The 144,179-nt window shown below is 39.3% G+C and overlaps 7 protein-coding genes and 2 pseudogenes across 9 annotated transcripts; 3 read left to right on the top strand and 6 right to left on the bottom strand.

Annotated features, from left to right (window-relative positions):
• Positions 1-7,282: 7,282 nt before the first annotated feature.
• LOC137871409 (trace amine-associated receptor 1-like) lies at positions 7,283-8,278 on the bottom strand. Its single transcript, XM_068709221.1, has one exon. The coding sequence runs from the start codon at positions 8,276-8,278 to the stop codon at positions 7,283-7,285; it is 996 nt and encodes a 331-aa protein (XP_068565322.1).
• Positions 8,279-10,572: 2,294 nt separating this feature from the next.
• Positions 10,573-50,888, top strand: LOC137871121 (adhesion G protein-coupled receptor F5-like). 2 transcript variants are annotated; one of them, XM_068708738.1, is made up of 29 exons: positions 10,573-10,654; positions 13,946-14,040; positions 14,131-14,182; positions 14,727-14,879; positions 14,984-15,148; positions 16,724-16,876; positions 18,005-18,169; positions 18,553-18,687; positions 18,778-18,888; positions 20,387-20,428; positions 20,597-20,743; positions 34,182-34,352; positions 36,963-37,007; positions 37,113-37,172; positions 39,901-39,960; positions 41,570-41,680; positions 42,310-42,416; positions 42,507-42,565; positions 42,655-42,794; positions 42,877-43,086; positions 45,049-45,258; positions 45,363-45,506; positions 45,608-45,786; positions 46,692-46,859; positions 46,959-48,368; positions 48,493-48,534; positions 49,470-49,531; positions 49,692-49,758; positions 49,837-50,888. In XM_068708738.1, the coding sequence occupies exons 2-28, from the start codon at positions 13,948-13,950 to the stop codon at positions 49,726-49,728; spliced, it is 4,431 nt and encodes a 1,476-aa protein (XP_068564839.1). In that variant the 5' UTR covers positions 10,573-10,654; positions 13,946-13,947; the 3' UTR covers positions 49,729-49,758; positions 49,837-50,888. The 2 variants fall into 2 exon arrangements, with proteins under 2 accessions (XP_068564839.1, XP_068564840.1); XM_068708739.1 differs by lacking the exon at positions 39,901-39,960.
• A 16,660-nt stretch (positions 50,889-67,548) lies between these two features.
• LOC137871408 (trace amine-associated receptor 1-like) lies at positions 67,549-68,544 on the bottom strand. Its single transcript, XM_068709220.1, has one exon. It carries the CDS (start codon positions 68,542-68,544, stop codon positions 67,549-67,551), a length of 996 nt encoding a protein of 331 aa, XP_068565321.1.
• Positions 68,545-73,802: 5,258 nt separating this feature from the next.
• LOC137870804 (uncharacterized) lies at positions 73,803-80,178 on the top strand. Of its 2 annotated transcripts, XM_068708252.1 has the most exons (6): positions 73,803-73,845; positions 77,157-77,188; positions 77,449-77,553; positions 77,745-77,904; positions 78,022-78,110; positions 78,586-80,178. In XM_068708252.1, exons 3-6 carry the CDS (start codon positions 77,452-77,454, stop codon positions 78,907-78,909), a joined length of 675 nt encoding a protein of 224 aa, XP_068564353.1. In that variant the 5' UTR covers positions 73,803-73,845; positions 77,157-77,188; positions 77,449-77,451; the 3' UTR covers positions 78,910-80,178. The 2 variants fall into 2 exon arrangements, with proteins under 2 accessions (XP_068564353.1, XP_068564355.1); XM_068708254.1 differs by lacking the exons at positions 73,803-73,845; positions 77,157-77,188 and having other exon boundaries at positions 77,395-77,553.
• A 2,542-nt stretch (positions 80,179-82,720) lies between these two features.
• On the bottom strand, positions 82,721-92,015 carry LOC137871407 (uncharacterized; annotated as a pseudogene).
• Positions 92,016-94,951: 2,936 nt separating this feature from the next.
• On the bottom strand, positions 94,952-95,944 carry LOC137871118 (trace amine-associated receptor 1-like). The gene has a single exon (XM_068708736.1). The coding sequence runs from the start codon at positions 95,942-95,944 to the stop codon at positions 94,952-94,954; it is 993 nt and encodes a 330-aa protein (XP_068564837.1).
• Positions 95,945-99,766: 3,822 nt separating this feature from the next.
• On the bottom strand, positions 99,767-100,738 carry LOC137871115 (trace amine-associated receptor 1-like; annotated as a pseudogene).
• A 9,043-nt stretch (positions 100,739-109,781) lies between these two features.
• Positions 109,782-110,783, bottom strand: LOC137871406 (trace amine-associated receptor 1-like). The gene has a single exon (XM_068709218.1). The coding sequence runs from the start codon at positions 110,781-110,783 to the stop codon at positions 109,782-109,784; it is 1,002 nt and encodes a 333-aa protein (XP_068565319.1).
• Positions 110,784-125,450: 14,667 nt separating this feature from the next.
• LOC137871405 (adhesion G protein-coupled receptor F5-like) lies at positions 125,451-142,886 on the top strand. Its single transcript, XM_068709217.1, has 21 exons — positions 125,451-125,552; positions 125,696-125,747; positions 125,869-126,012; positions 126,134-126,307; positions 128,748-128,903; positions 129,034-129,201; positions 129,454-129,477; positions 129,594-130,148; positions 130,226-130,314; positions 130,446-130,507; positions 132,102-132,223; positions 132,332-132,544; positions 134,837-135,040; positions 135,185-135,307; positions 135,415-135,596; positions 138,827-138,991; positions 139,082-140,461; positions 140,599-140,640; positions 141,168-141,218; positions 141,309-141,372; positions 142,798-142,886. The coding sequence occupies exons 1-21, from the start codon at positions 125,451-125,453 to the stop codon at positions 142,884-142,886; spliced, it is 4,161 nt and encodes a 1,386-aa protein (XP_068565318.1).
• Positions 142,887-144,179: the final 1,293 nt, after the last annotated feature.

Here is a 144,179-nt window from a genome sequence, read left to right as displayed (position 1 = left end):
AAATAAGCTAATGGGGAAAATAATTAGAATACATGTAGTGTTTTTATGAAAAATTATTAAATTAGAAAATAGCTATAACTTTGTGATTCTGTGTAGGCCAGGAGACAGCCCACCACTGATCCTCCATAATATGTACGTGCCAGCAAACTAAGAAACATACTGACGGGCATTGGTGGCCCATCAGCAATCATTCTTTCTGGCCCGGGTCCGCGCGCCCTTTCAACTTAAGTCGGAGTTTTCCATAGCGTAAGTGTACTTCTGAACCAGTTTTTTGGCAAAATATTTGTCCCACATTGATGACGTATTGAGACGGCTTGTACTCTGTCCCACATTGATGATGTATTAAAAGCGGGATTTCTCACTTCGCGGATGCAAACAATGAGCAGATTCGGCTGGCTGCCATCTGAAGCAATTGAAGAAAAGTGCGAACAGTGGAGATAGATATGCTTGGTCAAAATTTATAATTAAATAAGTAAATGTAAACTAATATGCAAATCTCCTGGTTAGCTCCAGTTGTACATTTACAAATGTTTTATATCCAGCCATGTTCTCCTGAAAAAGAATCTGTTTGTTTAGTTTTTTTACACGAGTGAATGGCTGAGAGGTTTGTATTTACATTGTTGTAACAATTGAGTACATTGTTTGCATCTTGGAATAAATATTGATATGTTCTTGATCACTTTGTGTTTTGTCTTTTTGTCTTTTCTGTTAAAAAGATAACTGAGACTTTTGTGGGTTTTGAGGCACTGATGGCCATTCAATGTAATTTATAAATGCTTTGTAAGTCATTGATAGTCCTCACTTTAGATGAGGTCACACAAAATACTTAACTAACGACTAGTAACCACAATACATTACATTACAGTCATTTAGCAGATGCTTTTATCCAAAGCGACTTACAATTCAGTATCTATCTACACACCGTAGATGCAGCTACGGGAGCAATTTTGGGGTTAAGTGTCTTGCTCAAGGACACATTGACATGACTGGCAGGGATCGAACCGCCGACCCTCTGATTGAAAGGCGGCCCTGCTCTCCACTTAGCCACGGTCACCCACCCACCTGAATTAATCATGAATTGCAGTATAAATACGCGTTTATAAAGCATATATTAACATAGTCCCTCACCATTAGTGCATATCTAAATCATTATATAAATAAATGCATGAATAATGTACATCTAAATAAGTTCTTAATCATTTACTAACACTTTATAAGTGATGTTATTAATCATCTACAACTCCTTAATAATTGGTTTGTAATATATATATATATATATATATATATATATATATATATATATATATATATAATACTTCATTTACAAATGGGGAATCCATCATTTATAAAATATGAAAATACAATCACGAAACACATAATAGACGAGCTTATTAATCAAGAATAAAACATGTATAACTGTTGTTATGAATTGTATCCTAATGAGTGTTAATGACCAATGCTTTACAAATGATGAATTAAGTGTTTACTCATACTTAACGAATGCTTCATAGCATGTAGTTATTATAAAGTGTTACTGCGACCTGTCCTGCTCTTTATTGGATTTGGAGTTTATACTTCAGCAACTCCATCTGAACTTGTTATGCTAGATGGCTTACATTCACAAATTGATTTGACTTCAAAACATTTACGACCACATAATATTTCTGTGTATCCTGTTCATTTCCGTACTTATTTCCTGTTGCAAATTAATAGTATTTATCAAGATCTTCAGACGACAGCGTTGACTCTTAGATTAGCAGTTCTCCTCCAAATTTTTGTTTGGTAAGTCCGGTAATGATGGGCACAACTCTACATTAAGGCTCAGATATTAAGTTGTTTTTTCCATTTTAGCTTCTATGGCGGAGCAGCACCTAATAGTCAGCAGATTGATGTCAAACATTTTGAACCACAAATAAGTTCCTCAACAGTTATGTTTCATTCAGGCATTTAACTGTACAAAAGGGTTTAGTTGTATTACTGAGAGTAAATATGTAGTCAGAAAATCCAACATACAGTATATTCAGGTAGATTAAAATCATATGCAATGATATTATGCAAACTGACATCTCTTCCATTAGGGGTATGAATGTTGAGTCTTTGGTCCCTGAGCTGCTCTGGTGGTGCAGAGCTCGGCTTTTCCCCAAGGTACGCTGTATAAACAAACGATCTAATTGTCACTAGGCAATTAAGTCATGTTTATATGTGAAAGTTACAAGCTACAAGTTACAGGCTGGGAACAAAAAAAGATCAGCTGAGTAAGAACAACAATGACATGACATGGTGACAGCAAAAATAACTACCATCACTATTGTGCAAGAGTCAGGTTTTAGTTAGTCATACACAGTCCGTGTCGTGAAATGGCGTGTTCCATGTAACCCGGCCCACAGTTACAACTGGGAACTCCTGGAGCAAACATATTTAATTTGCCTAAACCACCCACATTGCAATCCGTTGATGAAAGGCAAAGTTTCCTTTTAAGCTTAATAGCAAAAAACTATCCATCAACTAACACAAGGACATCGATAAATTACACTACAAGCGAGACAAAGGTTTAATTGTCTTCCCATACTCTTGCTCATGCTGCTCCCTCTCCCACACAGATCAATGCTCCAGCCTTGCCAGAGAGCCGTTGCACTGATCAGGGATCAAATAAAACACTACAACACCTCAATGCACTTTTTCTATGATCGTATGTTTTAACATCGCTTTGTGTGGAGCTGCTTTTTTCTCAGTGCAACTTCAAATTACAGGTTTCAGCCCCAATTCTGTACCGACACCGTGACTCACATTAACAAGCCTCTTCACCCACTTTTGAGCCATGAGCTTTGTGCAGTACATGGAAGTACTAATGGCAGTTGGAAAGCCCATTTTAAGGTCAGCATATACTAGCAGGTTGCTTGCACTAGTCGTTGTGCGATCATGAAAAAAGGTGCCTTTAAAGTCCCGGTGTCTACGATATCAATCTCACAATGTCAAGACCTATCGCTTTAATGCTGCACCAATCACCATTTCTATATTATCAATGGATCACAAGAGATTCTGATGTGACAATCACAGCTCACTGCATCTCAGACTCATGCATTATGCTGTATGGATTGTATTCAAATTAATTTGACCAATTCACACGTTAGTTTGAATTTGTTCAAACTTAACTTGTAACCAACAGTCGACATGGGTACGTCAACTCTCAACCCAAACCTGGAGCCAGCAGGACAGGAGGAAGGATAACATTTACACAGTGTGGGCAGCATTCTTTCAAATAAGACACTGATTGAAAGAATAAGCGTATCCTGACTGATTGCTACAGTGGCTTGCAAAAGTATTCATATCCCTTGAACTTTTCCACGTTACACGCCACAAACATAAATATATTTTATTGGAATTTTATGTGAAAGACCAACACAAAGTGTCACACAATTGTGAAGTACAAAGAAAATTATACATGACTTTTAATTTTTTTCACAAATAAAAAACTGAAAAGTGCAGTGTGCAAAAGTATTCAGCCCCCCTGAGTCAATACTTTGTGGAACCGCCTTTTGCTGCAATTACAGCTGCAAGTCTTTTGGGGTATGTCTCTACCAGCTTTGCACATCTAGAGACTGAGATTTTTGCCCATTCTTTGCAAAACAGCTCAAGCTCAGTCAGATTAGATGGAGAGCGTTTGTGAACGGCGGTTTTCAGATCTTGCCACAGATTCTCGATGGGATTTAGGTCTGGACTTGGACTGGGCCATTCTAACACATGAATATGTTTTGTTTTAAACCATTCCATTGTAGCCCTGGCTTTATGTTTAGGGTCGTTGTCCTGCTGGAAGGTGAACCTCCGCCCCAGTCTCAAGTCTTTTGCAGACTCCAACAGGTTTTCTTCCAAGATTGCCCTGTATTTGGCTCCATCCATCTTCCCATCAACTCTGACCAACTTCCCTGTCCCTGTTGGAGAAGCACCCCCAGAGCATAATGCTACCACCACCATGTTTGACAGTGGGGATGGTATGTTCAGGGTGATGTGCAGTGTGAGGTTTCCGCCACACATAACGTTTTGCATTTAGGCCAAAAAGTTCAATTTTGGTCTCATCTGACCAGAGCACCTTCTTCCACATGTTTGCTGTGTCCCCCACATGGTTTCTGGCAAACTGCAAACGGGACTTCTTATGGTTTTCTTTTAACAATGGCTTTCTTCTTGCCACTCTTCCATAAAGGCCAGATTTGTGGAGTGCACGCCCAATAGTTGTCCTGTGGACAGATTCCCCCACCTGAGCTGTGGATCTCTGCAGTTCGTCCAGAGTCACCATGGGCCTCTTGGCTGCATCTCTTGTCAGTGCTCTCCTTGTTCGGCCTGTAAGTTTAGGTGGACGGCCGTGTCTTGGTAGGTTTGCAGTTGTGCCATACTCTTTCCATTTCCGGATAATGGATTGAACAGTGCTCCGTGAGATGTTCAAAGCTTGGGAAATCTTTTTATAGCCTAACCCTGCTTTAAACTTCTCCACAACTTTATCTCTGACCTGTCTGGTGTGTTCCTTGGACTTCATGGTCCTGTTTGCTCCCCAATATTCTCTTAACAAACCTCTGAGGCCGTCACAGAACAGCTGTATTTGTACTGAGATTAGATTACACACAGGTGGACTCTATTTAGTCATTAGGTCAACATTCTATCATTCAGCAGTCATCAGGAAACTTCTGAAGGCAATTGGTTGCACTCAGAGAAAAGGGGGCTGAATAATTTGCACACTGCACTTTTCAGTTTTTTATTTGTGAAAAAAATTTAAAATCATGTATAATTTTCTTTGTACTTCACAATTGTGTGACACTTTGTGTTGGTCTTTCACATAAAATTCCAATAAAATATATTTGTGTTTGTGGCGTGTAATGTGACAAAATGTGGAAAAGTTCAAGGGGTATGAATACTTTTGCAAGCCACTGTAACTTGTATTTATTCTTTATGTTTACCGTGTTCTTATCTCAAGGTGACTGCAAGAATTTGGTATATTGATGTTAAGAACAAATATGGAAAAATAAAATCATGCCTCTATCTGAAAATGATGTATACATTTATACAATACTTATTACAATCATGAAGCCTAATAGGAAGGCCTACACATTATGCTTTGTATGTGTGGCGACTGCAGGTACTAGCCAAACCATCAACCAGGCATTGTGAAGGACAGCGAAATGTATCCCAGTTCTTTTGTTTAACATCATCATACAAGACATAAAGACACTTGTTTTGGCTCACTTTCTTTATTTTTCTAGATTGAGTGCATGCAATTAAGTAAAACTGAGTTAAAGTTAGTAAAAGTGTTAACAACGTTCCTGTCAGTATCCTGTAGCCGACCATGCTTCTGGCAAAAGACTGTGAGTCTTTGTCAGAAGAATACTCATAACGTTGTTTTCAACTAAGTTCTGTTTAGGTAAGTTGTGCTTAGACTCCAGAGCAGTTATGTTAAGTTTATATAATTATTTTAATTTGTCACTTTTGCTTGATTTTGTTACCCATCTTAATTATTGTAAATATGTTGGGTCAATAAAATCCCTGTTTCTCCACCTTTACCTGCTCTCCCAGCTTTATGCATACCCCGGTCCTTCACAGTATGGTAATAGAAATACATGACATTTTGTTGTACACTTGCATATGGGAGTTATTTTTATTCAAAGTCAATTTCATAGTCTCTTGTCTTTTTTGATAATGCTTGCACAATTTGCTTTATGTTCTACCAAATAAAAACTTCAATGTGAATATAACAAATGCCATTAATTTGTAGAATCTCTATTTTACAAGTGATATGTATTATATCCAGGACAGTCTAATATAAAGCATATGATGCTAAGGAATAACATCTTAACTAGGTCTTTATAATAGAAACAAATGTATATACAACTTCGTCAATACTGTTATAAATGGTCCTGCACACACATAGTTGTTTGATTTTTGGTTTTATTTCATCTTTCGTGTTCATATAACATATTTACAGTAATAACCTCACAATTTGACAGAACAGAGTGTACTGGTTAAGTGACTTTAGACACCTGTGTGGTGCAGACTCTGTGTACATAGACTAACTACACAGAGTACCAAACAGTGACAGTTCCCTTGCACCATGTATACTGTAATAAGCAAGACAGAGTAGAACCAACATGTTAATCTTTATTTTTTTCCTAATAACGTCAATAGTCAGTGCAAATCATCAGACGATGTTACACTGCATAATATCAGTCAATACAAATACAGCACAAGTTCAGAATGGAAGATGTGCTTATCACTATATCAAAGATGCCACAAACAGGTCAGCCACAGAGAGAGTAAGGTAGTTTGTGGGAGCGTAAAGCTGTTTGAATTAAATGATTATCACAGGAAGGTTTCTACATATTGTGTCAACAGTTAATGAGTCAAGGAAAATATATAACTCCACATAACATATAACAGGGGACTGCACATTGTTTCTGACGGCCCATTGCTATGAAACAACATTAGTCCAAAAAATCGTTGCATTGGACCGAAAGCCCATTTGCCCGTTATCCCGAAAACAAACGTCCATTCGAAGGACCATTTCACGGAAAACTCTGTGCAACAAACAGAAATAAAACAGAAAACAGCAAATGGCTAATTATTAGCCAGAATGACATCATTGGAACTAACCGATTTCTTTTCTAACTGGCAAAAGCAACCCCACCACTCTACCTTTTATTACTCGTTGCCTTCGTTGGTTGGGTTGGTTAGATATACGGTAAGAATATCAGTGTAAGCCAAACTTTTGATGTTTTGGAGTAATGGGCCGCAACATGGAACAATGGCCTGGCACCTGTGTGGAAGCATTTTTCTGTTGGCCTGTACAAAGTCAAGCATATTGGCTTTAGCAAAACTATTCTATAGATATAATAATGACATTTGTCACCTGATTCCCTGTTAGACTGTATGTAAGTGGTCACTTTGAGGCAAGGACTTCCTGTAAAAACATATGTTTAGGTAGAAAATGATAGATGAAAAGACAGAGCCATGAAATTAAATTACCTGCCGAAGTATTTTAGGCTGGTGAAAGAAATTGCTTTTGTAAACTAATTTACAAAACGTTTTAGATTCCAATCAAATCTGTTATCTGCATGTGTTATTGTGTTATTATTTACTTATTTTACTTGTATTAAAGTATTAAATTATTAATTTTAAATACAAAATACCTGTGTTTATACAGAACATTTTTCCTCAGTGAAGGTTGTATTGTATTTGTAAAATATGTTTTTAAAATATTTTTCAACCATTATTAAAATGTTATTTAAACAAAAAAAACAAGTCAATGGAGTTTTGAGTTTGCAAAATCACGTTGAAATAGTTTTCCAGAAATTATCATTCTGAAAGCTGTCCTGAACCAGCTGTAAAAGAAAGCATAAATAAATGGATTGAGCATTGAATTTGACAGTGCAAGCCAGTTCAGTGTTTCAATCACAGCAATTGGTGTAACATTGTACGTTAAAGGCTGAAAGATGATACAAAGAAAGTACGGAGTCCAACATAAGAGAAAAACTCCCAAAACAATAGCCAGAGTTTTGGTGGCCTTTCTTTCCATCTTACTGACAGTTGCTCCAGACTTTGTGCTCAGACCAGTTGTGTTCTGAATGCTGATTGCCTGTCTCTTTGCAATAAGGAAAATTTTCAGGTAGATACTAAGCATTATAATGACTGGAATATAAAAGGAAAAAATACATGCCAGAGTGGTCGATATTAGAGCATCAATTAAGCAACTTTCTTCACATTTTCCTTGATTAAAACCTGCAATTATAATGCCGATGCCAATGACAGCAGCAACTGCCCAGCTCATCAGAATCATAATCCCAATAACACGATCATTTACTTTACTTTTATAAGCAAGAGGCTGACACACTGCGTAGTATCTGTCAATAGAAATACAGCATAAGTGCAAAATAGAAGCTGTGCTCAGTGTAACATCAAAGCTTCCTCGTACTTTACAAAACAAACCCTCATGATACCAACATGAGGTTACAGTGAATGCCATGCTGAAAGGAAAGACTAGAACTCCTACAAGCAGATCAGCCACAGCCAGAGACAGAATGAGGTAGTTTGTGGGGATGTGGAGCTGTTTGAAGTAAGAGACGGAGATTATTACGAGAAGGTTTCCACATATTGTGACAACAGACAATGCGCCGAGGAAAACATATAATAAAACACATATTATGGAAGGGTTGCTTGTGAATAAGTAAGTTGTATTATCTGATTCATAGCAGGGATGTATGTCAGTGTAACTCCCGTTGTCAGTCACTTCTGGTTCCATGCTTCTACATAGATTCCTGAAATTCAAATTTCCAATATTAAACTGAGGAAAGTGTTCAAACACTTGCATATTTGCTTGAGCATGTGTAACCACAACATCAATTTTCTTGAGAAACAAAGACAAATTTAAAATAACAAAATACTTTTAGTGTGTTAAGATTCATACCAAACCTGGGTGTCCTGGGTGTGTGGCATTCTCTGTGCTACTGTGCAAAACCTTTTGACTAGATGTTAAAATAATCAATCCCACCTAATTACCATAATTAATACAAAAGTCTCCAGTCCAATTAGATGGGATATGCTACATTCTGTTTGCATGTGATATGAGGTATATTATACTGTGTGTGTCTTTGAGTCTGTTATAACAATTTCAAAGACATTTTTTAAATCAACAATTGAATGTTTACTAAAAGGATAATATAAGATGTACTGCACATATAGAAATGCAATGACAAGAACCTAACTACTGCAAAAATGTACAATACAATGAAGACTCTAAGACTACATCTAATATAAGTTTTAAAACAAAATTATCTCCGTCCACACGGGTGTTTCAGCATCGTTTTCGAAATAATCTCCATCCAATTGAAAACGAATATCACATGACTATTCACGTACACTGGGCATGCGGGTGCCGGTGTAAACAGGAAGTAGATTGGTTGCTTAGTTAAAAAAAATAATATATATGAAGTAATATAGTAGTCTTTAATAATGAAAGGTCATGCTTGATACTTAAGATCTTTCTCTAAAATCTTCTTCTCTTCTAACTCAAATAGACAAAATTCTTAGAAGTTTTATTTTTCAGACTTAGTTACATTGCTGTGTGTCTTGCTCTCTCTCACATCAAACTTATTTTAAAATTAAAAAAATTAACACACATAAAAGTTTACTAGCATTGTTTTCTATAACCATTGTTCGTTTTTTCCATGGTTGGCAGAGCGCTACCGCTCTAGCTAAGCTCAAGTGGCGGCGTGCTAGTGGGAGCGTAGAGTTACACTGTCGGGCCGCCCTTCACAGTTAACGGAGCGTTCCCGCTCAGGCTAACTCGGTGAGATGCTAGTTAGACTAGATCAGCATTGACATTGTGTCCATTGACTACTTGACACATTACGACCGTCACGGTGAGCAGAGAGTCATCGCTCCGGCTAACTTGGTGGGACGCTAACTAGACTAAGCTAATACTCGGATTGTGTCCATTGGTTTTGTAAACATTACGGCTATCAAAGTTAGCAGAGTGTCCTCGCTCAGGCTACCCCATACGGATGGTTCAACGTTGGAGTTATTTAAAAGCCTGGTGCGTCTCATACTGTCGTTATGATTAGTATTTGATGCCCTGGGAGTAAGACCAGGCTGACCAATGCCAAGTTCCAAAGAGTGAACATTTAAAACCTGCTTGTTCTCATTGCCATCCTCTTTGACAGTCAAACATACAATATTGACAATATCAGTGCACCTGGTGCACTAGCTTTAGGTTCCACCACTTCCTTTGAGAGTAAAATCCATGCACCGTTCTGTATATCGACCTTAAACATTCACACTATGGAATGAAAATAAAGTTCCCTGGAACGTACTGCAATGCTATGTGTCACATTTAATAGGTTGAAAAATGCGCCTACACCTGACAGTGATGATGATGGGAAAATGATAACTGATATTTCAATGAACTGCAGACTAACAATAAGAAACCCATGACAGTGAAAGTAAGTGAACTGAATGAATGAACCAGTGTCAGCCAGCGTCTAAATCTTCAGTCTCCGGACGGGCTTTCCCTGGGCATTGTTGAGATTTGGGCGGTGTGCAGCCTGCTGTCGGTTGTGTTAAGTGTTAAGAGTGGTTGGGCTTGGCTTTGTGTGTTTCCCAGCAGCCTGAATAGTTTTAGACATAATTGCTTTGCTAGATACCTAAACCCTTCCTAGACACCCACTTAACTTGGTGCCTTCTGTTGATTCATGTGAACAGATTGAAAGTGATTCACCTGTGCAACAACTGGCAGTCTATCTTTGACACAATGGATTCATCTAGAATTCTGAGTCACTGTCGGTCTCTTGGTGCTTTGTTTCCAACTTCCTGCTCATGAATTGTTTAAGGGAGATATTTAAAAAAAAACTATTATCTTAACTTATCTATCTTTCATTGCTTCACACATACGTATGGGTACAAGATGAAGTAGCTGATACAATCAGTCAAGTAGGCTGAGGGAATAATTAAACCTGTTGAGCTACCCTTACTATATTACAGGAAGTGAGCTGCGCAGCATGTTTCCCATAGTTCCACTTGCCTATTGACAGCCTCCACATTACACTGCTGACTTCTGTATTGACGTGTGTTCCCTGAACACCGGAGTGGATACATACATACAAGTGCAAGAGAGAGAATGGTAAGTGGCTACATTTACATGTCAGTGGGGACTTTATTGAAGAGGCTTTTTTCAGTGTTTGTGTTTTCAGGTTTGAGCTCACTGAGGCTGGTAGTTTACAGACAGTGTGACCTCTTTTGTGATTGTGTAGAAATCATTTGCCATGGTGCCTTTTCAACAAACCGTAGCTTTGAAAATGTGTGTGTGTTAAATGACTGGTTATAGTGAAATAGTTTTCCCTACTGCACAGTATTTACTGTATGTATTCTGGGAATATATTATATATATATTTATATAAAAAAAATGACTGTAATTTTGTATTGTTGGCTTAGTGTTGGTACCAATGCTTTTGCAAACTGACAAAGTCAAATACTAATCATACACAATTATTCCTTGACATTAAAAAGGGTCAAAAGAAATTACATTTATTCGTCTTCAGGGATCAAAATGTGTTTCTGAACGCTGGAATATGTGAGTGTTTGATGTGTGATATTTCGGCGGGTTCATAGTTTTATTTAGCTGTGCAGTTCTTTTCTTAGTTTTGACCAATTATTAATCTAGTATAAATAAAGGCGTCATTTTCATGGCATTAACACTAGTATTTTTAATACTAAGTGACCATGAGTTCCTTTTGTGAAGCGTATGAAAATATTTCTAATGCGAAAGGTCATATCAACAGGAACTGTGGCAGTGTTTGATAATACCTGATGGTTAATTCTATGGATCGATTAGGTTTGAGAGAATAACAGAAGTCAGGAAAAAAGGAAGAAATCGTTTACAAAAAGAATTCCAACTTTGCAGCAATATCTTTTGAGCCAGATATGCAACCTGGCGGATCCGACTGACCTTAACATCCCCAAAGTGAGGAGAAGGCATAAACAGATTCTGCATACGTATGCAGAATATTTTTACAGAGATTAGGAGAGAGGTGACTAGCCAGAGGCACGAAGGATGAGAGATGATGAGATTGTGTGTTCAGCAATGGAAACCCCTTGCTCATTCCGAACTTGTTTTAACACATTGATACCATGCTGTGACGAGTAGCCCGCCGCACACTTCTGTTCCTTGCGTACAGCGTTCCAAGGATCATCATGCTACGGAGTGGGATTAACTGGAGCAATCTTTGGTTTGGCTCCCAACCAAGTCCTTGGAGCTTCGGCTGGAGGAGCAGGCTCACTGTAGAGTCTAGCTCTCTGTAACACTGGCAGAGCTTGTCACCCAGAACTGAGATTCTTCCCTCCAGTTGGGCGATCTTCTTGCATTAGTTCGTTGTGTCCTTTGTTCCCAGTGTGAATGTGTGTGACTTTGCCTGCCACATTCCAGAATGTAGAATATGGGTCTGACATGATTTTTGAGAGACTTTTAAATTATGTAATAACAGCTCCTTTGTTCAGAGCAGTACTTAACAAAGGAGGTGTTGTCACCTGAGAGCCAACCAATGTTCCCTCGCACTTATAATGACATGTCACTGCCCGCTGTCAACACATTGTGCCCTTGTGCCATTTTAAATGCAGCACTATGCTTCATCTTTCAGCATTCACTTGGGCCAAACAAGCACATTAAAGTGGCAGTAGACAATTTTTCAACTTTCCCCCCTAGACGACCAGATTGCTTTCCCTTTTCCTCATAGCCTACTACTAGGGACAAATGAGGGAAAAAGCAAAAAACATATCAAAATATATGGTATTGTAATTCATTGCTTAGGTAATCGCATTCCACGGCTCTTCTGGCAACAGCACAGTGTCTTTCCCTAGCTGCAACCAACACAACCACTAAGCTTTATTCAAATGAATGCACAATAACGTCACCAACGGGCAATGAGCGTTTGATAATCATCTGGTGACATGTATACTTTTGGAGCTAGTCACACAGAATTTTGTTTTCCACAGTTACTCTGGTTGTTCCACCATTGGAGATGATAACAAATAACTAATATGCTCTAAATATTTTGGTTGCACACAAGAGAATTGCATAGTGAAAGCCAACCAATTAAAGGTGACCAATCTAAATGCCATTGGTGTTATTATTCCACAGCCATTACATTGTGAAATCAACATCGTTGCTTCATAATGATAAGTTAAAGAACTTTTTTTTTTGAAGTATCTTCATCTAAACTGCACATCTCAATCACTTTCAATTGTGAACAGGTCACCATTCTGGCATCCTCAAAAATGATAAATCTTCCACTGTTGTGCCATATCTAGCCACACTGGATCTTGTTGAGCCACAGCCAACATGTGGAAGCTTTTCTGTCCAGTGCAGTTAAAGTCAACTTGAAGAGGAAATGTCATTAAATCTGTGTTTAGAGGTAAACGTTTGTGCTTGTCTCTAGATAAGAAATACGTCTGATATCTGTCACACTTGGCAGCACAAACAGTTTCAGGCGTCAATGCTTCCTGGTTTCACCCAAATACCAAGAAACACAAAGTTACCTAAAGCTCACTGACATTTTAGATTTGATGATATTTGTTTCACTTGACGGAAACCAAACAAAAAACACTTAGAGTGACTTATAATTACATTATAATGCATTATGACATGAATATAATGAATCATAAAAAAGATGATTATTTATTACAACTGTGGAATTATGAAAAGTTGAAAAGCCACACACTCATGTCCCTGAGTCACCATCAATTATGAAGTTTTTTTATACTTGACCTTATAAGTCATTGTAAAATTATTTTTAATGAGTTATTAGTGTAGTAACACTACTACACTTTATTACTACAATAATACAGTGCTATAAGCAGATTATAAAGCATTTTACGTATGTTTATAATGCGTGTGTTTCCAACACTCGCTGAGTCAACGGCAGCTCCCTCACAGCTTGTCCCACGTTATATAAAGGACAGGGGGTCTAGCTGTCTTTCCTGGTTCCATTTGTGGTGATGGGAAACAACCAGGCCATCAGGACTTACAGGATGTGCTGTAACTCCAGCACTATGAATGCAACCCTGTGATTTCATTTCATGTCACCGATGCAACAAAGCAACAGCTGACAACGCCCATCCAGTTAATTGCCCGTGGTTGAGATTACCGTAAGTGATGCCACAAACGGTTTTAAGTACCTGCCCACGCAGGTATTGCAGCAACAAAATAACTACACAAATATTGTCACGGGGAACCAGTTAGCGGAGACAATAGATATGCTCCCTATCCCCCCTTTAAACCCTTGCGTAATTAATCCTTAGCTCTTGGGCTGTTTAACAATACAAACAATAGGCTGTGCAGCCAGTATGCTAAAGCTGATAGTAAATCACTATGTAACTTATTGTTCTTTTTTCTGTCCCTTCCAACCTTTCTTGAAAGGAATGGCAATACCTAAGAATGACTTGGTCATCATTGCCCTTCTACAGACAATTATTATTTTGGAAACGGGGAACTTCTCAAGTCACTTCTCAATGGTAGGTCCACTGCTGAACAAAAAATATGGGTTCAGAGGTTTTAATAAATAACACAAAGCAACTCTCTGAACGTGTGTTCTGTTTTCTCAGGTGCACTATGAAGAAGACCACTTTGTATCTCACATTAGGGAGAAAAGGACTGGTGAGTCCCATTAATGAATATGATTGAATATGATATGAATATTGGGAAATACACTTATTTGCTTTATAACTCGTAGTTAGATGAGAAGATTCATGAATACAACTCTAATGTTTGTCCACACATGGAGATTGGATCGCTTTTGACATGAATGTTTCTAGTCAGGGAAAAAACAGCTGACCTGAAGTCTCTTTTTCTTGCTGTTGTGACAACGTTGCCCAGCCCAACCATCCTTCATTACGACAGCTTTTTTATTTTTATCACCTTGGTTTTATTGACTAAACAAACACTATACAGCTATAGTATATAGTCAGCTTTATTTTGTGAGCGGTCTTTATGCTTAGCTAGGCTAATTGTCTCTTGGTTGTAACTCTTCAATGTACCGACATGAAAGTGCTGTCAATCTTCTCATCTAACACAAGAAAATGAATACACGAATTTCCCAAAAATATCCATCTATCACTTTGATACCATGTATATCATGCATGCATGGCTGTCAATATTTCCCAGTGTTGTTTTTTTTCTAATCTCATTTCAATCTTTGCAGTAACTACAGACCAATGGAATTACATTATTGAGGTTGTAGTGAATGCCTCTAATGTAGAAACAATCCAGCAGATTCGGTCCGTCTTGAATGCTACCAGTTTTCCCAAAGCACTTGATAACAGCACAGAGATCTCTGACATTAGCATCACAACAGGTGAGTAGCTTGAGCATCAAGCCTCGGCCTTCTTTCAACGAGTCGAAGACAAACATGCTATCAAGCTTAATAGTATATAAACACAAAATCTACTCTTTTGACAGTGTGCTCCTCAAATGCAACCAGCATCCAGTGTAGATGTGAGGAACATTTTGCTTGGCCGGACAGCATTTGTGTCACGTACGGAGCCTGTGATGAAATATCCAGTGGCATCTGTAAATGCATTGACGGCATTCCAGCCGATGGCCAGTCCTGCCAGTCAATATCAGGTAATCAAGTTGTAATTAGGGGTGTCCCTGACTAAGAATTTGCACAGTCGAATGTGATCTGTCCAGTAGTTGCCAACCACTCATTGATCCCCCCCCCCCCCATTTAAGCTTTATGTATGGATACAACAATATCTTAACAGAAAAAATGATTGGCTAAGACACAGCTGTCCGTAGTATTGAAACGGAGCAGAGATCGACAGATGGACAGACATGGTTTCTTAGCGTGTTTGCTTTTTCATGGCTGTAAATTGAACTTTCAGCTTTCACTCCATTTTACCCCCATTGTAGCAATCCACAGACAAACGCAACCAGCTGTTTCTGCCCGCCTCCCCCAGCTGACTTTAAAGAATCAATCATGAATTAAAAACATATCTTGCACTCTCATGATTGCGCTGAGTTCTTATTGTTATCTCATATTCTTTTATTTTGAAACAGCAGCCTGATGTTGTCGTTATTTAGCTTTTCTGAGGCTATCGTGAAGATGCTACTCAGAAGGTCCAGGACATTTGTATAGTGCAACTTAGTCTACATGGTGATTTATTCATGCACACTAAGGAGATTTCTAAAAACAGTGTTACCAAACAAAAATAGGCTATAAATTATGATTTATTGGGAGAAACCAAGCTATTCTTGTAAAAGATAATTAGAATGGATCGATATATCCACATTGTAGTCCATATTTTATATTAATTATCAATCACATGAAGACTTGTATATGAAAGGCGTCGTTCATAGAAATGAATCAACAGAGAATTCTAATCACCAGACTCTGCACTTCCTCTCTACTCTAAAGAACTTCTTGTCTTTCAGCTCTTGGTTTTGGTATCTGTCCCCGCTACCTTACTGTTCAGTCTCACCGCTCTCTTCGGCATTGTTTCCAGATGCAGCAGGCAGCTGTTTTTAGCCAAAACATACATACAACACATAGCTAATAAACTCACAGTGTATACTACTTGTCCAACACCAAACATAAGACGGACAGAGTTTGCGATTAGCTGGTGAGCAGGTGGAAAATGTAGCAGCTAATGAGCCTGAGTTAATGGAGAGGAAAACAAAGCTAAAAGGAGAGTGAATATTGGACTTAAAATTCATTAGTGGCACACAAACACCCTTCAAATGGCTGTGTCATGACAAGTGACAAATGTTATGCTCGTATCACCTTTCATTAAGTTAATATGGCAAAGCTGATATGGAGCTAGTGTTTTAATAATCCGTCTATGGCTGGTTTCTGATGCCCCTTTATGGTTAACATTTTTTTGCAGGTTTAAAAACACTATGTAAACACTCCCACCATGTCAAAAACAGTAAAAATGAATTAATGAATTGAAATTGTTTGTATTACACTAGCCCAACCACCGTCACTACTTTAGGGAGAAAGACATGATCCCTCTCTGGCTTCCCACCCCATTGAACTAGGAATTACTGCTAGGTTCCTGTCTTATTAACTGAATGTATATGCCAGTGAAATTTGAGTGTCCCTGTCTGTAGATTTAATAAATGCCAAATGGATATTTGCTTTTGAGGGTTGCACTGATGAATAAAGCTCATTGTACAAACCGATTCTTTTTCATACAGCGCTGCTAACTCAGGTTGAGTACGCAGTGGACGTGGAGCTGAATGTTACCGACATTGAGACGGTGGACTACCTTAGGAGCCTCCTGGAGAGCAGTGCCTTCAACCTGGCCTTGGGTCCCACTGTCAACGTCACACACATTGTCATCACCACAGGTGAGAATGGAGCTTCCTCTGATCGGAAACACCAATGGAGGCTAATTTTTGTGAATCAAGGCACAGTAAAGTGTGCAGTGTACCTTTTCACAACAGTTGACAAAGTGATTAATTCCATTCAATCCATTCCAGATGGATTTCTGTGTATGTTGCTCTTTTCTTTCATGAAGACATTTGTCATATTAGAGATCATATTACAGTTTGTTACAGGAAGGCTCCTGGTTATCCTCTGCATTAATGCACAATGTAATGTCTCACCTATTAACTCCAGATATGTGGAAGATGTGATAAAGGAGCTGAAGTCATGCACCTGCTCTCTTGACCTTCCCCCCCAATCACCATTAAACTCTTCACTTGTTTTTAAAGGTTTTATTTAATATAATACGCTCCTTCCTTGTTACAAACTGGGACTTTCCCCTTATCACAAGCAGCGAGAGGCATGGAGTTTACTTTAGCACTGGTCAAATATTTCTGAACTGTGAAAAATAAAACACCAACACCGCGTGATTTGAAAAGTCAACAATAAATGACGTAAAAGAAAGATTATTATTTATTTTATGCCAAAATTTGATTGCCTGAAACTTTTTGTTTTGTTTTTGTTTCAATTTACTTTGTTTGAAACTGCGACCGAAATCTGTGAGAAACATAATTGAGAATACAGTTTAGCTGGAAGGGTATCGTATTGTACCGATGTTGCATTCTACAGTTTACTAAACCTGTTTTCTGGTGCATTCTTTAGGTGGAAAAGGAGTCGTATCTCCTATTTTGGCAGGTTTTCCCCACATTTAAAAAAAACTTGCATATATGCGTAAATTTAGCTGGAAACAGGGTATAAGTCAACAACAACAACAAAAACAACAAAGAACTATCAAGGCCTGTGCACACACGCACAAGTTAAAGTTTAACAATATCAAATCCTGCAGTCCGCAGAGAACAAACATAGATGGCCTATGAATGATTGATCAAAAAGGTGTGTCTCATGTTCCTCGTAGTGTTCAACCAAGAGTGAAATGTATGAAACTGCATATAATTTAACACTTTTACTCACCTGTGTGTGTGTGTGTGTGTGTGTGTGTGTGTGTGTGTGTGTGTGTGTGTGTGTATGTGTGTGTGTGTTGTTTTGTTTAGTGTGTTTCCCAAACGATACCAACTTCCAGTGCTGGTGTGAGGAACAGTATGTTTGGTCATTTGACAACTGTATCACATACGGAGCCTGTGACGAGATCATTGGGGACACGTGCCAGTGCATCAACAGTATTCCTACCAATGGGCAGTACTGCCAGCCACAGACAGGTGATTTTATAGGTTACTTTATGCTTCATTTCAGCTGCATCTTGATGTTTTCGTTCTATATGGAAATAAATGCATCTTTAAGTATTGTAATACAATTTACATTACAATACATTTACAATACATTTAACATTTTCTTTTTGCTGAAGTTGACCTCATCTTATATATAGGTCTAGTGTAAGACTGCGCACATGGAGAAATCGTAACAAAAATATCAGCGCGGCTGTTAAAGAAAAAAAATAATTAAAGAGTTAAGATCGTTCAGAACTTTCAGCTGCATCTCACAGTCTTAGCTCGGGTGTCATCACATGACCTTGATTTGGAACAAAAATAATCACAAAGAAATTAACTTCTAATTACAGTCTCTTTTCCAACTGTACTTCCAGTTTTTTATGAATACCAGATCTTCATTGAGGTGAACACCACGGACGTAGATCAACTGAGGAACACCCTAAACAGTATATCTTTCCCCGTCCAAATCAGCAACCAATTAATCATCTCAGAGGCTATTTTCACTACAGGTAAGAACACGGAGATTCTAGCTTATGTCTATCTTAAACTGTTTTACCTTTTCATAAGAGAAAATACAGTGTTGTTTTTTTTTATTTTAGTTTACAGCCAAAACCTCACTGAGATCCAGTGCCAATGTGAGGATGACTACCTTTGGCCTTGTGACAAGTGTGCCACCTATGGGAAATGTAATAGTAATACAACCAGCACATGTGGGTGCATTAATGTTAAGCCCGACGGACCCAAATTCGGGTCCGCTGTAGCATTTACCGTCAAAAAAAGTCCATTAATGCATGTTAAATTTTTTTTAAATCTGCTTAAAACAAACAATCTAAGACATTTTTACAAACTCCAAACACCATTCTACACAACTATTGTACGCAAATAAAAGATTTATCACAAAATCACGTATTTCTAGCCATAACTCGCTCTTCTCCGAGTTAGCATAACAAAGCTAACGGTTAGCATAGGCAACCGAGATAGCAAAAAGCACGAGCATTCGACACAGATTCCATAACTACCATCGATTGGCTCTCCGGTAAACCCTCACAAGGCTGTGAGCAAACAAACACCAGAAACACAATGCGTAATATCCTTCAAAATCATCCAAAGCTCCTTACCTTTTCGTTGTTCTGCTGTAAATCTCCACTTAATTCCATCAACAATATTTCTACGTATTTCCGGTGCGTCTCTGAAATGTCCCTGTGTAGAAACAAGGGTCTGTCTAACAAAGGCGCCGTTGGGGGAGGGGATTTATTTTAGGCGAGCTTTTGCGCACGTTTCAGGTGACACGCCGCGGTTTTACTCCCCACTGGCTGACGCTTCTGTCAATCAAAATAGCTTCAATAGCCAGGACTCAGACGCTTCTAAGGAGGGTCCATTGACTGAAATCGACCAACCATAGGCTGAGCTAGGAGACCTGGACTGGAAGCCAGATGAGAAAATCCCATGGATGACAGATATAAACAGGCTCAGAGAGGATCCAGGCTCTCTAAATGATGCCAAACTGCTGCATATGATAGATTGAACACTATTAGTCATAAAAGAAGTGAAATATATAATTATATACTCTATAAAATTACAATGGAACAGTTGGAACCAAATTACATTTTGGTTGACCTCTGCACTCAAACCTCTCTAGCTCTTGAATGCTTCACTTTATCAAAGAACTATTTGTGCAGAGAGACTCTCAACCTATTGGGCTATGATCTGGGAGAGGTTTGAGCTTTCAACTACAACATTAAAAAAAATACATCTTATCAAAATTGGATTAATTTATGATCGGAGATAAAGAATTTCAATTTGTGCTGTGTTCCATCTTAATGTTCTCTTAACCAGTAACATATATATTGATATTTATAAATCTGAACAAATCTCACAAGTGTCAGCTTTCTAAAATATCAAAACTATTAAAATACACCTTATATTTAGACGAAAAACACTCTCTTTACTATGGGTATGCAATAATCGAGGAGAGGCCTACAAATAGGCTTAGGGCTTAATAGGTTTTAAAGCTTTTCCCATAGATGGACAGTACTGTCAGTCAATAAGAAATCAAAGTGAGTACTATGATCACATTCTGATTCCAGATTTAATGCCCAAAATAAAAAAATTCTAATGTTTTTAAAACCATTTTTACTTTTCTTTAATTTAATTTGTAAATCAATTCATGCCATTAAGAAGTGACATATCGTTTGTTTCTCTCTACAGACTTTACGACGTGTCCTCAGACAACAACGTCACCAACAACAGGTAAAGCTGAGAAGACGCTGCTGTTTCAATCAGAAAAGAAAATGCACAAAACACAGAATCTTGTTTACCTTTGATCTATTTGATTTCTTTGTAACGCTTTTCTTTTCTCTCCACATGATCAAACTAATGCAACTAATTGTTCTTTTATTTTCTTCTTTTTATTTGCAGATCCATCACTTCTTTATGAATACGTAATTTCCGTTGAGTTGAACATCTCAGATGTGATACAAATAAATCGACTGCGGTCCATTCTGAGAAACATTTACCCTGTCAGCATCAACGACGTGCAAATCTATGGTGTCAACATCTCTACAGGTAAAGATGGTCGCTTCTGTCATTTTGGTTTACTTGATTCAAAGTTCTTATACAGTTATTATGTGAAATGCATGTGTCTACATTCATGATATTGTGTCCTCTCGTTTCCAGTACTGTCCTTGACTAAAAGGAAAAAAAAACATTTATTTTGTTAATGCAAAGTCAGGTCTGCCATATTGTTCAAATTAACATCCACTTATCAATAGTTCACAATTAGAAAAACACCCATGACATATTTAGCTCCCATACGTGAAATTCATTGTGTTTTGGTATCCAGGTTGCTCTCTGAGCAGCGGTGGTCCTGACTGCAGCCTTTCCCACCATGGCTCCAACATCCTGTTACTCATGCAAACTCTGTGAACACAATCAAGCTTTTGTCTTTGTAGGGAGTGAACTTTTCTTCTCCTTTGATTTAAGGGTTACAACTCATAAGTGCATATATACTTTGTATTGGTGATTGGTTAATACATCTGAATTGAATAGATCAGATTAAGGATACAAATACACATGGTCACATTCAGTCGAATACAAGAATACATTTTTCTACCACATTTCCCCCCTAGAGTGACTGTTGTTACTCACTCTGGAAAATGCTAAAACCTCCCGCTGGTCTTCTGGTCCATAGGTTTTGCCCACAGTAGAGAACCACTCATGCAAATGGTTACTGGCACCTTGTGGCTGGATGCATGAGTTTGTTGTTGTCTTCAGCGGTTTGTCATTCTTAGCTATATTCTACTGATCAACTATTACAATCTCAGGTTAACACACAACTTAACTATAGGCTACATATAACATTTTAGATGATTACATATTAACCCTAATATGTCACTTAAGGTGACCAACTGTTTAATGCTGAATATGCTGTTTTTTAGGCCCTATACACCTAAGAGTAATGCAAGCAGATTACATATTGTTATTACTGTTACATAGTAGGTGGCTAGCTATATGACCTATACGTGTCATTACATGAGTATATGAGGGTTTTTGGAGTAGTTTGAACTACCTTATGGTTATTCCTTGAGGGTGGCTTCTCCTGCCCATTGCAGTGCTTTTGGTTGCTGAATAGTTTGAGTACCCAGGTATTATTTCTAACTGGGGCAAGGGGCTTCTACTTCTTTACGTGTGTCATAATTCATACAGATTCGCTTATGCCTGCTAATTATCCTAAGTGACAGTCAATCTCCCATACTCAGTCTGGTACATTTTAGATAGATAGATAGATAGATAGATAGATAGATAGATAGATAGATAGATACTTTATTGATCCCGCGAGGGGAAATTATTTAGTTGCAAGCAGCAATAGGATACAGAAAAAAAATGCACATTTCAATACACAATATACCGTATTTTCCGCACTATAAGGCGCACCGGATTATAAGGCGCACCTTCAATGAATGGCCTATTTTAGAACTGTTTTTATATATAGGGCGCACCGGATTATAAGGCGCATAGAATAGAAGCTACTACAGTCAAACTTTTGACTGGGGTTGCGTTATGCATCCACTAGATGGAGCTGTGCTAAAGGGAATGTCAACAAAACAGTCAGATAAATCATTCAGTCAAACTTTATTGATTTTTGATTTCATTCACAATACGGTAACTTAAACGTAGAGGGGAACTTTTCCCTGATTCAGTAAACACGTAAAAGAAACAGTCTGATACCACTAAATCAAACGTTAGTGCATTCACAATATAGTAACTCTCAAAATTGTTCAACTTACGTATAAAACGTAGTTAGTGCATTCACAATAACTCAACATTGTTCAAACGTTAATGTGCATATTCACAATATCTCCCAGCCTTGTTCAGTTGTAAACACGTAAAAGAAACACAATCTGATACCGCTAAATCAAAAGTTAGTGCATAACTCAACATTGTTCAGTTACGGTACGTATATAACACGTAAAGCTCACTTTTTCAGTTCATTCCCCGTCCACGAATCCCTCGAATTCTTCTTCTTCAGTGTCCGAATTGAACAGTTGGGCGAGTACGGCATCCAACATGCCCGGCTCCCTCTCGTCATTATCCGAGTCAGTGTCGCTGCTATTGCCTGGCAGTTCAGTGCTTATTCCTGCCTTCGTGAAAGCTCCTGACTACGGTAGCCGTAATGCTGCAAGCGGTGCGGCTTTGTAGTTTACCAGTCGTACTGAAACATTTTGACAGAGCGCCGTGTACAACCAGTATGGATCAACCAATTAACCAATTGATCCATATATAAGGCGCTCCGGATTACAAGGCGCACTGTCGTTTTTTGAGAAAATTAAAGGCTTTTAAGTGCGCCTTATAGTGCGGAAAATACGGTATACAATTATAATAACAGAGTAAAGATATTATATAAAAAATGCACACTATATACACAATGAATAGAATAACAGAATAATATTAAATCAACTAAATAAACAGTAGTGCAGAGGTTTAACCAACAATGAATGATTTGGCCCGAGGTGATTTGTTGTAGAGTCTTATAGCAGTAGGCAGGAATGTTCTCCTGTACCTGTCCTTATGACAGCGGAGCTGGATCAGTCTGTTGGAGAAAGTGCTCCGCTGTCCCTGCAGTAGGTGGTGGAGAGGGTGGTCCTGGTTATCCAATATGGATAATAGTTTCTTCAGTGTCCTCCTCTCCACCACCTGTTCCAGACTGTCCAGTTTGCAGCCGATGATGATGGAGCCGGCCTTCTTAATCAGTTTATTAAGTCTGTTGGTGTCACCGGCTCCAATGCTGCTTCCCCAGCAGACTACAGCAAAGTGTAGTGCACTGGCCACAACAGACTGATAGAACATCTCCAACATCTTGCTGCACACGTTGAAGGGATTTTACTCAATTTTTCTATGTAACTATGGGGAATGGGTGAGTTGAGTACAGAATGAAAGTACCATGTAGTGGGACTACACAACTTTTTTATCTCATATGTAGTGGTCACTAGTAGATATACTCTGTTAGGACCATGACAGCCCTGCTGCAACTCCCTACTCTCATCATTTTGACACCTGAGGCTATACTCTTTAACTTGGATGCTGGGGCAGCATTTACTAATGGAAATCTGTTCTTGTCTAATGATGTCCAGGGCCTTGAATACTATTTGGCCTCCTGGTAGACTGTCTAAATCAGAAAAGGAGGACTAAAGGATTAGTCACTAATCCGGGACCTCTTTTGTTTCGTGTACTATGGATAAATTTCCAATTGTCCTTCTTGAAATATTTCTGACAGCCACTCCTATGGGGACACTATGTCTTCACAACAGTTCCTGAATGTTGCTGGACATGAGGGCTTGATGGCCAGTGTCAACCTTTACAGTCTGCTGGTGACTGTGATGACCAGATGACCAGGGATATGTCCTTCATGTGCAATATCCACTCTGATGTGGCTTTCAAGTTTCACTGAGTGTCTCGTCACACTCCCTGTGTGGTGGTAAGGGTCATTCGTCGGTACAGTAGTGAAGGGTACATTCCATAAGTCGACCCCTCTGCTGAATTGTAAATTGTAGCTTTGCCACCCAACACTAGTGTTGCATGTTGGTGAGTGGTAGAGCCTGTTACCGTTGTTATGTACAATTTGTTATTTCCTCAGTTATCACTTGGGTTCTGTTACAATATCACCATACTCTGAAGTCTGGGTCACTGCGCCTCAAACATCTGTGAGGCTGTGGTAGGTGGGATTATAAAGTGGGCCAGTGGTCTATCAGTTGTGGATGATCACTTCTATTTCTTTATCTGATGTTGTAGTAGGAGATCTGCCGAGAACCTAGCTTCCAGGTCTCTAAAATATGTTGTTCTGCCATGAGACATGTTGTTTATTTAGTTAGACGTGGATCTTTCTGTCAGGGTTGGTGCTCTTGGAATCATAATCTGGTTCTCGTCTTCGTTTTGCTGCTGTGTCTTGATGTCCATTGCTTTTAACTGCTGTATTACATTCTGATAGGACAGTGGCTCTTCAGGTGAGGGAGACCTGCTGAAGGGTTCTCAGTCAGGCAATAGGTCAAGGTAGATGTAACCTATGATGATCCTGGAGTCCATCTTTGATTGTGCATCCTCCATGTCTTCATACAACAGTGTCTCCCCTTGCTATCTACTCCTCCTTGGTGTGCTCCTTTGCAGTAGCGGGACAACTTGGATTGAGTGTTGTCCTTTACTTCCCATCATTTTGGTTATAATGGTTTTGACACAGGGGATGAGGATTACCCATCAGCATCAGGAGCATTGTAAGTAGTGCACTTACAATGCAATGATGCGTTGACGTCCTCCATTGTGGTGGAAAAAAAATCCTATACCCGCTTTGCGTGAGTCTTCTAATGCTGAAATACATAATACCAAAAACCAGGTTGTCTTTTAAGTATTTATTCTCTGCGCAGAGAAGGTTCAATCATCACAACAGAATGCGTACAGTCTCAGTGAGGAAGAACCTCGAAAAAAGTGAACAAGCTTTCTTTATACAGAATGAGCAAAGGTGGGGGCCGATGGCCGATGTTACAGACATTTCGGTCTCAGACTTTTGGTCTCAGACTGATAGGAACAACAAGTGAAAACAAACGGCCAGCAACCAAAACAAGCGGCCCAAAGGCCTTGGCATGGAACATTATCATACAACACAGTTAGTTATCTATGTGAACAGGCAAGGGAGAATTATTCTTTTGCACAACAGAGACATGGTGAAGTTCAACAAAGTCCAGAGCAAAATGACTTATGCATGAATACAATATACTGAGTAGAAATATATACTACGTAAAAAATTACCATTACAATCCTCGCCTTGATCATTACATTAGATCACTACAATAGTTTTAGGGAATACATTCTTTACTTGTCATCTGAATATAAGAAGTTTTCCTAGCAACTATGAAAAATTAATTTATTATTTGTCTTTACTTAAGCATGAATTTGCATTTATTGCCCTCTCAGAAACATGGCTTACTGAGGACTCTAGATACATCTTTAACCCTTAGGACACCGGGTCCCTTTAAATTAGAAGCTACCCAAAATTGACTTTGTGCACAGGTACAGAAATAAAAATATAAAAAAAAAAAATTGGCCAAGTCGAAGATGGAAAAACTGTGTCTGGAGGGATGAGTGACATAATGGTGTGGATTAGAAATTTGAGGTGCTCGCGGTGCACCGAAGCATTAACCAGAATGCCCTGGCGTTAAACAGTGTCTTGAGAGACAATCTGGCTAATTTATAGTTACCAAATGGTTCTGCCTTGTTACAATATGTTGATGACATCATGATTTGCAGCCCCACAGAAGAAGCATGCAGATTAGAGTAATTTACAATTACAGTTATCCTACTTAAATTTTGGCTGCAAATGGTCACAAGGCTATCCATCCAAATTGAAATTTGCTCTCGATAAAGTTTCATATCTGGGACATGTGATCACAGCAGAGGGCAAAACCCTCTCTCCCAAGAGAATACAGGCAATTCAAAATGTGCCTAAAACACAACTAAGAAACAAATGATGAGCTTTATATGAATGACGTCATATTAGATCAGTGGATCCTAAACTTCTCACAAAGAGAGGCATTCCTCTCTTCCATGATTCATGGTAAACGTCTTTCTGCGCTGAACAAACTGACCTGGACTGACCACTCGACTGCTGCTTTAATGACATAAAGAGCTTTACTGTCAGCTCTGACACTTGGACTACCTAAACTAGACACACCGTTCACACAACGCGTGGACGAAAGAGACGTTTACATGACATCAGTTTTGACTCAGGAACATGGGGAGCTCATGGTTCCTTTCTGCCGTTTCACACATTAGATTAGATTAATACATTAGATGTGCCTAACATTACTGTGGAACGATGTATTATCCATTATTCTATTAATATGTTTAGCTCTATTAATCTTGAATACAGAACTCATGTAACTCTGTAACTCATGATGCTTTAAAAATAAGAGGGAAAAGGTAACTAAAGTAAAGACAAAATTTTTAATTCATAGTCACCACGAATAAAACAGCGATACTCCACCTCCAGATCCATCCTCTCTTGCATGGTGAACTGAACTGTATTTTGCTATTTTAACTGCTTGTGAATCTTAGACAAATCGTCACTCAGTCGGTTCCCCCAGGTCTCGAATTTTCTTTACCGGAACGATTGGTGTGCGCACCACCAGAGAATCATCACAAATCAGATTTTGGGTGAACCAGCAAGGGTGTCACACCCCTCACCAGTTCTACGTCATATTTGTGTGCAGACCATAGAGAGGAAGGCACCTCAGACAGCTCAGCCATGTTTACAAATGGAACATTTCAAACCATGGTGTGTGTGTGTGTGTGTGTGTGTGTGTGTGTGTGTGTGTGTGTGTGTGTGTGTGTGTGTGTGTGTGTGTGTGTGTTTTTATCAAACATAAGTTGAGTTACTCTTTTACTGTTAACATTGATGTACATCATATTCTATTCTGTATACATATTACTGAAGTGAGTTGAGTCTTACTGTGCAGCCAGTCAGACATGTCCCTTCATCTCCAATAATGGGCCTCATGCATAGGACACATGTGTGAACTCCCTCTTAAACAACTCAGATTGTGTGGGAGACAGAGAAACAGAGACAGCAGCAGCATTTTCTGTCCAATAAATGTCCATCATACATAATTTCTCTACCTACTAAATTTATAGGGCAGTGATCAGACAGTAGAAATGAATGTTTGTCTGTGATGTTATCTAATATACAGGATAAGGGCTTTGTGTACATTTCACTAATTGGTATTCCCCTGAGCCAATCAAAAATGTAACATATTTACCTTTAATAGTTAACGTGTTGTGGTAACTTTCTAAAAACTTAATTTTTGTTTGAGTACATCTGGTATGTGGGTGTGAGTGGTGTTTGTATGGTTTCTAATGTGTATTGATGTACAAGTTCGTCATAGGCAGAATCTAAAGTTAACTCTCTGTTGTAATGTGTGTGCATTGAATGGTCCATCACTGAGGTCCGCCCCGCCGCGCCTGCTCCTCCCCTCTTGACTGCTGATGTTGAGCCCTCCCACCAGTCCTGCCTCCATAGAGATTGTGGGCCGTTCCTTAGACAATGTCCAAGTTGCCACTTTTATGGCACACAACATTTTCAGCTGGTGTCTGTTTTCCAAAGTCAATTTTCCTCCTCGCCTGTCATGGCCTGATTCCATTGTCAGCTGGGCATTCTCAAGTTTGAGCTGACGAAAGTCTTTGCTTGTTCTCTGTCGTACTGCTCCACAGCGTGTTCAGCATCTTGTAATATGGTTGCAGTCTTCCACATCACACAACTCTCTTTAGTGTGATGTTTTTCAGATTCATAGATGGCAGGAAAGCCTTCTTACAAAGTTCTGTCATATACAACATATTCCAGGTTGATTACGGCTGGTGTGAATGCCGCACATCTTTTATGATAACGCACAAAGGAGGTCATAGTTCTCTTGAATTCTGTGAAGTTGCTCTTTGAACTCTCCACATGAGTCATGGCTTCTTCTTCTTCACGTCTTCTTTCTCTGTTGTAATGTCCTCTTTGTCTCGCGTTTAGATAATCCAGGTTCATATTGTCACCAGTGTTCATTGACGGGCTTGTAGCTGTGAGCGTTGACATGGTGCCTGTAGATTTTGATGAGTCTCGTCCATCTTCATCCTTGGAGTGTTGAGTGGTGGGTTTGGCTGGAATGTTGTTTGTGCCAGAGGAGCATACAGCAGCGGCGTTGCGGAGACCAGATCAGGATCCACTCGACCATGTAAAACAAATACAAAACAAAAACAAAGGTTCAGCAGTATATTTTCCTTTTTTATCAGTTGTATGTGTCTTATTCAAATACATCGGTTTCTTTCTTTACCTCTTGGACATTACTTCATTTGTTTCTGCTTCGCCTTTTCCTCTCTGCTCCAGACACGGTTTGAGTTGATCCAATTTTTGTCGTAGGCTAAAGTTGCCTTTTCCAGGGAACCCCAATTTTATCCATTCTTCCAATTGTTAGGCCGTCTGATTATCTTTGTCCCACATGTATTTTATTATTGGAGGTAAGACCTTGGCATCGGGCTGCTCAGGCTCATTATATGACTTTTATCATTTCCAAATGTTTCACCTTTATTTTTTATAATATATATATATATATATATATATATATATATATATATATATATATATATATATATATATATATATATATATTTTTTATTTATTTATTTATTTATTCATATCATTCTCTTTTTTTTTTTTTTCAACTCTGTGTATAATTTCTGTATCAGATTGAGACTGAATAAACCTCCCGCAGGAAAACCATTTTCGTTTACTTATTTGTTTGGATGCCGGCGACTCACCTCCCCATATTTGTTTTTCATGAACATGACATTGGGTCCATCAGGCAGAGTGTACCCTGGCATTTACTCTTACTAGCCCCCATATGCTAACCTTTTCACTTATATGGGTCTATCTCGCGTATCTCTTTAAACAACATAAACACAGTCGTCACCGTGAGTTTCAAGATTCGTTTCTGGCACAATCTGAATAAAAGCCGTTGCTCTTGACTCACTGTCTAAAATTACCATTGCACCATCTATTATGTCCCACCCTTTTGAGACCCACAGGGCACTCCTGCTCTTCCTTCGGGACCGAAGGCGTTTGCTATACATTTCAGTGTGTGGATGACGTGGGTCATGTTGGCGGTGACGTCTACAGCCAGAGTATAGCATGTTCCTGTTTCATTTGGATGCAGTGCAGCACACAGACCACCTTGCTTAACTAGCAGGAAATCCAGAGCCGCTGCGTGTTGGAGTAGGGCCATCCACTGGCTTTTGGCTGAGTCTGACAGAAATTGGAATCCTTCTGTGGTCTCATTGGCAAACTCTTGGAGAGTATAGGTGATGTTGTCAATGTGTTCTGCCAAGAATGGGACACCATAGAATGGAAACAGTCCAATTCCACATTTCTCTTCAAGCAAGATTCAGTAGAGGAAGGCTTTGATGGTGATTACTGTGCCAATGACCTTGTGACCCTTTCACACAGGTGATTCTCTGTGTTGAGCTCCAAAGAGAATTCTGATACGGCAGTTTCAGCTTTGCCAGTCCGCAACATGCATTGAAGTCTCTTGGTAAGACAGGGTAGGAATGCACCACTCCATGCACCACTGATGAGTGATTACTTGGGTACACCGGAATGAGTTGTGGTCCACTGAGGCTTTTTACCTCCGTTTGGTAGATGTCGCCAAGCTTGCGTCCATAGATTTGTCCCACGTAGGCCTTCCAGACACTTACTCCCAGCTGTTGTTCTGTTCCATTTCCACATCTGCACCACTGTAATTACGTCTGGCAAGACTGGTGTTCCGGCTATCTTACCTTCTTGGCTTGTGTCTGCTTTTTGGCTGATGGTGTTGGAATCATATAGCTCCCTCGAGGTGTACCTCCTGGGCTGTAAGCATTATATCCTTCCGTAATCTATACCACTGGTTCCTGCCAGGGTGTGTGCATTGAAAGCATAGGTGCGATTTCGTCCCTATGGTTGTCCTTAGGTTGTGTAGTGGGATGATTTCCTCTTGGTGCCTTGTCTAGTGTGGGACATGGCATGGTTTGCTGTCCTTCCAACCGCTACTTCTTCCGCCGCCGACAGGGTGGCCCCCCATTGCTCTAGAAGTGGAGGTAGGCTTGATATCTCCGCTGTTTTCTTTTGCAATGTTGTTCATAGTACGTCCCTATCTATTCTGGTTATGGAGAAGGGGCATTTGCCAACACTCTAAGCAGGGTGATGTAAGTTTCCAATCCACATTGAAGATCTTTCAAATGTGTCGGTGTTGACAGGTCTGTCGGTTCCTGTCCATCACAGGGGGATTTTCTTGTTCGTCTTGTATAGTTGACTCTGCTCCTTCTCCAGATATTACTCTTATACCCAGGAGAAGTGTTCCAAGTCTTAGCCTCCAGGAACCTCATGGTTCTTCAGGGGGGTCCTTCCGACATTGGCTTGAATCCTGGTCTGTGCCCTCACCTGGGGTTGGTTTAGCTTCATTGTGCTGTCCTCTTCAACTTCCTTTTCCTTCGTAGTCAGTAGTGGGGCAGTTGTCTTGGTGCAGTGCATAATGTATTACCAATGACTTTTCATTTCAACCTTCACTGCTGTTGGTGTGGACAGGACTAATTGATGTGGTCCTGTTCGTTTTGGCTCATTCCACTTGTGTTTGTATTTTTTTTATTTATCTTTTTTGGACAGTAGCTAAGGTTACAAATTATACATTCACACTAGCATATATGGTGTCCACAGTTTTTCAAAATTGGGTAACTTTGTAGAATTTGGGAGAGTGTACACATAAACAAATACAAACATCAGACGGGGGGGACTTAAGAGACAATGGGATAGAGGTCAATGAGGCTTGCTAAACTAAAGCAACATTACAGGGTCATTCATTCATTATTCCACAAAATCTGTTCGTAAGGGTTTTACGTATCTCACCCACTTGTCCCAGAGTTGAACAAACACATTTCTCTGAAGGTGAAGGGAAAAACTGATCCTTTCCATAACATAGATGTTGTTTACTATATCTATCCACTCCTGTATCGTGGGGGGCTCAGGAAGCAACCAGCGCCTTGTGAGCATTTTTTACATGCCAAACATGTATTCATCTGGACACCCTGTTTGGAAATCAAATTTTCCTAAGAATAATTGCAGGGGCAGGTTAGTGTTAAGTATGCTTTTTAATGTTTTATGAAACTCTGCCCAGAAAGGATTTATCACTGGACACTCCCAAAATACATGCCAGTGATTTGCTTCCCGAGCCCCACACCGTCTCCAACATGTAGCATCCCCTCCAGCAAAGCGTGCCTTCTGCTTCGGTGTGATAAAGAAACGAATAACACACTTCCACGCAAATTGGTGCATTTACATTAAAATGTACACACATATAACCAGTCCTCGATTGATATTGAGAGGTTACCTTCTCTTTCCTATTTTTCCTTAACATATACTGCAGTGTGGGATTTGTTTGTCATAAGGCCTTTGTAGGATCTAGAGATAATTCCCTTATTTGAATTATTTTGGTAGTGTGGTGGAAAATATTCCTATACCCGCTTTGCGTGAGTCTTCTAATGCTGAAATACATAATACCAAAAACCAGGTTGTCTTTTAAGTATATATTCTCTGCGCAGAGAAGGTTCAATCATCACAACAGAATGCATACAGTCTCAGTGAGGAAGAACCAAGAAAAAAGTGAACAAGCTTCCTTTATACAGAATGAGCAAAAGTGGGGGCCGATGGCCAATGTTACAGACATTTCGGTCTCAGACTTTTGGTCAAAAACAAACAGCCAGCAACCAAAGCAAGCAGCCCAAAGGCCTTGGCGCTGGAACATTCTCATACAACACAGTTAGTTATCTATGTGAACAGGCAAGGGACAATGCTTCTTTTGCACAACAGAGACACAGTGAAGTTCAACAAAGTTCAGAGCAAAATTACTTATGCATGAATACAATATACTGAGTAGAAATATATACTACGTAAAAAATTACCATTACATTAAGCACCGAGAAATATTGTCAGTATTGGGTCATCAAGGTTTGATTGTTGTATTTCTAATGTTATGTTCAAAATGGTTGCGTATCTGGAGGTATTTATAAAAATCAGATTTTTCAAGAGAATATTTATTCCTCAGGTGTTCAAAGTCCTTTAGTTGTCCCTTTTCTGTCAGAGAATTGTTGTTATACCTTTTGGAATCCAGGATTTAAATCTATGATCCATTTCATTTGGTTTGAACCCCGGATTATAGGCACACCATTGAAGTATTTGTAGTTTATTATCTAGTTTATATTCTCCTCTTATCACGTTCCAGATTTTTAAATGGAATTTGATCCATGGATTTTGTAAATTGTTTTCCCAAGTTTTTGTGGGCCAATACTGCATGAATTGGGGGATCATTCATAATAGAGAGTTCAATATCTTTCCACCTGGCACAATAAATTGGGGTACACATGTAAATTAAGGATTTAATCTGGACACCATAGAAGTAATCCTTAAAATTGGGTAGAGCCATTCCTCCTTCCTCTTTTGGGAGTTATAGAGTTTTAAATTTAATCCTTGTTTTTTTCCCTTGCCAAATAAATATTGAAATGATTTTATCCAATTCAGAGAATTGTTTTGAGGGAATTTCTACAGGTAGTGCTTGAAATAAGAACAGATATCGTGGCAGAATATACATTTTTACAGAGTCAATTCTATGGCTTAGTCCGAGGAAAGAAATAGAGTTTCATCGATGAATGTCATCTTTAATTTTTGTTAAGAGGGGGGTGTAATTTATCTCTGCCAATGTTGAGATATGTTTCGGTAGGTGTATTCCTAGGTATTTCAAGGAGTTTTGGTCCCAGTTAAGGTGAAATTTCTCTCTAATGTTTTTAGGAGGTGTACAATTAAAAGTAAAAATGTTTAGATTTTTTGCAGATTTAGTTTATATCCTGCATATCTACCAAATGGTTTTAGCAGGTTTATTAATTAAAAAAAGGAGTTAGAGGGGGTACTTAAATAGATAAAGATATCATCAGCATACAGGGCCACCTTGTGGGTGTTTGTAGGTTTTAACATATACATAATCACCAGGTTGGACTGCACTCCAAGAATCTGGAGGTCATCTGCAAAGCACTGCGCCCCATGACAATCAAACAAACGTTTACATTTTTGGGAATGGCTGGTTATAGCCGTCCATGGGTCTCAGACTATACTCTCAAGTCTCAACCACTCCGCGATCTCATCAAAACCGCAGTGATGAATACAGACGACTCCTTTCACTTGTTCGTAGCAGAAAAACAAGGATTTGCTAATGCAGTCCTGACAACAAGGAGAGCACAAGCAGGCCATAGCCTATTTCAGCACACAACTCAACCCAACCTTGTGAGGCATGCAACCCTGTTACAGGGGATTGGCTGTTGCTGCTTATGCAGATGAAAAGGCATGTGAATTGGCACGCAGGAGAAGTTTCACTTGGTTGCAATCTGCAGCCTCACCGCTAGATGGCGCCACATTCTACACACTGCACCTTTAAGTTATTCAGTATATACACAATTTTTTTCCATCTTGTGATGTATTTTAAATATTTTACACATTAAATTTATAGCATATAGCGCATGATTGTATTTTATTATATGTTTCTAAACATATAATTTTTTTTATTAATTCACAGTTGATTGATCTGTTTTAGCGTGTGAAATATATTTGATAGCTAGTTTTGTGATTTGCAGATAATCACGAAACTCAAACTGATACTGTGTCTTTACCAATCCAAGAAGTCAGGTGACACAATGAACAAACATAGCTGGTAGGACAGTTCAGCAGAATGAGATGCTCTTGTGAATGTCACAGTGAAAATATTTTAGACAACATCAAACACATAACCTTGTTTTCTGTAACTACAAATATTATACAGGTTTTCAAGGCTCTATTTACATAAAATATATGTCTTTGAAATGTGTTACACATGCACATGTTTTACAAAATGTATGTGATTGTCTCTAGTTTGCTATCCAAGCAGCGCTGGTTATCAGTACAGCTGTGAGGACCAGTATCGTTGGTCATGTGACCGGTGTCTCCTGTACGGTTCCTGTGACAACATCACTGAGGACACATGTGGATGCATCAATGCCATTCCTTCTGATGGACAATACTGCCAACCTGCTGATCAGCACAGTAAGTTGATCTGTAGTCGTTATTGCTTTCAAGCCAGAATATGATGTGCCTCATTGTAGAAACCCTTTTTCAACTCATGCTTTTGTATACAAATTAAAATGAAGATAAGACACTTTGAATAACACACTTAGTGTGGCTGGGTATAGTTTAAAAAATGCCATTACCAATACCAGTGCTCCTAAAGTGATGCCGGTACCAGTGGGGTGCACTGCACAGCGCTCATACAGATGTGGTCCCCCAACCTACGTGGCGGGACCTAATTATTGCGGAAGCATAGTGCCCACCCTCCAATTCCTCCCAAGTTAAAACTGTTAGCCCAGTCATCACCATTCTCATTGCCTGGAGCTGCTGCGGTATTGGGCCAATCACCCGTCCTTTAAAAAAAATATACGGGCACAAAAAGGACGTAATGCAGGCAGTCACTGGGTCACAGAACATTTTACCCAGGAGGGGAGCTAGCCAGCTAGCGTCTGGTGACCGGGCCTTGGCACATTGAGGTTCGGCCAGGCAAAGCTCGAAAAATCTGATTTGGAGGCAATGCACTGTGGGCCTGCATAGGCATTGGGGTCGGGTGCAATGTGAGCCAGGAGGCAGGCATGGGCATGGACCTAGATATTGTTGGGCTCATCTCAATGCATAGCACTGATTCGGGAACCAAACTCCTGAAGAAGTGCTGGACTCCATCCTTTTCTGAAGTTTCCCAGAGTAAGAGGTGCCGAGCAGGTGCCATACTGTATGTCTTGGACACTGGTGAGGAAAGGAGCAGAGCTCTCAACTTAACACCACCTGGTGACGAGTTGAATCAGATGGCGGGGGGAGGCTGCCCGACAGACTTGGTAAACCCAAGAGTGTAGTGAGGGGAACTGGGAACGTCTGGCTGAGGCCCCTGTCTGCAAGGTCTTCAACTCCCACCTCTGGAAGATTTTTTTGTAGATCCTCAAGGAGACTGGGGACATGGAATCCGAGTGGGCCATGTTCAAAGCCTCCATTGTGTAGGTGGCTGCGAAGAACTGTGGATGGACAGTCACCGATGCCTGTTGTGGCTGCAATCCAAAATCCGCTGGTGAACACCAGCAGTGAAGGAGGCTGTCAAGCTGAAGAAGGAGGACTTTCGGGCTTGCCAAGGGGTCTTTGGAAACAGCAGAAAGGTAGTGATTGGCAAGAAGGGCTGCAGCTGCGGTGGTTACAAAAGCGTAAACCCGGGTGTGGGAAGAGTTTGGGGAGACTTTCGGTTGGCCTCAAGGAAGTTCTGGCACACTGTTAGACATCTCAGAAATGGAAAGCAGGACAGATATTGTGGAGCGGTGAAAAGAGCATTTTGAGGAACTCCTGAACCCTACCAACACGTCCTCCGTAGAGGAGGCACAGTTTAAAGACTCAGGGAAAGAGCCATCTATATGTCTGGCATGGGTTGCTGAGGAAGTCAAAAAGCTCTTCGGCGGCAAGGCAACAGTAGTGGATGAGATTTGACCTAAAAGGCTGAAGGCTTGGACTGTCTTGGCTGTCATGCATCTTCAGTGCCATGTGGAGGTTGAGTAAAATGGAGCATGAGATGTACAGGAGGTTTGGTGCAGCGTCAGGAGTGCTACGCGAGTGGTACCAGAGCGTTGTGGTGAAGAGGGAACTGAGCCAGAAAGCAAAGCTCTCGATTTACCAGTCCATCTATGTTCTGATTTGGTAGTGACCGAAAGAATGAGATTGTGGATACAAGCGGCCGAATTGAGCTTCCTTCGTAGGGTGGCTGGGCTCAACCTTTGAGCTCAGACAGCTGAGGTGGTTAGGGCTTCCTGGACGCCTCCCTTTAGAGGTTTTCTGGGCACAGCCAACTAGTAAGAAGCTCCTGGGTAGACCCAGAACACACTGGAGAGAATGTGTATCTCATCTGGTCTGGGAACGCCTTGGGGTTCCCTAGGAAGAGCTGTGAAGTGTTGCTGGGGAGAGGGACGTCTGGAATACCCTCCTAAGCCTGCTGCCCTCGCGACCTGGCCCCGGATAAGTGCAAGACGATGGATAGATGGATGGATGGATAGATAAATGCAGAAAACAAAGCTGTGATTTATTAAACATATATCTCTTCCAAATGGCTGGTTTACCGATTCAATATATTAAAAGGTAATGAGGAAATGGCAGTAAAAATGGTCAGGAACATTAATGCATGCTCTTTCCTTGATTGTGAATTGGGTCGCAATAGTTTCTCAATAAATGTAATTGTCTTTTCCTTAAATTACATTACAGTCATTTAGCAGTCGCTTTTATCCAAAGCGACTTACAATTCAGTATCTATCTGTACACCATAGGCACAGCTACGGGAGCAATTTGGGGTTAAGTGTCTTGCTCAAGGACACATTGACATGCGACTAGCGGAGCAGGAGCTGGGACTTGAACCGCCGATCCACTAATTGAAAGACGGCCCTGCTCTCCACTTAGCCACGGTCACCCTTAAATGAAAGATGACTCCACTTTTTCAAATGTAAAATCCGGAAAAATTACACGAGTTATAGTCAAGCAATTGAAGTGTACAGTGGTAATTACCTTTGATGTGTCAGTCTCTATATTTCCCTATATTTGTATCTATTCAGCAGCGACTCCTCTCTCTCTTCCTGCTTACAGACTTTACAGCCTGCAATATTTCAACAACAACTCCATCACCACCAAGTAAGACAGGGAAGACAGTATTCAACTTATGACAAGCACTAAAAGGATTTACAAAAAGGATTTAGGCAACACTCTGACAAATAAATGTTAAAATGTTCTTTTCAGATTCAACACCGACTGCTACACCTCATGGGAACACTACAACGGCCACAATGTCACCAACAAGTGAGTACTAAGCCCAAGGGTCACCCATTTGGACGCAGAGTACATCAAAACTTAGAGAGTTTTGTGTTAAAAGTAACTGGCAGAGAACCCACGAAGAACGACTATAATGATGTTATAGTTCTGCAGAAACCTCAGCGTCCTGGGAACAACATGAACCAGGTCACTTCTACATGAGACAAACACATCTCCCATCAGCCAAGCAAACAAATAACAAAATATCATAAATCATACTCGATATGACTGGAGAAGACCGGAGAAAACAGCTGCTACACTCCGTTAGCAACGTGCTACCTACGAACAACAACTTGACGGAGATTACAGACATATCTTCCATTTCTCTCTCCGGTAAACCATCGCAGAGATATTCAGCTTCGAACACAAAAAGTCACACAGCTTTCATCGAATATTGTACTCACTTTTGGTCGAATCTCAGCGAAAAAATTAAAGCTGCAAGCAGCATTGATCGGGCCCTCGCAACTTCACGCACGTTGAGGGTACTGGCAGGACTCTGGTTGACGCGGCCATGCATTTCTGTGACCGTCATACACTGTGTGCACGAGTTAGATGATTTTTCCTGCGTCGACAAGCAGCGCAGCAAGATCATGTTGCCAGGTCTTAAGCCTCAAATGTTTTTAAGTGTACCCCCAATACAATCATAGATGTAAGCCTGTTAAGATCATTAAGAAAATGAATGTGCGTGAATGCGCTTCAATGTTTGAAACATAACAAACTGTCAGTTTACTGGGATGGGGTTCAACTCCCTGCAGTGTCCTGCTGATTGTATTTGGACTTACATGAAAGTTAACAGAACAGTAGTGTCATTTGCTTTTACTTGAACACTTCAATTTAACACTGTTTTCATTTTAAGCTCTTCTGTAACTTTAGATTGTAATGTGAAGCATTCATTATAACATTTAACCTGATTCTCATGTAGAAGCTCTGGACAGATCATTTATACTAATGCCCACTGACATGGTTTGAGAACCACTGTTGTCTATCTTTTGCTCTCCAAGCATCTTAGTTTGCACATATTTAGATCAGAGAAGTCTTTTTCTCATGGTGTGACCACAAACCCTTTTATTAAGTTCAGTGTTTGGGCCGCTGTAATTATAGAATCCTGCTTACGTCTGTGGTTGCCAGTAGGTGGCGCTATGACTACGAGTTAATATTGGCATGCAGATGTCCTAAAATCATGACAGTAATCAAGCATGTCAACTTTGGGACAGCTTTGACAAAGTACAGTTGAGTTACAACAGCTTGATGGATGATGGCGAACCATGTAAAATGGCCGCTACACCAAGTCCATGTTTGATGAATTCTAAACTTTTAATCACAAAGGTCTTTAGATTGTTCTGACCAAATTCTAAGCTGATCTGATTAATTACCTAGGACTAGTTCGTAGTACAGCACCTGGAAATGGGAAAAATACACGAGAAATTCATACAAAATTAGAAATGGCTGACTTCCGGTTGGGTTTAGAGCATGGACCCCTACGACTTTTTTTTAAATCCACATGTGATACATCTGCTTACCAAATGTTATACATCTAGGTGAAACGTACTGCGAGGGCTGCATCGTCAAAATATTGTAGGGGCGCTATCAAGCCGAGTTGCCACTCTGAAGCATTAAAATCACATCAGATAACTACATTCAGGATTTTAAATGTGTGTGACAAGTTTGATTTTATTTTGAGTATTTTTAGCCCCTCAAAAACACCTTTGTTTTTCATGGCGAGGAATGCGTTGCCACGGCAACGGCATTTCACGAAACAACAAGCTTTGAGTAACTTTTAATCACAAAGGTCTTTAGATTGTTCTGACCAAATTCTAAGTTGATCTGATTAATTCCCTGGGAGGAGTTCGTTAAAGTAGAGCGCCTGGAAATTGCAAAAACGACACTAGAAATTCAGACTAAATTCAAAATGGCTGACTTCCGGTTGGGTTTAGGGCATGGCCCCAAGAGACTTTTATTTAAGTCCACATGTGATACATGTGCCTACCAACTTTTGTTAATCTATGTGAAACGTACTGCGAGGGCTGCTTCGTCGAAATTTTGTAGGGGGCGCTATTGAGCCGATTTAACACTCTGATTGAATAAAATCATATTATATAACTACATTTTGGCCTTGTGATCTGTGTGTCAAGTTTGCTTGTGTTTCGAGCTTTTTTAACCTCTCCAAATGACCATCGTTTTTCACGGCGAAGACTGCGTTATCATGGTAACGACGTTCGACGAAACATCAAAAGCTTAGAGAACTGGCATTATGAACTTCTTACATTTGTGTGGAACTAATTTGATGTTGATCTGATTTTCCAACTAAGAGAAACAAGCCAAAGTATAAAGACTTTAACTTACTGTTGCCAGTAGGTGGCGCTATGACTATGATTCAAAATTGGCTTGCAGATGTCTTCAGGCCTGGAGTCTAATCAAACATGTGAAATCTGGTAAAGATCTGATGATGTGGAGTCGAGTTACATCAGTTTATTCGTTCATGGCGAAGGATCGAAGTTCGCCGAGCCGCCACGTCGTTTTTAAAAGGTTTTAAGAAATGTCTCTAGAATTCAGACATCGCCACCAACAGCTGTCTTTACCAGTGGGTCTTTAGAAATGTGTGCTGGGACATCTCATCCCTGGTTGACATTTGTTAAAATACTTTCTGTAATATATCTTCACTTGAAGGATTTCACTTTCCAGTTTAACATACATGATTATGAAATCATATTTTCAGATGCAACAACAGGCATGATAACAACAGCAGTTACCACAACACCTACAACAATTGTAACAAGTAAGTGTTGAAAACTATTGGTTATAGCACAGAAATAACAGATCCAGGCAAATTGAACACCTGTAACTACAATAGATGTGACTTCTACAGGACCTGCGACAACAACTTTTATAAATCAGTGTCCAGAAATTATTTGATTTAATTTAATAATAATTAAAGCTACCAAGAGGAACTTTAATTCTGTGTTGAGTGTTGCGGTCTCTCTGGACAAAAGCAGTAGGTTCCGAGGACCAGAATCCCTTTAGAAAACCTTTAATTTCATCAGTCTTAGCTTCTACTGTCAGCAGTAACAATGTTATACAGGCAGAGCCTCACCTGTCATCATGAAAAGTAAAAAACTAATAATGCTACTGATCTGTGCTATAAATGTCATTTCTGTATGATTCCAATCATTTCAAGCATTTTTATAATCAAAATCGCTGAATTAGCGCATGTCCTGTCCAAGCTGTGCCTCACCTCAGATTGTGAATCCCTCACAAACTGGGTTGAGCGCGGGCCTTTTGCTTTCTCATTGTTTGTCACCACTGTAATATTTGTAGACACTTTTATTATATGTCCTTTCTTTACATAGAATAGGTACTGTATTTCACGTCTGTGTAGAACATATTTAGTGTTGCTGATCTGACATTAAACCGCAGTGAAAAAGCACAGAGGGGCAAACAGTACGTCTGCCTCACTGAAGAGGACGTGCGAGAGCCCACGGGTCGGGTTCATGCTTGTTCTCTCGTTGATCTTCTTCTACACTTCTCTTCTTCTTCTTATATTTTGCTTTGACCAAAACAATTTAAGATTCTATATCCAAGCTTAAAAATGTCTCAAAAAAACAGCGAAATATGACCAAATCAACAGCAATTCAACGTAGGACAGGTAAAGTAACCTTTTATGTGTTTGTTGTTCTCTTTATACATCCATGGTTGTTAGACAGATTATCGCGGAATCTCACGATTTTCGCGGGTGTTGAAACGCTCCCAGTGTAATCAAACATGTACCTTACCTATGTGTGTGTAAGGAATGCTGATATGAAAAACAACCAGTAGTCAATGTGCAAGCTGCCAATTGAATGGTGATTTAAGCTTCTCTATTGGGTTCATATATTTGTAAATCTGACTTATCTAGTGTCAGTGCCTCACCAGCCACGAACCTCACCGCACGTCATTGCTGTTATATATTGAAATACTTTGTCATGAATTTTCACTTGAAGGTTTTCACTTTCCAGTGTAACATGATTATAAAATCATCTTTTCAGATGCACAGGCATGAACACAACAGCAGTAACCACAACACCTACAACAATTGTGCAAAGTGTTGGAAAAATAATTGTTTTAGCATACAAATAAAAAACAACATAGTTAATGCCACATCACAGTTTGTCCCCCTGCCATCGGGGAGAAGGTACAGAACAATAAAAACATGTACAAACAGACTGAGGAACAGCTTCTTCCCCAGAGCTGTATCCTCCATTATTACTTAGTAACGTTTTTATTCCTTTTGCATTTTGTATTTCCTTTTGTATATTGTTTGTTATCGCTGCTGAGAGCTACCAAATGAAATTTCGTTGTATCACTACAATGACAATAAAAACCTCTTTATCTTACCTTATCTTTATCAGTTGCTACCTCCACTCCAGCTCCAAACACGAACCCCACAACAGCTACAAGTACCAAGGCTGCAACCACTACCACGACCACCACCAGAGTTCCTCCCACTAACTCCATCACAGGTATTGTTTCATTGCCCAAAGAAAATGGTCCTACGGATCAATTTATGATCACTAAATGTATCTTGTATTATTAATTACATTACATTTCTTACATCAGATGTCTTAAACACCACTGTTCCAGCTGTCTCATTTGATGGCCATTAGAACTGAGGGTCAAACTCTCAAATTCAAACATGATGTTAGGATTGCTTTATTGGATCAAGGAAGAGGCAACGACATCTCAGTTGCTCTTCAGCAAAGCTGCAGAGGATGTCTAAAAGAAAGCAGAATTTCAGGCACTAGAATACCATTCATACACATATTGAAAAAAACCTTACCTCATTTATGGCTTCAGAGTCAGGGGCTTAAATGTAAACAGAGCAGACAGTGCAGTTGCACTGGGATGCAGGCCCTCCAACAATTATATTTACAGCATAATATTTTGAGAGAAATGGTTTTATATACCATTGATCTGCACTGGTATTCAATTAGATCCTAAAGTGAGCCATGGTTTATTGTCCACTCTCTTGTGTTGTTTCTTTTGTGTCCTGTCTGCCTGACTTTTTTGTACTTGTGTTTGTCAGTTTCTTAAAAGCATAAGCATTTATCCATAGCTTTGCTCATGTATTTCATCTCTTTTAAATAAACAGAATTCAATGTGGAAATGTCTGTCGAATTAAACAAGACCTACCCACCGGATTTAAATGATAAATCAAGTTCTGCATACAAGGATCTTGAGTCGAGGATTAATGACGTGGTAAGTGCATTGATAACACCATATTCAGTTGGTCCTTTTTCAGTTCTTCATGTTCTGATGTTGATGTTATTAATTACATCTCTTCCACAGTTATTGAACGAGTATAAAGGACTCACAGGGTTTGTCAATGTTTCTGTGACTGGATTCAGGTATTGGCAATTTTTCCGTCAAAAATGTTTGGAAGCAGGAATCCGTACACATTTTACACCACAAAGCTGACTTGTGTTTGTTCTTACAGTGAAGGAAGCATAGTAACAGACTTTACTGTTCAGACAAGACAAATTATTCTGCCTGAAGTGATCAACGCAAATACAAACCTTCCAAAAGCAATGGCCCCCATTGCTGAAGTTATTGGCTCAGTTACTGCAGTGTTCAAAAGTAAGTTCAAAATAGCTAGTAGATAATACATTTTTGTTTACTTTATTGAATTCCAAACTGATATCTTTTAATTTTTCCAAAGGTCCAATTCCCATCACCAGCTCTCCAGACATCATTTACACTGGCCGAACCATGACGCTGATGTGTGACGACAAGCTGAATGAGGGAGACATTTCCGGTTCTGTGTGGACATTTAAAGGAAGGGAAATTAAAAGCGGTGGAAGGATTATCATATCTAATTCTGGTGTGACCTCTAGCCTTAAAGTTAACAACGTCATCCTTCGTGATATTGGTAAGTCAAAGCTAGCCGAATTTGTTGACTAATACGAAATCAATTACCACAATATCACTTTGCAATTTGTATAAAGCAGTAGTTACCTCAATACTCAAAGCTGGATTCTACATTCCATATTTATGTGAATTGAGATAAGATATATCATAGTTTGGGGATTTTATTCCTGTTATGTCAGAATATTGTGAAACAATATTAAAGTTGTCTTTTCCTGTGCTAGAGTAAAATAACTTTTTTGTTTTAGAGAAATTAATTCCTCTTCTTATTTAAGGAAATATTTGGCACCTATGTATTAGCTGTTGATGGTAAAGGAAGTGAATCGAAGCAAAAAAACTGCGTGCTATATTGACCCCAAAAGCGGAGTTGTCCTACTTGCGGAGCCATGCTTGCAGTGCCTACATGTACCAGGATGCATTGCGCGCTAGCGTCTGTCCAACAGTGCCTCTATACGCCCCTTGTCCCTCCACTCAGCAGCTGGGATGCAAGACATAGGAAACTTCTGTTGGTCCTTTGTTTAATCCTGCTGGAACATGGTCCCAACACCTTCCAGAATGAGATCGGCAAATCAAAATATTTAAATACATACATTAATACTAAATAATATGGAACTCCGTGCTTAATGCAACTTCATGGGGCTTAAGCTCAGGCTGAAAGCCACCTGGGTTCTATTGGAGACTGCTCCAACACAGGCAACAGAGAGGACTCCCATTGGTTAGTTGACTATGTTAGTTGACTGGTGTTGAGGCCTTGAGTTTGTTGTTTTGTCCGTTGCCGTCTTGGTTTTTTGCAACCACAAATGACACGAGAGTGTGGAGCTAAGCACAACCAAACGTTTAACAAAAATTGCTCCAGGTAAGGGTATGAATGATTAGTTAGAGTACTGATGGGCAGGTGGCACCTGGGGTGTGAATGGGTGAGTGATGACCTTTAGTGTTAAAGAGCTTTGAGTGGTCAGAAGAGTAGAAAAGATTGATACAAGTACAGTCCATTTACCATCTTACTTTCATGAAACTGAAAACACACTGTGTTTTTTAGTCTTGGAACTTTAACCCACATGCAGTGTCATAAACAACTCCCAGACAGGACAACTCCCAGACAGGAGTTTATTTACTCTAAATAGACCATAATTTATGAAATGAACATCATGCTGTATTGAAGAATACTTTAAACTAGCAATTGAGACCATAAACTCATGTTTACAATGTCGACTGAGGTAATAAATCAAGTGAGAAGTAGAGTCATTTTCAGACTTCTTTTTGCAACCAGGAGTCGCCCCCTAATGGCCATTAGAAAGAATGCAGGTTTAAAGCTTCACTTTTCAGAACCGGTAGTTGCTGCAAGCCCCACAGCTACTGGGAGTTTGTGCTGTGCGATGAAATTAGTATAATTATATATATTGTATATAATTTCCATCGTTGTGTGCATAGTGTTTACTCGGCTCCATTGTCATGTCAGAAGAAGCAACAATATCTTCTATCGGTGTGCCGCACACAGTGTTGTTTATTGTGTCATTCTTGTTTAGTTTCAGCATAGCAGCAACCTGTGTGTGGTTTTGATGCGTACAGTGCACACATGGCAGAAGTTTGCCTTCGGGACTTTCTGCCACAAATCTTGTAATGTTTAGACAATAATCCTAGTTGGTTAGGTTTAGGAAAAGATCATGTTTTAGGTTAAAATAAACAATTTGTGGCAGAAAGCCCTCAGGGTCAATATAGCACGCACTAAGGAAATGCTTCAATGGACTACATCTACCGTCAACACTGATTGGACATCCACTTAAAAGGTGACACATTGTCACTTTTAGATAGCATACTAGCCACAACAGTCATCTAGAAAAATAATGTCAATGTATCAGTATCAAAATGTTTAGTAACAACTATAGTGAAAAGTTGACAATTACAATTTTTCTTTATTTTACAGCATAATATTGCAACCATTGACACTTGCTTCTCTTAATCACAGGACGTTACGAATGTACTCTGACGGGCTCAAACATATCTTTCAGCCAAAACGGAGATGTAACGAAAGAAAAAATCAAAAAAGCTCCCATTATACGAGTGCAGAGTCAAGTCAATGTTAAATGTAAGGAGGGACAGAAACAATCTCTTCAGTGTTGTGTGCAGTCCACCTATACGATCAAGTGGTTCAGAGACTCAGAGCTTTTATCCACCAGTAAGTATCAAGTGACGTTGAAAACACTCAATCTGACCATACTGAAACGCTGAACTAAGCTGTTTGCAGTTTCTCTCGTTAACAACACTGTTAAACGTTCACAGACCCAGTCACTAACAATGAAGAAAACTGCATCAAGTATGATTACACGTTAAGTAGCTGCAGCGAACCACGGCAAATCGTTTTCACTTGTAAAGTCGAGAGTCCACTGTATGAAGAAAAAACAGTGTTGAACGTTTTCCGAGACGGTAAGAGCAACACTTAACATATGATTTTGCTGTTCCTTAAGATGTTGTTTTTTTTGCCATCTTCATGTCAGACACTAATTGATAATTTATTAACTCTTCAGATGTTGTATGTAATGCTCCTCCATATGGTGAGGGACAAGAAGGCGACATATCAAGCATAGGATGTGATGAAGGCCTAGAAGGCTTCAAGAAGGCGCAGTGTCAGAGCTCAGGAGAGTGGAGATTTTTGGAGGACACCTGCATTGTAACAGAAATCAAGGAATTGTTAATTGATTCGGAGGTAGGTAATCAATTTTGCCATTTCACCAATATGTAGCTACAACTTCACTCAACTTCTGGTCTGAGCCATATCATCTTCATGACATAGTCGGTCAATCAGCACCTTGACATGCTCACTAGTCCGTTTTATGTTGTATCCTGGTTTTAATCAGGTTGTGGATTTGATATAAAAACATTCACTAATACAACTGGTCAATGATGATTCTACTGTCATACATGTTTCTGATTGTTTCTGTGATGTAAGGTATCTCTTATGTACTGAGGTGCAGCTATTATCAGTATCAGACTTCCCGTTGTGATTGTCCTGACCAAATTGTATGAGACGATGTTTATTTAAACGAGGAATTATTACGAGGAAATTCATTTTGTGTTAATCGTGGCGGTCCCGTGTTGACAAAAGCACGGTGGTGTTTCTGAGCACCAGAGTCCCTTAAGAAAACCTCTCATTTTACTGCAGCAGGGCCTGACAGTCTGACCCACGCATTCCTGGTTCTGGTTCTCCCGTGTCTCCCTTCCTCCACGTTAAAACTTTTATTTATATAATTAATTTGAGCTTATCAATTTTGAACCAGGACCTTCACTATTTGGATGAATACACTTTTGAACAATAAGGTGTGTCAGATGCAGCTGTTATTACAATGTGTCAAATACATTTTTTTAAACATTCAAGTAAATATTGGATGCACCCAGTATGGCATATACCCAATATTAAAGGACTCAGATCGAGATCGGTCCAAAATAACTGAGACATCCTTAAGGCCAGCCAATTCTTTTAGCCTGCTTTTTCCTCTTGTGGCTTGAAAGGTGCACAGCTGTTGTCTGTAGCATTTTCTAGTGACCAGAAAGAAACATCTCTGCATATGTCATGAATATGTTTGTTGTGTTTCTGATGTTTCATTCTTTTAGTCTTTGGATGAGGCAACGGTGCCAGAGTTTGTGGCGGATCTAAATATGACTGTCACAAATGAACAAAGTCAAATTTCGAATTCATCTGCAGCCATAGCCGCTATCGTTGACATCATAGGGAACATTGCAGCCATTATCACTGATGACGTCAGTCAATCTGTCATAGAGGTATGTTAAACCTTCCCCTCTGTAGCCTGTTAATAAAGGTTATGTGTGTACTTTTTGATGAGGCCCCACCCTCACAATGAAATGTTTCTTCATCTGCAGGATGTACTTGGAACAGTTGATGTCATCATTGGTGATGATTCAAGAGAGTCCTGGGAATCTCTGAATGCAAATGAAACCAGGAATTCGAGCTCGAGACTACTGGGTTCATTGGAGTCCCTCGCTAGCGGATTGGCCGAGGAGGTTAACTTTGCAACTCAACGGATCCTGTTAAACAGTACCACATTTAACAACTCCTTCAGGGCAGATCTGAATTCAAGCGTCGTCTTAGTAATACCAAACGACATCAACCTTATCAACGTATTAATCACCACCATTACCTTTCGTGCTCTTAACAATGTCATGCCGACGCGAAACTCCAGCTTTGACACAAGCCTCTTCAACGCCAACAGCAATGAGACTGTCATTGATGATAACATCAATGCTGCTGTCGTGCTAGTCCAAATAAAGAGAAATGAAACAATTCGGAATGTTACTCTGAGCTACAGCAAGCTGAATGAGTCGCTGTCACAAGTCCCACAGTGCGTCTTCTGGAACTTTGCACTCTTTGGTTATCTGGGCGGTTGGGATGATGAGGGCTGTACATTTGTTTCCGACATAAACAACACAGTAACCTGCAACTGCAACCATCTCACCTCCTTCTCACTGCTGATGGCGACCGACATCCCTCCAGACTTGAGAGAAGCCCTAGATATAGTCACTTATGTTGGGGTTGCGATATCTCTGGCAAGCTTAGTTATATGTCTAATAATTGAAGGATACGTTTGGAAAGCCATTACCAGAAATAGCACTGCCTTCATGCGTCATGTTTCCATCATTAACACTGCCCTGTCTCTGTTGATCGCCAACATCTGTTTCATCATTGGAGCCTCTATTGCTAAGAACCCCCTCGAAAACCCAGGGGAGGACTTTGTGGTTCCACTTGAACCATGCAGCACAGCAACATTCTTCATGCACTTTTTCTACCTCGCTGTGTTCTTTTGGATGCTGGTGTCAGGCCTACTGCTCTTCTACCGGACAGTGATGGTCTTCTCCCACATGTCCAGGTCAATCATGTTGAGCATTGGCTTCCTATTAGGCTATGGGTGCCCCCTGATTATAGCTGTTATTACTGTTGCTGTCACAGCACCAGGAAATGGATACATCAGGAAAGACGAGGCTTGCTGGCTCAACTGGCTCGAGACACATGCCCTGCTGGCCATGGTGATACCTGCCTTGGTAATAGTTTCCATCAACCTTGTAATCGTAATTGTGGTCTTGTTCAAAATGCTGAGAAGAGGTGTGGGAGATGCTACCCAAACAGATGAAAGGCACACACTGGTGGTCATTCTAAGGTTTGCGGTCTATTTGACTCCTTTATTCGGACTGACCTGGGCTTTAGGAATCGGAACCATGATATCATCAACAAATAAGGGAATCCACATTGCCTTTGCCTTCTTCAATTCACTACAGGTATTTGCCATAACTGAAATACAACGTTGTAATTTAATAATTGCAGTATTTTTGTATAATAAAAGACTTTGTGTTCCGTCCTTTTGATTCTAAAGATATTTGCATGTCATCTGTCTTTCCTCAGGGTCTCTTCATTTTAGTGTTCGGGACATTGTTGAATTCAAAGGTAAGTTGGCTTCAAAGAAATCGTTTTTTTAGGAAATGCACTTATTTGCTTCTGGAAGAGATCGATGAAAAGCAGTGGAGAGAGTATTTAAATCCTGCATTTCATAAATTATTCTCAAAAGATAGTACTGTAGTATTGTGACTCAAATGTACTTACAGTATCAAAAATAAAAGTAGTCCTTATTGAGCAGAAGAGTTCCTATCAATGTTATTGATAGATTATATATTCTATAATATCATTATCATGATAAAGCAGGATTTTTTTTACCGTTGTAGTTGGCTGATGTGTAACTAATTACTACTACTGCAAAGCAATTGGTAACAGTACAGAAGTACAATATTTCCCCAGGATTGTAGTGGGGTAGAATTATTATGTAGCACAAAATGTAAATACTCAAGTTATGAACAAGTACCTCAAAATTGTACTTAAGTACAGCACTTGAGAAAATGTAAGTACTTTCCACCTGTGCCACACCCTCATGTAGGCACTAAAGCCTTGGTTATACTCCCAAATGGGTGCATTCAGCTGCAGACACAACGTAATAGTTCTGTTTATACTGTAGCTTAGCTTAGCAACAAATTGCCGATACCACTACACCCACTGATGACAAAATTTACATCATGTGGACTCTAGCGGACCCTTGCTTACTCCAAAAGTAGAACTTCGGCTTGAGTGTGGAGCTTAGAGACAGGCGGCAATTAGTTTAGCATGAAGTCTGGCAGCAGCTAGCCTGGCTCTGTCCAAAGTTTAAAAATCTGCCTTAACCACTACCACTAAAGCTCACTTAAAAACACATCATTGGAAAGCGAGTAAGCTTATTCCCCACAATGTCAAACTGTTACTTTTAAGCGTTAGTCTTGCTAAATATATATCAATTTACAAGTAGTTGAACATACTGAAATCTGACATTGACATAAATTTGATTGTGCCTTTAGATCCGTTCTATCCTGTCAAGAACATTACCTACATCAAGCACAGGCTCAAATAATACAACAGAGTAAGTATTTTTTATTTATTTCCCAAACTGTTGCATAAACTCTTTTTAATCATACCTGTTGTTGAATCTACAGGTCTTTTAATCAATCAATCTCAATGACAATTATGCAAGTCTTTTCTGCAATCACTTGCTTTTACATGCATTTTCTTTTCTACCATAGAGTACCAGTGGTGGTGTTTCCTCTAACAGTGGATTAAGCTGGATAAATCGACTGTGTGGAAGAAGATGCAAGTAGTTGTTTTAAATTTTGCAATTTTTCCGTCCATTTGAAAAAAACTTAACAATTTATTTTTTTTGTCTTTCAGATATGTACCATGTGTCAGAAGCAGCAAACTCAAGAAGCACTGGTGCATCGGAGTCATACAGCAATATCTGAGTCAATGCATTAACTGTTCACTTAAAATGTATTTCATAACTGACTCAAAAGATCAGTTATTGTTTATAATAATAAACTAAAAGGCATAAAGTTCACTTGAATGTTCACAGTTTTCTAATGAGAAGCCCTAGAAAAGCGAGTGTGACGTATCTGAACGTCAAGTTTTGTGATATTTGATTGTGAATAAAAAACTGTGAAATGGTACTTTTGAAACATGCCTTGTGCTGCTAATTTTGAAATGTAAAGTCTACTGTTTCTTGGTTTGGTAAGAAGCACAAAAGCCAGAGGAAGTAACAAGTAAAGAGGCAACTTCTAATTACTGAATATCTCACAACAGTAACTCAGAAACAATGACTGTGTAACTAATAAGTCATTATTTTTTGGTACACAGTAGTGAATCATACTACGAGTTTCTAGGTCTCTCATGATTACCTCACCATTACCTTTTCTATGCCTATCTATCTGAAACGTAACTACTAAGGATTTAACAAAGTAAATGGTAAATTGGTGAAAGTGTGTCTCGCTCAATGATCGACATGGACTAGCGGATCCGGGGATCGAACTGCAGATCCTCTGATTGAAGGACGACCCGCCTAGATACATAAGTTTTGTCTTGTGATAAATTCTTCACTTAGCTGCACTCAGCAAATGACATTTTGTCAAATCACTAAATTGAAGATGAAATCCTGTAATGAAAACAGTCTGCAGGCTTTGTGCCAGCAAATATACTTTGCACTATTTTGGTGTGTAAAGGTCAAATGAGTTTTGGTAGTAGTGCAGTTCGATAATGCATGTTAGCTCAACAGCAGGCAAAGTGCAATGGCATAGCTTTAGTGTAGTTCACACACATCATTTCAATGATCTCCCTGCCCACAAAGGGCTGTGGTGTACTTACAATGTTTGTTGTTATTTTGATGGATTATTCGACATTTGGCCAAAGGCTAAAAAAACAGTGATGCAGTGAAATAACTGTTTATTAGATTGTCAAGGTGAACTTTGCTGTTCAATGATGTGTATGGTTCAATGAGTTGTAAAGGAACAGTACATGTATTTTTTCAAATACATTTATTTTTTTGCATTATAAATAAAACACTTAACAATATTGAAGGAATATTGCTTCCACACCATGTTGAATACTATAAATCAGGGATTTCCAAAGTGTGGTGCCTCTAAGGGGGTGCGCGAGAGGAAAAATGTAATGGTGGTCTAATGTTGTAATAATTAATATTAAATATAATTTAAAAAAAATTAAGTGGGATTCTTCTCAAAATAAAAACATGAATTATAAAAATTCCCTTTGTAAGATTTAAATTTAAAATTAAAAACTTACAATTTAATAAATAAATGCACTTCAGCTCCTGCCGCCGTCTTCACACTAGCTAGCCTAGCTTGTGCAGCTAACGTCAGCTAACATCTAACTTCATTCATTCAGCAACATTCATGCAAATATGCTAAACTGGCTGAAATCCGTGAAACTGTCAGGTGGGACATCTGAAGCTATCAGTCATAAAAGAGGAGAGGGACAGAGACAGAGAGGAATCAGAGGTGAGAGAAACGGAGAGGTGCGTTGGGGCGAGACCGGGAGAAGAAATCGAGCAGGAGTCAGAGAAAGATGAGACGGAGGAAGAGATAGCACAGACAAATCGGGAGCACATGGGCCCATCGCGGAGTCAAGGTGAAAAAAGAAGAAACGAGAGTGAGCATCAGACTGGGAAAAAAATTAGGAAATATGATGAAAATGATCTGGGTCTGGGCTTCACTTGGATTGGCAATGCAGATTGCCCAAAGCCACAGTGCGTGTGCAGTGAGGTTCTGGCTAACAGCTGTCTGAAGCCCTCTTATTTACGTCGCCACCTGAACACCAAGCATGCCAGTGCAAGTCAAAAGCCCCTTACATTTTTTCTATCGAAATTGGAGGCGTTACAAAACAGCCAAAAACAACTTAAGTCTCATTCATGTGTTGGGTCTACAAAACACGCACTACAGCCTTCATATCTGGTCAGTTACAGAATAGCACTATCTCACACAATCACCGAAGACGTGTGCTTGGCAGCTGCCAAAGAGATGGTGGAATGTATGATTGGAGAGAGAGAAGCAAAAAAGGTGGACATGATCCCAGTGTCCAACAACACCGTGTCGCGCCGCATCGATGCTTTGTCCGAAGACATCCTGGCTACATTAGTCGGTCGTGTAAAGAAGAGTGAGTTTTACTCTCTGCAACTAGAAGAGTCTACAGATGTGGACAATCTGGCCAATCTTCTGGTGTACGTCCGTTACCTTTTCGAAGGCACGGTGTAGAAAGATTTAATGTAACCTCTATGTATGGTTAATTGTAAATTAAATGTGATGCAATCTGCCTCTGAGCCTGTGCGTGTGTCCACGCCTCCTTATTGCTCTTTAAAAGTGACGCCTTGTGTAACTGAAATATATTGAAACTTTGTTGCAGTGTTTCAGGGCGTTTTCACACCTGTAGTTCCTTTGCTTTGTTCTGATTCAGGGATTAATATGATACAATGTTGCAGTTGCCCCTTTGTTCGGTTTGTGTTCACACTGCAACATTTAACAGCGGACTAAATCTTGTAAACAAACGTCATGCGCGAGCAAACTGTTCTCTCATTGGTCCGATTTTTATGCGGCTATAAATAAGCTCTGTTGCTTTTTTTTTTTTTTTAAGGTTTGGGGGATTGGGGGTGCGTGAACCCAGTCGGGATGTAGAAGTCGCTTTGGATAAAAGCGTCTGCTAAATGACTGTAATGTAATGTAATGTAGAAGGGGGTGCGTGGCCTAAAAAGTTTGGGAACCGCTGTGTTAGACAAAAGATAAGTTGAGTTGCTACTGTGTGTGTCCAAAAAGTCCTCGCTGTTGAGGTTGAGGAAACGTTCAGATTAGTCCTTTTTTTTTTTTTGCAAACTTAAATCTCTTTTTAATTGAGTTACTATAACTGAAAAAACTGGCTTGTGGGAATCTAAACAGATGAGACATACATACCTTGTGGAAGTGCAACATTTTGCCCACTGCATCACTGGGACTTATTTTGATCCTCTTCCGTCCAGCTCTGGGTGGCAAGAGATGGAGAAGGAGCAGCAGAGAAGCCATGTCACTGTCCCAGTCTACCAGGAGTAAATGAGGCAAAACAAGTCATTAGTATGTACTTGGAATGCACAAAGTCAATAGCACCAGCCATTTGGAACATAAACCAAGGATATCATGTAGCTTACTGGTGTGATCGTTCTCTGCAAGGTTTTCAGCATCTGTCAGAAGTCGACATTGACTGAGTCAGGTGTTTGGCCTCTTTGATAACCTTGGGCTTGAATGCTGTATCACACTTCTCAAGCATCTTAGAAGCTGTTTCAGCACCAAACAGCAACATGAAGTCTTGATTCAGATCAACAGATGCAAAAAAAAAAGAAGAAAAAAATCAAGCAAATGGTGTGTGCACTGTTAACTACTAATCCAACCAAATTAAGGACTAGAGTTTAAATAAAAGATAAGCACAACTCTTTTGTCCTTTGCCATCTAAAAAACGTGGAAATGTTTTTAAGACATCTGTGGTTCTCTGCGCGTCATGCACTAGGTCCTGGTGATGTTGCAAGGTCATCTTCATCTTCTGAAACACTTGTTTCATCAGAAGAGTGAACAAGAAATGATATAGCCTCCCTACAGGCATCTCCATCAAGCTGCTGAGGCTCTGTAGCTGTCTTGACTGGCCGTTGATATTTATTCCTGGACATGGTCTTGAGGCACCATGCTAAATATCCTGTGCCTTTTTCCCTATCATAGAAGTGCTCCTGTTAACATGAAATGTCAAAGGTCACTCATTGATCTTAGAGGGCAATTATGGGATTGTGAATGAATGACTTTATAACAAAGTCAATTCAAATCAATATATAGAATCTTTTGTGTGTCTTTGTATATCCATTCTGTTTTGAAGAAAACCCCAAAACTCTAGTCTGTAGAACCGGTGTGTATTCTGGAAGTAATCCTTTTTAAAAACATACATAGCCCTTTGGAGAAAAGGGATCCTTCAGCGAAGGAAAGAGTGTAATGGTTCCCAGGGCAAACGTCTCCCTCTGGTTAGGGGAAGGAATCCTCCTTTAGAGCAAAGACAATAAAAAAACATGAAATTGAAATGCCCCACTAATGACTATAGGGCCCCACCTTTGTTAATTCCCTGCCATGCATTCTGAAAATTAATTACATTCCTTCTTAATATAAACCCTTTCAGTCTGAAATGGTTTAAAACTCTACAATTTATTGAAGAAACACTTAACCATGCATTTCAGTTATACGGCTAGCCAATATGTTGACAAGCTGTCTACGGGTGTGGTGCTTCAGCAAATTTTCTGACTTGTACTCTTCGGGGACATCCTCACCTTCAGGTTTCGTGAGCAAGGCATTTTCTACCATCTACTCACAAAGCTACGCAACAGCCAAACCCTGGGTTAATGTTTACGTGACACTAAATTAAGTTTCTTAACTTTCTCAATCTGGCATTCACCATTCTAAATGTCATTAAACTCTGATTGATGAGAATCTTAATTCAGTTTAACAATTTTCTTAATGATATTGTGAGTAAAAATTGGAACTGACATCTACTGCTCTCAAGTACCTCATTTGCAGCCTCTGAATCCGAAACCTCTGTGGTAGACCTGTTCATGATGCCAGACCTGGATATATTTCTGCTTGTCAAAATCCCCCTTTGTCTTTGACTAGAGAGGTCATTGTCACTTGAAGAAATTGACATGGTATCCGTGAGGGAAGATGGTGTTGAATGATCTAAAGGACAAAAAAAAAAAAAAATGTGTGTGTGTATATATATATATATATATATATATATATATATATATATACACACATTTCAAGGAAAAACGTTATTATTAAAATATATCCAGTTACCTGATAGAAATGTGCCATTCCGGGGTGGCACAGCCACTAGTAGAGATTATTTGTGGTATGGTGATACAAGATAAAATTACTGGAAGTCCCCATTTTTAACCTAGTAAACCATATTATCTATGAAACTTATCTTATCTGAAATCGCACGCTTTGACTTAACAGCAGTATTATGATGTTGCATTGTAGCCATTACCAACACTGCATTGTACAAGACAAAACAGTAACTTTCATAAGCAAGTTAAAAACTAAAAACTCCATCAGCCATCTACTAATGATTATATGGTAATGGCAGGCAAACTGTTTTCCAGTTGTGGCAACACTTTCATTTTTAGCCAAGCAACCAAGAGACCAAGAGAATCCAGATGAGGGAATTTAAAAACGGTCTCACGAAGTAACAATGAGAGGTAGCATCCAAATAATAATTGTCAATGCTTCATGTATTTAGAATGTCAAAATAAACCAAAAAAGGCCTGCAGCAAGAAGCATACTGTCCTCTACTAACGTCATAAGACAGACAGCTCCAAGTAAAATAATAAAAACCCATTATGACAATCCTATAACAATGCGCAATTCCAAATAGGTGAAACCTAGCTGCAATCTGAATACTCCTTGGTAATCTGGTATTTCACCTTCAGCAGACATCTTGCAGAAACTGCACACAGTTGAAGAAGCTAGCTGTTCAACTTTCTCTAGGCAAGGAGTTACTAAACATATCTCACGTCAAACAAGTGATACCAAAGCTATAATCCTAATTTTAGTACACAATAACAAGAAACTTTTTTTCTACACAGTACATAGCTCCTTTTGCACTGCAGAACACCGCTCAGATGCAATCTCCTGCTCGATGCAACACCTGCTTTGTACAGCTCTAGAAGACTTGGCACCATGGCATCTAGTCCAGGGGTTCTTAACCTTTTTGACCTCGGGGCCCGGGGCCCATTCAAATATTAACACTGTATTGGTTTAACTAATTGATCTCACTCTTGGTTTGATTTGTATTCAATAACTAAATCAAATCCATTTACAGTTTAACAAGCAAAAACCTTGTCAAATACATGACATGATACAATGTGATCATCACAAAGACATTTATTTATCATGTGTATGTAAACCTGCATACACAACAAGAAGCCCAACAGGCTAACAATTTATGGAACAAATCAAGCTAATACAATAACAAATGTAAAGGCTAAAGTCAGGCGTATTAACACAAAATAACTAATAATTAGATTTTACTACAGAAAAAAAGAAGGAACTCAATTAAACTGAGAAAAAAATGGAAATTTGATAAATAAATAATATATGGTAATAAAATAAATAAGTTTCAAATTAAATAAACTGTAAATGAAATTTAAACTAAGAGCAAATGCAAATATAGCCTTATAATCTGCAAATTATATGCTTCAGCAGTCTTCATTTTTGCATTGCAGAACCAGAAGTTGCTCTTCATATCTGTGACAAATGAACAATAACAACAGTCACAACAGTCCATTTTTTGACAAGCTACAACTCCCTGTTGATGTTCACCTCTTAATGCCCGAAATTAAGGCTCACTCTCAGTGTAGCCTCCAGTGTTGCTCTGAGTCCGTTTCGGGCTTTGGTCTTAGTTGTGGCCACACTGGAGAATCCTGATTCACACAGGTAGGTAGTCGTGGGAGAAGGAGTTTCACATCCCTCAGTGCTAGACATGGGTACTCCTTTGAGACAGCAATCCAGAAGTAGCCCAGGTCCAGTTTGCCCCACTGCAATTTTAAAGTGCTGTCAGTGGAAACTTCCAGAAGCTGGGATTCCAGATGTGAGGGCAAAGCAACATCATTTTCAATGGGATCCACAGAAAATGGGTCCAAAATCCAACATGTGTTCGTCTCTGGGATCCTCAAGAAAGTATTCATCCAATTTCTCTGCCAATTGTGAGAGTGGAAACATGTCCATCCTCTTTTCCTGGGCCCTCTTAGTTTACAAAACAAGTTTCCTCCTGAAAGCTTGAACTTTGTCTGCAAGAACAAATATGTTGCTATTTCTCCCTTGAAGTGAGATGTTCAGCTGGTTCAGCAGTGAAAAAATGTCACAGAGGTAGGCAAGTTTAGCTGTGAACTTCGTGTTGGTATAATAATGTACTGAGATTTTTTCTCAGTGAGAAAAGAGAAGACCTCATTCCTCAGTTCAAACAAACGCTTGAGGACCAGTCCTCTTTGTCATGATCTGACTTGGCTGGGAGGTGTGTCTTCTGAGTTTCAGGCTGGGTGAGCAGGTTTCCGTGGAGACCAGGGCGGAGTCTGGCTGCTGCCTGCTGTCACACCTGTTCTTCATTCACCATCAAGAACCCTACTTAAGGAGCAGCAGGAGCGCCAGTCTTCGCCAGATCGTTTTACCATTCCCGTGGTAATCAGACCAGCTCCTGTCTCTCGAGTTTTCTTTGACTAAAGAAGTTGTTGTTGTGTCTTTAACCTGTCTCCTTGTTCCAGCCTCGTTCCAGTCTCATTCCTCCCGAGTCTGACGGATTCCCTGGCTTCCTGTTGCATCTCTCCCACATCTCTGCATTACCTGGATCTGCCTCACCACCTGCCTGCTCACCCGCTGCCACACTGGAAAACACCCTCCAGCCAGTCAGTCAGTCTCTGCCTCACCCTCCAGTTGTGCTTTCACTAGCTCACAGTAAGACAGTCTCAGTTTCCCCGCTTTGGAACATTCCCCTACTTGGACGCCCACACTAACCAATCTCTCTACATCCAGTTGCACCTGTCGTTCGGACCCCTGCGTTCTCCTGGTTTCCCCAACGTTTCTCCGGCTCATGATCCAGCGTTCCTATCTCGTTCCACTTCTCTAAAAGAGAAAAATAAATCTTTTTCATACAATTGAATCCAGCATTTGAGTCCACCTCTGTTCGACTTGCACCCCGTGACACTCTTGAGAGACACCTCACCTCATGCAAGGCCGAGACCCTCCTTGTGGCACTAGCACCGCAGTGGCTAGACTGTGGCAAGCGTCAGTCAGGCGTCAGAACTGTGGCAAGCGAGCGACACTCGTTCGGCACCCGTCAATAAGCTGCCGAGCTGAGAACACCCATTGTTGTTACGATAGGTCAGCTGCCATAAATCAGTTTTATCATCATAGTAGATTCAAATTAACTGGAGAAAAAACTACTGTTTTCTAACCCGTAGATCATAAACCCCTGAATATAAACAGCCTCCATTGAAATCGGATGGGAAATGTAACTCAGTAAGGTCCGAATAAGTCAATTTATGCAGCTGGCTTATAACGGTATGCCTGTGAGCAACCAGGTTCAACTTTTACTTTATTGAAATACTTCCGCCATCAATGTCATGATTTAGACTGTTTTGAAATAATAATACAATCTTTACTGATTATTAGGCCTTAACAGTCAAAGATCAGCTGTAATCAATAACTAATACGTTTTTCACTCTATTTTGTTTTTTTCACTTTTTCATGACATCCAAGCATCAACAGAGTGACAAATGACCCTGACAAGTGGTTATGCCTAAATGTTCGAATATTTTTTTTTTTTTAAATATGTAATATTTTCACTCTTCCTCTGCTTGTATGTAGGTGTCATTATGTGCCACAAGCTGCCAGTGCAAACAGTTGTCACAGGAGTGCCACCACTAGTCACAGGAGTGTCGCCAGTAGTCAGAGTAGTGCCACTAAGCGTCAGACGATTGCCACTACTAGTCGGGCAGTGCCACCAGTAGTCAGAGTAGTGCCACTAAGCGTCAGACGATTGCCACTACTAGTCGGGCAGTGCCACCAGTAGTCAGAGGAGTGTGCCCCTCTGGTCCGTGTACGTTTTGATAGTCTGTTTTATGGATTATCTGTTTTTTTCTTTTGAAGAGTGACGCAAAGTAAAACAGGTAGTCCGGTGTGCAAGATTAAGTGGTTTTGGATTAACTGGTTTATGTTCGAGTGCATGAAGCAGATGTGTCGTAGGAGTGGCCTTTCAGGACCCACGTTGAATAAACAAGAAATAAACATGTCGATCCCCTCTCCTCTCTCTTTCACATAGTTTCTACGGTATCTTTTGAAAGAATATAAACGGAACAGTTTGCTGGAAAATCTACTACTCGTTCATGAGGCTGCGGTTGAGATGCCGAGGACAAATAACGAGGACCAGAGTGAATGAGAAAGTTGGTGGTAGGTGTCGATGCCTGTTCAAAATACTTTTTTCTTTTAAGAAACGCTCTGTTGTCCGTCTTATATTTGTATCATACATCGTTATTAATCTGATGTGGAGTCGATCTGAGACCGATAGACCTGTCCATGCATTCATATACAGCCTGGAGTGAAATACACTGAGCTCAAACACCGCGTACAGATGACTGTCAACTGTGGGAAACTGTGATCGACCCAGATTAACTTGTGATTCAACTTCTGTAGGCTATCTCACATCGCTTATGTTTTATATTAAAGACTACGGACGTTCATCTTCTGTTAACGATGCTCTACACTGTGCAGCACACATTCATCCTCATCTGACATTACTGTTAACTCTCGTTGAGTTACTATGAGGGATCGACATTTAATAACTACACGCAGGGGTTAGTGTCTGCTGAAACATTACGAAGGAGAGGCTTGTTGGAGCATACATTTAGGATTTCGACAGCATTACCACGACCAATTATCCATCTTCATTACGAAAATACGATTTATTGTCTGGTGACATAAAAATAATAGATATATGGACCCTACACGAGTCGAACCTTTGATCATGACCGACCCAAAATGATTATGTGTAATCTGAACTACCACTGAGATAAGGAGCAAAGACAATGTTACTTCATTCATAATCGTGAAAAATTCATATTAGTAAATGCTTCACAATAATAAAATTGTAACGAGCAGATTACGTATATGATATAGTAACCTTGCAAAATAGTAATATATCTACAATATAGTCTACTGGCTGCCTTTTCTTCTTGCATCATTTAGACCCACCGAAAGAAAATATGTAATTGCATAGGCAACATGTCTTTATGGTGAGCTACGTGCACTAACGTTGATGAATTAAAACAAGCAAAACGTTTTTAGCAAAACGCTAAAAATGTCATGTCAATGTCCTAACTTCTTACATATCTTTCAACTTGAACCCTTACTACTACTACTACTACTAAGTTCTGCTAGCTAGCTTTCAGCTTCACAACAGTCACGCTAGCCCATTGACCAATCACGCCGCACGTTAATGCTGAGCTGCACGTTATTGCTGACGTACTTGTAGGCCACCGAGACAGCTCTGGCACATCAAAGAATATGCCCAACATGTCAAACTAAAAATCTGATTGGTTGAGGACTATGACAATCAAAAATATCATCCCCATTTACTTAAACTGCAAAGGCTTCCTAGCGGGCCTCGGGCCTCACTTCTTACCGAGAGAAATAGGGGTGAAATCTGAATGGATAAAAGCTCTACTTAAAACAAGCTGCACTGGAAGCAGTGCTGCAGGCTGGAAGCAGAGCAACTGAAGAAGACAGTAGCTATGCAATGACAAAATAAGCTAATGGGGAAAATAATTAGAATACATGTAGTGTTTTTATGAAAAATTATTAAATTAGAAAATAGCTATAACTTTGTGATTCTGTGTAGGCCAGGAGACAGCCCACCACTGATCCTCCATAATATGTACGTGCCAGCAAACTAAGAAACATACTGACGGGCATTGGTGGCCCATCAGCAATCATTCTTTCTGGCCCGGGTCCGCGCGCCCTTTCAACTTAAGTCGGAGTTTTCCATAGCGTAAGTGTACTTCTGAACCAGTTTTTTGGCAAAATATTTGTCCCACATTGATGACGTATTGAGACGGCTTGTACTCTGTCCCACATTGATGATGTATTAAAAGCGGGATTTCTCACTTCGCGGATGCAAACAATGAGCAGATTCGGCTGGCTGCCATCTGAAGCAATTGAAGAAAAGTGCGAACAGTGGAGATAGATATGCTTGGTCAAAATTTATAATTAAATAAGTAAATGTAAACTAATATGCAAATCTCCTGGTTAGCTCCAGTTGTACATTTACAAATGTTTTATATCCAGCCATGTTCTCCTGAAAAAGAATCTGTTTGTTTAGTTTTTTTACACGAGTGAATGGCTGAGAGGTTTGTATTTACATTGTTGTAACAATTGAGTACATTGTTTGCATCTTGGAATAAATATTGATATGTTCTTGATCACTTTGTGTTTTGTCTTTTTGTCTTTTCTGTTAAAAAGATAACTGAGACTTTTGTGGGTTTTGAGGCACTGATGGCCATTCAATGTAATTTATAAATGCTTTGTAAGTCATTGATAGTCCTCACTTTAGATGAGGTCACACAAAATACTTAACTAACGACTAGTAACCACAATACATTACATTACAGTCATTTAGCAGATGCTTTTATCCAAAGCGACTTACAATTCAGTATCTATCTACACACCGTAGATGCAGCTACGGGAGCAATTTTGGGGTTAAGTGTCTTGCTCAAGGACACATTGACATGACTGGCAGGGATCGAACCGCCGACCCTCTGATTGAAAGGCGGCCCTGCTCTCCACTTAGCCACGGTCACCCACCCACCTGAATTAATCATGAATTGCAGTATAAATACGCGTTTATAAAGCATATATTAACATAGTCCCTCACCATTAGTGCATATCTAAATCATTATATAAATAAATGCATGAATAATGTACATCTAAATAAGTTCTTAATCATTTACTAACACTTTATAAGTGATGTTATTAATCATCTACAACTCCTTAATAATTGGTTTGTAATATATATATATATATATATATATATATATATATATATATATATATATATATAATACTTCATTTACAAATGGGGAATCCATCATTTATAAAATATGAAAATACAATCACGAAACACATAATAGACGAGCTTATTAATCAAGAATAAAACATGTATAACTGTTGTTATGAATTGTATCCTAATGAGTGTTAATGACCAATGCTTTACAAATGATGAATTAAGTGTTTACTCATACTTAACGAATGCTTCATAGCATGTAGTTATTATAAAGTGTTACTGCGACCTGTCCTGCTCTTTATTGGATTTGGAGTTTATACTTCAGCAACTCCATCTGAACTTGTTATGCTAGATGGCTTACATTCACAAATTGATTTGACTTCAAAACATTTACGACCACATAATATTTCTGTGTATCCTGTTCATTTCCGTACTTATTTCCTGTTGCAAATTAATAGTATTTATCAAGATCTTCAGACGACAGCGTTGACTCTTAGATTAGCAGTTCTCCTCCAAATTTTTGTTTGGTAAGTCCGGTAATGATGGGCACAACTCTACATTAAGGCTCAGATATTAAGTTGTTTTTTCCATTTTAGCTTCTATGGCGGAGCAGCACCTAATAGTCAGCAGATTGATGTCAAACATTTTGAACCACAAATAAGTTCCTCAACAGTTATGTTTCATTCAGGCATTTAACTGTACAAAAGGGTTTAGTTGTATTACTGAGAGTAAATATGTAGTCAGAAAATCCAACATACAGTATATTCAGGTAGATTAAAATCATATGCAATGATATTATGCAAACTGACATCTCTTCCATTAGGGGTATGAATGTTGAGTCTTTGGTCCCTGAGCTGCTCTGGTGGTGCAGAGCTCGGCTTTTCCCCAAGGTACGCTGTATAAACAAACGATCTAATTGTCACTAGGCAATTAAGTCATGTTTATATGTGAAAGTTACAAGCTACAAGTTACAGGCTGGGAACAAAAAAAGATCAGCTGAGTAAGAACAACAATGACATGACATGGTGACAGCAAAAATAACTACCATCACTATTGTGCAAGAGTCAGGTTTTAGTTAGTCATACACAGTCCGTGTCGTGAAATGGCGTGTTCCATGTAACCCGGCCCACAGTTACAACTGGGAACTCCTGGAGCAAACATATTTAATTTGCCTAAACCACCCACATTGCAATCCGTTGATGAAAGGCAAAGTTTCCTTTTAAGCTTAATAGCAAAAAACTATCCATCAACTAACACAAGGACATCGATAAATTACACTACAAGCGAGACAAAGGTTTAATTGTCTTCCCATACTCTTGCTCATGCTGCTCCCTCTCCCACACAGATCAATGCTCCAGCCTTGCCAGAGAGCCGTTGCACTGATCAGGGATCAAATAAAACACTACAACACCTCAATGCACTTTTTCTATGATCGTATGTTTTAACATCGCTTTGTGTGGAGCTGCTTTTTTCTCAGTGCAACTTCAAATTACAGGTTTCAGCCCCAATTCTGTACCGACACCGTGACTCACATTAACAAGCCTCTTCACCCACTTTTGAGCCATGAGCTTTGTGCAGTACATGGAAGTACTAATGGCAGTTGGAAAGCCCATTTTAAGGTCAGCATATACTAGCAGGTTGCTTGCACTAGTCGTTGTGCGATCATGAAAAAAGGTGCCTTTAAAGTCCCGGTGTCTACGATATCAATCTCACAATGTCAAGACCTATCGCTTTAATGCTGCACCAATCACCATTTCTATATTATCAATGGATCACAAGAGATTCTGATGTGACAATCACAGCTCACTGCATCTCAGACTCATGCATTATGCTGTATGGATTGTATTCAAATTAATTTGACCAATTCACACGTTAGTTTGAATTTGTTCAAACTTAACTTGTAACCAACAGTCGACATGGGTACGTCAACTCTCAACCCAAACCTGGAGCCAGCAGGACAGGAGGAAGGATAACATTTACACAGTGTGGGCAGCATTCTTTCAAATAAGACACTGATTGAAAGAATAAGCGTATCCTGACTGATTGCTACAGTGGCTTGCAAAAGTATTCATATCCCTTGAACTTTTCCACATTACACGCCACAAACATAAATATATTTTATTGGAATTTTATGTGAAAGACCAACACAAAGTGTCACACAATTGTGAAGTACAAAGAAAATTATACATGACTTTTAATTTTTTTCACAAATAAAAAACTGAAAAGTGCAGTGTGCAAAAGTATTCAGCCCCCCTGAGTCAATACTTTGTGGAACCGCCTTTTGCTGCAATTACAGCTGCAAGTCTTTTGGGGTATGTCTCTACCAGCTTTGCACATCTAGAGACTGAGATTTTTGCCCATTCTTTGCAAAACAGCTCAAGCTCAGTCAGATTAGATGGAGAGCGTTTGTGAACGGCGGTTTTCAGATCTTGCCACAGATTCTCGATGGGATTTAGGTCTGGACTTGGACATTCTAACACATGAATATGTTTTGTTTTAAACCATTCCATTGTAGCCCTGGCTTTATGTTTAGGGTCGTTGTCCTGCTGGAAGGTGAACCTCCGCCCCAGTCTCAAGTCTTTTGCAGACTCCAACAGGTTTTCTTCCAAGATTGCCCTGTATTTGGCTCCATCCATCTTCCCATCAACTCTGACCAACTTCCCTGTCCCTGTTGGAGAAGCACCCCCAGAGCATAATGCTACCACCACCATGTTTGACAGTGGGGATGGTATGTTCAGGGTGATGTGCAGTGTGAGGTTTCCGCCACACATAACGTTTTGCATTTAGGCCAAAAAGTTCAATTTTGGGCTCATCTGACCAGAGCACCTTCTTCCACATGTTTGCTGTGTCCCCCACATGGTTTCTGGCAAACTGCAAACGGGACTTCTTATGGTTTTCTTTTAACAATGGCTTTCTTCTTGCCACTCTTCCATAAAGGCCAGATTTGTGGAGTGCACGCCCAATAGTTGTCCTGTGGACAGATTCCCCCACCTGAGCTGTGGATCTCTGCAGTTCGTCCAGAGTCACCATGGGCCTCTTGGCTGCATCTCTTGTCAGTGCTCTCCTTGTTCGGCCTGTAAGTTTAGGTGGACGGCCGTGTCTTGGTAGGTTTGCAGTTGTGCCATACTCTTTCCATTTCCGGATAATGGATTGAACAGTGCTCCGTGAGATGTTCAAAGCTTGGGAAATCTTTTTATAGCCTAACCCTGCTTTAAACTTCTCCACAACTTTATCTCTGACCTGTCTGGTGTGTTCCTTGGACTTCATGGTCCTGTTTGCTCCCCAATATTCTCTTAACAAACCTCTGAGGCCGTCACAGAACAGCTGTATTTGTACTGAGATTAGATTACACACAGGTGGACTCTATTTAGTCATTAGGTCAACATTCTATCATTCAGCAGTCATCAGGAAACTTCTGAAGGCAATTGGTTGCACTCAGAGAAAAGGGGGCTGAATAATTTGCACACTGCACTTTTCAGTTTTTTATTTGTGAAAAAAATTTAAAATCATGTATAATTTTCTTTGTACTTCACAATTGTGTGACACTTTGTGTTGGTCTTTCACATAAAATTCCAATAAAATATATTTGTGTTTGTGGCGTGTAATGTGACAAAATGTGGAAAAGTTCAAGGGGTATGAATACTTTTGCAAGCCACTGTAACCTGTATTTATTCTTTATGTTTACCGTGTTCTTATCTCAAGGTGACTGCAAGAATTTGGTATATTGATGTTAAGAACAAATATGGAAAAATAAAATCATGCCTCTATCTGAAAATGATGTATACATTTATACAATACTTATTACAATCATGAAGCCTAATAGGAAGGCCTACACATTATGCTTTGTATGTGTGGCGACTGCAGGTACTAGCCAAACCATCAACCAGGCATTGTGAAGGACAGCAAAATGTATCCCAGTTCTTTTGTTTAACATCATCATACAAGACATAAAGACACTTGTTTTGGCTCACTTTCTTTATTTTTCTAGATTGAGTGCATGCAATTAAGTAAAACTGAGTTAAAGTTAGTAAAAGTGTTAACAACGTTCCTGTCAGTATCCTGTAGCCGACCATGCTTCTGGCAAAAGACTGTGAGTCTTTGTCAGAAGAATACTCATAACGTTGTTTTCAACTAAGTTCTGTTTAGGTAAGTTGTGCTTAGACTCCAGAGCAGTTATGTTAAGTTTATATAATTATTTTAATTTGTCACTTTTGCTTGATTTTGTTACCCATCTTAATTATTGTAAATATGTTGGGTCAATAAAATCCCTGTTTCTCCACCTTTACCTGCTCTCCCAGCTTTATGCATACCCCGGTCCTTCACAGTATGGTAATAGAAATACATGACATTTTGTTGTACACTTGCATATGGGAGTTATTTTTATTCAAAGTCAATTTCATAGTCTCTTGTCTTTTTTGATAATGCTTGCACAATTTGCTTTATGTTCTACCAAATAAAAACTTCAATGTGAATATAACAAATGCCATTAATTTGTAGAATCTCTATTTTACAAGTGATATGTATTATATCCAGGACAGTCTAATATAAAGCATATGATGCTAAGGAATAACATCTTAACTAGGTCTTTATAATAGAAACAAATGTATATACAACTTCGTCAATACTGTTATAAATGGTCCTGCACACACATAGTTGTTTGATTTTTGGTTTTATTTCATCTTTCGTGTTCATATAACATATTTACAGTAATAACCTCACAATTTGACAGAACAGAGTGTACTGGTTAAGTGACTTTAGACACCTGTGTGGTGCAGACTCTGTGTACATAGACTAACTACACAGAGTACCAAACAGTGACAGTTCCCTTGCACCATGTATACTGTAATAAGCAAGACAGAGTAGAACCAACATGTTAATCTTTATTTTTTTCCTAATAACATCAATAGTCAGTGCAAATCATCAGACGATGTTACACTGCATAATATCTGTCAATACAAATACAGCACAAGTTCAGAATGGAAGATGTGCTTATCACTATATCAAAGATGCCACAAACAGGTCAGCCACAGAGAGAGTAAGGTAGTTTGTGGGAGCGTAAAGCTGTTTGAATTAAATGATTATCACAGGAAGGTTTCTACATATTGTGTCAACAGTTAATGAGTCAAGGAAAATATATAACTCCACATAACATATAGCAGGGGACTGCACATTGTTTCTGACGGCCCATTGCTATGAAACAACATTAGTCCAAAAAATCGTTGCATTGGACCGAAAGCCCATTTGCCTGTTATCCCGAAAACAAACGTCTATTCGAAGGACCATTGCACGGAAAACTAACAAACAGAAGCAAATGGCTAATTATTAGCCAGAATGACATCATTGGAACTAACCGATTTCTTTTCTAACTGGCAAAGGCAACCCCACCACTCTACCTTTTATTACTTGTTGCCTTCGTTGGTTGGGTTGGTTAGATATACGGTAAGAATATCAGTGTAAGCCAAACTTTTGATGTTTTGGCGTAATGGGCCGCAACATGGAACAATGGCCTGGCACCTGTGTGGAAGCATTTTTCTGTTGGCCTGTACAAAGTCAAGCATATTGGCTTTAGCAAAACTATTCTATAGATATAATAATAACATTTGTCACCTAATTCCCTGTTAGACTGTATGTAAGTGGTCACTTTGAGGCAAGGACTTCCTGTAAAAATATATGTTTAGGTAGAAAATGATAGATGAAAAGACAGAGCCATGGAATTAAATTACCTGCTGAAGTATTTTAGGCTGGTGAAAGAAATTGCTTTTGTAAACTAATTTACAAAACGTTTTAGATTCCAATCATATCTGTTATCTGCATGTGTTATTGTGTTATTATTTACTTATTTTACTTGTATTAAAGTATTAATTTTAAATACAAAATACTTCTTTATACAGAACCTTTTTCCTCAGTGAAGGTTGTTTTATATTTGTAAAATATGTTTTTTAAATATTTTCAACCATTACTTAAATGTTTTTTAAACAAAAAAATAAGTCAAAGAAGTATTGAGTTTGCAAAATCACCTTGAAATAGTTTTCCAGAAATGATCATTCTGAAAGCTGTTCTGAACCAGCTGTAAAAGAAAGCATAAATAAATGGATTGAGCATTGAATTTGAAAGTGTAAGCCAGTTCAGTGTTTCAATCACAGCAATTGGTGTAACATTGTACGTTAAAGGCTGAAAGATGATACAAAGAAAGTACGGAGTCCAACATAAGAGAAAAACTCCCAAAACAATAGCCAGAGTTTTGGTGGCCTTTCTTTCCATCTTACTGACAGTTGCTCCAGACTTTGTGCTCAGACCAGTTGTGTTCTGAATGCTGATTGCCTGTCTTTTTGCAACAAGGAAAATTTTCAGGTAGATACTAAGCATTATAATGACTGGAATATAAAAGGAAAAAATACATGCCAGAGTGGTCGATATTAGAGCATCAATTAAGCAACTTTCTTCACATTTTCCTTGATTAAAACCTGCAATTATAATGCCGATGCCAATGACAGCAGCAACTGCCCAGCTCATCAGAATCATAATCCCAATAACACGATCATTTACTTTACTTTTATAAGCAAGAGGCTGACACACTGCGTAGTATCTGTCAATAGAAATACAGCATAAGTGCAAAATAGAAGCTGTGCTCAGTGTAACATCAAAGCTTCCTCGTACTTTACAAAACAAACCCTCATGATACCAACATGAGGTTACAGTGAATGCCATGCTGAAAGGAAAGACTAGAACTCCTACAAGCAGATCAGCCACAGCCAGAGACAGAATGAGGTAGTTTGTGGGGATGTGGAGCTGTTTGAAGTAAGAGACGGAGATTATTACGAGAAGGTTTCCACATATTGTGACAACAGACAATGCGCTGAGGAAAACATATAATAAAACACATATTATGGAAGGGTTGCTTGTGAATAAGTAAGTTGTATTATCTGATTCATAGCAGGGATGTATGTCAGTGTAACTCCCGTTGTCAGTCACTTCTGGTTCCATGCTTCTACATAGATTCCTGAAATTCAAATTTCCAATATTAAACTGAGGAAAGTTTTCAAACGCTTGCATATTTACTTGAGCATGTGTAACCACAACATCATTTTTCTTGAGAAACAAAGACAAATTTGAAATAACAAAATACTTGTAGTGTGTTAAGATTCATACCAAACCACTCAAGATAGATGCCACATCAGCGTGGGGTGTCCTGGGTGTGTGGCATTCTCTGTGCTACTGTGCAAAACCTTTTGACATTAGATGTTAAAATAATCAATCCCCACCTAATTACCATAATTAATACAAAAGTCTCCAGTCCAATTAGATGGGATATGCTACATTATGTTTGCATGTGATATGAGGTATATTATACTGTGTGTGTCTTTGAGCCTGTTATAACAATTTCAAAGACATTTTTTAAATTAACAATTTAATGTTTACTAAAAGGATAATATAAGATATACTGCACATATAGAAATGCAATGACAAGAACTTAACTACTGCAAAAATGTAAAATAAAATGAAGACTCTAAGACTACATCTAATATAAGTTTTAAAACAAAATTATCTCTGTTATTTCGAAATAATCTCCATCCAACTGAAAACGAATATCACATGACTATTCACGTACACTGTGCATGCGGGTGCCGGTGAAACAGGAAGTAGATTGGTTGCTTAGTTAAAAAAATATATATAATATATATATATATAAAGTAATATAGTAGTCTTTAATAATGAAAGGTCGTGCTTGATACTTAAGATCTTTCTCTTAAATCTTCTTCTATAAACTCAAAGACAAATTTTGTCTACATTTTTAGAAGTTTTATTTTTCAGACTTAGTTACATTGCTGTGTGTCTTGCTCTCTCTCACATCAAATGTATTTTAAAATTAACACTTACACATACAAGTTTACTAGATTATGGGTCAATAAATTTGGTCAACACATATCTCACTCACTTCCTCTCAGTTTCGTTGTCTGTTTTCACACTCATTACATTACAGTTATTTAGCAGACACTTTTATCCAAAGCGACTTACAATAAGTGCATTCAACATTGGTGATCAAAAGAACTACTAGTCACCAGAAGTCATAAGTACATCTCCTCTTCCAAACAAGCATCTAAGAGCATGACGTAGAGCATAACTCAGAACTTGTAGTGCTGCTGGTGGCTGAAGTCTCTGTCGTACTGGAGAGCATTTACTGCTTTTGCTCCTTTACAGTTTGTGTGTTAACTTCACAACAGTTGTGCAGAACAAAGTAAGCACTGATAAGAAAAGGAAAGTCTTCCGTTTTGTGTCCGTCGTCTTCCTCAAAGCCGCAAACCGTGACTTCAGACGTCCGCTCCGCCGCTCACTAATTGCTTCAATAACAGCTGCTTCCTCTGCAGAAATGCAGACTTTAACTGCACAACAGCTGTTCGTAAAGACAACAAGGTTAGCAACGTCTGTAATCAGTTGTTCATGTTAAATGAACCACTGGTAATCGATCAAAAATCAAGGCTGTTGTTGTTTGTGATCTTCCGGGAAAGGGTCACATGATAGGGCCGTGACGAATCAGGGAAGGACACGTCATGACTGCTAAGAACCAATCAAGTAGCAAACACGGGTGCCTACGCCATCGTTTACAAACATATGCGCTTACTAGCGTCCACACTAGGAGGTAACCCCGGAGTTTTCAAACGTATCTGTTGTCTGTGCTCTGAAACTCTGGCCTAATGTGGACGCTCAGTGTAGCAAAAGATCTGCATTTTCAAATGGAAACGTAGTAGTGTGGCCTAAAATATCATGAATCAATGTATCCAATTATGCAAAGTATGAGACAAAATTATTTTGAACACAATGAAAAAAACGGTTAATTCCTCATTAATCAGATAAAAAAGACAAAAACACTCATAACAGCAATCCAAGACACACATGGACATTTTGTATACTCAAAAGATATAAACACATTTTTTTGTGGTACTATCAGAGACTTCATCAGTAAAAGTACTGATATATGAACAAAAGTGCAATAACATCTGGTTTGCAAACATTTTAAACAAATAAGGTGCTTTTAACAGCAGTATTCCCTTTACTACAGTAGCCGTTATAAACATCGAACAAAAATTTTGGAAATTTGTGTTTGGTAGATTATTTCTCTGTTGCAACAATGCTTCTTGGCAATACAATTTATACCGTTGGAAAGCCTGTTTATTTTCATTTCAAACGATGCCCCATTTGTAAGGAACATGCATTTTTGGGATGAGCAGCACAGCTGAGTATGTGGGTTGCGCCCATTAAAAATTTGCCAAATCTTCTCTGCCAATGCCAAACAGCTTATTCTGCTGTTGCTATTGACTCTTGTTTGGTGGATTGGATGATTGAAGTCTATCAGTAACAAGGAAGAAACAAGACATATTGGCAATTTTACACTTTATTCATTTAACAAACAGCCAGGAGCCTCAGTAGCGTGTGGAATAACCATACACAGCCACAACAGCCTGGCACCTCTTCCTCATGCTGGTCACCAGCCTGGTCACACACTGCTGTGGGATGGCATTCCACTCCTCAAGCAGGATTTGTCGCAAGTCAGCCAACGTGGTTGTGTTGGTCACTCTAGCACGAATAGCACGCCCAAACTGATCCCACAAGTGTTCAATTGGGTTGAGGTCAGGACTGTTGGCAGGCCATTCCCCGCAGGTGGCCCGGACTTCAATGAAGCATAAAAGGGTTTGTGGTTGGGGAGGGTGACTTAATTTACAATGAAGCTGTGCACCGCTTTTGGCAGCGTTCAAGAAATGATGCCAAAATTGCACAGGCTTAGGCGATTTTCATATGAGGGGATTGGGCTCTGCAATACTCAGTAGCCATGTTTTCATTCACATATTTTGATGCAAATTTTATAGTATTGCATTCAAAAAGCTGTATGGAAAGAAGGTGGCAAAGGTGTCTTGTCTTGTTGCCAGTTCGCACCCTTCTATAGCCTATTGCCACAACATTTGACAATGCTTGACTGTAGTCTAGTCACAATCTGTTAATGAAATCCCATTTCTTTTTTGGCAACATTTCAACACTTTGCTTAGAATTTGCTCTACAATTGAATGGAAACATGGCTACTGTCGGAGTCAGGCTTTAAAACACCTGCCTGAGAAGGTCTTTAACAATGATTTTGCAAACCAAACTTTACTAATTTTTACTTCAAAATCATGACTTTGTGTGTCTGTAGCACTGTAGCCAGGCTGACAGAGAGTCACAGCTCTGTTGAGCCGTGTATTCCTATAGACCTCAGTAGTAATGACTTCATGAACTTCTTTAATGATAAGATTACAACTATTAGAGAGAACATTAATAATCTACTCCCCTCGACTAGTACCGATCTATCCTCAAATAGAGTAACCTTAGAAACAGCTGTAAACCCTGATATATATTTAGACTGCTTTACTCCCATCGACCTTGACAAATTGACTTCAACAATTTCTACGTCTAATCCTTCTACCTGTCTCTTAGACCCTATACCGACTAGGCTGCTTAAAGAAGTGCTACCATTAATTAGCACGTCTTTACTAGTGTAACAAGATCGTAGAAAAGTATGAACGCATAAAAGTATAACCATCACATCATATAGCCTGTTTGCTTTTTATAACCATAAACATATATATTGTTTTATTTCTTGATAGAGGTGATTAAACCTATAACTTGTTTTATTTTTTGATAGATGTGATTAACCATATAAACTGCATATACGCCTTATATAAAATAGTCATTTAAAACTTATATAATCTTTCCTCTTCAGAACAGGATCAAATCAGTTACAACCAGTTACATTCTGTGTCTGACTTAGAAGCAGGAGGACTTATGTTTGAGTGACGCATGAACCTGAAGGAGGTTCCAGCTTTTTAGCAGCATAAAAAGGAGCAGGGAATCTGTGAGTTTGGGCTTTTTTCCCCCAACTAGACTTAGGGGTCTTACCCCCTCAGAAAAGAGGACAAGAAGACCCTTTTTCCTGTCTTATCCACTGAGAAGTGTGGATCAGAAGACCTTTCTGCTATCAGAGGACAGCAAGAAAAAAAGGAAAAACTCAGACAGAGCAGACGGTGAAGAGCCTGCAAAACAAGCAGACAGCAGAGCAGAGAGAAGAAAGAAGAGGGGGGGGATTTCTAGGGTAGAGACTAGATATACCTCATAGCAAATCAGTGAAAGCTGATGAAGAGGAAAACCCCATTACAGTAGAAGTGTTAGAATTAGTTATTGTCGCACAGAGACTGTTCCATTGAATTGAAATTGTGGTATGTGACTATTGTGTGGAAAACTTTAATAAAATCAAGTCGTTACCATTTTGTAAGTGACTGAAACCAAACAAAGTATTCTAGTTCTTCAGAACAATTTAACCTTGTTCCCTGTCCGTAAACCGTGTGATCTGAAGTGACGACTGAAGCAATCAGAGGAGCTTACTAATGGCAGTGTTAGTAATAAAATTGGGGAGAGGATAAAAAAAAATGTTCTCAATAGGCAATAGTAAAATACGGACGAAGTACACAACTATTCATACAGGTAGCTAGGGTTGCTTCACACTGAGAACGCCTAGGGCATTAGCCGAAAAAGAGTTTCAGGAATTCAATTAACCCGAAATCCTAACGATTTAGCAACAGGGTGAGATAAAAGGCCTGGGGTATTGTCCTGACACCACAGCAGAGGAACGTATATCCTCTCAGGTGCGACAGCCAACGGAGTTACCACCGTGTTAGGTGCAAACTACTTCCCCACCTAGAAACGGGGCAGGAGCCGTTCACGCTACACTAGATATGATCAACCTGTCTTTACTAACAGGCCATGTGCCACAGTCCTTCAAAGTAGCTGTCATTAAACCTCTTCTCAAGAAGCCCAGTCTCGATCCAGAGGCGTTGGCTATTTATAGACCGATCTCTAACCTTCCCTTCCTCTCTAAGATCCTTGAGAAAACAGTTGTGAATCAGTGTGACTTTCTACAAAACACATTGTAAAATGTAATTGATGACCTTACTTAAAAAAATAAGTGACTGTAACTTATTTCTGCTTAATTAGCTGACTATACTTAAAGAAACTTGGTAAAGAACACTTTCTGGTGAGTAAAGTTATGAAACTTATCAGCTCAAGTAACCTTTAATATAATAAAATCAGTGAGGTGGAAGCATCCGCAAAGTCCGGAGAAACACGAGACCGAACTCGGCCGCACTCGGTGACTACACATGCGCAGTTCACCACTTGACCACTGAAGACGTTCTTTTCTTGAGGCATAATGGCAGTTGCTCGAAGCGGGAGGAAAGCGCTGCTTTGTCAAGTTATTTGAAGGTAAGTTTCAGCTACATAATGAAATAAAATATCACTGGCTATCTTTTTTAGCAAACCTAGTCGGCCTTGTACCTGTTAATTAGGGGTTGGAGGTTAACATTATGTCTTCGATTTTGAAAGCTAGCGAACGTTAAAGCTAACCTAGCTAACGCTAGCCCGTGCTAAACCCCTCTACAATAAGTGCAAATTGAACAACCACTTGAGTTTCGGCAGACGCAGCGTACTTTTTAGCGGGTGCAAGGGCAATTGTGTCGATCTTTCAGGGCCACTCTTGAATTCAGCAAGCATGCCTTTTCTTTTCTTTTTTAAGTCCGTGGCTCCGACAACCGTCAACTGCGCAGTAAAATGGGACTGTTAGAGAAGCAACCTTATCGGGAAACGAGTCAAAATGTTACATCTGCTTATCCGTTTACCAATTTAGAAGTAATGTATAGTGCACTTAACATATTGCGTCACGTTTCATTTATTTCTCTTGATGTTACCGAAGTATATTTTAAAAGGCAGACCGGTGTTACGGTTTAACTAGGGACCCTGTTAACTGGCGACCTTCAGCCGAATGCGTCTGTTGTTGTCGTAGTTACGGCAGCTGTTGTAAATAGGCAGATAACACGTAGCTGTCCTCGTGAATGCCGCATTGATTAGTTTTGCATTATAGTGTCAAACCTTCTCCTTTACAGTCTTTGGTCAAAACATACCGGATTCCACGTTGGAGAGTCTTTTGAGAAAACGAGTCCACTCGAGTTTGAAACGTCGCGTGTTGTTTGTGTTGAAACAGGAAGAGAGCATGTTGCTCTTCCTTTGAAATAATAAAGTTGGTAAAAAAAACACATAAACGTCTTTGGAGCCTGTTTTGTTCAAACATGTCACGTAGAAGAACTCTGTAGCACAGTTAAAATAAGACAAATATATATATATATATATATATATATATATATATATCCAAGACAATAAATTACGTTGATGGTGGCGTAGTGGTAGTGCTTCTGACTACAGACTTTTTTCCTCTCACACAATATGTGTTCGAATCCCGAAAATATGATTTATTTAAATTTATTTATATATATATATATATATATATTTGTCTTATTTTAACTGTGCTACAGAGTTCTTCTACGTGACACATGTTTGAACAAAACAGGCTCCAAAGACGTTTATGTGGGGGTTTTTTTACCAACTTTATTATTTCAAAGGAAGAGCAACATGCTCTCTTCCCGTTTCAACACAAACAACACGCGACGTTTCAAACTCGAGTGGACTCGTTTTCTCAAAAGACTCTCCAACGTGGAATCCGGTATGTTTTGACCAAAGACTGTAAAGGAGAAGGTTTGACACTATAATGCAAAACTAATCAATGCGGCATTCACGAGGACAGCTACGTGTTATCTGCCTATTTACAACAGCTGCCGTAACTACGACAACAACAGACGTGTGTATATATATATATATATATATATATATATAGATATATATAGATATAGATAGATAGATAGATAGATAGATAGATAGATAGATACAGTTGTGGTCAAAAGTTTACATACACTTGTAAAGAACATAATGTCATGGCTCTCTTGAGTTTCCAGTTATTTCTACAACTCTGATTTTTCTCTGATAGAGTGATTGGAACAGATACTTCTTTGTCACAAAAAACATTCATGAAGTTTGGTTCTTTCATGACTTTATTATGGGTTAACAGAAAAAGTGACAAAATCTGCTGGGTCAAAAATATACATACAGCAACATGAATTAGCAATTTTGGTGACTTAGAAAGTTGTATCAATGAAATGAGCTTCATAGCATGGCCTCTTAACTTCTTGTGAGTGATTATGAGTGACTACAGCTGGTGACTTCTCTGAGGCCATTTAAATAGGGCTCATTGGATACAAACACCCACAAACGCTACAATGGGAAAGTCAAAGGAGCTCAGCATGGATCTGAAAAAGCGAATCATTGACTTGAACAAGTCAGGAAAGTCACTTGGAGCCATTTCAAAGCAGCTGCAGGTCCCAAGAGCAAAAGTGCAAACAATTGTTTGTAAGTATAAAGTGCATGGCACTGTTTTGTCACTGCCACGATCAGGAAGAAAACGCAAGCTATCGCCTGCTGCTGAGAGAAAATTGGTCAGGAGGGTGAAGAGTCAACCGAGAACCACCAAAAAGCAGATCTGCCAAGAATTAGAAGCTGCTGGAACACAGGTGTCAGTGTCCACAGTCAAGCGTGTTTTGCATCTCCATGGACTGAGAGGCTGCCGTGCAAGAAGGAAGCCCTTGCTCCAAAAGCGGCACCTTAAGGCTCGACTGAAGTTTGCTGCTGATCACGTGGACAAAGATAAGACCTTCTGGAGGAAAGTTCTGTGGTCAGACGAAACAAAAATCGAGCTGTTTGGCCACAATGCCCAGCAATATGTTTGGAGGAGAAAAGGTGAGGCCTTTAACCCCAAGAACACCATGCCTACCGTCAAGCACGGTGGTGGTAGTATTATGCTGTGGGGCTGTTTTGCTGCCAATGGAACTGGTGCTTTACAGAGAGTAAATGGGATAATGAAGAAGGAGGATTACCTTCAAATTCTTCAAGATAACCTAAAATCATCAGCCCGAAGGTTGGGTCTTGGGCACAGTTGGGTGTTCCAACAGGACAATGACCCCAAACACACATCAAAAGTGGTAATGGAATGGCTAAATCAGGCTAGAATTAGGGTTTTAGAATGGCCTTCCCAAAGTCCTGACTTAAATCCCATTGAGAACATGTGGACAATGCTGAAGAAACAAGTCCATATCAGAAAGCCATCAAATTTAACTGAACTGCACCAATTCTGTCAAGAGGAGTGGTCAAAGATTCAACGAGAAGCTTGCCAGAAGCTTGTGGATGGCTACCAAAAGCGCCTAATTGAAGTGAAAATGGCCAAGGGACATGTAACCAAATATTAGCACTGCTGTATGTATATTTTTAACCCAGCAGATTTGATCACTTTTTCTGTTAACCCATAATAAAGTCATGACAGAACTAAACTTCTTGAATGTTTTTTGTGACAAAGAAGTATCTGTTCCAATCACTCTATCAGAGAAAAATCAGAGTTGTAGAAATAACTGGAAACTCAAGAGAGCCATGACATTATGTTCTTTACAAGTGTATGTAAACTTTTGACCACAACTGTAGATAGATATCTCTCTCATGGCTAGCAAAGACAAGTATTTGTGATTTAAGTTTTAAAATCTTGAAATCTTCTATTAAACTGATGGCTAGTTAGCTATATACATGCAACTTGACTGATTTATTTGCAGTTTGACTGATTGCTTTTGTTGTTTCTTTTGTAGGCTTTGCAGAAACCTGGCAATGAATTGGATGTGTAAGTACTGCTTGTTTTCGTCCAAAAGGAGGGCTCAACTTTTCAAACATTACCGCTTAAAACATGGAAGCTAAGCCAGATTGACCCCAATTCCATGCCTCCACACAGATTGTTTGTGTTCATTCAAGTTATTTAATGCCCTCAAAGTGCATTTAACAAGAATTCACTCCTGTGACGTTCATGATGGGCAGATGAGTGGAGCTGAAGAAATCCCAGTGATATTTCATTGTCCTCTTTGCAATTTTGCTCTGATATCCAAGAATATGGACTCAACGTTTGCCTTGAGAAGAAAGGAGTTGGTGAACTTGGAGCCTCCAGTAAAAGACACAGTTGAAAGGTGGCCAGGACTCTTTACAGAGAGTCAGGTAAATCAAAATTGTTCACGTTCAAGTTTTTAGTTAAAATATATTTTAATTATTTGTCATGTATCTTTTATAATGTCACAGAATTAGCTTTACTGTCATACTACTGAAGAAGTAGTCCTAAAAAAATATGATTTTATGAATTGATCATTGCAAAATATGACCATCTTAATTTGTCCTACTCTTTCCTTTAGATTCTGGCAGGGTTCTGTCGCTTATCAAGCAAAAACCTGCAAGCAGAATTCTTCAAAGAACTTGACAAATACACTCCTCCCTTCCTTGAGATTTTCAAGTCCAAGGGGGGGAAGTGTCGGCCAGAAACTTCAGAAATATCTGCAACAAGTCACACCAGGGGTAGGTTTCTCAAGCAAAGTAAAAAAAAAAATGTATGTGGTGACCAAAGTAGTGGCACCACATTGTCTGCATAGCTGTCAATTGATTGTCCTTTTGTGTTTTAAAATATTTTTACAGAGTATGTTACTGGGAAGCAAACCGCAGTCCTCCGTGGCCTTCCTGTCATCCTTGGAGATGAGAACACAGACTTCTTCAAGATCTGCTTTGTAAGTAGACTTTTGTCAAAATGATTTAATTCCACACCACAGGATGCCCAATCTATCTAATGCGTTCCTTCTGTTCATCTTTTGGTATTAGTTACTTCTCTTCCACTCTGAATCAGTGCTGCTGTACTTTCATTTTTGATGCACTGATCACCTATCCCTGGTTAGGACCCTTTTAGTAGTATCTACCGTCTTTCCAGTCGGTTGTAGTTCTTGCCCAATGCAAGGTATTTGCAACCAATCAGTGAATTAAATGATCAATCAATAAATGCAGTATTTACTCACTCTGCAGGGATTATCTAATAATATCTGAATCTAGCTTCCTGTCAGTTACTGTGTCTCTTCAATGCTTCGATTGGTTGATTTTGTGGAGCCTTGTTTTGCTGTAAGGCACAAATATAATCAGTGTGTTCTACTATAGAAATGCAAACTGGCATTTGACATGCAATTGTGGTTTTAATGCTGCTATTGTTGTTAGGACTGCGATGACGCTCCAGACATGTTCCACACCTCCATGGGGATCCTGACAGTGATTGCCAAAGACAGTGTGGCCTCTCCTCACTCACTGCACCTGGAGTCTACAGCTACTGCAGTCGTTTTGGAAGGAACAGTGGTGATGGATGACCTTGACAATCTTCCGCATGCCATGTGCCTACTCTTCAGACTTATTTACGCCCTGAATTTTGAGTACCCTCAACAACTCAGGTACACCTTTGAGTTTATTCAAAGAGTGCTTCTCTCACTTGGACAGAAATCCCTAAAACCTAAAATACAGTCACTCAAAAATCTACTGATGCAGTGAGTTCACGATGTGAATGGTGACATGCTGGCTCAGGCCTGAGACCTTTACCCTTCCATCTCCAATGGAGCGCTTTACTTACATGGAAACGTTTTTTTTGGTCATTTAGTCCAGTTGACTATTGACTTTGTTTATCTGTTGTTTCTGTACCTGTAGTCAAAAGAGAGCAATTCACGATTTTTCATCGGAGTGATGAAAGGCATTTTGATTTTATAAAAGTTGAGGAAGTTCATGTCAAGATATAGACATAAAGACATATTGCCGGTAAAGGTATGCTATTTTTCTTTAGTAATTTGATAGCTTGGTTTGCAGAAGTTCAGTTCATTCTACTATTTGAATACAAAAAACTGAAAAAAGCCCAAAAGAAATGTATTGTTTATGTGAGAAACTTGTAAAAAAATGTTTTCCCTTTTTCAAAAGCTGCAGTTAATAACTACTTTGCGATATGTGCTTAAACTGTCACTATATCCTGACAGACGATCTGTAAAAAAGTCAGGATCCTCTACCTCCTTTTAGTGCTCCAAATGGCATTTGCAAGATTCCACCACACCCAAAGTAGAACAACCAATCAGAGCTGAGGATTCTCTAATGCAAGATTGTTGTCCTGTATTGGCTATTTCTCACCTCAGACACCTAATTGAGTGTACTGTTAAGCTGTAAAATTAGAAAGTTAACTCTGGCCTGTTTTCCAACTGTCAACCTATCTACTAATGGCAGCCGGGTAACAAACATAATTTCACAGCTAAACAGTACACTGACGCACGTTTCTGAAAACATTTGAGGTGAGAAATAAAGAAAGTAACAATATTGATTCATATTTGGTAAACTGCCTATAGTTTTACAGTTAAATTGGAATTCACAAGTAATGATTGACAGCTGTGTTGGAGACTCATCGACTTGGTTGTTTTTCTGTGGGCGTGGTGGAATCTTGCAACTGCAGGAGCACTAAAAGGAAGCGGGGGAATCTGGTCTCTTCTTTTAATGTCAGGCTATAGTGACAGTTTGAGCAAATATGATTAAAAAGGTGTTTTTGTAAACTGCTGCTTTAAACTGTTACACAATACTAACAAAACTGTTAATCAGAGTGAACTATAGTCTGCATTCCAAAAAAATGCATTTGTTTCAATTTTTTACATTATAAGGGCGACTATGATTTGTTGTTCTATTTCAGAACTTAATCTGGCAACATGTCCAGCATTTGTTTGCACTTAGTTTGAGATTAACAAACTGTTTGAAGATAAAAACTCAAAGACGTTTGTTTTTCCAAAATAAACTCCGTCTTCCATTTATATACTGTTCTCTCTCTTGTTTCAGCAACTTACAGTTTGTAGTTCAGTTTACTTGAGAATTTTAAGGCAATCGGTTTCCTGATAATTTCCTAGTAATGTGAATGCTTGGACTTGTAAGGATAACTTGTTCTTATTAGTACTGCTGACTTAATATTACTCAGATCTTTAAGTTGTCTGAATTGACAATTTATAGTCAACCTAATTAATGTTTTTGAGTTACCTTTACACAGATGGTTAAGTTGTCTGAATTCACTATTTATAGTTAACATAATTAATAATTTTGAGTTGACTATACTACACTTTACTGCAATGACATGAGTTGCATTAACTCAGTTATTTTAAGCTTTAACAACTTAAAATTAATGAGCTACTTTACTTAGAAATTTTAAGGCAATCGGTTTCCTGACTTTTAAGTAAAGTCAACTTATTACATTTTACAGTGCAATAGTTTATTTGAGGATTTTCAGTCAGGATTTAAAAAGCGTCATAGCACAGAGACAGCTCTGGTAAAAATAACTAATAACCTTCTAATTGCATCAGACAAAGGACTTGTTTTTGTCATGTTAGACCTTAGTGCTGCGTTCAACACCATTGACCATTACATCCTGTTACAGAGACTAGAACATTATATTGGCATCAAAGGAACTGCAATAAACTGCTTTAAATCTTATTCATTAGATCGATCTCAGTTTGTATATGTAAACAATGAAACCTCGATGAAGACCAACGTTAGTTATGGAGTTCCACAAGGTTCTGTGCTTGAAACAATCTTGTTCACCTTATATATGCTGTCACGACCTGGCTCTGAAGCCATGACACTAGTTAGGGAGACGCATACGGTTTGCAAAAGTAAGCAGTTTATTAAACATAACACACGATCAAACTCGGTGTGGTGTTGGAGAACGAGCTGTCCTCATTGCTCCACGGGGTGAAAAGAGAGCGCCACTGGTTGCCAGGAAGGCAGAGCTTTATAGTAGGAGCGCACTGGGCCCAGGTGCCTCCACTTAGGGCGATCACCACCTCTGGTACCTGCTGGCTTAAAGGAACACACAAACCAGTAACCAAGATAGGGAACCGTCACATATGCTTCCTTTAGGCAATATTATCAGAAAACACTCTATAAGCTTTCATTGTTATGCAGATGATACTCAATTATATCTATCGATCAAACCAGATGAAACCAACCAGCTCACTAAACTGCAAGCATGTCTTAAGGACATAAAAACCTGGATGACCTGCAACTTCCTGATGTTAAACTCTGACAAAACTGAAGTTATTCTACTAGGCCCAGAACACCTCCGACATCAGTTATCTAATGATATAGTTTTACTTTTGATCAGGATTTGTCTTTTAATTCTCAGATAAAACAAATTTCTATGTAATATTTCAAAAATCAGGCACATCCTGCCTCAAAGCGATGCAGAGAAATTTAAATTAGACTAGATTACTGCAATTCCTTATCAGGCTGCTCGACTAAGTCTCTTAAATCTCTCCAGCTGATTCAGAATGCTGCAGCTCGTGTACTAACAAAAACTAAGAAAAGAGATCATATTACTCCTGTGTTAGCTGTGATACCTTCAGTTACCAAGCTCCTCTTTTGTGGAACAAACTTCCCGTTTCAGTTCGGGGGGCAGACACACTCGCCACATTTAAGAGGAGGCTTAAAACTTTCCTTTTTGATAGTGCTTATAGTTAGGGCTGGCTCAGGTTTGCCTTGGACCAGCCCCTAGATAAGCTGGTATAGGCTTAGACTACCGTGGGACTTCCTAGGATACACTGAGCTCCTCTCCTCTTCTTCATCTCTTTCTGTATGAATTGATGTCCTATTAATGTTCATGACTAACTTTGCTTCTTGCTCAGAGTCTTTGTGCTTTCTCGCCTCACAGGTTCCATGGATTGTAGTTTTATCTGGACAGTGGTCCTTCCAGTCGCCCTGGCCCTGCTGACACCTACTACCATTTTCATTATTAACATTATTAATTCTATTACCGATACCATTAACGCACATTACTGACTTTGTTTCTTCCTCTGAGTCTTTGTGCTTTCTTGCCTCACAGGTTCCATGGATCGTGGTTTCATCTGGACCCTGGTCCTTCCTCCCGCCATAGCCCTGCTGACTCCCACTGCTAATGTCACAGCTCTGCCCCTTCTCTCCTATCACTCCACACCCTCCTCACTCTATTCATCAGCCTAACTCCCTCCACCTGCCTCTGATCACTAATCAAGCACTCCCTCCTCATCAGCACAACTCCCCTCACCTGCCTCTTATTCAGCCACTATATAAACACCAGATCATTGTCATGTAAACCCACCCGTTTGGCTCGTCCTGCTCCAGATTTTCCAGTCTGTCTGCCCTGCCTCGTCCTGCCGGATTTCCCCCCTCGTCTCTCGACATGTCCTCCGTTCTTGTAAGTTTCCTTTTGTGTTCTTAGTTCATTAAAACTCGTTCCTCTCTGCTTCTTGTCATGTCTGCTCTTGAGTCCTCCACCACACCCCGTGATAGAATGATCTTACCTCAAATGGACTCAGCAGACCACCGCTTTTCCCCAGAATGGTATGAACAGTTTGCAGGAACCCGTCTGGCCTTTGGAGGGCCTCTGAGTATCCAGAAGGCCAACCGTGAGTGGATGGAATGCCTTTCCAACTCTCGAAGGAGGGAGAAGCAGAAGAGTCATGTTCCCGTTTCCGCTGGGCCGCAGTGATTCGCCATTCCCGCTGGGCCGCAGTAATTCCCCATTCCCGCTGGGCCGCAGTAATTCCCCATTCCCGCTGGGCCGCAGTAATTCCCCATTCCTGCTGGGCCGCAGCGAGTCCCCGTCTCCGCTGGGCCGCAGGAGCCCCCGTTTCCTACTCCGCGGGGCCACAGATGACTTCAGCTCCTTGTGTCCTGTCGGCGGTCTGGCCGACTCCAGCTCCCTGCGTCCGGTCAGCGGTCCGGCCGACTCCAGCTGTCGCCACTGAGTTGCAGGTACTCCCGGATCCTGCCGCCGCCTCCGAGCTGCAGTGACCTCCAGTTCCTCCTGCCGCCGCCTCCGAGCCGCAGCGACCTCCAGTTCCGGCGCTGCCTCCTTCCTGAACCCGCTGGGCCACAATCTGAATTCTGTTTCCCGGTGACCCGTCTCCAAAATCCGGAACCCCGTCTCCGAGAGTCTGAGTCCAGTCCTCCTCGTCTTGTCCTCGGATTCCCTGCTGTGTTCTTCTAAGTTTCCTTTTGTGTTCTTGGTTCATTAAAACCCGTTCCACTTGCTTCTTGTCATGTCTGCTTTTGAGTCCTCCACCACACCCCGTGACAGCTAAAATCACTTGTATTATTACTATTTTATATTGCCAATACCATTAATGCTCATTATTAACTTTGCTTCTTCACCAGTCTCTGTGCTTTCTCGCCTCGCAGGTTCCCATGGATCCTGGATATACCTGGACCATGGTCTTGCCTCCTGTCGTGGTTCTGTCACATACATTGCACCCACACGTGCTTGAATTACTGATTACTGACTTTCCACGTTTGTTATATTTTTTTGATTAACTTTGTTAATAAATGTGCTTAGTTATTACTTTTATTATCTGGTCTCACATATTCATTGTAACTTTTGAGCCATACTGTAACAGCCTCTGTTCTGATCAGGTTTTATCTTACATAATGTCAATGTTATGTCTTCCTACATGGGAATTAATTAAATCATTTTGTCTAAATATTTTTACATATTTTTCCTCCAATAAGGTAACTTGGTGGAGGCATTTATGTGACCCTGGGAGTTGTGTTGTCAGGGGCAAGAGCTCCTGTGCTTATGCACCGAACACAAGTTTGGAGTACCCAGCCTTCGATGAGTCTCTGCGTGGCATTTTGGAAAGGGCGACAACTAGGAACTCTATAGCTCTGCTAGGGGACTTAAACACTCGCATAATTAACGATGGAGAAACCTGGAGCAGGGTGATTGGGAGGAACGGCCAGCCTGATCTTAACCCAAGTGTTGGACTCCTGTGCTAGTCATGGATAGGACATAATAAACACCATGTTCCAGCATAGGGCGGTCCGTAAGTGTATTTGGTAGCAGAACACCGTAGGCAAAGGTTCCATGATTGACTTTGTGGTTGTATCATCAGATCTGCAGCCATATGTCTTGGAAACTCGGGTGAAGAGAGGAGCAGAGCTGACAACTGATCACCATTTTGTGGTGAGTTGGATTAGGCGAACGGAAATGGTGATTGGTGAACCCAATCATGTAGTTTGGCTGAACTGACAATGTCTTGCAGAGGCCACTGTCCTCGAAGTCTACAACTCCAACCTTTGAAAGAATTCTTCATGCAATCCCGGGGAGGCTGGGGATATGGAATTCATGTGGGCCATGTTCAAAGCCTCCATTGTGGAAGAGACTGCTAGCAGTTGTGGTCAGAAAGTCTTTGGTGCCTGTTGTGGCGGCAACCTAAGAATGAAAGAGGCCGCCAAGCTGAACGGGTACAGCTTGGCTAGAAGGACTGCAGCTGTGGTTTCCAAAGCAAAAACCCTGTTGCAGTTGGAGTTCAGAGAGATGACGGAGAGGGACTTCCAGTTGGCCTCAAGGAAGTTCTTGCAAACTGTTAGCAACTCAGGAAGCGAAAGCAGATCTTTGCAGAGGTTGTGTTCAGCAGGGGAGGAGTACTGCAGACACGGACTGGGAATTTTGACGAGCAGTAAAGAGAGCATTTAAGGAACTCCTGAACCAGACCAACATGTCCTTGGTGGAGGAGGCCGAGTTTGAAAACTCGGGGGAATGACCCATCCATATGCCTGGCAGAGGTTACTAAGGTAGTAAAAAAAAAGCTCCTCGGCTGGAGGGTGCAATGGGTAGATGAGTTTCGCCACAAGATGCTGAAAGCTCTGGACATTGTTGGGCTGTCTTGGCTGGCATGCATCTTCACTGTTACGTGGAGGTCAGGGACAGTGCCTGTGGATTGGCAGACTAAGATAGTGGTTACCCTTTTTAAAAAAGGAGACCAGGGATGTGGTTTGATTATCTCTGTATCACACTGTTTGTGAAAGTCTGTTGGGAAAGTGTATTGCAGTGTGTTGGAGAGGTAGCTCTGACTCATTGTTAAACCTCAGATACAGGAGGAGCAATGTGTATTCCGTCCTGGCCATAGAATAGTGGACCACCTCTTTAACCTTGCAGTACTCTTGAAGTATTCCATAATTTTAATGTTATGCACCACCCGCCATGACAAATTCCTTGTATATGCAACATACATTGGCAATAAACGGTCATGGGAGTTTGTCCATCCAGTCAACATGTGTATTGTAGACTTGGAGAATGCTTACAACTATTTCCCTCTGGGAGTCCTGTGGGGGATACTGTGGGAATATCGGGCACCAGGGTCGTTGCTATGAGCCATCTGGGCCTTGTATGCAAAAAATTGTCACCAATCCTGTTTGTGATTTTCAGGGACAAGATCTTAAGGTGAGTGTCTGGTTTGGGGACCATAGAATTGCATCTGTGCTCTTTGCAGATAATATGTGATGTTGGCTCCTTCAGAACTTGACCTTCAGCATGCACTGGGGCACTTTGCAGCTGAGTGTGAATGTGAGGGAGTTCAGGTTTCTCATGATGTTGTTCACGAGTAAGGGTGATATAGATCATGGCATGGACAGGCAATTTGGTGCAATGTCAGCAGTGCTCTGATCGTTGTTACGTTACATTTTGGAGAAGAAGGAGCTGAGTCGGAAGGTAAAGCTCTAGATTTACCAGTCCATTTACATGATTTTTTTTGGTTGTGACCATAAGTTTGAGATTGCGGATAGAAGCGGGCGGACTGAGCTTCCTTTGCAAGGTGGCTGGGCTTAGCCTTAGATATAGAAAAAGGACCTCAGACATCCGGAGGGAGTTCTGATCAGAGCTACTGTTCCTTTGCATTGAAAGGGGCCAGCTGAAGTTGGTCGGGCATCTGATCAGGATGCTGTCTGGACGCCTCCTTTTTAAGGTGGTCCGGGCACAACCAACTGATAAAAGGCCCTGGGGTAGACCCAGAACACGCTGGAGGGACTATCTCGTCTGGAACGCCATGGTTTTCCTCAGTTAGAGTTGGAAAGCCTTGCTGGGAAGAGTGATGTCAAGAATATTAAACCTGCTGCATCCACGACCCATAAGCGGAAGATGACGGATGGATGGATGGATCTAAAATGTTAGCAATCAGTTGACTGTCTTTGCTCCCTGAAGGTTTTAATGTAGCTTCTTTATTGGGCTACTTTCAGATGCGGTATTCCTGTTTGAGTAAACGTTTGCTGGTATCACTTCCAAGTTTGAAGTGAATGGCATCATATGCTGAAAATGCTACGTCTTTAAGCCTGATTGGCTGGCTACACTTAGGAGCTTATTCCCCATAGATTACAATTGAGGGCATGGACTGTGTGAGTTAAAATCAACATCATCTTCATGAGGGCCTTAATCTAAAACGTTGTCAATGCATCACATCTGTCAATGTTTATGCAACATACAAATTCATTCAAAATGGAATAAATTACAAGAGACTTGTTTCTAAAATAGTTTGTAAAAATGTTCAACTGTTGAAAGTAAATGATGGAGATCATCGCAAGAATGTTTCCACATACTGTGACAACAGACAAGGAGCCAAGAAAAATATATAATAAAGCACATGGTGTGGAAGGGGCCCTTGTTATTATGAAAGAACCATGTATTTCATAGCAGGGGTGCATGTAAGCAGTAGATTCTGGTTTCATGCTCTTAATAGTCATTGAAATGAGATTATTAATAGTTATTAGACAGGTTACAGGCTTTTCAAAACTGCTATACAGATTTATTTTACCAGACCAAAAGTGTCACGAATTCCCCTTCATATTAGTTTGTTTTCATCCTGTCTGCTTGTTTAATTAACTCTCCTGTCATTTCAGATCCTACCATTCATACCCGATCACCTCTCATTCCCCTCACCTGGTCCTCTACATCCCATCTCACCTGCAGCCCATTCCCTCATTAGCCCTCACTATTAAGGTCCCTTCACTTGCACTTGCTCCCTGCCAGATTGTCTTGTGTGATATTGCCAAGCTCTCCAGCATACCTTTAGATATTGTTCCTAATCTGCCTGTTACGACCGTGTCCGCCTGTTATTCGACCTTGGATTTTTGCCTGCCCCTTATTGGATTTGTTTGCCTGTTTGACGGACCTCCCGGTTTTGACCCTGCCTGAACACTCATTAAAAATAACTTTACTTGTATTTTGTCTCGGAGTTGTGCTTTTGGGTTCTAGTACCTGCAATCCTTACAAAAAGAGGTGATCAGTTTCATTCTGAAAAGTCAGCTTTTTAAAAACCAACATGGTTCCAGTTTGCACCCTCTACTTTTTCTACTCTGTTTACTGGCGAATTACAGCCATACGAAGCCTTTAGCATCAACTTCTAACAAAACTTCAATGTAGTCTAGTTCAGAGGTCTTCAACAAGGGGTCCGTGAAATTTTTGGCTGATAAGTCACTTTTTTTTTTTTTACAAATTTAAATGTCTTTAAATACACATGAACATGAATCCAACAAATGGATAAATGGAGGCAGAAGATGTTATCTTTCAGTCAGAAATGCACACATTCAGCGACACACAGGAGCTCTCTCAAGCTGGGTTCACTCACAGCGCGAGACTAGCCTGGACCTGTCCCTCCAAGCCTCCTGCACACAAAGAGGAGGACCCGCCCCTATCGCTGCTTTGCCTATCACAAGGCTGCATGTTACATGCTGGCTCTGTCAGATCACCCGTGATTGACCGAGAGCCTATTTGGTCCCCAGCTGACTAAGATCCCAGACACAAGGACGCATGCGGCAATATTATTTGAAAAGAAGATACCGTTGTAAAAAAAAAAATTTTTATAATAAAAAAACATTTACTTCACCCACGAATCCTTGTGCAATCATTTCTGCAAGATAGTCTTGGCTAAAACATTGCAGCTCCTATCCAAGTGTATGGACATTGTTATGAGCGAAAATGGATTGTTTTGTAACTCGAACAAAAAACATAAATCTGTCCATTATTTTAATTGTTCAGTATTGTATGGAAGATAACAGGTATGTTTATGCATGGCAGTGGCACTAATAAGCCATCACTCATTTTTTTTGTTTAAAATAAAAACATCAATTTGAATAGATTGTATGCATGATTATCATGCAATTGACAGACAATGTTGATATTGGCATTGGAATCAGTTGACAAGGTATGTTTATAAATAGCAGTGGCATGGCCACCTTACTTACTGTACCTTGCACATGTTTAAAATAAAAACATGAATATATGAACCTGTGTATTATTTGAATAGCTTAGTATTGAATGCACAATAACAACGTATGTTTATACATGGCACTAGGCCCAGTTTAATATAAAACACAATTTTATAGAATATATATAGTAGGGCAAGGCAAGTTTATTTGTATAGCACATTTCAACAACAAGGCAATTCAAAGTGCTTCACATAAAACCATTACAAGCATCAAAACATAATGCAAAAGAAAAGGAGATTTAAAAACAATTAAGAACATTCATCGAAACATTAAAAACAATCATTAAAACACTAAAAAGCTAAAAACAGAATAATAGTTGCAGTGCAGTTTAAGAAATAAAATACAGTAGTAAAATGCAGAAATTGATTAATATCCTTAAATGTGGTTCAATCAAAAGCAGCAGCAAACAGAAAAGTCTTCAGTCTGGATTTAAAGGAGCTGAGGGTCTCAGCAGACCTGCAGCTTTCTGGGACTTTGTTCCAGATATGTGGAGCAGAAAAACTGAACGCTGCTTCTCCATGTTTAGTTCTGACTCTGGGAACAGAAAGTAGACCGGTCCCAGACGACCTAAGGGGTCGGAATGGTTCATAAGGTAGCAGCAGATCAGAGATGTATTTTGGCCCCAAACCATTCAGTGCTTTATAAACCAACAGCAGGATTTTAAAGTCAATTCTTTGTTGGACAGGAAGCCAGTGCAAAGACCTCAGAACTGGAGTGATGTGATCTACTTTCTTGGTCTTAGTGAGGACTCGAGCTGCAGCATTCTGAATCAGCTGCAGCTTTCTGATTGACTTTTTACAGAGACCTGTGAACACACCGTTACAGTAGTCCAGTCTACTGAAGATAAATGCATGGACAAGTTTTTCCGAATCCTGTTGAGACATAAGTCCTCTAATCCTTGATATGCTCTTCAGGTGATAGTAGGCTGATTTTGTGATTGTCTTGATGTGGCTGTTCGGGTTGAGATCTGAATCCATAACTACACCTAGGTGTCTGGCTTGGTTTGTGGTTTTTAACATCAGTGATTGAAGCTGAGCGCTAACTTTCAATCGTTCGTCCTTGGTACTAAAAACAATTACTTCTGTTTTATCTTTGCTTAATTGAAGAAAATTCTGGCACATCCAGTTGTTGATTTGTTCAATGCATTTAGCCAGCCCTTATAAGGGATTATAGTCCCCTGGTGACATAGTTATGTAGATTTGTGTGTCGTCTGCATAATTATGATAACACACTTTGTTGTTTTCCATAATCTGAGCTAGTGGAAGCATGTAGATGTTGAACAGAAGAGGCCCCAGTATTGAACCTTGGGGAACACCACGTCATTTGTGTAATTTGCTACAAGACACAAAGTATTCTCGGTCCTTCAAGTAGGATTCAAACCAGTTAAGTGCTGTGCCAGAGAGTCCCACCCAGATTTTTTGTCTTTCTAGTAGTATATCATGGTCGACCGTGTCGAATGCAGCACTGAGATCGAGTAATACTAAGACTGAAATTCTGCCATTGTCTGTTTTTTAAGTGGATGTCGTTGAAAACCTTAACAAGAGCAGTCTCAGTACTGTGGTGCTGTCGAAAGCCTGACTGGAAGACATCAAAACTGTTATTTACAGCCAAGAAGTTGTTAAGTTGTTGAAAAAACACATTTTCAATTATTTTACTTAAAAATGGGAGGTTTGATATTGGCCTATAATTTTTCATTGTTGCGGAGTCTAAATTAGCCTTCTTTAGGAGTGGTTTAATAACTGCAGTTTTTAGGGCTTGTGGGAAGACACTGAGAGAAAGGATGTGTTTACAATCTGTAAAAGATCAGTGGTCATGCAGTTTGAAATATTTTTGAAAAAGTGTGTTGGTAGAATATCCAAGCAGCAGGAGGATGACTTCAGATGTTGAATAATGTCTTCTAGGCTTCTAAGGTCGATTGAATGAAATTGTGTCATATTTGAATGGATGTTATTCAGAGATGGGGACAACACATATCCTGTGGTTGGTGTGGAGGCACTGACTGCTTGTCTAATTTTCTGAATTTTGTCAGTAAAAAATGAGGCAAATTGATTGCATGCCCAGGTGGATTGGAGCTCAGCAGCTACTGACACTGGAGGGTTTGTTAGCCTGTCGACGGTAGCAAATAAGGCGCGTGTATTGTTATTGTTTTTGGTTATGATGTCAGAGAAGAAGGACTGCCTTGCATTTCTAAGTTCCAAATTATAATTGCGAAGTCTCTCTTTATAGATGTCACAGTGAACCTGGAGATTTGTTTTTCACCACCTGCGTTCAGCTTTCCGACACTCTGTTTTCTCTATTCGGACCAGCGTAGCATTTCTCCAAGGAGATCTTTGCTTACCCGAGACAACCTTCACTTTAGTGGGTGCAATGGCATCAATAACATGTTTAACTTTAGAATTGAAGGTATCTACAAGCTCATTGACTGAGATGCAAGAGAGGGCTGGTGTGGAGGAGTACTTCTGAATAAATAGTTCACTGGTGTTTTCAGAGATGTAACTCTTTATCACAACCTCGGTTTGGACATTTGTGTGCAAGGAGATTGCACTCTCAAAGAAAACACAGAAATGATTAGAGAGTGCAACATCAGTCACAGCAACCTTGGAAATGTTTACACCCTTGGTGATGATTAGGTCCAGAGTGTGCCCTCTGTTGTGGGTGGGTCCTGTCACATGCTCATAGTTTTCAAGGACATCACATAGTTCTATAGACCCTCTGTCCTGGGGATTATCAACATTGATATTAAAATCGCCAACAATAACAACACGGACAAAATCAATACAGATTATAGACAGCAGTTCAGTAAACTCATCAAAGAAGGTTGCACAGTATTTAGGTGGTCTGTAAATGTTTAGGAATAAAGCTTGAGTGGAATTCAGAGCCACATATTCAAAAGAATTAAAATGACCAAAGGACATCTGCTTGCATTGAAGAGAATCATTAAATTAAATAGCAACTCCACCTCCTTTCTTATGCGCTCTTGTTTCACTCATGAAACTGAAGTTGTGAGGTGTTGATTCAATAAGAACAGCTGCACTGTTATCTTGGTTTAACCATGTTTCAGTTAAAAACAAAATTTCCAGTTTGTGCCTAACAATAAAATCATTTATTAAAAATGTTTTTCCTGATAGAGACCTGACATTTAATAAAGCTAAGTTTAATGTGGTTAAAGCTTTATTTGCCAAATTTATTTGGACAGGCTGACGAGGAATGAGTGTTAAGTTTGATAAGTTTGAAGGTTTACTATTGTTTCCTCGCAGCCTCACCTTTCTTTTTCTATAAACTATCAGGACAGGAATTGAGAAGGCTAGCTGCAAACAGGGCCCCGACTTTTCCTGGAGAGAATCATTGGTGTCATTATCCTTGTAGCCTGGACCCAGAAGATATCAATTATTGCCTTTAAGTGGGAGAGGGGCATGGTGCCAGACAGAGCTGACTGTGTTTAACAGATCAATAAAGTCTTGCTTCAGAACTTCAGACTGTTGTTTCACAATATCACAGCTTCCTGTCTGCACGATGATGTTTTTCACCGTGGGATGGTCAGCCACGATGTCCAGGATTTTGTTTCTCATGTTAGAGACCGTATCTTATGGAAAGCAGAGTATTTTGGTATTCTTGCTGCACATCGTTCTGACATCTTTTACAGCATAGTCACCAATAATCAGAGTCTCCGGCCCAGTCATTAGCTTTCCCTGTGGCCTTTTACTCTCACATTTACTTTCAGTTCTTACCCTGCTTTGAGAAGATAGCTGTTTATTTACATTACGGTCATTTATCAGACGCTTTTATCCAAAGCGACTTACAATTCAGTATCTATTTACACACCGTAGACGCAGCTACGGGAGACATTCTGGGGTTAAGTGTCTTGCACAAGGACACATTGACATGAGACTAGTAGAGCAGGAGACGGGGATCGAACTGCCAACCCTCTGATTGAAAGGCGACCCTGCTCTCCACTTAGCCACGGTCACCGCTTATCCAGGTCATCAGATGGAGATTTAGGATCCTGCGACAATGCCTTGCCAATGGAGCAAATATGTTTTGAAGTTGTGGTGGTTTTTTGCTGGTTTTACTTTTCTCAGCTGTCCTTGGCTTTGTCCATTTGAGTGCAAGGGTTGAGGAGGACTTCTGCCAGTGTGTTAGTGCAGGCCAGCCAGTTGCATCACAAATCTCAGGGCGCTGGGCTCTGCCTGTTAGTCGTCCTCCCACATCCTGAGGGTGTGATTTACTCTTCGGCTTTGCACCGAGAGAGTTCCAGGGAGGACTACCATTTGAAGATACATTATCTGCTCTCTCCCCTTAGGGGGTCCCTGTTCCATCTCTCTATCAGTTTGTGGGTCCTTGGCCTGAAAAACGTTGAAGACCCCTGTTCTAGTTTATTCGCTCCAAACAAGTTGATGGAAACGTGCCTTCCTGTACTTTTTTCTTAACGTTACTTTTTTTGTGACAAAATGTAGTTTCAAGGTTGCTAGACAATTGAATGGCAACAAGGCTACTCAAAATCACAACCTTGTGTGTGTCATGTTGTACCAGTAATTAATCAATGGAAATCTGTTGTTCACATTCTATTTTAATATCGTTAAAAAGCTGCATAATTATTATAAAACGTTCATATAGATTTCAAAAGATTTATTCAAAGTAGTTTTTATACTTTTATCTCAGGTACAGTACAGTCTATAGTATAGTACAGGGGTCACTAATAGGCGGACTGCGGTCCGGATCCGGACCTAGGCACCGTTGCATCCGGACCCAGGACCTAAAACCGATAGATAATTGAGAATTATTAAATTTTGACGGAGCACTTCTATTCTAACCGGCGCAGCTTTTTCAGCCTTTACGGCACTTGTTCAACGGCGCAAATCACATCATGTGATGCAGCTCAGCCAGTCAAATATGGGTATTCTGACAAGTTTCCTGACTCGAGTGAGATTTACACACACGGGGGAGAGATGAGGAAAGAGAACGAAGAGTAGGAGAATAATAACGTGAGTCAGATAAGTTATTTTACATGACGTTCTCCAAAAAGAGAAAAGTGGCCAGAGAGACCAGAGTCTTTAACCAAGAATGATCAGACTCTTATAGGTAAATTCAGTTTAAAACCAGTTTGTCTCATATGTTCAGAGACCGTGACGATTATTAAAAGCGGTAATGTGAAGCGCCACTACGAGACAAAGCTCAAATCTTTTGAGTAAACGTATCCACTCACATCTGAAATGAAGACAGAAAATAAACCTAAGAGCGCAATATGATCAAAATCAAACACATGAATTCACTTCTAAACAATGATGTTAACAGAGAGAATGCTCCGCTAGTCTCGTGTCAATGTGTCCTTGAGCAAGACACTTAACCCCAAAATTGCTCCCGTAGCTGTGCCTACGGTGTGTAGATAAATACTGAATTGTAAGTCGCTTTGAATAAACGCGTCTGCTAAATGACTGGAATGTAATGTAATGAACTGAATTTAAAGCTGCAGGGCAATTCAGTGAAATTAATTTTTCTAAAATTAAGTACTTTATTTTAAGATGCACATTTTTCAAAAGCTTTCTGTTATGTCAGTTATTCTTTAATCCAGCCCTTATTTTACTTGAAATGAGAAGAACATTTATTTATGTATTTCTATGTATTATTTATAATCCATCCAGTTAAATTTGAAAACTGTGAATAATAATTGTTAAAATATAATTGATGTGTACTTTCTTATTTTGATTTGACAGTTGTTGACTACACAGAGACGTTGTTACTACTACTAGGCTTCTTGAATATATATTAGTGCTGCGCAACGATTACAATTTTTATCTTGATTAATTGTAAGATTTTTTTGCGATTAATCGCATTATGTGCAAAATTCAATAATGAATTCAAAAGTAGTGTATTGCGCACTTTTATTTTAAAAGTACTGCTATATGAACAAAAGTGCAATAACATTTGGTTTGCAAACACTTTAAACAAATAAGGTTATTTTTAACAGCAGTATTCCCTTTACACAGTAGCAGTTAAAATACAGTTATAATGATTCTGATAATAGATATTCAGACAGTATTCACAACTTTATTTTCATGTGTATAATAGATGCAATTTGAAATATACACCTTGAAAACTGCAAACCTATCTCCGTCATGTTTTTTGCTTTTTTTATGTTTGTTAAATTCTCAGTATCGATAACTAAATGATATGCTTATTTTACATATTCCAAACAAAAAAAACACTTTAAAAACTCAAAAAAAGTGTAATTAATTAATGTGTTAACATGATAGTAACACGTTAACTTGCCCAGCACTAATATATAGTGCTATATATATAGCACAAGTTAAATATTATTGTAATGTTCCGGACCTTTGCCCAAGGAGGTTTTCTCAATCTGGACCTTTTGGAATTTTAATTGAATACCCATGGTATAGTGTGTGTATATACTGTGCATACATATTTGTGTATCTTTTTGCATGTGGATATTTTCATCATCGACACTTGTAGACAATACATACTGTATTTCAGCACAGCTAACCATTAATTAGTGCAGTTTTGAGTTTGTAAAATCACCTTGAATTATTTTTCCAGAAATTATCATTCTGAAAGCTGATCTGAACCAGCTGTAAAACAAAGCATAAATAAACGGATTGAGCATTGAATTTGACAGTGCAAGCCAATTAAGTAATTCGATCAAAGGAAGTGGCACGTAAACATGACTGAAAGAAAGAACGGTAGTACAAATAAAGAAAGGAAGCCAAGACAGCAAAAAAGTCCCCATCACAATAGCCAGAGTTTTGGTGGCCTTTCTCTCCATCTTAGTGACAGTGGCCACACACTTTGTTCTCTGACGGGTTGTGTTCTGGATGCTGCGTGCCTGTCTCTGTGCCACCAGGAAAATCTTCAGATAGATACAGAGCATTACAATCGCTGGGAGGTAAAATGAGAAAATAAGTCCCAAAATGTTTGCCATTAAAGTAACGATCAAACATGTTCCGGCACATTTTTCTTGGTTTATTCCTACAATTATGAAGCCGATTCCAATTATAGCAGAAACCCCCCAGCTCACCAAGATCATGATCACAACAACATTATTATTTATCTTAGCTCTGTATGTCAGAGGCTGACACACAGCATAATATCGGTCAATAGAAATACAACACAAGTTTAGAATAGAAGATGTGCACAGTAATACATCAAAGGTGCTCCGTACTTTACAAAATAAATCTTCATTGTACAAACATGAGGTTATAGAGAATTCCATGGTGAGAGGAAAGACTAAAAGCCCAACAAGTAGATCAGCCACAGCAAGAGAGAGTATGAGGTAGTTTGTAGAAGTGTAGAGCTGTTTAAAGTAAGTGATGGAGATTATTACAAGAAGGTTTCCAAATACAGTTATAGCAGATAATGAGCCAAGGAAAATATGAAACAATACACATATTGCAGAAGGGTTGCTTGTTAGTACGTAAGAGACATCTATTTTGTAGCAGGGATGTATATCAGTAAGCACATTACTCCTGTTAATGCTCATATCCATTTCAGAGCTAATGCATTCCTGTCATTCAGATATCCACACACAGTATGGAAAATATTATTGAGAAATGTTCAGTTCTAAGCATTTGATTGACAAAATATTATATTCAGTACTAATGCACAATTCAAACATTAGTTTTCTTTTATATTAGCTCTTCATACATTTTCATACCATACCTATTGAACCCTCCAGAAACACTGGAATGGAAGTCCTTGATTACTGTGGCACTCTGCAGTTACACTTAATATTTACTAATTCCTGCCTCATTACTATAATTAATACAAACTCACTTGTCCAATCAAACCTAGGATACAGTGTCCTGTGAGATGCCAAACAACAAAAAAATGTAACAACTTGCTGAACGTGTGTGTGTGTGTGTGTGTGTGTGTGTGTGTGTGTGTGTGTGTGTGTGTGTGTGTGTGTGTGTGCCCAGGCAAAAAATTTTTTTACTTTTTTGTATTTAAAATATACTGACATTTTCAATAGTTACTTTCACCTATTTTCAAAATTCAACTTTTAACACACTTTAAAATAATTGTACTGTAGTATACTTTCAAGAAATATATTATAAAAAATATACTTTAAGTGAAAGTTCTGTGCAATTACTTAAATGTACTTATTTGAACTTTGTTTTCAAACATATTTTTTTTATATTTCAAAATGTATGCTCTAAATTACCATTGAAACAAATGCACCGGATGCACATTTTTAAACTATTTTGATATCTTGCCGTTTTAGTACATCTTATTCATGCTAATATTTCAGTACATTATGTGTATATTTCTAGAGGAAAATGTTAATTATTATTGATTATGTGTATTAGAAGAATGATGCACCGAAAGCCCCTTTATAACCTTTACAATTGTTTAAATTATCAAAATTGTATAAAGTACACAAATAGCTACACTCATAATCATTCAATAATATTTTTAAGTAAAATGTAGCTGAAATGTATGAAATCAAAAGTTTATTCATTCAAACACTTAAACATTACGTAAATATGCAATAACCTGAAAATATGTATAACCTGAATGTAGGCAAATCAAGTAAACTTTACGTGACTGAATCATCACGTGACGCTCTGCATAAGAAAATGTCACTTCACCAACGTGACACGTGACTCTGAGCGTGGACTTGGCATTCTGACCGACCGAGCAGGACCAAGTTATAAGGTAAATCCAATCATCTGCCATCTTAAGTAACATGTTATTTTAGAAGTATTTGTTTTGCGAAGACGGATATGGTTCTTTTGACAATTATATTTGAGAGGTTGGTGAATTTAGGTCAGCACGTGTCCGAGGATGTAGAATGGCCTGCTATGTGAGTTAGCAAGAGCTAGCGGCTTTGGCGCCGGTTAGCATAGTTGCGCTGATTGTGAAATACTCTGGCTTCGTCGCGACGTTGCTTCCAAAGCAGAGGACCTTCGGTAGAGAACACTCTGCTCACCAAGCTGCTGCCTCTCAGGCTGTGTGCGTCAACAGTTAACTTCCACCATGTGGCTATAGTCACACCGTGGTTCGCTCGCATTTGCTATCTGGCTCAGCACTAGCTAGAAACACCGCGTGAAAGGTAACAACGCTGGTTGTCGTGCACTGCGGGGCTTGTCGCAACCCGCGCCTGATGCTAAGCTTCGTTTCACGATGCCCCGAGGCGGAACGCCCTTCTGCTGCTAATGGTTAGCTAGACTATAGCCGGTTATGCTAATGCAGCTCAGGCTGCGTCATTTGCTAACACAGGCTACCTACATCTTAACCGGCTAGCACCTGCTGCTCGAGCTCGGCACGAGCTAAACTGCAGAGAGGTTTACACAGTTGGTTGACATTACAGTATAAGTGTCTCGTTATACTCCGGTGGCCTGAAAAAATAAATAAAATAAATCCGATTTATTGCCAATTAATGTTAGTGTTTCATATGCAGGGAATGTGATTTGGTGTATTGACAACTAAATATGGAATAATATACTTTAAAATATGTACAATGCAAGATCAGGTAGACGCACCTCTGCAGCTGGTTATTTGTCATTCTGGTTGAAAACTAACCTTGTAATATTTTCCATTACTTTCAGGTACAACACTACGGGCCGAATCAACAAAGTAGATCACGTCTTGTCCAGGCAACTTCTCAATGTAGGTGAGTAACATGACATATGATGGCATTGTTACGTTCTATACGAACTAAGCCATAGTTTTCTGCAGAAATGTTGGCTCTATCTTGACCTTGTTTTTTTTTTTTTTTTCTCCTTTAGGTAGAACATGTGAATGGGTGTATGGGAATGTAAGGTGTGTGGAAAATCAGTAGGAAGTAGGTATGAATTGCTTAAAGATTGCAAGCTAAAACAATAAAACATTTCTTTCACTGTTTTTTTCAGGTAAATGCAGAATGCATGCGTATAACCACTTTGGTCAAGCCACGTTCCTGGCACAGCTTGACGAATACACAGGCAACATAATGATGGTCGTCAGCCATAGAGGAGCTGGAAGGAAGATCCGGCTCGTCGTATTCACATGTGAATAACGTCTATCAATTCCTAATAGGTAGGTAGAGATCTTCCAACTGTATATTAATGTGTTCCATTGGTTCTCTCATATACAGCACGCCTTGGCTGGCAGCACAGTGACAGTTTCAAAGAGAGCCTTCCTGCGGCTTCATTGATCACGCATGACCCTTTTTTGCCAGGAGCTGGCTGCCCTGGTGTTCACAAAGGAGGTCCTTCCACTGTCCACCCTGACTGGGAAGTCTGGGAAAGTGGGACCTCCTAAAAGACAACTGGACATTGCCAAAGTGCAGGCCAAAACGGGTAGGTAAGTTGAGTCGTATGTAGACAATTTAAGGCTTCTGTGATTTATAAAGCAGCAGGATCACATGTTGGTGGTAAACACACCACCAGTGATGAAATATGTTTGACCTGCACTGGTAGGAATATTAGCATATCATATTGATATATTTCCTCAAGTTAATCCTGATTTACTGTTCAAAAAATAATATTGGTTTAACAGGATTTCCTGTGTAGTCAAAATAGAAGAAAATGTTGTATGAATATGCTGTGACATCATCTCTCTTCTCAACAGACGCTGTTATTCAAGAGTTTCCGCAGACGAGTGCCTCGGCCGTGCGAGCGATCATCAGACGGAAGTGAACGAGCAGTTCAACCAAAAGAAAGGAACATAACGTGGATCATGTTTGTATTTCTATTTAGGGAACATAACGTGGAGCATGTTTGTGTTTCTATTTAGTGAGCGAGAGTCTGCAGCGGTGCAATTCTTTTTGATGGTTCAGTGTTCTTCTGTGTTTTAATCTGAAACATGGTCCTTCTGTTTTGTTTAGTAATACATGCACCATGTAAACTTAAATCAGAACATGTTTTGCTCTCTTAAGTATATTTTTCTTATATTTCTCAAAAATGCACTATTACAATTATTTGAAAGTGTTTAAAGTTTTAATTTGCAAATTGTTAGATTTACGATGTTGGTACATTTTATATATTTGCAAATAGTACAATTCTTGGCAGTGTATTTGCAATGTACTATTATAAATATATATTTGAATTTCAATAAAGTGTTTGATTACTATCTGGGAAGTTCATTCAGCATTTGGTAATGCATTTATAATATTGTGATGTATAAGTATGTAGTGTACAAAGTAATATAGCATAGTGATAAGAGTGTGCTTTCTTCGTAATTGGAATAAGCCAAAAGTATAACTTTTGGTATACTATTACCTCAATATAAATATATTAATATTGTAATATTTACATATTTGTAAAATACTCCCAATATATTTCAAATATACTTAAAACACAAAAAAAGTATAATTTAAGTTGGCATTTCAGCTTTTAGAGATGATCATTCTAAAAGCTGTTCTGGACCAGCTGTAAAAGAAAGCATAAATAAATGGATTGAGCATTGAATTGGAGAGTGCAATTCAGTTTAGGGTTTCAATCACAGGAAGTGGTACTGAATTATTAATGAAAGGCAAGAAGGTGACACAAAGAAAGAAAGGAGTCCAGCATAATAGAAAAACTCCTAAAACAGTAGCCAGAGTTTTGGTGGCCTTTCTCTCCATCTTACTGACAGTGGCCCCACACTTTGTTCTCTGACAGGTTGTGTTCCAGATGCTGCGTGCCTGTCTCTGTGCCACAAGGAAAATCTTTAGATAGATACAGAGCATTATGATCACTGGAAGATAAAATGACAATATAGGTCCAAGAGTGTTTTCTATGAGTACATCAATTAAACACCTTTCCTCACATTTTTCATTATTTAATCCAGCAATTATGATGCTAACTCCAATTAGAACAGAGACCCCCCAGCTTACCAGGATCATGATCACAATAACACGATAGCTTATTTTAGTTTTATAGGTCAGAGGCTGACATATTGCATAATATCTGTCAATAGAAATACAACATAGAACATAGTTCAGAATAGAAGCTGTGCTCAGTGATATATCAAAAGTGCTTCATACTTTGCAAAATAAACCCTCATGATACAAACACGAGCTAAGTGAGAATGCCATGCTGAAAGGAAAGACTATGATCCCAACAAGCATGTCAGCCACAGCCAGAGACAGAATAAGGTAGTTAGTAGGAGTGTGGAGCTGTTGGAAATAAAAGACAGATATTGTAACAAGAAGGTTTCCACATATTGTCACAACAGACAATAACATTAGGAAAATATATAACAATACACAAATAATAGAAGGGTTTTTTGTCAGTATGAAATAGAAACTATCTATTTCGTAGCAGGGATGTGTGGCAGTCACAATGTTGGTCCAGTTGAAAGTGACTTCTGGTTCCATGTTTGAGTGTTCCTACAATTAAAGACACATTAGCAGTAAGCATTGATTTGATGTATACCTATGGTATCTGGGCAAGAGGCAGATCTGGTATCTGATATTTAAACAATTCAATACATTTACATCCATGCATTTATTTGTTACATTTTGTTTCGCAAAGTTAAGAAGGTAATGTGTAATTCAAGCCTGATATGTTACTTGACACATAAAAGAATATATATACTGTATATATATTTGACAGTCAACACAACAATTCTGTACATTTTTACATCATACCTGTTTAACTCTCACGATTGTCCATGCATTAGTGCTGATGTGCAGAACCTTTATACTTATCAACATCTATCTAATCACTATAATTGTTGTTGTCCAATCAGGAATGGGACTGCAGTTTGTTTGCATGAGTCATCGAAGATACAATAAAAGGACATAGTTGACCAATGATGAGCGAGCGTCAACTCATCAGTTTTTTTGGTATGCCTCAACACAATTCCATTTGTTAATTTTTTTTACTTTGATTCTTAACCAAACCTCAATAGCCCCACTTGGCAGATTTTGCTAAATTGCAGTGTTGCCAGGTTGGGTGGTAAACTGGCCGATTGGACTTGTTTTCATCAGCTTGAGCTGGAAAGAAGCGTAGTGGGTGGCCTTTAAGAATTGGGCAAAAATTTTACAGGTTAGTATACACAACAATCCTGCATTTGTATGGTCATTATACACAACACTAAAGCACTTCTAATCCCGTTAACATAATTAGTTACACTAGGTTGAAATACCGTAAAATAGCAATCACTATATTGGCACTGGAGGGGCTGCTGTCTGCAGACAGTCACCTGTGTGCTACAGTATGTGGTACCACTGGTGGCCAAATCCTGTGCAATGCCAAAATGAGTAAAATATGAGAAACACTATGAGAAGGAGTTGGGAAATGAGCCTGTTCTAAGCCTTGAGCTGCACCTGCTCTGTGGTAAAAATTGTAATTTATAAAACAGATAGTTCCCTTCTTTGATTATGATCGGCTGAGCTGCATTCAAACCCCTTGTAAAATACTCCACTAGCTGCGACTTAATTACAGTATCACAGTGCCAATTAGTCACCTATCATAACAACTGATATCACTGAGTCAGTGATAACTACTCTTGATGCTCTGTGGCGCTGCTCTGTGGCGCTGCTCTGCAGGCGACATGGATACACGCAACTGTGCTGCTGTTTGTTTGGCTTTTTGTGAACGATCGGTTTGCCCTATGACCAATTCGTATGATCAAGACAAAGGACTATATGATGGCGTGTGTTTTGGGATTTTTTTCTGGTGGCGTTTCTGCTCCTGTGCGAATGTTTCACCACCTGCAAGGCTATACCAGCTTGGGCAAGTAGAAACCAGGTGCTATCTTACACGAGGGAAGCGCTCGTCTCTACGCCACTATGGAGATAAGCTCACAGCAGATCCTTTCGGATCGCTCATCAAAAACGTGCCGGAAGACATTAGAGCTCCATGTTGGCAGCGATTGCGGAAAATAGGCCGGAGAGGAGGCGTACGACAACGGCTACGTAGAAGAGGCAATCAACCGCTCCTGCCATCTATGATTCTGAGTAACGTAAGGTCGCTGAGGAATAAGATGGACAAACTCCGACTCCTGACAAGGGGATGCTTTGAGTACCGTGAGTCCTGTATTATGCTTTTCACCAAGACTTGGTTACACCCCGAGATCTCTGACTGCTGTGTTGGTATAGAGGAGTTCTCACACATTTGCTCTGACAGAAGCGAACCGTCAGGGAAAAGCAAAGGGGGCGGGCTCAGCTTGTACATAAATGACAGGTGGTGCAGACAACACATAGTCCGGGAGAAAATCTGTAACCCTGATGTGGAGCTGTTAATGTGTGAGTCTCAGGCTGTTCTACCTACCTCGAGAGTTTGGTAACATCCTCATCTGCTCTGTTTATGTACCTCCCAATGGCAATGCCTCGAGGGCTGCAGCACAGGTGGCAGACTGAGTTCACGAACAACTACAGCGCACCCCAAACGCACCGATTTTCATCATGGGAGATCTTAATGATTGCAACTTAAACACTGCATTGCCAGGTTTTGAACAGTATATTAAATGTGATACCAGGAAGAATCAGACTTTAGACAAGTTCTATGGTAATATAAAACATGCATACACAACGATAGCTAAACCACCCGTGTCTAACTCTGACCATAACACCGTTCACCTGATCCCCACATACAAGACAGCCCTGAAGAGTAGTAAACCTCTGGTTAAACTATCAATGCATGGACAGACGACAGCATAGAAACACTGAAAGGTTGCTTTCTATGCACAGACTGGGATATCTTCTCTGGAGAGCCAAACCTGGACAACGCCACAGAAGTTACCACAAGTTACATACAATTTTGTGCTGATACTGTGATTCCAAAAAGGACAATAAAAGTCTACCCTAACAACAAACCTTACATCACAAAGGAGGTGAAGGACTGTATTAACAGAAAAAAAGCAGGCATTTAAGACCAACGATCACCTACAACTAAAAACTGTACAAAAGGAGTTGAACCAGATGCTGAAAGAAGCTCGGGAACACCATATATGGGAGGCAATAGAGAAAAACCTCCAGGCTATGAACTCTAAAAAACTATGGAACTCCATGAAAAAAGCCACCAACATGAAACCCACAAAACAAATCCTTACATGCTGTAGATGAACTGGCTAAAGCAAATGAGCTGAATGTTTTTTACAAGCGGTTTGACAATTATGACTTCTCTGCTGAATGTGACATGGTGCTTGATGGAATTGCTATTGACGATGTTGACAGGCTAGAGATTGACCATAAATCCGTCAACAAGGTCCTTAAGCAAATCAATGTCAACAAGGCCACAGATCCAGACGGTATCTCTGCTTTTCTATTAAAAACATGTGCAGATGAATTGAGACCTGCCTGGTGCCCCATTTTCCAGAGGTCCCTAGACTCTCACACTGTACCAACACAATGGAAAAAGGCAATCATCACACCTGTCCCTAAGAAACCCTGTCCACAGGAGAATAATGATTTTAGACCTATCGCTCTAACCTCTGTTGTGATGAAGTGTATGGAGAAGCTCATGGTGAGCAAATTACGGCTGGATGTAGGCCCACAACTAGATCCTTACCAATTCGCATACACACAGCAGAGAGGCACTGATGATGCAACCAACAGTATAGTGCACCTAGTGACTTAACACCTTGAAAATCCGAGGGCCTATTCTAGACTGTTGTTTGTAGATTTCAGTTCAGCCTTTGACACCCTACAGCCTCATGTTCTCCTGAAAACACTGCAGCTGATGAATGTCAACCCCTTCACTATTAAGTGGTACCACTCATTCCTCACAAACCGTACGCAGCAGGTCAGGGTGAACAGGACCTTGTCTGAACCCTTGACCATCAGCACCGGCGTCCCCCAGAGGTGCATCAGTTCACCAGCTCTGTTCACCCTGTACACTAATGAATGCACATGCAGCACTGCTAACAATTACAAGTTTTCTGATGATACAGCCATCCTGGGTCTCATGTCTGACACATCAGATACAGCTGTATACAAACATGAGATTCAGAACTTTGTCCAGTGGTGCGACAAACACTTCCTCATCCTCAACGTCAAGAAAACAGAGGAGATGGTATTTGACCCTAAATACATTGGAAACCACTCACCAGTGGTTATCCATGACCAGAACATAGCACAGGTTGACTCTTACAGATACCTGGGCATACACATTGACAACAAACTGACATGGAGTAATCAGGTAGAAAATGTCTGCACTAGGGTCCAACAGCGGCTACACTTCCTTCGTAGGCTGAGGGTCTTCGATGTCAACCAGAAAGTGTTGCTCCTCTTCATATCAGCCTGGTTTGGCAACCTCAGTGTACAGCTGAAAGCCCAGATCACCCGGCTAACACAACAAGCCATGAACATCATGGGAGTCAGACAGCATCCCACACTCCAGGCTGTCTTTGATGAAACTATCATCAGACAGGCCCAGAAGATTATTTCAGACCCCACCCATGTCCTCTACCCTGAATACCAGCTTCTTCCCTCAGGCAGATGCTTCAGAGTCCCCAAGTGCAGCGTCAACCGCTTTAACTCCTTTGTCCCCCTGTCCATCAAAGCCCTAAATGGCAAGCTAGCCAGAGCCTAAGCCCTGTAATACAGATTTTAATTTATTTGTATTATCTTAACTATACACTACAGGTGTGTTGTATGATGGGCAGTGTGACAAGTATTTGTTGGCTGGTGGGTGGCAGTCTGTGCATGTAATGTATGTATGCAATATGTTATTTTGTATTGCAGCAGACACCGTATGTATGTTTCCAAGACAAATTTCCTTCGGGACAATAAAGTCTATCTTATCTTATCTTAACTGAAATTAATGAGAGAGAAACTGAAAAGCTGGAAAAGTTAAGAAAGAAGCAGGTGTTATGTCAAAGTCTGTTCCCCCATCGAATAGTGTTTCCCTCCTGTTCAAATTATATCTTGGTGCTTCAGGTATAAACAGTATTCGAAACAACATTAGAACCTGATCATCCGCCTGGACGATAATAGTCAGAATGCTACGCTGTCATTCAATGATGCACAAAAAAACAAACAAAGATGCTGGCAAATAAAACAAAGAGAGCCGACAGGGATTTATGTTTGAGCAGCCAGGGAACCCACACTGTGTCCTGTCGCTACGTTGGCATTTTACCTCAAGAAACTACACAAACAATCTTGGTTCAGATAACAATGTAGTGTTAGCTAGCTTGCATGTTTTTATTTGTAGCCCAAAATGCTCACGTTTCTATAGGCATGTTGTCAATTGCTAGAGAAATAATTATTAAAATGTAATTCATTAAATAACATAAAAAGTCTGTTATTAAATATCCTACAATATGGTGTTAAAGTAAAAGACAAGACATTGGTCGTATCATTAGATGCAGGTCAAGCTTTCGATAGGATAGAATGGCCATACTTAGTCCATGTCCTTGCTAATTTTGGACTTGCTGAGAACTTCCTTAAAAACAGACAAAGGTGCTTTATGCTGCTCCAAAAGCTTCTGTAATTACAAACGGCAAATGGTCTCCCATCTTTCCACTTGAACGAAGCCCTGCACACGGCTGCCGCTATCACCTTTACTCATAGCATTAGCAATAGAGCCTCTTGCTGAGGCCATCCGTACTGATTCTGATGTTAGGGCTATTCAAACAGGGGCCAAGCGGCACAAAATATCATTGTATGCTGATGACATATTACTCTATGTAAGTCTCTTAACTGAGTAAAGAGATACAAGATTAACTACGCAAAATCTAAAGCAATATTTCTCTCCAAGCAGGATCCTTGTGCACCCATTGATGCTTCTGTTTTCTGATGCTCTCCATCAGGATCTACTTATTTATCCACTTCACCATCTCTCTACCTGATTTGTACATGGTGACTTTCACATAATCATATATTCTGTTTGAAATGGAATGGGAGCCTGATTTTGGTGTAGAAATTAAAGATAGGGTGGTATGATATATGGCTGAACCTGTCTGGCTGTTTTACCACTAATAGAAGAAAGGAAATTTAAGATAAATCATTGGCTACATATTGCCCTGCGATAGTCTGGTGACCTGTCCACAGTGAACCCTGCCTTCGTCCCAATGTCACCCTCCCCCAGTTTTGGTTAATGGATGGATGGATAGACTACATATTACCCCAGGGAGATGCAATGAAATTAATCCAAATCTATCAACGTTTTGTATTAAGTGCAAAATAACAGAAGGCTCATATGCTAACCGTTTTATGAGAATGTATCTATACAAAATTACTTAGGACCTGACTGTTTTCGGACAATAACAGCAAGGCTCTGTGGTCTGGTGTGGGGAATGTTTTATTTTCAATGTACTGTGTTTGTACACTGCTGTTCTGTAATGTGGCTGTCTTTTTCCTTTGTCAAATGGCATGAACCGTAAACCTGACGATGTTTAATAAAAACGTATTTGTATTGTATTATTGTTTATTTCATTTGTATTAACCTGTAAAAAGTTGAATCTATGTTGATCAACTTGTTTGTTATGATGATAGTGCCTCTCGTTAGATGATGTGATGCAACAGCCTTCAATTAGAGGTGTGAATGTATGTCATGGTTGCTGGTCCCTGGGCCACACACACACACATACTCTCTCTCTCTCTTCTTGACAGCATCATCTCACCTTTTCAACCTGGGGCCTTATTGTTTTCTAGCAATAACAAAACTAATTGAGCAAAACAAATTTGTGGCCTCCTAATGATCTGAATAATGACATAATACACCCACAGAGTCCAATTAAATGAGGAACAAGAAACATACAAGAAATCTGAGTTAGCCCTCCCTATAGTCTAGGGCAGTGGTTCTCAGCTGGTCTGGCTGCGGGACCCACCATCCCCCCTCAATGACAAGCCACTACCCAAATGTTCAACTTCTCAAATGTCTTTAATGAAAAGATGGTGCAGTTTGAACCTGAGCTGAACATGTCCTCTGCAGTCGTAGTAGTAGGGAGCTCTCTTGTTCCTGTCAGTCCCCGTCCCACATGTTTCACGTAAACCAGTAAAACTGCTTTGTTTATGTCTGTAGATTCGTCCATTTGTAATGCAAAATGACTGCTTGCCTTAACTCGAGCTGTGGTCTGTTTGATGTCATCCGACATGTCTTTAGTCACCTACTTATAGTGTCATTTGACAGAGGTATAGTTTTCAGTTTATCCGCTGCGGATTGATGGTCCAAACTACTCTGCTAAGAAAAAACATGTACACTAATGAACTTCCTTTCAGGACTGGCCAAACTAGCAATTTGGAAAACGAGGAAAAAACGTGTGAGGGGTGAAGGGTCAGAGGACGTGAGTTTGAGGTTGGCTGCTCGGCTCAGGGTGGAGTTTGGGCGTCTACAGACTGACAAAGAACACTGAACTCTTTGTGAACATTTGGGATCTGAAAGATATTCTGTGTTCAGTCAGAGAGAATGCTCTGGTTCTGAACTTATGATTTGTTTTTTCTTTAGTATTTATATATTATTATTTTTTTGCATGAATTAGTTTTGTTGTAATTTTTGATAAACAGTAAATCTGTAAACGGAATTTAATTAGAAATAAAGATACAATAAAATATTTAGTAAAAAAAATCTCTCTCTCTCTCTCTCTCTCTCTCTGTCTCTCTGTGTGTGTGTGTGTGTGTGTGTGTGCGTGTGTGTGTGTGTGTGTGTGTGTGTGTGTGTGAGACGTATCCAACTGTCTCACTGAGCTTTCTGTTATTATTGCCTTGTTTTTGCCGCTTTGACTGTCAAAGCACTTTGTGAACTCTGTTTTAAAGGTGCTATATATATAAATTATTATTATAGCAGTTGTCATTGACCTACTCCGAGGACCACTCACAAATCAATACCACTCTCATGTCTGACAATTTCAATATGGAATTCACAGCTAGCAGCTTTTTAGCTTAGCTTGCATAATGACTGAAAACAGCTGCACACAGCTATCTTGCCAAAAGTAACAATAATCTACCTATCAGCACCTCTGAAGTGAACCAATTATTGCTGTAATTCTTGTTTATTCGATCCATACAATACGGCAGGGGCTACCTGACCCCACTGATTGCCTGGAAATTTCATGGTAACAATAACGCTCCATGACTTCAAAATGCCCATGGAGTAGATAATAAAATTTAAGTTATAAATAAAGCAAAGTATGAAAATAGAATAGATGCGCTCAATCCCGTACACCGCATGGCGGTTAAGCACAAGTGTCTCATCATGGGCCTCCTTTTGTATTATTCCGAGGGCCACACCTCACCTTGGTTGATGGTTCCTCTGAGCCAAAGGGGGGTAATGTTTGACATACACTCGTGCTGCACCTTGTCGTGGCCACCGCGGCATGAAAAAACGTCCTTCTCATTGCAACAAAAGGCTTCACCTGAATCTTAAGTCCCATAAAACTTGAAGAGGACAACCAAGTCCAACAGTAGATCTGGTTCAGGGGTAAAAGACTCGCTAAGGGTGCGCTCATAACCACCAGGTCCTACAATGCCATGGAACATTCCTCAACAGACACCACCCAACTCAAATGTGGTGCTCATAGTGGTTTGAGTGTCCAGTTGGACTCAAGGATGAACTAATTAGTTTTGGTAGTCAAATGTCAAGGTCACTATCACTTTCTTCCCATTCCATGAACATGTTATCTCAGGAATGCTTTGAAGTCATTTCTTCAAATTTGGCCCAAACATTCACTTAGATTAAGAATGGACTGACAAAGGTAATTGTGACCTCACTCAAGAATGCATGTTCATCATATATGTTATTTGGGGCAGCCGTCCGCGCTGCTCACACAGGCAGTGTGGCCCGGGCGTAAGGATCCCTACTTATGGGCTGAGTTGTAGGCAGCATGGAATGATTTCATAATGGCAGCTACAATGTAATCCAAAACCAAAATAAATATTTATTTTTACAATATTTTAATTCTATGGCAAATAGGGATTCAATTGTTTTTTTTCTGGACAGAAAACCAAGTAATGCTCTCAATTTAGTAATTAGGATATTGAAGGTACAATATGCAGCTTTTTTCTTAAAAACAATGTAAAGATGATACAAAAATAAAGCTTCTCAATCATCACATGTGACCCACTAGAAATGTCTAGCGGTGCCTGAATCCCTGCCCTCTACCTGTATTTTCCTCTTTTTTTCAAATTTTATCATGCTTGGGTTGTTTGTGTGGAACCGAACAGAGCCTTTGGGTCCCAGGGCCCCACTTGTTACACCAGACTGTCATAGTCAAGTATACGTGTGTGCTAAAAGTAAACATGTCTTAAAAAAGATTCTAAATTGCATTATTCCAAATTATTTTGTCATTTGCGTTAGTTACTTTTGTTGCTCATTAGTGGTTGGAAAATGTATTTGAAACAACAAATTTCCGAAAGGATTTTATTATCATGTTTGCAGAAATATGCAATTCTGAGAAAAATGTATAGTACAGTTGTGTGAAGATGATCATCTTTAATGTGCCAACCAAATCATGAACCATTTCAGGAATACAAGTCAAGACAGTTTTGAGTCAGTAAAATCACCTTGAAATATTTTTCCAGAGATGATCATTCTAAAAGCTGTTCTGAACCAGCTGTAAAAGAAAGCATAAATAAATGGATTGAGCATTGAATTTGACAGTGTAAGCCAGTTCAGTGTTTCAATCACAGGAACAGGTACTGAATTATTACTGAAAGGCAAAAAGGTGACACAAAGAAAGAAAGGAGTCCAGCATAATAGAAAAACTCCTAAAACAGTAGCCAGAGTTTTGGTGGCCTTTCTCTCCATCTTACTGACAGTGGCCCCACACTTTGTTCTCTGACAGGTTGTGTTCCAGATGCTGCGTGCCTGTCTCTGTGCCACAAGGAAAATCTTTAGATAGATACAGAGCATTATGATCACTGGAAGATAAAATGACAATATAGGTCCAAGAGTGTTTTCTATGAGTACATCAATTAAACACCTTTCCTCACATTTTTCATTATTTAATCCAGCAATTATGATGCTAACTCCAATTAGAACAGAGACCCCCCAGCTTACCAGGATCATGATCACAATAACACGATAGCTTATTTTAGTTTTATAGGTCAGAGGCTGACATATTGCATAATATCTGTCAATAGAAATACAACATAGGTTCAGAATAGAAGCTGTGCTCAGTGATATATCAAAAGTGCTTCGTACTTTGCAAAATAAACCCTCATGATACAAACACGAGCTAAGTGAGAATGCCATGCTGAAAGGAAAGACTATGATCCCAACAAGCATGTCAGCCACAGCCAGAGACAGAATAAGGTAGTTAGTAGGAGTGTGGAGCTGTTGGAAATAAAAGACAGATATTATAACAAGAAGGTTTCCACATATTGTCACAACAGACAATAACATTAGGAAAATATATAACAATACACAAATAATAGAAGGGTTTTTTGTCAGTATGAAATGGAAATTATCTATTTCGTAGCAGGGATGTGTGGCAGTCACAATGTTGGTCCAGTTGAAAGTGACTTCTGGTTCCATGTTTGAGTGTTCCTACAATTAAAGACACATTAGCAGTAAGCATTGATTTGATGTATACCTATGGTATCTGGGCAAGAGGCAGATCTGGTATCTGATATTTAAACAATTCAATACATTTACATCCATGCATTTATTTGTTACATTTTGTTTCGCAAAGTTAAGAAGGTAATGTGTAATTCAAGCCTGATATGTTACTTGACACATAAAAGAATATATATACTGTATATATATTTGACAGTCAACACAACAATTCTGTACATTTTTACATCATACCTGTTTAACTCTCACGATTGTCCATGCATTAGTGCTGATGTGCAGAACCTTTATACTTATCAACATCTATCTAATCACTATAATTGTTGTTGTCCAATCAGGAATGGGACTGCAGTTTGTTTGCATGAGTCATCGAAGATACAATAAAAGGACATAGTTGACCAATGATGAGCGAGCGTCAACTCATCAGTTTTTTTGGTATGCCTCAACACAATTCCATTTGTTAATTTTTTTTACTTTGATTCTTAACCAAACCTCAATAGCCCCACTTGGCAGATTTTGCTAAATTGCAGTGTTGCCAGGTTGGGTGGTAAACTGGCCGATTGGACTTGTTTTCATCAGCTTGAGCTGGAAAGAAGCGTAGTGGGTGGCCTTTAAGAATTGGGCAAAATGTTTACAGGTTAGTATACACAACAATCCTGCATTTGTATGGTCATTATACACAACACTAAAGTACTTCTAATTCCATTAACATAATTAGTTACACTAGGTTGAAAAAACTTATAATAGCAATCACTATATTGGCACTGGAGGGGCTGCTGTAGTGGGTGGCCTTTAAGAATTGGGCAAAGTTTTTACAGATTAGTATACTATACACAACAACCCTGCATTTTTATTGAATCCTTGAATCCCGTTAACATAATTAGTTACACTAGGTTGAAATACCGTAAAATAGCAATCACTATATTGGCACTGGAGGGGCTGCTGTCTGCAGACAGTCACCTGTGTGCTACAGTATGTGGTACCACTGGTGGCCAAATCCTGTGCAATGCAAAAATGAGTAAAATATGAGAAACGCTATGAGGAGTGGGGAAATGAGCCTGATCTAAGCCTTGAGTTGCACCTGTTCTGCTGTAAAAACTGTAATTTATAAAACAAATAGTTCCCTTCTTTGATTATGATCAGCTGAGCTGCATTCAAACCCGTTGTAAAATACTCCATTACCAGCTGCGACTTAATTACAGTATCACAGTGCCAATTAGTCACCTATCATAACAACTGAAATTAATGAGAGAGAAACTGAAAAGCTGAAAAAGTTAAGAAAGAAGCAGGTGTAATGGCAATGTCTGTTCCCCCATCAAATAGTGTTTCCCTCCTGTTAAAATGATAGCGCCCCCTCTTGGTGCTTCAGGTATAAACAGTATTCGAAACAACATTAGAACCTGATCATCCGCCTGGACGATAATAGTCAGGAGAATGCTTCACTGTCATTCAATGATGCACAAAAAAAAAAAAAGATGCTGGCAAATAAAACAAAGAGAGCCGACAGGGATTTATGTTTGAGGAGCCAGGGAACCCACACTGTGTCCTGTCGCTACGTTGGCATTTTACCTCAAGAAACTACACAAACAATCTTGGTTCAGATAACAATGTAGTGTTAGCTAGCTTGCATGTTTTTATTTGTAGCCCAAAATGCTCACGTTTCTATAGGCATGTTGTCAATTGCTAGAGAAATAATTATTAAAATGTAATTCATTAAATAACATAAAAAGTCTGTTATTAAATATCCTACAATATGGTGTTAAAGTAAAAGACAAGACATTGGTCGTATCATTAGATGCAGGTCAAGCTTTCGATAGGATAGAATGGCCATACTTAGTCCATGTCCTTGCTAATTTTGGACTTGCTGAGAACTTCCTTAAAAACAGACAAAGGTGCTTTATGCTGCTCCAAAAGCTTCTGTAATTACAAACGGCAAATGGTCTCCCATCTTTCCACTTGAACGAAGCCCTGCACACGGCTGCCGCTATCACCTTTACTCATAGCATTAGCAATAGAGCCTCTTGCTGAGGCCATCCGTACTGATCTTGATGTTAGGGCTATTCAAAGCGGCACAAAATATCATTGTATGCTGATGACATATTACTCTATGTAAGTCTCTTAACTGAGTAAAGATATACAAGATTAACTACGCAAAATCTAAAGCAATATTTGGTAACACTTTATAATAACTACACACTATGAAGCATGAGTAAACACTTAATTCATCATTTATAAAGCATTGGTCCTACATTAACACTCATTAGTATACAATTCATAACAGTTATAAATGTTTTATTCTTGATTAATAAGCTTGTCTATTATGTGTTTGGTGATTATGTTTTCATACTTTATGAATGATGGATTCCCCATTTGTAAATGAAGTATTATATATATTACAAACCAATTATTAAGGAGTTGTAGATGATTAATAACATCCTTTATAAAGTGTTAGTAAATGATTAAGAACGTATTTAGATGTACATTATTCATGCATTTGTATATAAAATGATTTAGATATGCACTAATGGTTAGGGACTATGTTAATATATGCTTTATAAATGCGTATTAATACTGCAATTCATGATTAATTCAGGTAGTTACTAGTCGTTAGTTAAGTATTTTGTGTGACCTCATCTAAAGTGAGGACTATATATGTATTACAAAGCATTTATAAATGACATTGAAAGGCCATCAGTGCCTCAAAACCCACAAAAGTCGTATTAGTATTACAAGATGCAAACAATGTACTCTTAAATACAAACCTCTCAGCCATTAATTTATGTAAAAAAACAAAACAAACAGATTCTCCTTCAGGAGAACATGGCTGGATATAAAACATTTGCAAATGTACAACTGGAGCTAACCAGGAGCTTTGCATATTAGTTTACATTTACTTATTTAATTATTCATTTTAATCAAGCATATCGATCTCCACTGTTCGCACTTTTCTTCAGTTGCATGTCCCGATGGCAGGCGGAGAATCTGCTCATTAAATCCCGCTTTCATATGTCATCAATGTGGGACAAAGGAAAGGCCTGCGTAAACGTCATCAACGTGGGACAAACGTTTCGCTCAGGAACTGATACGGAAGTACCCTTACGCTATGGAAAACGCCGACTTAAATTGAAAGGACGCGCGGACCCGGACTAGAAAGAATGACAGCTCACGGGCATTGGAGACCCGTCAGCTGTCACGTAACGTTACACATTATGGAGGATGAGTATGTAGCTAGCCTTCCTGCTAGCAAATCACTAACTAGAGGTCCTGAGACGGCGCACGCCACGGCGTTACCTCCGTTGTAAATGGAGCAATCCAGGAGACAGTTTGCTAACTAGCGGTTATATGATAGCGACAATGTTTGATGACCATTTATCTGTTCATATGAGTGGAGCGAATGTAAATGTTTTATATCAGCCATGTTCTCCTGAAGGATAATCTGTTTGTTTTGTTTTTTTACATAAATGAATGGCTGAGGGGTTTGTATTTACAGTACATTGTTTGCATCTTGTAATAAATATTGATATCTTCTTTATCACTTTGTGTTTTGTCTTTTCTGTTGAGAAGATAACAGACTGTTGTGGGTTTTGAGTCACTGATGGTCTTTCAATGTCATTTATAAATGCTTTGTAAGGCATTGATAGTCCACACTTTAGATGAGGTCACACAACATACTTAATAAATGACTAGTAACTACCTGAATTAATCATGAATTGCAGTATTAATACGATTTTATAAAGCATATATTAACATAGTCCCTAACCATTAGTGCATATCTAAATCATTATATATAAATGAATGAATAATGTACATCTAAATAAGTTCTTAATCATTTACTAACACGTTATAGAGGATGTCATCAATCATCTACAACTCCTTAATATTTGGTTCGTCATATATATATAATACTTCATTTACAAATGGGGAATCCATCATTCATAAAGTATGAAAACATAATTACCAAACACATAATAGACAAGCTTATTAATAAAGAATAAAACATTTATAACTGTTATGAATTGTATACTAATGAGTGTTGATGTAGGAACAATGCTTTATAAATGATGAATTAAGTGTTTACTCATACTTAACTAATGCTTCATAGTGTGTAGTTATTATAAAGTGTTACCCAATATTTCTCTCCAAGCAGGATCCTTGTGCACCCACTGATGCTTCTGTTTTCTGATGCTCTCCATCAGGATCTACTTATTTATCCACTTCACCATCTCTCTACCTGATTTGTACATGGTGACTTTCACATAATCATATATTCTGTTTGAAATGGAATGGGAGCCTGATTTTGGTGTAGAAATTAAAGATAGAGTAGTATGATATGTGGCTGAACCTGTCGGGCTGTTTTACCACTAATAGAAGAAAGGAAATTTAAGATAAATCATTGGCTACATATTGCCCTGCGATAGTCTGGTGACCTGTCCACAGTGAACCCTGCCTTCGTCCCAATGTCACCCTCCCCCAGTTTTGGTTAATGGATGGATGGATAGACTACATATTACCCCAGGGAGATGCAATGAAATTAATCCAAATCTATCAACGTTTTGTATTAAGTGCAAAATAACAGAAGGCTCATATGCTAACCGTTTTATGAGACTGTATGTATACAAATTACTTAGGACCTGACTGTTTTCGGACAATAACAGCAAGGCTCTGTGGTCTGGTGTGGGGAATGTTTTATTTTCAATGTACTGTGTTTGTACACTGCTGTTCTGTAATGTGGCTGTCTTTTTCCTTTGTCAAATGGCATGAACCGTAAACCTGACGATGTTTAATAAAAACGTATTTGTATTGTATTATTGTTTATTTCATTTGTATTAACCTGTAAAAAGTTGAATGTATGTTGATCCACTTGTTTGTTATGATGATAGTGCCTCTTGTTAGATGATGTGATGCAACAGCCTTCAATTAGAGGTGTGAATGTATGTCATGGTTGCTGGTCCCTGGGCCACACACACACACACATACTCTCTCTCTCTCTTCTTCACAGCATCATCTCACCTTTTCAACCTGGGGCCTTATTGTTTTCTAGCAATAACAAAACTAATTGAGCAAAACAAATTTGTGGCCTCCTAATGATCTGAATAATGACATAATACACCCACAGAGTCCAATTAAATGAGGAACAAGAAACATACAAGAAATCTGAGTTAGCCCTCCCTATAGTCTAGGGGAGTGATTCTCAACTGGTGGGTCGTGACCCAAAAGTGGGTCGTGGACCCGTTTTCAGTGGGTCGCAGGCCTTTGCCTGAAAAAAATAAAATAAAGATCCTGTGCTTTTATTTTGAAGGGGATTTTTTATTATTCACACTCCTTAACAGTATTTGGCGTTAATGTCTTGTAATGCTAGTAGACACCCATTTCACAGTAAAGAAGAACACCCCCAAAGTTTGTTTTCATATGCTAATTGTACATTGGCAAAACGCAAGTATGACACCGACTACATGAGAGGACATTTTCAGCACAGGTTCAAACTGCACCATCTTTTCATTAACCTTTTAAAAACGAGGCCTATTTGCAGGCCTCAGCTCGAATAAAGATAAGAAATACCTAATTAATTGTATAAAAAAAAAAAAAAAAAAAAAAAACTTTTTTTATATATTTTTGAGATGAGAAAAATCATGGAACTATCAGAATACATGTTACTGGTTCACATAAGATAAGGATGGAACACAGCAGAACTTGGAAAACTCAAAAGCTCGATCTTGAAAAACAGCACTTTTAGGGTATTGTTTTTTGGAAAGTATGGGTATCCAAGACTTTTAATATGCTGGGCTCTTAGAACAACTGATATAGGCTCTATATACACAGCTATACATAGATACAGTGAAACATTTATGAAATATAGAGCATTTCAAATTAGAAAACTGATCAAATACTCCAATATTTGAATAAAAAAGTATTTTTAAAATTCAAAAACACTCTATATCACTTCTATGTATCACTCATGATGTTCATTGAATCAATAGACCGAAGATTGGACCTTTTTTGAGTGTTTTAAGCTCTTTCTATGCCCTTTTTAGTTATTTAGTTTAAGGTCAAATCCTGCTTCGACTCTCTGTTCAGGGCTGTATCTCAGCCCCCCCCTCTCCGATTTTCACCATTGAGACATCCATCGAACCGTAGGAGCCAATAGAATTGCCTGGAATTGAAAGCTAGATGATTGACAGCACTATTAGCCAATAAAGCTCAAAAAGGTCCAGCTCTGAAATCTGATTTGCTGAGCTTCCAACCCTCCCAAGAATCCAAGGAGTGTCGGTGAGACACGAATCGAACGGATTCACACGGAGCACCAGCAGCTGGACAAACATGCGTTGGAAGTACGGAGATATTCCATTTTTTCGCTGAGATTCGACCAAAAGTAAGTACAATATTCGATGAAAGCTGTGTGACTTTTTGTGTTCGAAGCTGAATATCTCTGCGATGGTTTACCGGGGAGAGAAATGGAAACTATGTCCGTAATCTCCGTCAGGCGCTCGTGCTTTTTCATGCTGCATGTTCGTAGGTAGCACGTTGCTAACGGAGTGTAGCAGCCTTTTTCTCCGGTCTGTCCCAGTCATATCGAGTATGATTTATGATATTTTGTTATTTGTTTGCTTGGCTGATGGGAGATGTGTTTGTCTCATGTAGAAGTGACCTAGTTAATGTTGTTCCCAGGACGCTGAGGTTTCTGCAGAACTATAACATCACTATATTCGTTCTTCGTGGGTTCTCTGCCAGTTACTTTTAACACAAAACTCTCTAAGTTTTGATGTACTCTGCGTCCAAATGGGGGACCCTCGGGTGTATCTGGTATATTTGAGAAGTTGAAAATTTGGGTCACAGCTTGTCATTAAAGGGTGATGGTGAGTCCCGCAGCCAGACCAGTTGAGAACCACTGGTCTAGTGCAGGGGTCACTAATAGGCGGACCGCGGTCCGGATCCGGACCTAGACGCCGTTGTATCCGGACCCAGGACCTAAAACCGATAGACAATTGAGAATTATTACATTTTGACGGAGCTCTACTACTTTAACCGGCGCAGCTTTTCCAGCATTTACGGCACTTGTTCAGTGGTGCAGGAAACACGCCGACCAATGCGTCACGTGATGCAGTTTAGCCAATCAAATATGGGTATTCTGATACGTAGTGAGATGTACACACACCGTGACACACGGGGGAAAGACGAGGAAATAGATCGCAGAGCAGGGCATTGAAACTACGACATAGAAATATCAAAAGCAAAGGTTACATTTCTAAAAGAGTGAAAGGTTGAAAGAGCCTTGTCTGTGACCAAAGATTGACAGACACGCATAGGTGAGTACCTCACAGGGGCAGCTATGAAACAGTATGTGTAAATTGGAACGAACATAACCACTCACATTTGAAATAAAGACACAGAAAATCAATATAAGAGACCATTATGATCAGAGCTATACATTAATTAATTGTCCAGCAATGATATTAACAGAGAGAATACAGCTGAAACAAGATACTTAATAAATACGGATCAGGTCTATCCACACACATTTACCTTGCTAGAAGGTGATAAAAAATATTTTTTTGATTGACATCACTTCACATCTGAATTAACTGAATTTAAAGCTGCAGGGCAATTCAGTGAAATACATTTTTCTAAAATTAAGTACTTTATTTTAAGATGCACATTTTCCAAAAGTTTTCTGTTCTGTCAGTTATTCTTTAATCCAGCCCTTATTTTACTTGAAATGAAAAGAACATTTATTTATGTATTTCTATGTATTATTTATAATCCATCCAGTTAAATTTGAAAACTGAGAATAATAATTGTTAGAATATAATTGATGTGTACTTTATTTGATTTGACAGTTGTTTACTACACAGAGACGTTGTTACTACTAGACTTCTTGAATATATATATATATATATATATATATATATATATATATATATATATATATATATATATATATATGGCACTAAATAGTGCACGTTAGATATTATTGTAATGGACCTTTGCACAAGGAGATTTTCTCAATCTGGACCTTTTGGAAATTTACTTGAATACCCCTGGTCTAGGGAATACATTCTGTTTACTCACTGAATACTGAATTTCAAGCAAGAACCTTTCATATATGTAAAATGTATGTTTCAGAATACATGCAATGCTTCTATTTGCATTTCTATTTGCATCATGGTGTTATGTGACTGCATACCCAGATAACAGATCCCATATTGTTTATAATGGGGAACCTTTACTGAGGTAGAGAATACTCTGGAAAAAAAGACTTTAGTTTTAAAAAAACTGGTTTAACTGCTCGGTGAAGGTTGTGGAAAGATTGCCTTCATTGATCAAAGAAACCAACATTAATCACATTCCATACAAATGTAGCACAATTTATTAGGCCTTGCAGAGGCTTTCTCCACTTCCTTTAAATTAATTAATTAAACAGAGGGCTGACCATGGCATTGGCACCAGGGCCATCATTAGGGGACTGTGAGTTGCCACATAGATAAACCACATTTGGGCAAACTGTACTGTCAGTAAAAGGAAGTAAATATTGGAATGGCTTACCATGTGCAATAAGGAAATGTCCACATTTTTACACACTTTTAAGAACCATCTCAAACAATGACGTAAGGCAAACCAGAAATAACTTGCATTGTAGTACAATGCTTTTTGTACTGTTTACTTGTATAATACTTGTATTGCATATTTGTATCTGTATATTGTTAGGGGTCTCAACTCTCTTGCAGACAAAGGGAGGCCGCATGTCTCCCACTGCTGCGTCTTTTGTCAGCAGAGCAAGGCCAAAAAATCAGCTGGGTCCGGCTCACAATCAAAAAGTGTTTAATAACAAACAGAAGCTATACAATTACAAACTGAAGTACATTATCGATAGAATATGTCCCGCGGATCAGAGTTAACGCGCCCCCACCTGCCAGCCCACCTCCCTGGTTACCTGTAAGGAGGCCAGCAACGAGAACTGAAGAGAAATCCTCAGCAACAATGTCTTATACTTTATAGTCCCCGCCTGAAACTTTAAAAGTCCATTATCAGCTTTGTGATTGGCTGAAATCCAAATGTCCCCTCCTGGATTCGGACAGTGTCCACTCTCGGCTGACCTCTTTGGCCTGGTCTGCCCCCCCTCATCTGAAGTGAACCACCCTCGTTCCATAGGGCTGTATTCACCAACATCTCTGCTTGTCCTTCCCCCGCTGTTCACACCTTCTCACATTCCTGAAGCCGGCCTCTCCAAACTCATCACCATATGGTCACTTACGAATCTGAAAAGCCTATCTCAAAGGTCCCTGTCTCTCCCTCACAGCTCAACACTATATTTTTAGTTTAATACATTCAATAGGTAAACATATGATACACATATACTATCTTCTTCAAGTAAATATACTTGAAAACATACTGCTTTGTAATATTTTAACTTTTCTTTTAACTATTGGAGTCCCTGTAAGAATAAATAAACTTAGGTGTCTTCTGGTTAAAGTAATGTCAATATTCAGCTGTCTTTGATGGACCATCACACGCTCCCTGTTATATATAATACTCCTTTTACACATGCATATCCCATTGTCAGCACAATTGCTGAAAGTGGTTCAGTCGTTACGAAAGCCTGCACACCTCATTATAACTTTTTTTTTTCAGTGATACAACATCACCCTACTTCAGACTTTACTACTTGAACATGAGCATATGTCCTTTTTACTGCCATACAATGCTGTGTTGTTTCTGGAGAGGATATTGTTTGCAAGACCACAAGAGGGTGCTGCCGATAGCTCCTTGGAAAAAATGACTTACGCTATTGATTTCTTACGAATACACTTTCCTGTAGGCATAGAGAGACATTAAGTAATGTCTTAGTCAACGTAAATGTGAGGTGTGAGGTTATAAGAATAATCACAACATCAGCATATATGATACATATAACACATGAGTGAAGATAGGCATGTCGTCCTAATTTCTACCAATGTACAGTAATACAGATTACTTACAGGCCACTAGAGGAAGACTGGTGCTCAATGTTCAAGGAGCAAACAGAAATAAACTCCTCTTTAAAGCTGTTGCATGAATAAGCATCTCTTTGTGGCCTAAAAATGCGTAAAATGCGTGCTTTTGTTTCATGACTCAGTTGGGTACAAATATTTAGGCCCTCTCCACTACTTATTTATTAACTGAGAAACTAATGTGTGTGGTCGGCCTCTCTGTATAATTAATGTATACACTTTAATCTAGGGTTGTTAATGTTGCTCTAGAAAAAAAAAAAACATCCCAGTGTTGCCATCTCTTTCCTAATGAAAGTAACCATCAGCACTAGCTCCAACAGTCCCTGAATCTTGGTAGAAAATTGCCAAGTCTGCAACAGTGGATAGGTAAGGAGGTAAGGATGTAAGGAGGCAGGGAGGCAGGTAGGCCATCCAATCATTTCATTTGGGCAGAATGATTATTAGAGTAATTTCCCCCCCTTTACTTTAGAGGCCGTCTGAAACGCTTTCAAAACTGCCATTCCACAAACGGTAGTTGTTCCTTTCTCTAATGCTTTTGGACAAACTGTAAAGAGAGAGGAACATGACAAGCAAAAATAAGAAAAAAGAGCAGACATGAAAAAAAAATTCCAGTCATCCGATCTGACACACGGAAATGCATCCGACACCGCTGACAACAACCTCTTTGTGAAACAATTTGGACCCTTACACTGTTCTAAAATGTTCACACTCATATGAGAACAAGTCAAGAACAAACTCACTTAACTTGCCAGACAGGTGTGTGACTCACATAGTATTCCAGGAAGTTGTCTGATGGCCATTCCATCATTTACACTATCTGGAGAGGTACAGTAAAGAGCCTCCTCTCCTGACGAGTCTTTTTTTTTGGAAGCTAGAAGACGATGAGGTAAACAAATACAATTACCCTATTAAAACCACTTTTTCTTGCATACATAGGTGGTTATTATGCTTTCAGGGAAACTGTAGCCGCATATTACAGAAAAAGGCATCGGTTTGATGTAGCTTGGATAGTCCTTTTAAACTTAACTCAATTATTCAACTAAATTTACATTATTCCTAATATCAAGTGTTTGAATCAAATATATCTTCAGTAACTGTGAACGAGAACTTTCTGATGTGTTAACCAAATTAGGTTTACCAGAGTCAGACGTTTAGTGGCAAACGCAATTTATTCCTGGGCCAATCGCCAGACAGGGAATAAATCATGAATAGTTGTAGACCTCAATCATGTCATAAAAAGTCTTCTCAAACACATTTGAATTAATTGTGATTATTTGCTCCTTTGTTTAGTTAGAGTGTCAGGCTTCTCATAAAAGATAAAAGGTGAAGGAAGTTTCACAAAAATGAATGCGTGAATAAAAAAAATAGAAATGGTAAAAAAAGAAAATCAGAAATGCTGATAAGAAGATACAAGAACTGTAATTAAATAGTGAAAAAATAAATAGAACCATAATATTATGTACGCAAAATAGGAGGGGGCTGCAAATAGTGTTTAGTGCAAAGATTTAAAAGGTGCAATAAACAAGATTCAGAGCATTAATATATCAGCAAACAACTATCATCTATGTAATGATATGGAGGAGTAATGTCTACCTGAGCAGAGAATGAAGTCACTCTCCCTCTCTGTGTGTTGTTATCAGAGCTTCTCGGCTCTTTGTTGACATAGTTGGGGCAGCCGTGCATGATTTTAGCGCTTGTGAGCGTGCCCCACTGGTTAGCTCTAGCATGTGAACACGGTTGACTCTGTCAGCGCTTTTGCACTGTTAGAGGCAGCAGAAATGCTCCCCATCCCGTAGCCTGTGTTTTTTTAAATATAACCATGACATGGCAAGCTGTTTCAAACTCTAGGAGTCGCGCTCGCAAAACCTTTTTCACCCATTTTAATTTGAGTGGAGTGGGAGGATAGTTACAGGTACTGGTCCGATCACCACGGACATTGTAAACTATGATCTGGTTTTAACAGTTCAAGTCTACATCACCCCAAAAAACATAAAGGCTAAGATCATAAAATCTATTTTACGACTCCTACCCACTCATAGGCTAAGAGCATCTTAAGAAACTCCAGAACCTGAAGGAGGCCCCAAATGTAATGAGTTCAAATTCCACCCAGTTATTAAAACGTCAGCTCTCAATTCCCTCATTATTTCTAAAATGTACAGGCAGTCAGTGTAATGAAGTTAACATCTACAAAGTAATAATTATAAAGTGGAACAGCAAGTTTTAGACAAGGTGGAGTTGATTTTTTACCAGAGGAATGTAAGCGTCTAACAAGGAAGTTAATCTCTTAAAGGAAGCATGATTAAACAATGATGATTTAGGAGGAAACTAAGTATCTTATTTTCGCTGGCCTTTAACTGCAGGAAGTTTAATGTCACGAAGGCAGCAATGAAGAACTGATCATTACGATTAAAATTAATCAAAAGTATCAAAAGTAAGTGTGTAGAAATCTTTTTTTTCTTGGTGACACCTTCTCATACTGTGTTGTTGACGGAAAAATCTGAGCAATTTTTCAACCAATTTGTTCTAGTGAACTAAATATAACTAGATCTTAACTACACTCGTTGAGCAAAATTTGCAGAAAAATAAAACAAAACAAAAAAGTTTGTCTTTTCAGTTGGGGGGGGATCAAAACTATTGAGTGTGCTGCACTGTGGGCTTGTTGGTCATTATTGAAATAACTTATAGCATGTTTACAGACATCTGAAGTCACAACTTGGTGATTAGAATTCAAATGTATTTCTGGAGTGTTTCGGAAAAACTTCTAATTATAAATCGGGAGAAGAGTTTTGTTCACAAATTCAAAGAAAATAATGAAGTCTTCAAATGATTCAAAGTTGTCTTGTTCTATTTATTTAGCTTGCAAGGGAAAAATGCACCACAGCCACCTCAGTCAGTGTCTGTGGTGAAAAGTTCAACATCGTACAAGATACCAAACCATTTTATGCACACATGAGTTCACGTCTTGGGATAAACATAGACAGGGAATAGATGTTTTCGTACCCTGGCTATCGTTCTTATCTAAACACATGCCAGGTACGTTAACTGGGAGTCAGTGATGGTTTTATGGTCTGTCTCAAACTTGCCAAACAGAAAAAGAAGACACTTTGTCTTCACTTCCTCTTTCTGAAGTGGGAGTGTGTGACCAGCCGTGAGAAACACAATGCTGTGTTCAATAAAACTGATTAACTACTTCTGCAAGACTGCTATGTTTTGTCAGTGTTTGTGTTCCTCACTTTCCCTCTCAGTTGTACATCTTTTAAAACATTTCATGATACTTAAATATATTTTTCCCATTACAGGAGTAACTGAAATTGTATTCAAACAAGTCAACATACTTTAATATTATTTTTGCAAGCATGCAATCAATCTTGACTAACCACAAGTTATCATCAGTTATAAGGACTTTTTTTATTATTATTAGCCTCCTAGTAAAAAATGCTTATGCACCAGCACAATCTCACATTATGTCTTGCAGTTTTAAGCATCTACTGTATGCAATCATCAGCTACACAGAGACAGAGACAGAGTTGAAACACATACAAGTCATGTATCAAGGCTGCTTAGAGGTCTGTCTCTGAGTCTCTGATATTTATACTTCGGATAACACACAAGTGCGTTTGCACTGAATCATTTGCATAAAGCTACGTGGCATGTCTTGACCTCGCCCCTTCCGCACAAGCAAACGTCATCTTGACGTTTAGTAAGTATATACAATCGCCCCCTACAGAAGGTCACAGTGACTGCTAAACGAGGAACATCTGAGGATAACTAAGAGAATTCACACAGTAGTCACAGACTTCATGGAGCCTTGTATGTTAAACAATAAGAACAGATCATTCTAAAAGTAATTTTTCTCCAACATTTCCCTCCTGTTTATACAAAGTATAACTACTAGATTAGAATTAAAATAAATGAATGAATATCCAATCAAACTAGTAATAAATGAATGCATAAAAACAAAACATCAAAAACAATAAAGAAAGAATATAATCAAAAACACAAGTATTTTAATGTCATACGGATTATCCTAAGAGTAACATTTTAAAGACAAAGGAATGTCTTCACAAATATGCTGTGTATTGTCGCTTCCCAGCCCTTCATCACCTTGGTTGGAAATCTGTAAGTACACAGAGTCTGTTTATTCATTTCAACATCAATTCATCACTGTATTAGCCCTCTCAACATGGTATGAAAATACAATCAAGATGAACCAAACATTTTGTAGACCCCTCCTGTTCTTCACCAGCAACACGTCTTGACCCCTCTACCGTATTGTTGCCCACCAAAATAGTACTGTTTCAAACCCCGCAGTATTTGATTTCCCCTAGGGACCCCAATGTCATCTCTGTACACAGACCGACTGAGACTGCCAGTTGGCGCTGACCTTTTATAGTCGTGATCTGTCTCTAGGAGGTTACGCAGAGAGGCGCCATCCATAGGCAATGCATAGAATGGCCTCACTACTGTGCCAACGCACATGTTCCACTCCACTGCTCCGACCGAAGTCTCTTACCTCCACAGAACCTCTAGGTGTCAGCCCTGGGCATCGTCCATATCCATTAGTTGTCTGTGTGATGTTTTACATAAATTTACACCATTTCAAGGTTTGAAACAGGGTGGTATCTTGTTTCTCTCTCTAGTTGGGATGGCGTTGTCAACGGCAGCGGGATTTTTGGTGGTTCTTCTGGTTATATACCACAGTCTGCATAATCAGGGATACAGAGAGTCTCTGAATTTATTCTTTGAGGTATGAATAAGGAACAAAACTCAACTGTCACTAAAGATTTGAGATATCTGAATGTGGTGTGTAGTTTTGCCAGTATTCATTTACAGTTATTATTTTATGTCGACAAACATAATAATCAATAGGACATTGATTTTTTTCTCCAGGAATTGGTGGGTACAAAAGCATCACACACTCATGCCAGAGAAAAAAGAGTGGGTGAGTCACATTTTGATATTATCAACAGAAGATAAAGCACTCCTGAATCTGTCCTTATCTGGTCACTGAAATGTGGACTATTGATTGAATATCTGATGATGTCCGTCCCATGTCTTCACAGCTTCTTTGAGTTCCTCTAATTACGTATTCCAAGTTGTTATCAACACCTCTGACCTGGCGAGCCTCCAAACGCTTTTGAGCAACCTCAGTTTACCTCAACTGATCAACACAACCTCTGTAATTACCAGCATTAACACCACAACAGGTAAAACATCCTTAAATTGTGTTGCCGCATTGTTTATCAAATTAAAATATATGTTTATGTCACCAGTGAACGTGTCATTGAACCTTGATGTTGTGCGCTGCTGTTCCTTCTCGTGCTGTAGTGTGTTCACTAACTGGGGCTGCATACCAGTGCAGATGTGAGGAGAGCTACACCTGGTCATATAACAGCTGCGTTAACCGTGACGCCTGCGATGACATCATCGGTGACACGTGTGGATGCATTAGTGCCCTTCCAGCTGATGACCAGTACTGTCAGCCTAACGTCAGTCGAGCTGGTAGGCCGCATGAGACGCTCAATCACTACATAGTGTCATCACGCACAGAGATGTGTATCATCTGGACAAAAAAACATATGTTGATTATAGATGTGGGCCATTTTGAAATCCCGGCGGTATGATTTTCAATACCGTCATAAATACACGCTCCGCTTTCTATTCATCTGTATTGATGTGGTGCGCAGCTTGTGCCACCAGAGGTCGGTCTCTACGGTGTGATCATAGACTGTATATAACGGTGTATTCAATTAAAGTTCAGCGAGGTCCTTTTAGAGAAAGTTTCCTCATGCAAAGGTCCGGAACATCACAATAATGTCTAACTTGCGCTATGATTTAGTCCAATATATATTGACGTATTCTAGCAGTTGTATTCACTGACTGTCAAATTAAATACAGAAAGTTCAATTCAATATTATCTCAACAATATGTATTGTCAGATTTCAAATTGAACTGGATGAATTATAAATAATACATACTCTAATAATAAATAAATGATCTTCTCTCATTTCAACTACAATAAAGGGTAGATTAAAAAATGTAAAAACATTACAGAAAGCTTTTGAAAAATGTCCTCCTGTCCAGTCTCTCCCGTCTGTTTATATCTCATTCAAGCCGCGATGCTTATTGGAATACACATATTTGATTGGCTAAGTGGCATCATGTGATACGATTTACAACGCATGTAAGAAGTGGACATAGTCACCATTGGTCCGTGGACTGCCGTTTTAAAGCCTTGAATATGGCCGAGCAACCAGTGAACAGAAGTGACCATATTAAGACTGCGGAGGAGTGACGTAGAGATGCCGTGTACAGCTCCGGCGGTAGCGACATGTCAATTACAAGGTAGCCCTGCCCTAAAGCCTACTCTGCTTTATGGTCTATTTGACTCTAAATGGACCATAATTTATTAAATGAACATCATGCTGTATTGAAGAAGACTTGAAACTAGAGATTGAGACCATAAACTCATGTTTACAATGTTTACTGAGGTAATAAATCGAGAGAGAAGTAGAGTCATTTTCTGATAGACTTCTAGACAACCAGACTTATTTTTACAACCAGAGGAGTCGCCCCCTGCTGGCTATTAGAAATAATGCAGGTTTAAGACACTTCCACATTGGCTTCACTTTTCAGAATCGGAGCTTGCCGACTGGGTGTAACAGGTAGCTGAGCGGTGAAAGATGGCGACTGTGCGGCGTAGAAATGAAATATACTGTGGTGAAGTAAGAAGACGTCAGTGTCCTCAATGCCGAGGAGGATTTGTTAATTACTGTAAACTTGTATCTCATATTTATGAACTACTTTATTGCCCTTATACATACCCTGTAAAAATATGAAGTAAAGTATTAAATGTATTATCATCAGTATCCTGTAAACAGTTTGATTTGGCTGCAAAATATTTACTTAAAATGTGGATGAGCATTTAGAAATAAATAAAAATCCTCAGACATGTTAAGTGATTTTATCAGAATCTGTGACAGTCACGCCTGTAAAAGTCAGAGGCAGGCCAGGCAGCTGTTGCCTGGTTGCAAAAATTCAGAAAGTGAATGACAAAGCGCCACGACAATTTGCTGAGCCTTTGCACGCAACGTGCAAGCCGTGCTGATGTCATTTTCTGGCGCATGCACCTCGCGCCGGCGCCCCTACTGTAAGCATAAACCAAGCTTCAGGGTTTTGGGTTAAGTCCTCTTCAGATTACAAAAGCAGTTAATAGCCACGTGATTTTATTTAACTTTCACCACCACCGCATGCACATCACCTCCGTCCGGCCAAACGCAGATGCTTCGGTGCCTGCTGTGTGCGGCGTAAAAGTAACGATTGTGCGGTCAAGAGACGGGAAACGAGCAAGTATGAAGTTCTCAGTAACATTATGGCTGTAAACAGTGCAGTGTGTGCACAGTTTAGGCCACAGGTGGCTAAACTCGGCCTGCTGCCTGTTATTAATGTTCCGCCGCAAATTTTTTACACTAGAATATGGCCTAAGCACATTTCTAATTAATTGCACTGTATTATAGGACTAAAAGTGCTGTTGTTTGTTTTTTATTTTCCCAGAGACAACACCACCACCACCATCCCCGACACCACCAAATGGTACAACACATGAAATGTAGAGATTGAACATCTGCGTGTGTGTGGTTCTGAAGATTGGCGCGATAAAATCAAAAGGATTGCATCACTCTTGGGAGCATCCGTTGTAGCTATTCAACTCTTTCAATGTTTGGAAATTTATACTGTGTGTCCGCCTCTAGGCTCGTACAACAGACCGCGAAATGTCCCAATTCAGGCAAAAATGTTTGCTGAAAAAATACTGAACAGTGCATTCAGGTCAACATAAGTTATGTCATGGTTACAGCATGTAATAAAAAGTGTTGTGAATATGGTCGTGTATGACGGTGATAGATTTCCAAGATAGATTTGTTTGTCCTGTTCTCCTCCACAGACCCAGTGGACATTGATATAGTCCTGGACTTGCGCATCCCAGTCTCCAGTGTGCCATCAAATTTCATCCAGCTTTTTAGGAACACTCTGACACGTTTGTCGTTACCCCACACCATCAATCAATCTTTAAAAGTAATAGGCTTAAATTTCACCACAGGTAAGAACGTTTGCTGCTTATTTGTTTCCTTATGTAAGTTGTCTGGCTGGCATAGTGCTGTTTTGTCAAGTCGTGTCTGATCTATGGCTCAAAGATTTTTTTTCTTTTTCTTTCTTTTGTTCTCTTAAAGGGTGCTTTCCAAACTCCCCTGGAGAACTGCAGTGTGAGTGTGAGGAGCAGTTTGCTTGGTCATGTGACAAGTGTCACACCTACGGTGCGTGCAGTAATGCGACCAATCCAACTTGTGGGTGCATAAATGGACTTCCCTCTGATGGAGAGTTCTGTGAACCAATCACAAGTAAGCATTGCTATTTCCTAGCCGTTCCAATAAAAGCGATGCCGTCTGCATAAAAGGTGGATTGGATAAATATGAACTGTATCTGCCTGGCTGTCCTAAATGTGTTGAAATAAACACGGTTTGGGTTGAGTTTATCTGTTAAAGAAAGAGTCATATCTAAAGTGATCTCATGTGGATTATAATTGAAGGTATGATGTTTCCCCAAGTAGAAAAATATGGTGTAATAATTTAACCTCCAATGTTGCTCTGCAGATGTCTCTCAATGTTCAGTGACAGGTATGTTTTTTTCTTTCACTTTGTTTTGCATGGATAAAGTTCAACAAAGTATTTCAAAATAGGAAAGCATATATTGACGAGGATTGTACTGCAGAATCAATTTACATTTTTTACAGAGACGGCAACAACCCCAATGACGACGACAACAATGACAAACACAACAACACCAATGACAAACACAACTCTAATGAAGTCAACAACAATGACAAACACAACAACACCAATGAACTCAACAACAATGACAAACACAACAACACCAATGATGATAACAACAATGATGACGACAACAACACCAATGACAAACACAATTCTAATGAACTCAACAACAATGACAAACACAACAACACCAATTAACTCAACAACAATGACAACCACAACAACACCAATTAACTCAACAACAACAACAAACACAACAACAACAATTAACTCAACAACAATGACAAACACAACAACACCAATGAACTTAACAATGACAACCATAACAACACCAATGAACTCAACAACGACAAACACAACACCACCAATGGACTCAACAACAATGACAAACACAACAACACAAATGAACTCAACAACAATGACAAACACAACAACACAAATGAACTCAACAACAATGACAACCACGACAACATCAATGACCTCAACAACAATGACAACCACGACAATAACAGAAGGTAGGAAAATGAAGAGAATCAAATGACATGTATCTGATAAAATACCTTCATTGTGATAACAACTGTTTCTGTTGTAGTGAGGAACCTCTCATTCACCATGGACTTGACTTTTGATTCTTCATACAATAACCCAACCCATAGCGTTTACCGAAACGTTTATAAGTCTGTGAGTCTTAATTTGTCTTCTGCCTCTGTGATTCAGTTTTGTCACACTGTTGATGAAATGAATGTATGTGATATTTGCCCCTGATTTTTGTGGATCGGATAAAAAGCAGGATATGTCCCTGTCTCAAACAGATTGAAAAACAAAGTCGAACGTACATCTCAACCTTTAAAGCAGTACAGTCAATTGAGTTCCAGTAAGTCAAATTTTATTCTTTTGATATTAATCTTCTTAAATCAGTAACAGGTTTTTTTTTTGCTCAGTAACTTTACTGTCTTGTTCATGTCATTCGTTTCTAAGTATGATTTAACCAAACTCTTAAATCACCATTATTTGTGAATTTGATAAAACATGTGGGGCAAACTAAGCTAACTAATTGCTTAGTGTTACAGCAACATCAGTTATTTGTACCAACTCGATTTATACTAAGCTAGCTTTGAAGCAATTCAAAATCAATTAATGCTAATAATGTAATAATGTCCTCAGATGGCCGGCACAAGACAACTATTAACATAAATCGTAACGTGAAAAAAGTTAATTTTGGTTTGTTGTCTGATGTGTCTTTATGGTGAAGTATGTATGGTACATGGACGTACTGATGTACCGTTTATTAGACCCCAAATGAGGCAACAATGACCACAAATGAGGCCCCTCTGCGCCGCTCTCAGATGACTTCTTCAGAGCAAATCTTCTAGACAAAAAAGTGACACCTCAGATATTTCAAGGGTATAGCTGTTACATTGAAAATCTAAATAATTTACATAATTTGTATATCATGTATTAGCATGGCTCTCTGGAACGCAATGTCGGTCAGTTGGTCGTTCATTCATGGTCGGAAATATTTTAACAACTGTTGGATAGATTCACAGGAGATTTTATGTCTATATTTGTTCTATGTTATGATTTTAATGATCCTTTGACTTTTCCTTTAGCACCACTAGTATGTTGACATTCTTTGGATTTCGGTGAAATGTCCTGACAATTTTTCTATGGATTGTTATGAAATGAAGTGGTATAGATATTCACTAGCACAATTTTCCCGTCAAAATTTCAATTTTCCAAATACTTTTAATTTTACATCAATGACCAAATGCCATACTAATGACATTCCCAACAGCCTTAGCTGGACTTTTTAGAAAGTGCCAATTAGCAAATGTTAAGACACTGAATTAAGATGGTGATCATAGCAAAGACTGCTTGGCATCAGCATGTTAGCATTGCCATTATGAGCATGTTAGCATCACGAATGTGTTTAGTGTGCTCAAGTTAGAATTTAGCTCAGAGCACCACTGTGCAGTCCCTTAGAGACACACTAGCATTGCTGTAGACTCTTAGTCTTGTTTTTGGATTTGTCACAATGTTGTTAAAGTTGTCAAAAAAATGCTGTGTATTTTGGCTCATGTCAAACTGGCCTTGGCTGAGGTGAACTTATAACACTAGGAGCAGCTAAGTCAAATATGTCAGCAGCCAAATATGATACAATATAACAATGTTTAATTTACTTTCTCCCGTCAAGTTGTTTCTTTGATCCAAAAGGTGTTGATATCCTCTAACAAGCATTGGCAAAAGCTTTCTTGTTTTCTAAAGTGAACTTTCACTGAACTTAATTGCAAATTACAGAATTTGGCCTGTGGCAAAAAAAGTAACCATGCAGTGTTCAATGTACAAAGATCTATTTGTTGGTGGTTAATGGTGGTTTCCAGAGCAGATACAATGCGGTCTTAGATTGACAAAATTATACCTACCTGCTTGTGATTGAATTTTTATTGGGATTCAATTCTGCATTACAGGAGCGGTAGCACCATCTGCAACTATGCTTTAAGAGCAACGTCTTTTCAAGACACGGAAATAAATGCTGTAAAGGCAGGAATATTTACAGAGCTGTCAGAAAACTACACAATGTTTTATGACAGTAAGACCATTTTACACATTTTGGAAATAATAAACACTGTTTGTTATATCAGGAATGCCTGATAATTTTGTCTGGTAATTCACTTGCCTGTGTCTGTTTTTCTCAAAGGCTCTACGGCCTTAGTGTTTGATCCAATTCAAGTACTTTTTGGGAGAAAAGTAACTGTGACATGTGGCCCACCACCAGCCGATCTCAACTTTAGCACCAACTGGACTGCAGAGTGGAAACGTGACAACGACTTAATTCGCAAAGATAATCTACACGAGTTCTCAAATGGAGGGGCAACGCTTACTGTGTTACGTTTTTTTAGCACTGACAATGGTAAGAAATAGATCCAGTATGGTGCAGTAAATAAATGATTTGTATTTGTCTCAGGTGACACTTCCAAGTCATGCACATTTACAACACAGGCCTAGGTGCCGTCTAGGACGGACCTGTGTGAATGCATAATTGATTGGCTTAAGGGGAATTTGAATTACAATGATAAACCAACACCTACACTGTGTCATTTATTTAGCCTGACCCACCAATTTCAAAACTATTAATCTAGTGATGGTTGATTACATTTTACCAAAATATAGAAAATGTAGACATGGTTTTACTCCACACAGCTAAATTGCTGTATTTGGCTGAAATTATTTCAGATACCTAAAATAGTAAAAGAAAAAAAAAATCATATCTTTTTTACCTTTTAAGTTGAAACTGCACGTTTTTGGCAAAATTGGAAAAGAGGAAGAGAAAACATTTTTCTACTGAGGAGGCCTCAATATGCGGCCTATCAACTTTACATTCTGAATAATGCACAATAACCAGTAAGAGACACACCCCAATATTTACTAAATGTTATCAAAAGCTGTATTCAAATTCCGACACCGTCTCCTGTGTTTTTTAACAACCATTGGAAATGTAAAAAACACCTAAAGGTAGATGAGGAAAAGATGAAAGCACTCCACTTTAAGTCTAACTGAAGTCACATTTAGTCATCCTTTTTCCCAGTCAGAAATAATGTTGCTTGTTATTTCAAATAAATTGTCAATATTTTTTTATCAACAAAAGGAGTGTATAAAAGCTATTTGTCGAAAAATCTGAATATTCCTTTTTTCTCTCAGCCTCTAGGGGGTCATGTCTGCGTTTAAATGGATGAGCTTTAGCAGTGGACCGAGACCAAATACTAAACAAAGCTTAATGGTAGCCACAGCTGAAGTCATGGGTAGACAGCGTGTTAAAGAAGTATTAAAGATTTAGGATCACACCAGCATCTAAACAGACCAAAGTCCCGCTGCAATGACGGGCTGCAGCTGAGCAGTTAATTGATTTTCTAGCTTGCAAGCTGATGTTAGCAGCTTAGCACACTGTTCTATACTGAATGTTTGTTTGGTCACTCGTCGAATGAGCTAAGGTGCAGGACAAGTGTGTGTTCATGTTTCTAAGTTGGATTTAAAGGACGCTTTAGCTAATCTTGATGAATAAAATGATGCGATAAAAAACAAACAAAACACAAATGTACTAAAATCAATCAAAAAGAAAACATCCGACACTTAATAAAAACACCACTCAAAAGTAAAAAATTAAATATTGATTGTAGTTAACTACACAACTTCAGCAAAATCTTCCCCCTGAGAAATGTCATGACTGAGCCCCAAAACTTATCAAAAGTGTTGTATTTCCCTTTAATATACATCTACGTTTTTCTACGGCCAGACAATTAATGAATCCATCAACCCAGCTATGCTTGCCTGATCTATTCATGGATTTCCATGACTTAGCAATTTTATGCTTAGCTTCAAGTAAACAGAATTGAACCATTATTTGTTTGATTAAGTTTACTGGGAGGCATCCAAAAATACTCCTGTTAGGCCTAGTGGAAGCTCCTCTTTTGCGGTTAAGAACAAAGTTATTAATATTATCTCTTTCCAATTCCCCTGTATGATTGGGCATTCTCAAAAGCAATGGAACAAGTTGAGCTCGTATATACCACGTTTGATACAGAAAACAGGTGTATTAGGGTTGATGCGGTGTAGTAAAACTGCTGTAATGTATTCTGTCATTATCCATTTGCACTGAAGCAACCTGACCGGAGTATATCTAGTTTGGTCTATCCCGCCATTCCTCTAGTGTAATTACTTCATCATGAATATTTATTTGATTGGCTGTTTGGAAGCAAGTTCTCCATTTATCTATCGTAGATGGAGAACCAACCATATTATTGATTAATAAATGCAAAAGTAGGGAACGCCATCATGAAAATGAAAACCATGAAACAGAATTTTGCCCTTTTTGTTGTTGTTTCTTCCCCCAAAAAACACAAGACATGTCATTTTCAGCTGGGATATGTGTGTTGTGCTATTTATTTATTTTAATTGGACTTTAAAAGGTATCCATGGATACCATTCAGATCTCTTAAATCAAAGCTTTCAGTACAGAATAGTTGGAAATTGTGGAAGACTGTTGCTTCCACTATCTAAATCTTTATCTCTATACATAAATACTGCTTTAGGTTGTTGACCCTCTTTGTAACGTAGTGGTGGTGTCATCCCTAACATTGTTAGGTTTGTTTGGCAACACCAGCTTCATTTTGATTTCACTTGAACTGATGATCGCCTACAATTTCAGGACTTTATAAATGTACACTGAGAAGAGGAGACAAATCAGCCTTCAGACAGAGATCTAACGGAGAATACAAACACAGACCGAGTCCCTTGATCGAAGTGTCACCAGTCAGAAGAACTGTTCGATGTCCGAACGAAAAGGAAGTGCTACTGAATTGCTCTGTCAACAGCCCCTTTGAGGTTGAGGTTAAAGACATACCCACCGAAGGTAAGCCTGAAACCAAAAAAAAGCACCAAGAGGAACTTGGTTTACATATTTACATATTTATGTATTTGAGCTGTATAGATATAGTTCAACAAAAGAATGCTGGTTGTCTTTTTCCAAGTTTAATGTTGTTTTTTGTACGTTTAGGCACAAACAAGATCACCTATCGCTTTCCAATCAACTGTGCAAACAGTAAAGAGATCATCACCTGTCAAGTGAAAGGCTATACAGACTTTAGTAAAGCTATAACACTGGTGTTAACCACACAGAGTAAGTATTGATCCAGACATTACAGAGCATTGAAATAACATCCAGGCCAAGATGTGTTTTCCTGTAATTAGAAGTACTGAGGTCAAAACCTATTCCGTTCTCTCTAGCTTCATTTCTATGTGAGGATGAAGTCTTTGGTGTTGGAAATGAAGGCGACGTGACCGAAGCTTCCTGCGAAGAGAACGAGGTGGGAGAAAAGACAGTCGTTTGTGGGGGAGATGGTTTGTGGAGAGTACAGAGAGACAGCTGCATCCTAGGAGCACTTCAGCAGCTGCTCGAGCAGTCTGAGGTTAGTTACTTCTCCAGCTGTTTGTGACACCAAATCGCATTGACCGGCAGATTCAGTGAAATAGTTAACTCAGGCATGGGGCCTCCATCGTGCCTGTGTCATGGTCAGTAGTAGAAGAATGATTAACGATAAAGAGCATAGCGTTTAGGGGGATCCATCTATATATAAATATGTTTTCTAAAGTGTACAAGAACCTGAAAATAAGAATCGTTTTTTTGTGACCTTACACGGACCTTCCTCTTCTCGGAGGCGACCGTCATGTTTCTACCATAGACTGTAAATAAGAAGTGGACGTAGTCATTGTGACGTGGATTACGGTTTTGAAGCCCTGAGTTTGCCATTTTGGCCATAGATATCTTGGATTTTGGCCATTGCCATCTTGTTTTTTTGCAAACATTGAATGGAAGTGACCATATTTGGACTGCGAAGGAATGAAGCCATGACAGAGATGCTCTGTTAGCGACCTTTTAATCACAAGGTAGCCACACCCTAAAGCATCCCCTGCTTTATGGTCTGTTTGACTCTAAATGGACCATAATTTACTAAATGAACATCATGCTGTATTGAAGAAGACTTGAAACTAGAGATTGAGACCATAAAATCATGTTGACAATGTAATAAATCAAGAGAGAAGTAGAGTAATTTTGTCATAGACTTACAACCAGAGGAGTCACCCCCTGATGGCCAGTAGAGAGAATGCCTTTTTAAGGCACTTCCACATTGGTTTCAATTTTTAGAACCGAAGGTTACCACTATGTTTCCTACAGTAGCCCAGAACGGACAAATCAAACACTGGCTTTAGATAGGGGCATTTGTGTTTTCATGTCGGCCATTGTAGTTCTCCTACACGCTTGGCACACTAGAGAAGTTTCACTTGGCTGCATTCTGCAACATCACCTCTAGATGGCACCAGATTCCACACATTACAGTTAACCTTCACATTTAAAACATTTTCAAAGTAAATGTAGTAGAATTACAGTGTCCCCTCTGAAATAGAGGGAACTGAATCCCTCCTAGAATGGAATAGAAGTATAAACATTTGACAATAATTTTAAAAAGCACTTTTCTAAGTTATAGCAGTCTAAATATGCATCCCAGGGGGCAAGCAGAATGTAAAATTTGACAAATATCATACCTCTTAATAATAATAATAATAATTATAATAATAATTTTATATAACTCACATAAGATCAATGTCTACCCACAGTATTGGGTGCATAGTAAAAGTGCACCTTTTCAAGTTTTGATCATTTTGTAAAACTACTGTTCCCAGACTAATGAATTAACTTTTAAATGGAAAAATACACATATCTAAGCTTGAATTTACTGTTCATGTGTTTATATTAATATTTGTGAATATTTGGATTGCTAAGGTTGGCCAGGACAGGTAGTTCTGTTAGCCAAACACACTGTCCAAAACACTCCAGGAGCAGTGTAGCAGATGTGGGGTCAGCGATGCACTCAGCTGAGTTATTGCTATTGGCCCCTATCAGCCAGGAGTGGTGAGTGAGAGTAGTGAGTGAGGAGCCAGTAGACAGTCAGTGGCAGTACAAAACAGGCAATAAAAAGTGTCTTCAGAGAGTGTAAGTCACCGCAACCACGAGAGGTCCTTGATCATGCAGCCATAGTTATGCAGTTTGCTGCAGAAGAACGCGAGACTGGCCGTGGAAAGACAGAGGTGCACATGCGCTTCTGGATACACGCACACATGCGACCAATTGCATGATCCTCCACCAGGCCAAGTTTAACCAAAATAGCCCCCAGTGATGTTTGTCATTTTAGCCAGCAAAAGTGAGAGCCGAACTGTTAGCCTTGAATCCTTGTATTTTATGTCACAACTGGTGAAATCAAACAATTTTTCAATTCCCATTCAAGCACTCTGGTTTTGCTCGCAATGTGGAGGCCAGCCGTCATACAGCAGAGCAGTGCTGCAACGCTTGCAGCCGAGGTGGACAAAACACAATAGATCAGAGTAAAGAAAGGATATATTTGTTTATTTTAACCAATATCGATCTATTAAAATATGCCCCAGCTCCAATCCTTTAGATTGGCTTGGGTCAAATATTTAGGGTAATATATATTTGTGTTTTGGGACTTCTCTGTACTTTATATCAGTCAACGTATTTGCCTTTAAGATATTTATACATCTTTGCTACTCAAATTGATCTGATGCTTTTGAAAGTGCAATGTGTAATATCGGGTTTCACAGTGGTGTAGTGCGGACCACTGTCTGGACGGCCCTTCTGTGCTAGGTTGGATGTTCTCCCTGTGTCAGCTCGTTTTTTTTCTTTGTTCTCCAGCTTCCTCCCACAGTCCAAAGACATGCAATTGAGGACTCTAAATTAAATGTGAGCGTGAATGGTTGTGTGTCTCTATGTGTGATAGCCGATTCCAATGTCAGCTGGGATCGGCTCCAGCCACTCAGTCACCCTAAATAAGATATGCTGTTACGGATAATGGATGGATGAATGTGTAATATTCTGAAAGAAATAGTGGGCAGCATTTATTGCTGTTTATTTATTGGACTAAATACAAAGTGGAAGAAATGGTTTCGTCCTTCCCGCTGCCAGGAGACCACTCCGCCGGGAGTAGAGTGTGCAGTGACCCCAGCTGACCCGGCGAGTTAAACAGTGCCCCGGGATCAAACCCTTTGCTAACAGCTAACTGGAAGTCCGTTTTCCCTGAGCTGCGCCCTTCTCTCCTCTTCCGGCGAAGCAGCCTCCCGGCGGCGGGGAGGACGAAATGCAAAGATGTTTCTTGTTTCTGTCACTTTAGATTTGATATAATAAAGAAACTATCAAAGCGTAACTTCACTGGATTAACTAGCCTGAGCTGTACTCCTTCGTCCTCGCATGTTGGACTTATGACAGACTGGGCACTTTTAAACAAAAATTCTGGCCAGGTCCTACACATTGTACCTTCAAAGGGGATGAGAGGAGCTTAAAAAGTTGGTCATTATTTAGGCTTACATCAACTCTACCAGCTGATACTATATTCCACCTCATAATGATGTATTTCTTCACTGCACTACTGCCAATTGTCAAAATTGCAAAATGTTGGTCTTATCCACATGCACAAGAAAGACTGTTGGATTTTTCTACAAAGAAAAACTCATCGGTATAATTTAAAATATGCTCTAAGTGAATACAAATCCTATACATTGTAACTTTGATTCGATGCTTGAGATACCGTTAAAAGTTAACCCTTTTTTTCCATTTTGAATCTCACAGTTCTTGAATAACAATTCATTGCCAACATTCTTGAAACAACTCAGCGACATCAATCTCAACTCTTCCGAGGAAGTGGTTGAATCTCCTGCAAACATTAACGCCGTTGTTGACATACTAATCAACGTAGCCAACTTGAGTATCCCAATAACTAAGACTTCGATGAGGGTATGTGAATAGGTCTGCTGGTTTACACATGTCCTCAACAATATGTACTGCATTTCACATGATCTAATAGCTGCTTTCTTTTCAATCTAGGATATCCTGTTAACCACAGGTGTCCTCACCACAGATGGATCAAAGGAATCATGGGACATTCTAAACACTAATGCCAGAAACATCTCAGTATCAGGATCAGTATCAACTAAAGGCGTCAGTTCAACATTGTTATTGGCTATTGAGACGTTAACGAGTATAATTACCAATGACTCATTTGACATCAACACGCCTCATATTCTCCTGAACAAAACTACATTCACTGACAATTTCAATGCCGAGTTTAATTCTTCGGTGGAGATAAATGTACTAGAGTCTGACGAAGGAAATAAGTCCATCACCGTGATAACATTTGCCTCAATGGATAATGTCCTCCCCGTAAGAGATGACGACAATTCACCCTTCAACGTCATCAACGGTAGAGTCGTGCTTGTTCAGTCCAGTGGCACCATCAATAATGTTTCCTTCACTTTCGATATTTTTGACGAAGCTCTCGGAAACCCTGAGTGTGTTTTCTGGAACTTCAGCCTCTTTGAGGGCATCGGGGGATGGGACGACGAGGGCTGTGAGTTGGTACACCAACCCAACAAAACCGTCACCTGCAACTGCAACCACCTGACCTCATTTTCTATTCTCATGTCACCCTACCTTCCAGATGACCCTGCTTTGTTGTTTTTGTTGAAATATATAACCTACATCGGAGTTAGCATATCTATAGCTTCCTTGGTCATATGCCTCATAATTGAAGCTGTCATATGGACGAAAATAAGGAAGAACAACACATCTTACTTGCGACATGTTTCCATTGTTAACATTGCCGTGTCTCTCCTGATTGCAAACATATGGTTTATTATCGGGGCATTCGTTTCGGATGCAGATGAGAAAGACCCACCAGCATGCACTACAGCGACTTTTTTTATCCATTTTTTCTACCTGGCCCTGTTCTTCTGGATGTTAGCCTCAGGTCTACTGTTGCTCTACCGCACGGTCAATGTCTTCGACGGGGGATTGTCCAAAAAATTTATGTTGGCTATTGGATTCACTCTAGGCTACGGGGCGCCTCTCGTCATCGCAATCATAACTATAGCTGTAACACAACCCAAAGAGGCATACGTCCGACATACTGGCTGCTGGCTCAACTGGGACCAGTCCAAAGCTCTGCTGGCCTTTGTGGTCCCTGTGGTGTTAATAGTGGCGATAAACCTTATGATCCTGTTGGTGGTGATATACAAAATGTTAAGAAGAAGGGTAGTGGTAGACGCTGCACAAACAGCTGAGAGGCACGTTCTGGTAGTTATTATCAGGAGTTTGGCTGTCCTCACACCTTTTTTTGGATTAACATGGGGTCTGGGAGTTGGAACAATGACCAAACCAAACAGTAAAGGAATCCATGTTTCATTCGCATTCTTCAATTCACTGCAGGTACAAACAGAGTAATAATACTGATTAACATATAACTGTATACTGTGCTACCTAAATGTCCTCTGTAGATTATGAATAGTGCATTTGCTTTTTGTCATTGAAACTTTCTTAGCTACTCTTTGTGTCTTTTTGTAAAGGGTTTCTTCATATTGGTGTTTGGAACGCTGTTGGACAAAAAGGTTTGTGTGTCTAAATATTTACATTTTTAATCAACTGCTCACATAATTAAAACAGTAATCCACATACATTATTTCTAATATTGCAATTGCTAATGTTTTATATATGAATTTGCTTCCAAGCACTAGGCAAAGAGATGAATCTCTAGAGAGTAAATACTGAGACAGATTCAAGGACATTGTTATAGCAACCATTGTGATTGTACTAGGTATAATTTCTTCATTTAATATGTCAAGCAACAACTCAGAGTTAGCAGGCATTCAGACTGAACATGGCACTGCATTTTAAAATCATTGGTGTGAATGTGTTGTCCCAGGAACTAGCGGTGATTTATTGTGATATGATTCAGAAAGTCCAGTTTGAATAATCCATCCATGAGTTTAAAAGTTTATGAGACGCAAAACCCTGCATAACAGTTTAGGGAACTACGTAAAGTCGTACTTGTTGACCCTTGTAAAATTGTTTTAATTGAAACAAATGTGTTTGAGTTTTCTATCAATGTGCTAATTTTTGAGAATTATCTTTTCAGGTGCGGTCAGAAATAGCAATAATGTCACAAAGTTCCAGAACTTCGACAAGGGTAAGAACTGTTTGCTTAATCATGTCACTTTTTTGTTTTCAGACTCGTATGTTTTGCAGATTTATATTTTTGTTTTTATTCTTGTTTTAGAGCACTAGCGCTGGAAGCTCATCAGGTGGATTGAGCTTTTTCCGGATCAAGAGAAGAGCAAGAGGTATAGCAACAATTTAGAAAAGAAAGAAACAGAAGAGCACAAGCTGTATTTCTTAATTCTAGTGTAGCGGTTTTGTAAGCTCTGTAATGACTGCATGGATTGCCATGGAATTCAAAGTTTGCACTTTTACAGTAAAATATCTCAACATTTTGATAGAGACTTAATGTTTCCCAGAGTATCTTAAATGTAATGTAAAGTGGTGTTCCTCTGGTTTTTCATCTAGTCAAATTTCCCTTTGTCTAATATTTGTTAATGTGCTAATTTGCAGATGGTAGCATACACTTTGCTAAATGTTAACGTCAAATGCCACTGTTGATATCATTCAGACTGACATTGCTAGCAACCATATGGCAAAAACTATTAATGTTATCTTTTGAGTTTTAATTCCGCATTGGAGATATGATATCTCCCACTTGGCAGAAAGAATTACTGTGTAAACATAGGGATTGTGTTAACACAATTGTGAGCATGTTAGTATGCTGACCTTAGCATTTAGTTCAAACTCCCAGAACCACAAGCATGGCTGTAGATTCTCAGGGGACAAATTCACAAAAGGATTGTGTGGCTTTTGCAGCACTTAAACCTACACATTGTCAGTCAGGACCTGTATCTAGCACTTTTTCTTTAACAAGAACTGTGTTCTTGGCGCAAAGGCAATATTTACACTTTGCCACATAAATAATTGCACTCAGCTGCAAAGCTTTATGGGCTTGTTTGCGCTGGCGCAATATCCTTTGTGAATCGGACCTTGGGACGGGGAAGATAGCAGTTAACGACGATGGGCAATTCACCCTTCACTGTGTCCCCTCAAAAGCAAACTGGCTAATAATGGTGTGGCATCGGCTATACGGCTCTGCTCCATAGACTCATGCAATCGTTTCTTCACTTTCACGCTGGTTGAGTGGATTTGGAGCTAGTCATAGTTAAACGTTATGATACGTTGTGATACCCTATCCCCCGAGAGGTTGAAAGGAGATATACGTTCCTAAAATGTTACATTTCTACGGAAAAACCTGTGGAGCTAACATTAGTAGAGTAAATCAGCACATCATTAACTAGCGTTAGCACTTCAACTACTGAAGGTATACTGAATGTATACACAAGCTGCTTTTTAATGATGGTAACAGTTACTATGACCTATCCAGCTTTACAGGACTAGTGTTCCTAAATGTCATTGTCTCAATCTGCTGAATCAGTTTCAGATCCAGAACATCCTGGATATATCCTTCTAACGCATATTGTAGACCCTTCCGAAAATGTTATATTATTTATTCAGTGAGTGCAGTTAGTGACAGTTTGGGCTCCATGGTAGCTCTGACAGATTAATGGCCACAATCCGGTCTTTGTGAATTTGCCCGTTAGTCTTGTGTTGCAGTTGTCACATTGTTTTGCCACAGACTTAATCACTTTCTTTTGTTTTTGCAGATGTTTACCATGTGTCATCTAGTGACTCCGGCTCATCTCACTCTCAACACTTTATGACCTTAGCAGACAGCTCTGGTCAGTCAGGATGACAACCTACCCAGCAAACCAATGTGTGAAGGAAGTCACATACAGTATATGAAGAGATTCCACTTTGGCGCTTAATTAGAGTAAAACCAAAAAATTATGACATTTAAAAGTATTCAGCACATCGTGATATAAGGAGATGCAAAATGGCTCTTGGTTTTGGTTTACTTTGCAAATCAAATCAGTTAGACAAGGCCAGGCTGTCTTACACAGATCATTGAACTTGTTTGCTCAAGTTGTGGCAGCACAATGACAAATTGACTTGGACAGAACTATCAGTCAAATATCATTCCAAACTGGTAAAGGGAGTGCCAAGAATTACACCCAAAAAATATAAAAAGCTGTATCTTTGATATGGAACTGTTGCTGTTATTTTAGCATGCTCAGTAACAGGAAGACGTTCCACTCTTCTCCTCCGAGATCTCGACAACATTCTGTCACACTGCATGTTAAATATCACACAACCCAGTTTAACATCATTGGCTGCTTTCAGAGGTATTATTTTTGCATGTCCATGATGCAAATATAACTACATATCCATTCATGCTTGTGTGTGTGTGTGTGTGTGTGTGTGTGTGTGTGTGTGTGTGTGTGTGTGTGTGTGTGTGTGTGTGTGTGTGTGTGTACGACAAATGCTATGTTGATAACCAGTGTGTATTTTGCCTGTATCATTTTTATAGTTTTGTGTGTGATATGGATGTTATCAAATGGCCTCACTGGGCTTTATTAAGGCTCCAACACATTCCTAACATGTTCGTTAGTGTTTCAGAGAGAGCAGAATTCTTTAATGCTGATGTTTTAGAAGAAACGGTAGTATTCGCTCCAGCAGTTCAGGAGTTTACTACCAGTTTGATGAAGTGTTGAAAATGGACACAAGCTTAGTGCAAGTAGGTCCAGAACTGCAGAGGTTAACATTAACAAATGAGTCTTAAACTCTTGAAAAAAAGAGATGAGGAGAATTCTTATTCAGACAGATGGAGAAAGGGAGGGCGCAATCTTAACTTTGTATGTGCGAGATGCATGTGGGTGGTTCGGATGTGGGCCTGGACTTTACTTAAGACGATCGATGACTCAGCAGTAGTGGTGATCTGATTACAGGAAGGTGACATGAAGTCCAAACAATGAGGCACAGTGAAATAAGTCATTGGTGTTTCGGCAGATAGAAGCATGGTCACTTGGATTCAGAGTAAGGTTGCCAGACTTTGTTTGCAAGCAAAGCTACTCTTTCAGAAAATGTCATTGTACTGCCCCCTATTACCGTGTCTAGCCTTAAAGGTGCACTGCTCGACTCCACGCCG

This window comes from Cebidichthys violaceus, unplaced genomic scaffold (assembly GCF_023349555.1).
Source record: "Cebidichthys violaceus isolate CVI_PGR_0920_01 unplaced genomic scaffold, fCebVio1.0.p SCAF_14, whole genome shotgun sequence".
Classification (NCBI taxonomy): Eukaryota; Metazoa; Chordata; class Actinopteri; order Perciformes; family Stichaeidae; genus Cebidichthys; species Cebidichthys violaceus.
This window is presented reverse-complemented; position numbering and strand designations above follow the sequence as displayed.

What these genes read in the sequence shown, in the direction of transcription:
- LOC137871409 (XM_068709221.1), bottom strand. Translation starts at nt 8,278, where the DNA reads ATGGAACCAGAAGTGACTGACAACGGGAGTTACACTGACATACATCCC.
- LOC137871121 (XM_068708738.1), top strand. Translation starts at nt 13,948, where the DNA reads ATGGCAATACCTAAGAATGACTTGGTCATCATTGCCCTTCTACAGACA. An exon ending in ACACATTGTCATCACCACAG is followed by an intron (nt 16,877 to 18,004) that starts GTGAGAATGGAG and finishes TGTTTTGTTTAG; the next exon opens with TGTGTTTCCCAAACGATACC. An exon ending in CCAACCTGCTGATCAGCACA is followed by an intron (nt 34,353 to 36,962) that starts GTAAGTTGATCT and finishes TCCTGCTTACAG; the next exon opens with ACTTTACAGCCTGCAATATT.
- LOC137871408 (XM_068709220.1), bottom strand. Translation starts at nt 68,544, where the DNA reads ATGGAACCAGAAGTGACTGACAACGGGAGTTACACTGACATACATCCC.
- LOC137870804 (XM_068708252.1), top strand. Translation starts at nt 77,452, where the DNA reads ATGGACTCAACGTTTGCCTTGAGAAGAAAGGAGTTGGTGAACTTGGAG. An exon ending in GACTCTTTACAGAGAGTCAG is followed by an intron (nt 77,554 to 77,744) that starts GTAAATCAAAAT and finishes TCTTTCCTTTAG; the next exon opens with ATTCTGGCAGGGTTCTGTCG. An exon ending in TGCAACAAGTCACACCAGGG is followed by an intron (nt 77,905 to 78,021) that starts GTAGGTTTCTCA and finishes ATATTTTTACAG; the next exon opens with AGTATGTTACTGGGAAGCAA.
- LOC137871118 (XM_068708736.1), bottom strand. Translation starts at nt 95,944, where the DNA reads ATGGATATGAGCATTAACAGGAGTAATGTGCTTACTGATATACATCCC.
- LOC137871406 (XM_068709218.1), bottom strand. Translation starts at nt 110,783, where the DNA reads ATGGAACCAGAAGTCACTTTCAACTGGACCAACATTGTGACTGCCACA.
- LOC137871405 (XM_068709217.1), top strand. Translation starts at nt 125,451, where the DNA reads ATGGCGTTGTCAACGGCAGCGGGATTTTTGGTGGTTCTTCTGGTTATA. An exon ending in AACCACGACAATAACAGAAG is followed by an intron (nt 130,149 to 130,225) that starts GTAGGAAAATGA and finishes TTTCTGTTGTAG; the next exon opens with TGAGGAACCTCTCATTCACC. An exon ending in TAAAGACATACCCACCGAAG is followed by an intron (nt 135,041 to 135,184) that starts GTAAGCCTGAAA and finishes TTGTACGTTTAG; the next exon opens with GCACAAACAAGATCACCTAT.